Source organism: Diceros bicornis, chromosome 6, assembly GCF_020826845.1.
Source record: "Diceros bicornis minor isolate mBicDic1 chromosome 6, mDicBic1.mat.cur, whole genome shotgun sequence".
In the NCBI taxonomy this organism is placed as follows: Eukaryota; Metazoa; Chordata; class Mammalia; order Perissodactyla; family Rhinocerotidae; genus Diceros; species Diceros bicornis.
In genome coordinates, this window is record NC_080745.1 from 85,854,154 (window position 1) to 85,976,825 (window position 122,672).

Consider the following 122,672-nt stretch of genomic DNA (forward strand, 5'->3'; position numbering starts at 1 on the left):
AAAGAAATACAGGAAAGATAAAAACGTGATTGTTACCTACAGGAATTGGGTGGGAATGGAGTAGACAGGATCAGGGAAAACCAAAAAATACTCAAAAATATAACAAAAATTAACAAATATGGGGGAAAACTAACCCAAGCAACTTCTGAATGCAATATTTTGGCTGTGTATCCTCATACTTAAGGTTAAAAAGAGTTATATTTAACTTTAGTTGGTAGATTTTTCTCAGTGGCATTGAATAGTGATTTAAAAGGGATTTTATGTATTTCAGCACTGAACAAATAAGTGTATATTTTGAGGATAATAAGAACCAGGTTTCTTACTGATAGAGAAAGGAGTTACAAATATGGAAAAGAGAAACTCTAAAATGAACTCCGTGTTGTTGGATTGGAATTGAAGGTTCATGGGTGTGATCTCATGACGGATGGATGGATGGGTGGATAATAAATAAACATTTTCCAGCTCTCTCTGCTGAGATAGTAAGAAGCAATGACACATCAGTAACAATGAGCACACTTAATACCCAGATCTTGATTTCTAAATACGATTCTCCACTAAAAGGAACGAGAGCTTCTTGGAGAAATGGCTGATTCCAGGGGTAGAGCAGGGAAAGGACAAGATGGACTTGGAACATATTGGTGTGCCATAAAATAAAGAAATGCACAAACGAATGATGAGGCATGACAAAAGGTCACAGGAGTCAGCTTGAAGGGCCTCCCACTTTGCATCTCTGAGACAATTTGAGCACCAAATACTCATAGTAACAGATTATAATCCACTTTATCAGAATAATCTATAAATTTATTCTGATAAAAAAAACATAATGATTGAATACAGTCTTCCTTTCAGTTGAATCCTAATTAACAAATGTAGAAGAAAGGATAGAGTTAGGAAATCACCATTTGACAACCATCACAATTATACAGGCATACCTTGAAGATATTGCGGGTTCGGTTCCAGACCACAGCAATCTAGTGAATATTGCAATAAAGCAAGTCACACAAATTGGTTTCCCAATGCGTATGTTTACACTATAGTCTAAGTGTGCAATAGCATTATGCCTAAAAAAAAAATGTACATACCTTGATTTTAAAATATTGCTAAAAAATGCTAACCATCATCTAAGCCCTCAGCAAGTTATCTTTTTGCTGTAGAGGATCTTGCCTTTATGGTGATGGCGTTGACTGATCAGGGTGGTCTTTGCTGCAGGTTGGGGTAGTTGTGGCAATTTCTTAAAATAAGACAGCAATTACGTTTGCTGCATTGACTGACTCTTTTACGAATTATTTCTCTCTATCATGCAATGCTGTTTGATAGTATTTTACCTACAGTAGAACTTCTTTCAAAATTTGAGTCAGTTTTCTCAAAACTTGCCACTAGTTTATCAACTAAATTTATGTAATATTCCAAATCCTTTGTTGTCATTTCAACAATCTTCATAGCTTCTTTACCAGGAGTAGATTCCATCTCGAGAAACCACTTTCTTTGCTCATCTATAAGAAGCAACTCCTCATTCGTTCAAGTTTTATCATAAGATTGCAGAAATTCAGTCACATCTTCAGGATCCACTTCTAATGCTAATTCTTTTGCTGTTTCCACCACATCTGCAGTTACCTCTTCCACTAAAGTCTTGAACCCCTCAAAGTCATCCATGAGGGTTGGAATCAGCTTCTTCCAAACTCTTGTTAATGTTGATAATTTGACCTCTTCCCGTGAATCATGAATGTTCTTAATGGCATCTAGAATGGTGAATTCTTTCCAGAAAGTTTTCAATTTACTTTTCCTAGATCCATCAGAGGAATCACTATCTATGACAGCTATAGCCTTTTGAAATCTATTTCTTAAATAATAAGACTTGAAAGTTGAAATTACTCCTTGATCCATGGGCTGAAGAATGGATGTTGTGTTATCAGGCATGAAAACAACATCAGTCTCATTGTACATCTCCATCAGAGCTCTTGGGAGACCAGGTACATTGTCAATGAGCAGTAATATTTTGAAAGGAATCTTTTTTTCTGAGCAATAGGTCTCAACAGTGGGCTTAAAATATTCAGTAAACCATGTTGTAAACAAATGTGCTGTCATCCAGGCTGCTTTGTTGTTCCATTTGTAGAGCACAGGCAGAGTAGATTTAGCATAATTCTTGAGGGCTCTAGAATTTTCAGAATGGTAAATGAGCATTGGCTTCGACTTAAAGTCACCAGCTGCATTAGCCCTTAACAAGAAAGTCAGCCTGTCCTTTGAAGCAAGGCATTGACTTCTCCTCTCTAGCTATGAAAACCCTAGATGGCATCTTCTTCCAATATAAGGCTGTTTCATCTACATTGAAAATATGTTGTTTAGTGTAGCCAGCTTAATTAATTATCCTAGCTAGATCTTCTGGATAACTTGCTGCAGCTTCTACATCAGCACTTGCTGCTTCACCTTGCACTTTTATGTTGTGGAGATGGCTTCTTTCGTTAAACCTCATGAACCAACCTTTGCTGGCTTCAAGCTTTTCTTGTGCAGCTTCCTCACTTCTCTTAGCCTTCATAGAATTGAAGAGAGTTAGGGCCTTGCTCTGGATTAGGCTTTGGCTTAAGGGAATGGTGTGGCTGGTTTGATCTTCTATCCAGACCACTAAAACTTTCTCCATATCAGCAATAAGGCTGATATTGCTTTCTTATCATTCATGTGTTCACTGGAGTAGCACTTTTAATTTCCTTCAAGAACTTTTCCTTTGCATTCACAAGTTGCTAACTGTTTGGTGCAAGAGGGCTACCTTTTGGCCTCTCTGGGCTTTCAACATGCCTTCCTTACTAAGCTTAATCATTTCCAGCTTTTGATTTAAAGTGAAAGACATGCAACTTTTCCTTTCACTTGAACACCTAGAGGCCATTGTAGGGTTATTAATTGGCCTAATTTTAATATTGTTGTGTCTTGGGGAATAGGGAGGCTCAAGGAGAAGAACAGAGATGGGGGAACAGCTTGTTGGTGGAGCAGTCAGAACACATACATTTATTAAGTTTGCCATTGTATATGGGCACAGTTTGTGGTGCCCCAAAACCATTACAATAGTAGCATCAAGGATCACAGATCACTATAACAAATATAATAATAATGAAAAAGTTTGAAATATTGTGAGAATTACCAAAGTGTGACATAGAGACACAAAGTGAGCAGATGCTGTTGGAAAAATGGCACCAATAGACTTGTTCAATGCAGGGTTGCCACAAACCTTCAATTTGTAAAAAACGCAGTATCTGTGAAGCATAATAAAGCAAACCACAATAAAACAAGATATGCATGTAATTGATCAGACAAGAAAGTGGTGAGAGCTTCATGAGAAACCAGATATTTCCATGGTCTCCAGGTATCTCTCCACAAGATGTTAATTACAAAAGGAAAAATCATAATTTGTATTACAGTGGAGAAACCTGGCAGACACCACCTTAATCAACTGATTAATCTTAACATCACTAATAATGGGGAAAACCAACATTCTGTGTTTCATTTGAGAAGAATAAATCACTGCTGTGGTACTCTTGCTAAAAAAAATACATAACTTAAATCTAATCATGAGGAAACATCAGACACACTCAAAATAAGAGACACTCTACAAAATAATTGGTGTGTACGAACAATAGGAAGAGCTAGAAAGGCAGCTGCATATAAGATTAATATACAAAAGTTGTATTTCCTTACAAGAACAGGAAATAGAAAACATAATTGGTGAGACAATACAATTTACAATATTATCAGAGAATATTAAGTAGGAACTAAAATATTAAAAAGAAATCTAGGGCATCTATAGGAAAAATTATAAAACTATTAGGAGATAATTAATTGGACCTTAATGTTGTAATGGAGTGAGTTACAGGTTCAATAAAATTCCAATCAAAATCCCAAAGACATTTTAATGAAATGTGATGATTCTAAAATCTACATGAATGGAGAAGACAATTCTGAATAAGAACAGGGAGAAGACTTGTCCAACTACTATCAGAACTTATTATGAAGCTATAGTGATTAAGCCAGTGTGGAGTTGTTGCTGGGACAAACTAACTGATGGAATAAAACAGACCCCAAACATATGCATATGTAACAGAGGTAACAAGTCAGATCAGTAGGGAAAGGAGGGACTGTTCAATAAATGGTGCTGGAAAAAATGGTTATCCATATGAAAATGTTGAAATGTTCCTACCTTACACTGAGTTTAATGGATTAAGGACTTAATTATTTTAAAAAAATTTAAAACACTTAGTAGAAAACATAGGTGAGTATCTTTTAGACACTGGGAAATGTTTCCTAATAAGGCATAAAAAACATTAACTACAAAATGAAAGATTGATAATCTATTTATTTAAAATTAAGTAGTGCCTAACAGACCAAGTCTCCAACAAGCAAAAACTATAAACCCTGGACAAAATATAAGAACAACTAAAAACAGGTAGACCTTGGAGAGAGGTCAACATTTGGATGAAGGGAACAGTACTAGGTGAGTTTTCCATTTTTATGGCTTTTAGCCTAAGGGTAGGTCATGACTGTGCCATATGGGGTGGCTAAAAATATGTAATCTTAATGATGTGAAGAACCATAGGAGAGGCTTTGGGGAAATAATAGCCACTTCAAAATGCCTTCCTGGGAAGAAAATCCCAGAAAGAAGAAAGCCAGAGAAAGGTAGCCCCAAATTCTGTGTATACATTCTGCTCAAATCTCTGACCCTAGTCATGCATGCAGAGAAGAGACAGTTCAGTTAAAGCTGAAAGAATCAATTGAAATTTGAATGGCTGCTCACTTCAGGTAAGGCAGAGCATGTTTGCGGTTTTAGTTATGTCAACTTAATTGTCTGGAACATAAAAGAATCTAGAATCTCTACAGTATAATCATCCACTATTTTGAGGATATAATCCAAAATTATAGACATACAAAGAAACAGGAAAAGTGTGACCCATTCCTAAGAGAAAAGACAATAAAGGGAGAAAAGTGAGAAGACAAGTTACAAAGTGGGAGAAAATATTCACAATATATACAACTGACAAAGAATTAGTATTGAGACAGATAAAGAACTCCAACAATAAGAAAAACACAACAACCCAAGAGAAAAATGTCAAAATACATCAACACGCATTTCACAGAAGAGTAAATACTCGTGGCCAAAAAACTGAAGAAACAAATGAAAAGATATTCAACCTCATCAGTGATCAGGAAAATGCAAATAAAGACCACAAAGAGTTATCATTTTATGTCCATTCAATTTCTAAAAATCAATACCAAATGTTAGAGAAGATGTAGATCCACTGGATTTCTTATAAAATGCTAACAGGACTATACATTGATGCAATCACTTTGAAAACAGTTTGGCATTATCTTCTTCTTTTTTTTTTTTTGTGAGGAAGATCAGCCCTGAGCTAACATCCATGCCAATCCTCCTCTTTTTGCTGAGGACGACCGGCCCTGAGCTAACATCTATTGCCAATCCTCCTTTTTTTCCTTTTTTCTCCCCAAAGCCCCAGTAGATAGTTGTATGTCATAGTTGCACATCCTTCTAGTTGCTGTATGTGGGATGCGGCCGCAGCATGGCCGTACAAGCAGTGCGTCGGTACGCGCCCGGGATCCAAACCCGGGCTGCCAGTAGCGGAGCGCGCGCACTTAACTGCTAAGCCACAGGGCCGGCCCTGGCATTATCTTCTAAACCGCAAAAGTCTAGCAAAAGTCTACCTAGATATACACTCAGTAATTGTTGCATATATACAACTGGGGTCATACACAAGAATCTTCATAGCACCATTCACAACAGCAAAATGTTGAAACAACTCTAATGCCCATCAACAGATGAATAAACTGTGATATATTTACATAATGAAATATTATTCAGTAGTCAAAATGAATGAACATCAATATACAATACTGTAGATGACTCTTAGCAATATAATAAGTGAAAAAATTATGCCCCAGAAGATTACAAATAGCATGACAACATTTTTATAATTTAAAAAACCCTAAAAATAAATCATATAATTTTCAGGATAACATACAAAAAAGAGGTGAACATGGGATTCCAAAAGATGGTTACGTTGGGTTGGATACATATCCATAAGTTTCATTGTGGAAATATTAATGTATTTGACTATATGGTACTATCTTAGACCCCTGCTGAGGTTGTTCCATGTTAAATGTACCGGCTATCTAAAATCCCAAAAATTCTGAATTTCAGAACACATCTGGATGCAATGGTTCCAGCTAAAGGACTGTCAGTCGGTAGCAGCTTGGAATGAAATGTGGCAATGAAAATGGAGATACATTTTGAAAGGAAAATGGAGATTTGCAGATGAACTGGATTTTGGGGTGAAGGAAAGGGAAGAATCAAGGATGATTCCTAGGTTAGCTGGTTGGAGGTAGTGTTCTTTATTAAAATGAGGAAGAGGAAAGTAGACTACCTAGGTTTAGTAAGGTAATAAAATTGATCTGGTATCAATAAATGTTTAAATCTGTAACAGTTGCAGTTAGATTGATTTTGATGTAATTTCCAGATGCCACTGCCTTGTTTATTCCTTCCTAGCTGCAATTCTCCAGGAGAAGCCTGTCTGTCTCGGACCCATTTTCCTTCTCGGGACAGACCTGGTCCCTAATTCCTGGCCCAGCTGCTCCTTTGTTTCCAGATTCTCTTGGCAGGAAATGGGTACTCCTTAACCTCTTCCACTCTTAACCAACCCACTTTGTTGTTCCTACTTGATGTGCCTACCAGACTTCTGACACAAAGTTTTTTGGCAGACTCAATCCACCAAACCTACACGGAGCTCAGAGAGAACACTGCGAACCATGATAGGTGCTGGCCTGGGAGAAAAATCCTTGTTAACAAGGAGTGATGGAGATGACAATCTAACCATAATTCAGGAGAATTTTTCCTACATCACTATTTTATCACCCCAAGTTGTATCAAGCACCCAGTTCTGGCCCCACTGTATGCAGGAACAAGTAGACCACAGAAGTCAGGCATACAGAACATTCATTGCAAAAGAATGACTTCTGGATGTCCCAAGCTGGGGTGAGAGGAGCTTGAAGTACAGCCAAGAGTAGCTCCCTTTCCAATAGGGTAAAGTGGGCAGCTCTGGGGCTGGAGGAAGAATGGAGTGTGTGGAGCAGGACATAAATTCACATACCCAAGTGGTCTGGGCCCCATTATTAGACCAAAATCCACCCAGCTGGACCCAATATTCTATCTCAGTACTAAATGCAATGTTACCACTTCGGCACCCTGCTGATTTAAGAGAACCACATATTCAGTAAATATCTCATCATACTACAGTCTTTTTCTGGCCTCAGGTGAGACTGAGGTCTGTGAAAGCTTTACAAACTCAATGGCATACTCTAATTATGGCTGGATGCCAACATCACATGCTTATTTTTTAACCCATCCTTTAAAAAGCATGTCTTTTTAGATAGTGGACACCTAAACTTGAAGCCACAATAGTTCATTTTTGGAATTCTTAAAGACAGAACAATGTTTTTACAAAAAATTTTAGGGGCCGGCCCGGTGGCGCAAGCGGTTAAGTGCGCGCGCTCCGCTGCGGCGGCCCGGGGTTCGCTGGTTCGGATCCCGGGCGCGCACCGACGCACTGCTTGGTAGGCCATGCTGTGGCGGCGTCCCATATAAAGTGGAGGAAGATAGGCACCGATGTTAGCCCAGGGCCGTCTTCCTCAGCAAAAAAAAAAGAGGAGAATTGGCGGATGTTAGCTCAGGGCTGATCTCCTCACAAAAAAAAAAAAAAAAAAAAAATTTTAAAAATCATTTTTCCAAAATACATTGTTAAAAAAGATAACTGGTCCCAGATGGGCTCACTGGTGAATTCTACCAAATATTTAAGGAGGAAATTATACCAGTTCTTTTCAATCTCTTCCAGAAGATAAAAGCAGAGGGAATATTTCCTAACTCATTCTATGAAGCCAGCGTTACCAAAATACCAAAAGCAGACAAAGACATTATAAGAAAAGAACATATGTGTTTTTGCATGAACACGTTTGCAAAAATCCTCAACAAAATATTAGTGAATTGAATCCAACAATGTATAAAAAGAATTTATACACCATGAATAAGTGAGATTTACTACAGGCAGGCAAAGCTGGTTCAACATTTGAAAATCAATTAATGTAACCTATCATATCAACAGGTTAAAGAAAAAAAAATCACATAAGCATATCAACAGATGCAGAAAAAGCATTTGACAAAATCCAACACCCATTCATGATAAAAACTCTTAGCAAACTAGGACTAGAGAGGAACTTCCACAACTTGATAAAGAACATCTACAAAAAACCTACAGCTAACATCATACTTAATGGTGAGAAACTAGAAGCTTTCCCACTAAGATCAGGAACAAAGCAAGGATGTCCCTCTCACCAATCCTTTTCAACATCATACTGGAAGTTCTAGCTAATGCAATAAGACAAAGGAAATAAAAGGTATATAGATTGAGAAGGAAGAAATAAAACTCTCTCTCTCTGCAGATGACATGATTGTCTATGTAGAAAATCCAAAAGAATCAACCAAAAACTCCTGGAACAAATAAGCAAGGTTGCAGGATACAAGGTTAACATACATAAGTCAGTTGCTTTCCTAATACTAGCAATGAACAAGTGGAATTTGAAATTTAAAACACAATAACATTTACATTACCACCCCCAAAAATGAAATACTTGATATAAATCTAATAAAATACGTACAATATCTATATGAGGAAAACTACAAAACTCTGATCAAAGAAATCAAAGAATTAAATAAAAGGAGATATTTCGTGTTCATGGATAGGAAGCCTTAATATTGTCAAGACGTCAATTCTTCCCAACTTGATCTATAGATTTAACACAATCCCAATCAAAATCCCAGCAAGTTATTTTGTGGATATTGACAAACTGATGGTAAAGTTTAAATGGCGAGGCAAAAGACCCAGAATAGCCAACACAGTATTGAAGGAGAACAAAGTCAGAGGACTGACACTACCCAACTTACTGTAATGCTACAGTAATCAAGACAGTGTAGTATTGGCAAGAAAGTAACCAAATAGATAAATGGACAGAATCGAGAGCCCAGAAACAGACCACACAAATATAGTCAACTGATCTCTGACAAAGGAGCAAAGGCAATGCAATGGAGAAAAGATAGTCTTTTCAACAAATGGAGCTGAAACAACAGGATATCCATATGTAAAAGAAAAAAAATTTAGACAATTTATATCTTTCACAAAAATTAAAGCAAAATGAATCATAGACCTAAAAGTAAAACACAAAACTATAAAATTTCTAGAAGATAACATAGGATAAAATCTAGATGAATTTGGCTTGGTGATGACATTCTAGATACAACTTTGAAGACGCAATCCATGAAAGAAGTAATTAGTAAGCTGGGCTTCATTAAAATGAAAACTTCTGCTCTGTGAATGGCACTGTCAAGAGAATGAGAAGACAAGCCACACACTGGGAGAAAATATTGCAAAAGACGTATCTTAGAAAAGACTGTGACCCAAAGTGCACAAAGAACACTTAAAACTCAACAATAACGAAAAACCCAGTTTAAAAATGGGCAAAAGATATGAACAGATACCTCTAAAGAAGATATACAGCTGGCAAGTAAACATACAAAAAGATGTTCAACGGGGCTGGCCTGGTAGCATGGTGGTTAAGTTTGCGTGCGCCACTTCAGCGGCCCAGTGTTCAGGTCCAGATGTGGACCTATGCACTGTTCATCAAGCCATGCTGTGGCAACATCCCACATACAAAATGGAGGAAGATGGGAACAGATGTTAGCTCAGCAATAATCTTCCTCAGCAAAAGGAGGAGGATTAGCAATGGCTGTTAGCTTAGAGCCAGTTTTCCTTACACAAAAAAAGAAAAGAAAGAAAGATGCTCAACATCCTACGTTATTAGGAAATTGCAAGTTAAGGTTAAAATCTAAAACACTGACACCGCCAAGTGCTGAGCAAAAATGTAAAGTAACAAGAACTCTCATTCATTGCTTGTGGGAATGCAAAATGGTACATCCACTCTGGAAGACAGTTTGGCAGTTTCTTACAAAACTAAACATACTCTTACCATAAGATCCAGCACTCATGCTCCTCTGGATTTACCCAAATAAGTTGAAAACTTATGTCCACACAAAAGTCTGCACACAGATGTTTATAGCAGCTTTATTCATAACTGCCAAAACTTGGAAGCAACCAAGATGTCCTTCAGTAGGTGAATGGATGAATAATCCGTGGTTCATCCAGACAATGGAATGTTATTCAGCACTGAAAAGACATGAGCTATCAAGCTATGAAAAGACATAGAGGAACCCTAAATACACATTACTAAGTGAGAGAAGCAAATCTGAAAAGGCTGTATGATTCCAACTGTATGACATTCCAGAACAGGCAAAAACTGTGGACAATAAAAAGATCAGCAGTTGCCAAGGGTTAGTTAGGTGATAGGGAGGGATAAACAGGTAGAGCACAGAGGATTTTTAGGGCAGTGAAACTATTCTGTATGACACTATAATGGTAAATACATGTCATATAGATTTATCAAAACTCACAGAATGTATAACACCAAGAGCGAACCTAATATAAACTATGGACTTTGGGTGATAATGATGTGTAGGCTCATTGATTGTAACAATGTACCACTCCGGTGGGGGATGTTGACAGTGGGGGAGACTGGGGGTGAGGGGGTGAGGTATATGGGAACTCTCTGTATCTTCTGCTCAATTTTGCTGTGAACCTAAAACTGCTCTAAAAATCTTAAAAAAAAAAAAACTCAAACAAAACCATGTTAAAAAGAAAAAAAAAAAGGTTGCCTGGGGAAGAGGGAGGAAATAGGTGTGAGTGTGGAAGACAGGGGATAAAAGAGAATAATAAATTAAGAAGAAGGATCTTGCACTGGGCCAATGACAATAAAATGTTATGAAATGAAGAGTATGTTTAACACAGTGCTCCAAAAGAAAGAGATAATGTATGCGTACGTGCTCTGTAATCACGAATTTTATCAGTTTTAACATTGGATTATTGGTTGTATTCTGCCCCTATACATTGATTCTAACCTCACTTGTTCACCAGATTTTGAACATACCCCCTTATGACTAAGAAGTAATCCTCTAAAATAAGGCGAAAGCTAGAATCTGAATTCAATTTTTCTACACCACATCCCCACACAAGCAATTTGTTTTATTCCTCTCTACAGCTTAGTATTTCTTTTTTAACATGAAATACCTACCGTCCTCTGCATAAATGCATCGAAACGGGGGTCTAGGAATGTTCCGTTCCTGCCCTTATTTCCTCACACTTGCTGCCGACTCATGGCGTTAGGGCGCAATAACTAATATGTACTTTGTCTTTCCACCTATCACATCCAGGAGGGGCAGCGGAGCGCGGTCATTGGACTGTCAGCTACGCCTCCTATTTGATTTCACTAACTGACATTCCCAAGACCGCTGGAAGAGGCTCAAAGTCTCTTCCGGGATTTTCCAGGGCAGGGAACTTCATCCTAACGAAACGGAGGCGCAAATCCTAATGGCTTACAAATTTCCGCCAGGGAGGCTGATTCTAACTGAGGATTAAGTCCAACTCTCTGACGCTTTGGGAAATGTCCAGGAGTTAGGAAACGCATCGCCGTGGTCTCCCCAGCCTGCAAGGCTCGCCTCGCAAACAGCTGGCACCAGCGCTTCAAGTGACCACTGGACCACCTCGCAAACAGCCAGGACCACGCATCGTTTTTGAATTCCAAGACTGGCCCATTTCTCCACCGCGGCGCCAGGCGGCGCAGCAGGGCGGTGGGAGAGTGCGCGTGCGCAGTTAGCGGACGGTTCCGGAGACAACGCTCCCAGCCGCCTGCGGGCTCCCTGGGCAACATGAAGACCGGCGAGGACGCCAGAGGAGAGGGCAGCGCGGGGCCGCGGAAGCTAGGACTCTGCGTCCTCTGCGGCCTGCCAGCAGCAGGAAAATCGACCTTCGCTCGGGCTCTCAGCCACCAGCTACGGCAAGAGCGGGGCTGGGCCGTGTGCGTCGTCGCCTATGATGACGTCATGCCGGACGCGTTCCTCGAGGAGGCGAGCGCACGGCCATTGGTCAGTACGGAGGGGCGGGGCCTAGACTGAGGACGCAGAAGGAAGTGTGCAGGCCCCACTCTACAGTACCTGGTAGGGCAGGCGAAACCTGAGCGAGGAGGAGGCCGGGGTTCGAGGAAAGTGGAGCTGGTTTAACACAATGAATTGACTGCATCTTAGAAGAGTTCATTGTAGAGGTTTATATGTGTATTTGGGGCATATATGTATTGTATATTCTATACAGCGGAGTCTTAAGACAGGGTTAGGTTCTGAAGGCAGGGTGCAAGGTGGAAATCCCCTGTGGTCAAATATACTCTCTTTGAAAATCCTTTGGGAAGATTGTTCTTAGGAGAGGGACAGAATCTCTCACAAATTCCAACACAGCCGGTTTAACATCCAGCCACGGGTGAATCCGGGTTTTGTGGGGATTGAAGTTTATACAATTTGGAGAACCGTTTTTAAGAAAAAGAATACAAAATCATAAGTAAATTGCTAGCGTCCCTCCCACAATGATAGGAGGCGGCTGTACAAATGAAGGGCCTGGCCGCTGAAGCTCCATTCACGGTAAAGTTGCCTCTGCCAGCATAGGAAAAATGGCTGTTTCTTAATTGATCAGCGGATGAAGTAATGGGCTTGTATTTAGGGACCAGCTTATGTGTTCCAGGTACATACATCTCTTTAATCCCTCCAGTCACACTCAGTACAGTGAGATGCATACCCTTGGAGAAGCATATGAAAACTGAGACCTCGGGGGGGAAGAGTAGATTCATGTCTCCCGTCTCATGCTCATTCTAGAGTAAATACTCTGATTGGAATATTCTGAAAATTTTAAATAGTTATTTTTGTCGTTTATTGCCCAAGTGTAGATTAATTCACGTAAATAAAATGCAAATATGATGTGATTGCACCCTACCAGTATGTATGCAGAAATACAGTATGTTTGGCGTATGGGAAAATTTTGGACTGCTCCAGCAAAACTATGTACTTCCTTATTCTTGGTTAATTGTGAGCTAAATACAATATCGGGCCCCTGGTAGCAACAGATTTACTTGGATGATAGTATTTTCACCACTCTGGAGAAAGCTGAAAGTTATTGATAGGGATTGTTGTATTTCCTGGGCTTTTCCCTCACTTTTATTATTATATTTTTTACACTCTCCTCCTACAGGCAAAGGCTGTGAGACTCATCTAGTCACTGTAGGTAGGATGTCTCACTTTTTAGGAAGTGGTCCGTGTTTCCTTTTTAATGGGTTTAGCTGATGTGTTTGTATGTGCTGTAATCTCAGTGAGGTGGTAAGGGACGGATAGGCAGGAGAGGGACCCCGATCTGTCCTTGTGTTTTCCCTCCAGCCTTGACTTCATAACTATGACAGTGGCAGTGCTCCCCACAGCCCTTGAGCAGCACAAGATTACTTGTATTCTGAAGCTATTTATTCTCTTTCCCTCAATCTGCTTTCTCTATCTTTCCCCATCCCATTCCAACTCTGTTGTTAGCTTGAGGTCTTTTTATCTTGACCCACAGACCTTTCAGCTGATCTTGCTGTCCACAGCTTTTCTCATTTCCAGGGCAAACCAGCATTGCTATATCTTAGCCAGACTTTTATTTTGGCAGGATATTGATTTAGGCTCCTCCTTTCTCCTGGATGGTAACAGCTTTTCATTCTTTCATTTATTCACTCATTCAGTCATTCAATTATTTAATATACATTTCTGGAGCAGCTATTAAGTGCCACACTCACTGCTGGAGGCTGGGTATACAATAGACTGTTAATCTAGCAGGGACATAGAGATGTGCAAATAAATGACTAAACACTGTAAACCCTGCTGGAGTGGAGACCCAATATGTGCAGAACAGGGTGTTATGATAGGCAAGGGAGGGTCTGAGCTGCCTTCTCCATGTTGAGTCTGAGAAAACGTCACAGAGGACTGACATCATTGAGTAGGAGTTTTCCAGGCAGAGGGAACAGTATATATGAAGACATGGAGGCATAAGAAAACAAATTGTGTTTAGAGAACTCCAAATGGTTCAGTATTGTGGGCTCATATTTTCATATGGGGCAGGGTGGCAATGAGGCATGACCACTCTACTGGCTAAAGCCTAATATAAATTGTAATTCTTGGTCTTTTGTAGCCATCCCAATGGAAATTGCTTCGACAGGAACTCTTGAAGTACCTAGAATACTTCCTGATGGCTGTCATTAACGGGTGTCAGATGTCTGCGCCACCCAACAGGACTGAAGCCATGTGGAAAGATTTTATAACCTGCTTAAAGAATCAAGATCTGATATCTTCTGCAGCGCTTGAGGCCCAGTCTTGCTACCTCTTAACAAAGACTGCTGTTTCTAGACCTTTGTTTTTCATTTTAGATGACAACTTTTATTATCAAAGTATGAGATATGAAGTCTACCAACTGGCTCGGAAATGTAATTAAAACATTTTTTTCTTACACACAGAGACATTTATTCACATATCAAACTCACTACTGTCTTTAATGAGAATTTAATTGGATTTGGTGGTTTATATGGATTTACTTAATTTTCAAAGCAAGATTTCAGTGTTGCAAATGGTTTTTCCTGCTGGAGCTGGGATAATTTGTCTAATATGTTTATTTCACATTTTGGAAAATTAGTACACCAATAATTTTGTGGTTTCAAATTGCTTTCAGATTCATTAGGCTTTTGCCAGCTCTTTTTAGATTGTTCTCTCGAGACCTGTTTACAGAGGAATGGCCAGAGACCACAGACACTGCCTGCCGAGACCATCCACCTGATGGGAAGAAAGATAGAAAAGCCCAACCCTGAGAAAAATGCTTGGGAACACAACAGCCTCACAATTCAGAGTCCATCATGTTCTGCTGAGGCCAGGTATCCTACTCAAAGCCGTCCTTCAGTGGGTGCCTCCCTGAGCTAGACACTGTGCTAAATGCCTTACTTGCATCCTCTTGGTTAGTCCTTACACAAGCCTTGGAGAGGTACTGTTATTTCCCCCTTTGTGTAGAAGAGGCAGCTGAGTGAGAACATTTAGTTTGTCCGGAGTCACCGAGCTTGTGCCCACTGAGATGTGAACCCAAGTTGGTTTGCAAACATATACTCTTGTTAAGATTATACTCTCCCAGAGGTCGGAGTGGGGAACTCAGAGGAGGACACATCTTTGGTACTCTTGCTAAAGTAGCGTAGTCTCAATGGGTTGCCCAGGAACTTCCTCACAGAAGGAGAGAGAGTGGACGGGTACTGCATCCCAGTTTTGCCTTCAACCTTGGTACAGTTGCACTGCCGTGTATATTCGGGGCTGGCGGACGGGGGCCGTAAGGCTTCATTCATGATACATGTCTTGAGAGTTCTAGAGCAGCATTTCTAATAGAAATTTCACTGATGATGGAAATGTTCTGTATTTGCACTGTCCCGTATGGTAGCTGGTAGCCACATGCAACCACTGAGCACTTGAAATATAGCCAGTGCAATTGACAACCTGAATTTTAAATTTTATTTCAGTTACTTTAAACTTAAGTAGCCTCATGTGGCTAGTGGCTGTTGTATCAGACAACGCAGTTCTCGACATGTATTACCTTAGCTCCTGCCTAACTGTTGTCCAGAGGGTATCAGCAGTTTTTAAAAGGCTAATTTTTTAAACTCATCCCTCAAAATGTTTAGTTCCCAGGATACAGTTTCTATGCATTTTATAATATATACTTTAATCTACCAAAAAAAAGAAACAAAACCCAAAATTGGATTTGTGTGGCTATTGTTTATAGGGTTTATGAAATAAGCTTCTGCTGAGGTTTCTAATTTTAGCTTGTCATAATATCCTGAAACTTTGAGCAGGCACATAACCAATTGATTGCTACTTATTCTAGAATACTTAAAATTTTTTCCTTTGGAAGCGAGTGGCTGGTTGAGGCATTGAGATATTCCAGGAGAGTGGCATAAGGTTATCGTCAGTGCTTTGAGACCAGTGAGGGCCAGTTCTTGCTAGAAGCAAGGAGGAAGATGAACTTGTCCAGTGCCAGGGCCAGCCGTGAGCATAATCTCGGTTTTGTCTTGGGTTTTCAGAACTGGTCACCTGTTCTCACATATCCAGAATAGTCACAGCATAACTGTGAAGGGGTTATTTGAAGTCTGGAGGCCCTGTGTTGGAAGTTGAAAGATGACCTGACAAATGTTCCCTTCCCAGCCTTCTGTGAAATACTCCTGCTACTAGCAGTAACAGCTATGGAGCAGATACTACATATTGGGCATGTTCTGAACACTTTATCTGTATAATTTCATTCAATCTTCACAACAACCCTTGAGGGTAAATATAATTATCCCCGTTTTATAGATGGGATAACTGAGGCCCAAGTAGGTAAAGTCACACATCCAGGTAGTAAGTGGCAGAGCCAAGATTTAGACCCAGTGTGATCTCACTCATTCTAGAAGCTGGGTTCTTTTCAGTGTGAGAAAGGTTATCTTGAGGTTGAGAGGAACTCAGTGCGTTCACTGGCTCAGATTTTTTCAGTGCTACTCCCTGTACTCTGAGGAAAAGTCAAACTCCTTACCATAACGTACATGTTCTGTCTGGCCACACACGCAGTTGGGTGAGCAGTGCGGGATAGGTTGCTGAGAGACCAAAGAAAAGACCTGGAGATGGCGAACGAGACATGGGTTTATTGGGAGTTATTTACAGGGAGGTCCAGTGGCGGCTGACTGGACAGCAATGTGCACCAGCAACCGCGGGCGGGGGGGAGGGGTTTGCTTATATAGGCAGGGGACACAAAGGCTATATGCTTGCCAAGGGGCTGTCCCTGGTACGACCGGTGTTCCCAGGAACAGTAGCTCACGTGGAGGGGCTCTGTGTCCCTTTAAGACGGGGTGTTCTTTAAGTGAGACAAGGTAAGGTCTGGGCTGGCCAGGCCCTTCATCGTTACTAATCCCAGCAGCTAGGCGTCCTGCCCAGAGGGAGCCAGAAGGGCACATGGTTGCAATGGGCTTTTGGGCTCTTGCCGAGCAAGCAAGGCCCAGGCCCTACGTGTTCTAACCCTGATTAACTCCCCAACCTCGTATCCTACCACTTTCCCCCTTGCTGTTTTTCAACCAAGCTGGCCTTCTCTGTCATGAACATAAGAAGCGTGTTCTTGCCTTTGCGCCTGCGGCCCCTCCACCCCTCCCACAAGTGTGTACTTGACTGGCCTCCGTGACCATCCTAACTGACATGAAGAATGTTAGTTGGACTACCCCGTCACTCTCTTATCATTATCACTTTGTTTACTGTCTTCACTCATTTATCCACTTGGCACCGTCTGAAATTATTATTTTCTGCTTATTTAATTAATTTACTTTCTGTCTGTCTCCATTACATTGTCAGGCTTACAGAGAGTAGGGATCTTGCTGTGCCTTCAGCTTAGCACATTGTGTCACATACATAGTTGTACAATATTTTTCATATAAGAAGATGCTCAAGGGGCTGGCCCGGTGGCATACTGGTGAAGTTCACACGCTGTGCTTCGGCAGCCCGGGGTTCGTGGGTTCAGATCCCGGGCATGGAGCTACACACCACTCGTTAAGCTGTGCTGTGGCGGCATCCCACATACAAAATGGAGGAAGACTGGCACAGATCTTAGCTCGGTGACAATCTTCCTCAAGCAAAAAGAGGAAGATTGGCAACGGATGTTAGCTCAGGGCCAGTTTTCCTCACAAGAAAAAGAAGATGCTCAATAAATAACTGTTGAATGAGTGAATGAATTCCACCCTCCATGGCCCCTTGACCAGTGAGGAAATTTGCTAATCCATATCCAGTAAATAAGCAGAAGCCAGAAAGTACAGACTAAGCATCCTTCTTTAGGGAATAAAGTAGAGTTCTCGTAGCCTGAAGTTCAGCACTTAATGAGGGGAAAGAAAGAATGTCTTTTCAAAGCTTATCGATATGAGTCTTAGGAAATTAATATTTTTTAAATGAGGGGATTTTTTTGGCTTATAATTTGTTTTAAGTTTCCACATTTGGATTTTGCAAGTAGAAGGTAGCTTCCAAATCATTTTGTTGTCCCCCTTTTGTTTAGGATCTTGGACTATAGCACTTTTATTCCTCTAGAATTCAATTTAGTGTTCATAAACACAAGATCTTTAAAAACACATGTTTGATATAAGGATTTATTTTATCTCAACTTCTCTTATAGCCTGCAGTTGACTGATTTATTGCTTACTGCTTTGGAAAATCCAGTGAAATATGTTGAGGACAATGTGGAACAAAAGGTAAGTCTTCCAGTATAGCTTTAGTATAAATGAGAAGGGACAAATTTTGTAGGAAGATCTTTTTGACCTAAGTGTAAAATATGAGTAAACTATGAAAAATGCTTTGTCCCTGCATTGGCATCTCAGCAGCATTTGGCTTCTGACACCTGGATGCAGTGTGCACTGGTGGCAGCTTGCACCGGCTGGTCAAAGCAGATTGTTAAATTTTCAGAAATGTTGGAGCCTGTTGACGTTATGTTGGTAGCTTGAAATGGGCAAGGATGGGAATATTTACACCACAGAAATTGACAAACAATAAAGATAATGTTTTTGGTTTTTTCTCCTGGAGAGAGCCCATCATTGGACATTTGCCAGCACACCACTGCCTAGATGGAACCCAGTTTACAACTGGACGTATTTCATTTAGACCCCCTCCTAGGGAAAAATAACTGAAACAGAGAAACCACTTTAACTTTTCTTTTAGTCTCTTCAAATATGCATCACGTACACTTTAGCCATTTCTTTTATAAAACTGTGTAACTTCCAGTAACAATGTCTGTGTTACACAGGAAACAGACAGAATTATTTGTTCAACTAACATTCTCCATCAAGCTGATCAGACACTCCGACGAATTGTCTCTCAGACGATGAAGGAAGCAAAAGGTATGTTGGGTAGTTATGTGCTGTGTAGTTGAATGACTCTCTGCTGCTGCTCCTGGTCCCTTGACACTTGGGTGGTTTCTTAGCTTTCAGTCATAGAGTTTACATCATGTTTTCAGTTTAAATATGCAACTTCGTTATAGAAAACTAAAACTTCTACCCCTGGAACTGGGTATTCCTCCAGCCAATAACTTTTTATTGAGTGGCTACTCTGCACTAGGCCTTATTGTAGACACTGAGGAGTCAGGAGGGAGCAGAACACGACAGTGAGGGGACAGACAAAAACACAAATCTATGCCTGTCTGCCAGTGTTCTGAAGAAAAGTAAAGTAGGGTGAGGCAGTGGAGAGTGATGGGACGACTTATTTTTAAAAGGGTAATCAGGAAGGCTTCTCAGAGGAGATGACATTTAAGCAGAGATGTGAATGAAAGGAAGGAGCAAGCCCTGCAGATACCTGGAGGAAAATCATTCCACGCCGTGGACACATCAAGTGCAGAAGCCCAGAGGTAAAGTTGTTTGGTATGTTCTAGAACAGAAAAGAGTCCATTGAGTCTGGAGTGAAGTAAGGAACAGGGAGAGGTAGTCAGGGGCCAGATGTAAAATCAGCATGGAGTTTGAGCAAGCTCAGTGTATTGTCAGTCTGAACTTAGGTGAAATATGTGATAACTGTAGTTTTATAAAATAATTCCCTGGGGCCGGCCCGGTGGCATAGTGGTTAAGTCTGCACACTCCGCTTCGGCGGCCTGAGGTTCGCAGGTTCGGATCCTGGGCACGGACCTAAGCACTGCTCATCAAGCCATGCTGTGGCAGTGTCCCATATACAAAACAGAGGAAGATGGGCACAGATGTTAGCTCAGGGCCAATCTTCCTCAGCAAAAAAAGAAAAAAAAGATAAAAAGAAACAATATACTAACCATATTGTGTTTTTCAAACTTTTTTTACCATGATAAATAAGTAGGTTTTATATTGTAACCTAGTGTGTAGCCTGGTACATAAACACACACATGCATAGAAACAAGTGTCATAAAACCCTCACATGTGTAATGAACTCTACTATGTCCTATTTGATTCCATGTTAGAGGAACACTGGTTGCACTTGCAACTCATTTATAAGTTAGAATTCAAAGTTTGAAAACCAGAGGACTGGAACAGAAATGGCAGCATAATTAGAATAACAACAAAATAGTTGCAGGAGTTGTCTCTCCCCATTTGCCTTTCTTCTGTTCTGTCTATAAAATGAAGGGAAAGGGGAAGAGGGTTATGCCCAAATCACTCTTGACTCATTTCCCACCCATTAAAAAAATAGATTTTTTTTTTTTTTTGGTAAGGGAAGTAGTACTAGCTTCTAGATCTGTGCTTAAGTAAAATTAAAAATTCAGTTCTACCGTCAAGAAAGTGAAAAGACAACCCACAGAATGGGAGAAAATATTTGCAAATCATGTATCCCATAAGGGACTTGTATCCAAAATATATAAAGGACTCTTACCACTCAATAATAAAGACAAATAACCCAATTTTGAAAATGGGCAAAGGATCTGAATAGACTTTTCTCCAAGGAAGATATACAAATTGCCAATAACCATGATAACAAACTTGACATCATTAGTCATCAGGGAAATGCAAATCAAAACCACAGTGAGATACCACTACACACCCACTAGGACAGCTAGAATCAAAAGTTCAAGTGTTGGAGAGGATGTGCAGAAATCAGAACCCTCATACACTACTGGTGGGAGTGTAAAAGGCTGCAGCTGCTTTGGAAAACAGCCTAGCAGTTCCTCACATGATTAAATGCAGTTACCATGGGACCTAGCAATTCCACTCCCAGGTGTATTCACAAGAGAAATGAAAACATATGTTCATATAAAAATTTGTACACAAATGTTTATAGCAGCATTATTCATAATAGCCAAAATGTGGAAGCAGCCCAAATGTCCATCAGCTGACAAATGGATAAACAAAATATGGTATATCCAATGAATTATTCAGTCATAAAAAGGAATGAAGTACCAATGCATGCTACACCAAGGATGAACCTTGAAAACATTATGCAAAGTGAAAGAAGCCAGTCACAAAAGGCCACATACTGTATGAGTCCAGTAATGTGGAATGTCCCGAACAGGGAGATCTAGAGACACAAAGTAGGTTAGTGGTTGCTTAGGGGTTGTGGGGGGGATAGAGTAGGAGGGTGATAGCTAAAGGGCACAGGTTTTTGAGATGATGAAAATGTTCTAAAATAGACTGTGGTGACAGTTGCACATATTCTGTGAATATACTAAAACCACTGAATTGTTGTTTGAATGGATAAATTGTATGGTATGTGAATTTTATCTCAATAAATCTGTTTTTGTTGTTAGTGCTGCTGAGTCAATTCTGACTGCTAACGACCCAGTGTACAGCAGCACAGAACCCTGCCAGGTCTTTGCTTCATCCTCTCACCTTCCAGTGCCAATCATAGGGTTTTCATGGCCATTTTTTTCTGAACTGGGTGGCCGGGTCCTGCTTCCTAGGCTGAGTCTAGAGGCTCTGCTGAAACGTGTCCACTGTGGGTGACCCTGGTCGTATTTGAAATACCAGTGACATAGCTTTCAGCATCACAGCAACACGCAGCTGCCACAGTATGACAAGTGACAGACGGGTGGTGTGGTTCTCTGACCGGGGAAATGAACCCGGGTGTGGTGGTGAGAGCGCTGAATCTTAACCACTAGACCACCAGGGCTGGCTGACAACAAAGCTGTTTAACAAAAAAATTCAGTTCCTCGGTCACACTACCCATATGGCTAGTGGCTGCTGCACTGAATAGAGCAGATAGAGAACATTTCCATCATTGTAGAAAGTTGTATTAGACAACTGTTCTAGATATTATCAGTTTCAAAATCAAATTGTCATTTTTTCTATTTCTCCTTTTTTGCTTTACTACCTCTAATAAGACTCTAAGTCAACTATCTTGTCAACAACAAAAAGATCCCTTTCAGGCTTGTTTTTTCTGCTCACACATTTCATAGCAAGTTATTTAAAGTTTGCTTGTATAACATTGTGACTTTTTGTCTGTAAATTACACCAACTCGATTGTGATTATTTACAGAAGAATGATTGGTTTGTCTATTCAAATTAATTTCCTAATGTCATTGGATAGCCTAGCTTGATTTAATTTACACAAATAATTTGAAATATCTTTTTATTTTTAGATGAACAAGTGCTTCCTTACAACTTGAAGCTTCTAGCAGAAGAACTTAACAAGCTCAAAGCCGAGTTTTTGGAAGACCTAAGACAAGGAAACAAAAAATACCTGTGCTTTCAACAAACCATTGACATAGCAGATGTTATTTCTTTTTTTCATTATGAGAAAGATAACATTGTACAGAAATATTTCTCAAAGCAGCATTAAAACTTCTGATTTTCCAATCAAATATCTGATTTTCATTAAGATTTTGCAAACTAAAACAATTTTATATTACTGAATGTTTTCTAGGCCAATGATGTGAATTGCCAAATATTTATCTTTTAAAAAAATTAGTCCATTCTAAAAGATCCATTCGTCGTTAACAGAAATTATTGTCCAGTACTCACTTTTCAGATGTGACAATGGATAATTAAGATTCAGAGGCAGCCTTCCTCATTTATGTGCCAGAACCCTTAGGGTGGGGTTGGCAGGGGCAGGAGTCATGTTGAATGGATCTTAAAGCAAAGAAACTAGGAAGGAGACAATGTTTTTGTATGTAGGTAAGAAAGACAATGCAAAGAGCAGATGTATGGAGCAGTTTTTCTTTTTAACTCATGTGACAGATCTTCTCCTGGATAAGGCATTCTACAAATTCAAACAAATCTAGCCAAAAAACCTTTGGGGTTTTTTTATTTCCATTTTTTTTGTGAGGAAGATCAGCCCTGAGCTAACATCCATGCCAATCCTCTGCTTTTTGCTGAGGAAGACTGGCCTTGAGCTAACACCTGTGCTGATCTTCCTCCACTTTATGTGGGACGCCGCCACAGCATGGCCTGACAAGCGGTGCATCGGTGCGCGCCCAGGATCCAAACTGGGGCCTCCAGCAGCGGAGTGCTCGCACTTAACCTATACGCCATGGGGCCAGCCCAAAACCTTCGTTTTTTTAATTAACATTTTACGTACTAGAAACTTGCTAAAAGACTAATTGGATCCTAGTTTTCAAAAAAGAAAAATCGAGATCATTAGAAAGTGTTAGTTTTTATTCATATATTACAAAAGCAAAGCTTCATTCACAATATGAACTACATACTACAGTTATTTCAGCATTAAACTGCTTTCTGGAATCCCTCAACAATATAGTGTTTTGCAGCCATACTCAAGTTTTATGTTTCGCATACAAAATATCTTCTTGACATCAAAGTACACATTAACAAAAACAAATTCCAGAAATCATATACCCTCTAAGACTAGTTAATGAAAAAGTCCTTAGCAGGGAATTTTTTTTTAAATACATCCATTTGATAAATATTTTTGTAGAACTTAAAATGAGGTTTATCTCTGAACTTTTTTTTAGTAATATTCCCTTTGTCAAACAATTCTGCAGATGAATGGCAAACACTTATTTCTAAAATGAAATAGCACTGGAAGATATCCAATGGAATTTTTTCAAAGTAAAAATCTAGGCTTTACTTGAATTTCAAGAAGTTATTATATTAGAAATAAAATTATTCCCTGTTAATCTCTTCACAGTTTCTTAAAAAAATATTAGTGGAGATAAATTATCTACCAACTTTAAAAATCTAAACTTATGTTCACTGAACAAAAATAAATTTAGTTTCAGAACATTGCCTGTTAACAGCAAAGTACTATAAATAGTGCACGTTAAACTTTCCCCAACAACTCATTTCTATAAAATATTTGATTAAAATGGGAGAAACATATGCAATACTTAATGGAAGATACTAACATCTCTCCAAATACAGAACTCACAGAAAATTTAAATAAAATCCTAAATCTTTTAAAAAATACAATACTAAAAAAAGTTTGTAAGGTAGATATGCTTCAAAAATTTTAGTGCATTTAGAATTAATTGTAGCTTTCAAGCATCGACACCTTTGGAATACCAATTGTGCTCTTTAAGTCATAGGAAAATTAGAATTATACATCCTAGTTTGTAATTATGAAAAAAAATCTTTTCTATGTTTAAATTAAAATGCACCTTCAAAACACATCTATCTTTAGTTGTCATAAAAAATGTATTTGTCACTATTTGGCCGAGAATATAATGTTAATAAACTGATTTAATAAGAGAGTTCTTCCTCTTTGTTTAATGAAAACTTTCATTTTCTATTTTGGGGTATTGCTTTTATTTGAAGAATAAAATAGAAGTGAGAGGGAAGAAAATAATCACAAAAGCTTCCAAATGACAGCAACCTGTTTCCTTCTGGCAGTAAATAAATACTAGGGCCAAGTTATACATTTGAAAATGGCTGCATTAAAACTATCTGAGCAGTGAGCAACCTAAGCAACAGAGAAACAGAATTGTAGAATTGTAGATTCAGAAGCCTGGGATCTGACAAGGAAGAGAGTTATAGTTCTTTGGAGAAACTCCTTGATGCTGCTCTTTGAAGAATGCCATTGAGACTAGTTTAGACTGGATATTAAACCATAAGAACTCATTTTAAGGGCTTTCCAGCATTTGGAAGGAAGAAGATCCATTAACTTGGCACTTGGGGGTTTTTGTGGACATATACCATCAATATTTCCCTTTTCTGTACTATAAGAGTAGAGGTCCTTTTTGCTTAATAGTTAGGATAACTTCTCCTTAAGAAGCCAATTAGTAACATTTTCAAGATTTGAACCAAATTAAAAATAAAATTTTTGCAAAGTACACAGAAACCAACAGTTAGTAACAATATATTTTATTGTTTAACCAAGCTCTCTTCAGAATAAGCTATTATCACACAATAAAAAACAATAGCCTCCTATTCAAAATGAATTACTCTAGATTTATTCAGCATCTTACTTTTATAAACAAATTAAATAGCATGTTTAAATGCATTTCAAAACTATTTTCACACTTTTTTATCCTTTCCTACTAAGGCGACAAATTCAATCACAGTTTCCATATAGTTTTGTCACTGTACATGAAAAACTGGTAAAACTGCAAATAAGCATTACAACTTGAATTCACAGAAAATATTTTAAATGGCCAATTCTGAAGAGGAGACCAGAATTCATTCTGGACATATGTTCTCATTTTTGTAAATATTACTTTACCATCACATTTTTCCATGTGTTTCTAGACCCACCTTTTCTTGGCAATTATGGGCAACAAGTGGATAGAAGGCAGGAAAAGGAAACTTCAGAGATGTTTTTTGAAGGACTACATTTCCTAGGAATAAGATGGATGACTTCCACTCTACCTCTTTGGTCATCAAAGGAACAGGAGGAATAACAGCTTCCCAGTATAGTTATCAACCTCATCTGACACTAATAGCATCAGAATGAAGGATTTAAATGAAAGGTTCAAATTAAAAGCAAGAAAGGCATCTTCATAGATACTCCACTGATTTGTGTAGCATTCTCATGTATTTACCTCTGGTTTTTACAATAAACTAGAAGTATAATAAAAGGAATCCAATGGACAATTACCATGTGTTTAAATTAGAAATTGAATAAACAGGTATTTTAGTAAAATATTAAACCCCATTTTCAGTTTAAGTCTTAGGTTTCATTTCTTTTCAGGACTTTTACCTTGTATTTTTATAACTTTAAAAAAAATTAACTGTTTTACATTTCCCCTTATGGAAAAATATTTACTACACTGAAATAGCTTTACTGAAACTACTGATTCAACTTAAGCTATGTGAACTAAATGGTATTTCAATTAAGAGCAATTTTAAAGGCAATTCCTCTGCTAAACATTGAAATAAGTTGTAACAGATTTTGTAAGAGAAAGTAATTTATCCTACCATTTTGAAATACGGTAGAAATAACATCTAGCTGCAATGTATATTGAAATATCAAGAGTATTGATAAGCCTTGAAGTTTTTATGGACCATAAATGTGGGAAATTTAAATGAACCCCTTTAAGATTATGATTGCACTCAAATTCTCAAATGTCTAAATGAAAGGGAAAAATAGACACCAACGTGTCTAACTGTTCTAATACATAAATGACTGACAGATTTTTATGAAGAAAAGGAGAAAATTTTGTTTCCACTGTCAAATTTATATTCTATAAATACATTAAACTTTAAATTAGCAGACATCTTATTAGGGATGACCCCCCCTGCTGAAAAAACCAATAAGCAAAACTATAAAACACAAAAAAGGCAAAACAAGTAAAGCATAATGTGATTGTTTTCAATCAGTGTTGGTTATGTTGCCCTCTTGCAAAATGACAGGCAAAATCATACTTGTTTTTACATTTGCATCCACATATGTTACACTGAAAAGGATTTTCATACCCATGACATCCCATATGAATAGTGTAAAGAATGTTGTCGGCAAAGTACATGTCACAGTGCTGGCAGTGGTGCAGAAGCTGCGGGTCCTGGACGGGCAGTGTCGGAGCTGGAGTGCTTGGCTGGCTGTTTCCTATGCTAGGAGTACTTGTGTGGGCACTTGGCTCACTGCTTGGACCTGCCACGGGACTATAGTTCCTCTGACTATGTGATGGCCGAGGTTCGGGGCTCGCGGGAGAGGAGCTCTGAGGAATACTTGCTGACACGGCAGAAACTACTGCTTGGGCAGAGGGCTGCTGCATCATGAAAGGCTTCTCATCGGGGCAGGGAACTACATCAGGGGATGCGGGGTTTTGGTTTTCAGGTGGCAAACTGGACAACTGTCCTGCTAGAGTTGAGAGCTGATTTAAAGGGTTGTCAACCATGAGTTCTTGGGGGTCCCTTGGCAGGCCACCAGTAGATGTGGTTTTCGCCATACTTTCATAGGAGTCAGTCTGGATAGTTGGGATTTCATGGGAAAAATCATTAAGGTAGTCTGGCTTCTGAACCACCATGGAAGGTGGACTTAGGTTGATTAGTGCTCTTCTGCTATAGCCCAGATTGCTTGTTTTCTTTTGTAAAACTCCCCACATTTTCTTGCTGCTTAAGGAAGACCTAGTACCTTTAATTGGTACCATTTTATGCTTGCGCCTTCGATGATGGGACAGGTTACTTCGATCACTGCAGCGGAAGGAACATAATTCACATTTGTATGGTTTTTCTCCTGTATGGGAACGCATATGGGCTTCCAGATGACGCTCGTAAGCAGATGCAAATGGACATAAATGACATCTATGAGGTTTCTCTCCTGTTTAAAAAGAAAAATGGGGAAAAAACTGCAAGTGTAGCTCATTTATAAGTTTTGTTTTGTCCATTCATTAGATTTAGAAATTGATCAAAAATAAAATGCCTTTCAGAAATTCACATTTGCACAAAAGATTATTAAAATTTGTAAAGAAATCTGCAAGCTTAAATAATGCTTAAAAACTCATTAGCAACAATTTGAGACATACAGATATAACCTATTCATCAGTACAGTGTAAAAATTGTTATGGTTTCAACTGGCATTTGGGGAAAGAAGAAACAGCACAACTGACAATATTTTCTACATTAATAATGATTTTATGAAAAATATGCCCTAGGGGCTGGCCCGGTGGCGCAGCAGTTAAGTGCACGCGCTCCGCTTTGGCAGCCTGGGGTTCGGAGCTTTGGAACCCCGGGCGCGCACAGATACACCGCCTGTCAGGCCATGCTGTGGCAGCGTCCCATATAAAGTAGAGGAAGATGGGCATGGATGTTAGCTCAGAGCCAATCTTTCTCCGCAAAAAAAGGAGGATTGGCATCGGACGTTAGCTCAGGGCTGATCTTCCTCACACACACAAAAAAAAGCCCTAGTTATATGTTCATGTACATATCTATGCACGAACACTTATTCATACACACACACACACACCAATACCCCTTCCTCAGGAAAACAAAATACAAAAAACCTTTTAAAAACTGTCCTTATATTAAATAAAAAGCTCAAAATTGAAATGGGCTTCCAAGTATGAGTTACATGCAAAGTGTCCTTTCAAAATTGCCAGCACTTCACCTCTACCTTCCTCTCTTCTTCAGTTGCCAGAAGGGACAATTCTAGTTAGTGCTGTTAGCTGAAGATGGCCCAAATATGTAAAATACATATTTAGAATATGAGATTTGGAGTCATTTATTGAACAAGTACTGTGTACCCGTGTCGGATGCTCTGTTAGGCTCTGAGGGCACAAAGATGGCCCTGACACAACCCCTGTCCTCAAGAGGTTTTCACGCCACCACAACTCAACATGGGAAACCATGGGCCACACAGGAGGGACACCTGACCTGGTCTTGGGCCAGAGCAGGGTATAGTTAGGTGACTACAGGTGTAGTTACCCTGTTCACAGAAGAAGGGATGGCTAAGGTGAGACCTGAGGATTAGCAGTGTTGTCTGCAACTGTATAGAAACCTTTTCCCCAGTCTGCAATTGAAACGTAATTAGTAAGGATAAAGAAAAAAACATTTTATCACTTCATACTGCCTTCAGCATTAACCTGCCCTGCCTGAGAAGCAGACAGATGTTGAGAGATTATTTGGATCAAGAAGAAAGATGGCTAAGGAAGGAGAAGTTCTACAAGGGCCTCACTTCCTGTTTATATGTTGTTACACTATTACTTTATAAAAATGGAGTAACTTCCCCATTTATTCAAACCTTGTGTCAACTTCCATTTTGAAACTCTCTAACTACTTATATGACAGATCAACCTGCCCTCCTTGGCCCCTCTCCTGCCCCCAAAGACATGCCTTCTCCAGCCATTTCTCCGTTACCTGTGTGGATTCTAATATGTTCGATAAGCCGGGCTGTTCCTTTGCTGGCATAGTTGCAGTACCGACACTTGAGCTTCCCATCAAAGGTCCTTTCAAACCCGTCTACTAACATTCCTGAGTTTTCATCCAGGGAAACTTCAACAGATGGGTGATCAAGTCCATTTTGATCACCATCTGTTCCAGCTATAAACAGAGTATAGCAAAAGAAATTATGCATCTCAGAATCAACTCCATGTAGCATTTTAGTCTTGAGTGGTGGAAAATCTTTCATAAATTGATAGTTTACTTAGCACAAAAGTTAAATTCATAAAATAACCTCAGTTTCTGAACTGGGGTTAATTTTATACAAAAGCAGTATTATACTCTGTTTTTGAGAAGCTTTTACAGGGGATCTCAAGTTACTTACTTTCACAAATATTATAATTGGCAGTCATGATAATCTCCCAGAATCCTAACTCTATTTAGTCTAAAGCAATTAATGTTGAGTTCTGCACTGTTCCACTCAGTTTATACATATGTTCTAAATTCTGGGTTGCATTTAGGATCTTAAAATTCCAATTAAGCACATAAAAGAAAATATTGTATCTGATACCTCTGAATGTTAGAAATCAAGAATTTGAGAGCTAAAAGATGTTTGTTTGGCTCTTTGCTTTTAATCTAATCTGATGACTTCTTTGTTTGCATAAAGAAACTAAAGGGGCAAGTGCTCATCATCAGGAAAACTAGCCAACAGTGGGGACTACAACTCTGGTCTCCTGAATCCCAGTCCAGGAATCTGTACACTAGAGTGTTAGGAGGAACATTTTTATTCCTACAGCTTCATGGGAAAAGCAATTCTATCCCATCTCCAGGAGGCAGCAGTGCTGGTGTGAAAAATTTAAGGACGCTGCTCCAGTGTTTCCTCCACCCCTCATCAGAAGAGAAGTGATTTCGCTGCTTGGTGCAAGTCTAATATCCAACAATGCTATTGCATATTGGAGGGACAACAAGGCTCAGTGTCCCCCTCTCTCCCATTGCTTTCCCAAGGCAGTGACTCTTAAAATTTAATGTGTATATTACTCACTTGGGGAGCTTATTAAAATACAGATTCTGATTCAGCAGATCTGGGGTGGGGCCTGACATCTTGCACTTCTGACAAGCTCCCTGGTGATACCTGCTCTCTGTTGCTAGTCCCTGGACTACAAGGCCATAGAACATCTACGTCAGAGGTCAGCAAACTTTTCCTATAAGGGTCAGATAATAAATACTTTAGGCTTTGTGGGCTACCACGGTCTCTATCACAACTACTCAACTCTGCTGTGGTAGCACAAAAACAGCTACAGAAAATATGTAAACAAGCAAGTGTGACTAGGTTTCAATAGAATTTTATGGATGCTGAAGTGTGCATTTCATATAATTTTCACACGTAATGACATTCTTCTTCTTTTGATTTTTTTTCCACCATTTTTAAATGTAGAAACCGCTCTTAGCTTGTAGTTAACACAAAAACTGTTAGCAGTCCAGATGGGGCCCACAGGCTGCAGTTTGCTGACCTGTGAAGTAGGTTCAGGAACAGATTCCAGCCTGTGTGGTAAGCAAACTAGACAAAGTCTATCTGCAGCAGGCTCACATGGGTCGCTGCTTTCTCTGTTCTAGTTTCCCCTCCTAGATGGGTAAACACAGTCAGCCCTTCCTTCACTTAAGAGAGAAGAAACAGAAATTCCTATTTTGTCTCAGATCTAATGCAGATTTCCTAACGGCAGAATCCATTGTGCAGTGAAGCTGATGCCTGACTCCCTTTGGGTTCCTTTGGGTGTCTATTGTTAGCTAACAGAATATGGAGGAAGGGAAGGGTATTTAGAATCCCTACCTTCCAACAAGACTATAATGCATCTCAAGACTATGTGAAGTCCTCGGGGAGCTTCACTCTCCCTCAGCGAAAATCTGACATGTTTAGAGAAGGGGGAAAAAATTGCCCTGTATCTTTCTAGGAAAAAATGGAATGATTCACATTAGTGAACAGTGGCCTTCGTAATACAGATAACTATACCTAAACATTAATATATTTCTAAAAAGTAAATTATTTAATAGTATTAAGATGAGCCTACCTCCCTGAAGAGCCTCTGTTTCTTTGTCCCCACTAACTGATCCAGAAATCATGTTCACATGATGGGTCTGTTGAGTCAGGTATTCCTGGAAATCTTTCACAAAATCCAAAGGCTCTGGTTTCTTTTCACCCATCTTTGCTTTTTTTTTTAAGTTTACAGTTTGTTATACCTAAGGGAAAAAAAAATGAAATAATTTTACACTATTTAGGGAGATCCAGTATATATTAAAACAACAGTAACAAAGACATGTACAAGGCACTAAAAGCAACAGAACATAGTCCTTGCCTTTAAATATCTTATAATCTTCCTGGTGAACTAAATAAGACATACACAAAATGGTGAAACATTAATATATTTAATATTTAAATAAACTGGATTCAAACTTAGTCTTAGAGGATAGAAAGAAATTACAAAGACAGAAAAAAGAGAAAATAAGTCCAGATGAAAGAAACTGCACATCAGCAAGGGATTATCAATGAAGGAGACAGTAAAGAAACCAAGTGGCTTAATCAGGGCTGTAGGAGAGAATTTTCTGGATGATGGACATGTTGCACATCTGTGTTGTCCAATACTGTTGCTACTAGCCACATATAGCTACTGAGCACTTGAAATGTGGCTAATATAAATTACCTGAGTTTTTAATTTTTACTTATTAATTTAAATTGGAATAGCTACATATAGCCAGTGACTACCATATTGAACAGCAAAGGCTCTTAAATCACAGGGTTCACATGAATGAAAAGTCTAGAAATAGGTGATCTAGAACATGGTGTGGCAAAATTTTTCTGTAAAAGGCCAGATAGTAAATATTTTAGCCTTTACAGGTTATGCAGTCTCTGTCACAACTACTCAATTCTTTTTTTTTTTTTTGTGAGGAGATCAGCCCTGAGCTAACATCAGCCAATCCTCCTCTTTTTTTTTTTTTTTTTTGCTGAGGAAGACGGCCCTGGGCTAACATCGGTGCCTATATTCCTCCACTTTATATGGGACACCGCCACAGCATGGCTTACCAAGCAGTGCGTCGGTGCGCGCCCGGGATCCGAACCAGCGAACCCCGGGCCGCCGCAGCGGAGCGCGCGCACTTAACCGCTTGCGCCACCGGGCCGGCCCCTCAACTACTCAATTCTGTGATTGTAGCTAAAAACAGCCACAGACAACATGTAAGTGAATGAGTATTGCTGTGTTCCAATAAGCAAAACTTTCATTGTTTGGTTTGGACTATACGCCACCGTTTACCAATTCCTGCCCTCAAAATCCAAATCACCACCTCTACCACCACCCATCATCCTACTCACTCTAAGAATGGGGGAAAAATAATTAAGAAAGAAAAGAAAAAATCCCTGAGGCTGATCTAGAGAGGGGAAATGTCATGTGAGATTTTGTAATTATAAACTAAACTGGTCCTCACGTAGGTTTATGGCCCAACTTCACAAATCAAATAACCAAAAAGTTTTCCAGTAAGAACAAGATGAGGGAGTCTAACATCTAGGATACAAAATATCTTTTCTTCCAGTAAAAATATTTTTATGCAAATGTACAGTCTTCTTGAATATGTCTTATGCTAAAAATTTCTTTTCCTAAACTCTATATAATGAGTGATTTTCTATCTAAAAAAGTTCTCCTCTTTAATAGCCAGTAGCAGGCATCTAAAGCTAAAGATTAGTCACTTCTCAGCATGTATGCTTAACTTTTTCTCGAAGCATAGCATACACACAGAAAAGCACATAAATCCTAAGGGTAGAGCTGGATGAATTGTCACAAAGCGAACACACCCATGAAATCAGCACCAACATCAAGAAACAGAAGGCTACCTGCATCCCAGGAGCCCCCCTTGTGCACCTTCCAGTACTAGTCTGCCTGTGCCCGAAGGGCTCTGAAACTGCTAGGTCATAGGGTATGCATATATTCAACCAGAGATAACGCCGGTTAGCTTTTCAAAGTGATTATACCAATTTACACTCCCACCAGCTGTGAACAAGGGTTCTATTGCTCCACAGCCTTGCCAACACTCGGGTATTTTTTGTCTTTTTCATTTTAGCCATTCTGGTGGGTGTATGGTGGTATTGCACTGGTTTTAATCTGTTTTCCTTGATAATTAATGAAGTTGTGGCTTTTGATGTTAATTAGCCACTTAGATACCCTCTTTCACATCCAGTGAAGTATCTGTTCAAGTCTTTTGCTCATTTTTCTATCAGGTTGTTTGTCTTTTTCTCATTAATTTGTAACAGTATTTTACAACATTCTGGATATGAGTTCTTTATTAGATATGTATATTTTAAGTATATTCTCCCACTCTGTGGTTGCCTTTTCACTTTCTTAATGGTAACTTTCGATGAACAGTTCTTAATATAGTCTAATTTACCCATTTTTTTCCTTTACATTTAGGGTTTGTGTCCTTGCCAGCATCTTACTTGAAGATGTTCTCCTGTATTTTCTTCTAAAAGCTTTATGACTTTTTTTACCTTTCATATTTTTATCTGAAATTGAGCTTTGTGTATGATGTGAGGTAAGAGTCAAAATATACTTTTTCCCAAGGAGCTATCCAATCGTTCTAGCAACATGACTTTAATAGACCAGCCTTTCTCCATCAGACTCTATTATCACCTTTCTAAATCAGGTGATTATACATGTGATTCTATTTCTAGATTCTCTATTCTGTTCCATCAGTCTATTTTTGTCTATCCTCACATTAATACCACATGGTCTTAATAAAAATGTTACTATCTCAGTAATTTAAGTCTACCAGTTATATTTTTCTTTTTCAAGAATGTTTGGACTACTCTGGGTCCTTCTGAGCCTAAGTTTTTCAATGATAGAACTAACTGCAAGGCTGTGAAATGAGAGGGTTCCATAAAAGCACATTTTCCAATTAACAAAAGCTTGACCAACGTTTTAAGAACCAAAACTTCTATTTTAATTGACTTAACTGGAAATCTACTGGAAATAGACTAACCCTTGACTATGTTACTACTATCGATTATTGTACTGTACAACAATGCACCGATATCCTTAGGAACTAATGAAGAACACAGGGCTGTTTTTGGTTTCCCCTGTTTACTGGTCCAGACTGATATATTTTATTTTTGTATTTCTTGTCTTCCTCTCTCCTTACATCTAATTTGTTCTTTAAACTGAACACATTGAGCCAAATAAGGACATGCAGGTCTCCAAATACTCACTTTTCTTAACGCAACATTTGTGAATAGTTCCTTTCCTCCCTTCTTAGAAGCGACCTAGAGGTTTCAAAAAGGTATTAGTTTTACTACCTCTTTTCACTGTTTTCTAGAAAGTTGAGGCTACTGAAAGTCTATCCTCTGGATAAACAGAATATTATGGTATTAGGTCAAACTTACTAGCTTTAAGACTCTGAACAGGGACTTCTCTCAGCTTTAGCTTATTTTGTAAAATGGGATAATAGTACCAACTTGCAGTGCTGTTTTAAGTTTTACAGGTATGTATGCATAAAGTATCTCACATGTGTAGCATATGGCGTGTTCTCAGACACGAGTAGCTATTTTTGTAGCAAAAAATGGTTATACTTTGGATTAAGAAATTCCTCACTGTCCCAGATTCAAAGTGTTTTTCCTTTTTCTATCAGTTCATCAACTGAGCATCTTATCATTTTATACATCTGTTCCTTAGTTACCATGAAACAAACATGGTTCACCTCAGTCTGGTTAATTCATATATCCTATTTGCAATCTCCCAAATCAATTTGCAATTTCCCAAATTCATCTCTTCTTATTTTACTCTTTTAGGCCACCTCTTTAAATCACTTGCTTTAGTCTGGCTCAACTTTCTCAATCTTAAGGATTATTGCTGGTTTCTGAATAAGTTTGTTTCAGTTGCTTTTTCCCATCTTACCATGTTTACTTTAACTGGTTCTCTATGTTTCCTAATCATTGTAGTACTATTTGTTTTGTGACTATAGTTGATTCTGCTGATTATTTGTCCTTTAAAATTAGCCCACTGGTTAGGGGAAAAAAAAAGTGAGCTAGTCAGCTCCAATGAAAAAGATTAGTAAGAATTAGATCAAGAATAATCTATAATAAGATTCTCTCTCAATAAAGCTGAAAGAAAAAAAAGGATAATTCAAAACACACAGGATTAGGGAGCAATGTAAAAATACATATGTGAAAAGGTAAGAAATATAGCAGACAGAGGTGTAGCATGAACTCCAGAAAGACAGAGAAAAATAAACGAAGAAATGTTTTTTAAAAAAATAATGATTGGGGCTGGCCCGGTGGCATAGTGGTTAAATTCGCATGCTCTGCTTCAGCGGCCTGGGGTTCGAAGGTTTGGATCCTGGGTGTGAACCTAGACACCACTCATCCAGCCATGCTGTGGTGGCATCTCACATACAAAATAGAGGAAGATGGGCACAGATGTTAGTTCAGGGCCAAACTTCCTCACCAAAAAAAAAAATTAATAAATACAATAAAAAAATAAAAAATAATGATCAAGAAATTTCCAGAATTAAAGATCCCTTTCAGATTGAAAGGAATCACAGAATGCAAAACAGAACATATGATAATAAAACAATACTTAGACACATTATTGTGAAATTTAAAAACCTCAAAGACAAAGAGAAGATAAAACTTTCTGGAGAGAAAAGGTAGCCCACTCACAGAAGAAAACAATCAGATGGATACGGGAGGATTACTGGAAACACTAGGTGCAAGAAAACTACACAGGAATCGTTTATTCAAATTTAGAATGTTTTAACTCCCTCAAGCTGATAAAGGGTATCTCCCAAAATCTCCATCACAATGGAGAAAATTTAGATGCGTTCTCTTTAGAATCAAGAACAAGACAAGAATGCTTGCTATTACCACTGCTATTCAACAGAGTACTGGAGGCCCTCCACAATAAAAAAGGAAAAAAGAAAATAAAAGGTAAAAGGTATGAGGATTGGGGGAATATTAAGACCAAAAAAAAAAAAAAACAAAAAGAAAAAAAAGATCTGGGAAAGAGTGTTTTTTTTTTAAATTGTAAAAGCTGTAAGGCCCTATAGATTGTCTATGTTCTAATTATAAAAGTTATAATTAAGAAAGAAATCTGAGTATTTATACTGCAACCTAGCATCATTTCTTGCCAATCGGTTCATATGAAAATTGATATGTTTCCTTTGGAAAATATCTGAATATATTTTGATAGGCTTCAATAAGCAAGATAAATCTTACCAAATCCTGACTAGAAAGCATAACACTGCTTCAGTTTGTGACAATGTAGAAAATGCACCAGATTGTCAGTAAGCAGGCAGAAGGAAATGATATTTTTATACATGCATCTCAAGTTTTAAGAACACAAATGAACCTAATTACAGAGGATGGCTGGCATATTTTGTATTGGCTATTATCACATTGTCACATTATAAATTTCACTGTGTTCCCTGCCATAAATTGTGTGATTTTCAATCATAATGTATGATGAACTAAAAAAAGAAAAAGAAAAACAAATGATGTCAATGCAAAAAGAGAAGATAACATTGTAAACATGAAAGAAAACTATTCTTAGACTTTTAAATATATTGATTTATGGTTTATAACCTTAGACATTTTGCAATGATTTAAAAAGTGTCATTCCATTCCTAAGCATTTTTGTGCCCACCTGACCTACATCACTTTCTCTCTCTCCCTCCTCTCCCTCTCCCTCACACACACACACAAACACACACACACACACACACACGCACAGACAAACCCCTGCAGAGCTCTAGTCTGTGGAACAGAGGAGTATGAATGAAAGGTGTCCAAATCTGAACTGAGTCTTTGGTTCAAAACCCAGCTTTCTCCATCTCCAGTCAGTATTTCTAAGCACAATAAACAGAAAAAGAACAATAATTCTGAAACTACAGAAGACTTCCTGATATTGAAAGAAATTAAGGTTTTATATCCAAACCTGTCCTATCCTATCTTTAATAAAGTAATCATCAGTCTCAGGACTGAAAGTTTAATCTAAGAACTCCACAAATTAACTGCTATCTGGAGATGCCTATAAGGCACTGATAAATTTAAAAACCTTTGCAAACATAACATAAAAATCTACCTTTGGAAATCAGCAAACTATAATGTTTTTATTAAAAATATCTTTCCTACTAGCCATGAATTCAACACCATAGAGCTTGTTAGCCAAAAAGTTACTTACACAAAATTTCACCATGTAAAATCATGTCATCAGAAAAAGAAACATATTTAATAGTTCTCCAATTTTGTTACAGATTCTGGTGGTGTATTCCAAGTCTGATCTACTCTTTCTGCTAACTGATATCTAATTATATCAACCAAAGACAAGAATTATTCCCACACTTTATGATTATCATTCCTCAAGATACAGCAAAAATTCTGAGTCCTCCCTGTGATTACTCTGATTAAAGTTAAGCTGGTCTAGTACAGTATTCCATGGGCTACACGTACATGTCTATATAGAAGCTAGCTAGAACGTACCTAAATTATTTTTATGCCAATAGCTTTTCCCAAATTATCCGTTCAAAGCTCAAAAATAAAGTTCTTACAAAACAACCAGAGCTACCCAAGCTAGTGAAGGAAAGAAGTTATTTGAGAAATAAGCTTTGATATCCCAAAAAAACATGAAAACCTCTTTACCTTTAAACAGGTAACTTAAACTACTCTCTGATGTTTCTTGGTTTCTGATAAAGGATTTATTTGTATGACATCCTCTGATCTTTCTTCTTCAGTCTCATGTTATAAATGGGAAGTTGCTGATCAATACACACACATGCACACACACAACCTCTTAACCAGGAGCTAACAAAACAAAGGCATCAGGATGCGAATTAGAAAACAACCATGACTGTGAAACAGAGGTAACATAAGAACCAGAAGAGGCTCTTTTCCCTACCTTCCACCCAAAGTGTATCTTTTTTATAAGCTATGGGAGAATTTTGAGAACAGCATGATTAGTGAATGGTAGGATCTATTTTATTTACCTACCATTTTTGAGAAGGGTTATTAACATAAGGTAGAATACTTAGCAACTAACTTATATAATAACTTAATTTGGGGGTTAGGTAGGCCTCTACACATAAAGTGATTGCAGCTCAGTTTACTTCGATAGCCTAATAATTATGATCACTGAAAGGTTTACTCTGTCATAGAATACATATCAATGGAGAGGTCTGACAAATGAGGCTTGGTTTGTATAGAGAATAACATGGATGTTCAAAAAGAATTAGAACACATTTCCTCTGATTACAGAACTGTCAAAAGCCAAATTTTTTGAAGTCAAAAAGGGACATTTTTGATACAAGTTAGAAGAAATCCAAAAGAAGAGTCACAATCTAACCTTTTCACCCCAAATCAGTTCCTCCTTTTTCTTGCCATTCCAATATTGATGAAATGTAGAGTAATAAAAATTTACTCTGGAGACACACCAAGGGACTCCAAAAGGCCATGGAGGGAAATTTCAACTAAAATTGAAAAGCCATACAGAGGTCTGCAAAGAAAAGCACACCACAAATCAAAACCTTTATGACAAAAACTTAATTAGCATCTACAGGCTTAATAAACTAATAAAATAACTTGTGCCCATTTTACCCTTACCAGAAAAGAAATTAAGCTAACAGATAAAGAAGAAAGCAACAGGTTCACTTTAACAAAAGTTCAAAGAATCACCAAAGAATAACATGCACTAGTATGACTGACTACTGGTTTTTTCCATAGCTGGATTTCTCAAGACTTCATTTTTGGCAAATTTTCAATGTCTCTAAATTCAAGTTATCAATTTCATTTGTTCTTAATATACTTTAAAAGGGTCAGGCTTAGTACTGCTGAACAGCTATAGCTGCATAAAAACAATGCACCAGCCGTACAGGAAAACATTTGCGGGAAAGGATTAACAAAAAAAACCCACCATGCACACCCAATGGGCACATCTGACTCCCATTTCTATTATCCCAAACACTTAGGGCTTTCTAGGAAACACTTTGGACCCCCAGGGGCAAAAAGCACCAAATATCTCAATTCTCTGTAACAAATTCCCAAGAATATACTAATCTGTAGCTGTGTTGAAGGTAGGACATAAATAAAAATTAAATAGAATTTAAAAATTGTTAATCCAGACGTTTAAAAAGTTGTTTTACAGAAGGTTTTTGTTTCTTCTAAACTGACTTTCCTTAGATCTCACAATTTAAAACGCCTTTATTTCTTCTCCCGCTCGTCACTCTTCATTCAGGTTCTCAACAGCACATTAAAGGGACACTAAATGGGCCGTGGTTAGTAGCAGCTGGAACCAGTTTAACTTCAATTCCGAGTCACAAAGTTACCGAGCACTTAGCAGATGCACGCTGGGCTACTCCCACTCCAGGCAGTTTATTAAGAGACTTAAACCCTGCGTGAAATTGAACAGTTATTTGCTGCAAAGTCCTCCCCCAACCCCACATCTCCCCCAAACAGAGTGCACAAATGGATCACAGCAGTATCACTAAATAAAAGACGAAGGTTTTAAAAGTCCTTATCCCAATGAGGGGCAGGGGACCGGCGTTGGGGCGGCATCCTCACCAGAATTCAGAACACCTAGGAGACCGCACCTCGGCTGACCCCCAAACCCCGAGACTCCGTGAAAAGCAACCCTCGGGACGCCCCCCACACGACCACCTGTCAGAGCGAGAGGCAATCCCCTTCCCCGGAGCCTCCAAGACCCTGCCCAACGGCGCCCCCACAGCAGGCGCCGCAGGCACCGCACTCTCCGCACTCGGGCCAGGAACATCCCGGGTCGTGACCTTGCCGGCCGACCGCCCGCCCACGCCCGACCCTCCACTGAGGCTGTGTCCCAGGCAGGGTAAGCCGGCCAGCCGCGAACCTCCCTCTCGCCTCCCGCTGCTCCTTCTTAACGGTCCTGCTCAGCCATGTCGCCGCCGTCCGAGCCAGGAGCCTGCTACTTACCACCTGACAACCGCACCGAGTAACCCCCACCGCCTTGTTCAACGCCGCTGCCGTCACCGCCGCCGTCTTCGTCACCGTCCCAGCCGCCGCCGCCGCCGCCATGTTTGTTGTGTCTCCGGTTCCCTTCCCGCCCCACTGCCTTGCGCAAGTCTCGCGTGAGACTGTATGTCTCTCTCGGGTTTCCGTAAGCACGAGGGGGGTGTGGTCACGGGCGAGAGGTGTGGCGAAGTGGGCGGAGCCCTGGCTTTGCCCGCCCCCAGGCCTTGAATTGCTGAGTTCTGGCGAGAAGGAGCGATTCCGAGGGATCCGCTACGCCACCGCGCCTGCGGCGGGGATGGAGGGAGCGGCGGTTCGGCTGCTGCGCGGCAGCGCGCTGGTGAGTGCACTCGCGGCGGCCGTCCTGTGGGTCCGGGATGACCTTGGCCCCGGCGATGGGGTCTTGTCCTAACGGGACCGGGACGCCCGCTCCACATCCTGGGTCCGCGCCTCCCTGCCTCCGCCAGGTCCATCTCAGACCCTTCACCGCGGGCCGACCACGACCCCGACGTCCCTCCAGGCCTCCGGCCGAGCCGGCTCCGTTTCTGTAAGGAGGGCTGGGCGTGGCAGCTGGTGAGAAGGGGTCTGGGGTCTGGTCTAGAAGCTTCTTTGGCGGAACGAGCACCTGGTGTGGGGTCGCAGAGCCACGGCTGCAAGATCTCCTTTGCAGGCCTTTGGGCCCTGGGAGCCACCGACTCTTGGGTCTTTGGAGGCATTTTGCAGAGATGTCACCTCTCCGATGTCGCCTTTCCCTAGCGATTACATTTCATCCCTTCCCCCCCAAAAAGATTGTCAAAATAGAGGCACAGTCTCATTCAGAGCAGAGTGTATCCGTGTCCTCCCTTCCGCGTCCCTGCTCCAAAGTGAAGAAGGGACTTCGGACTTAACGACTAGGAGAATTCCCTGGTGGCTGGGGCCCGAGCATCTTCCATGGGTGAGCTCACTGCGGCACAGTGGACCCATTCCCGTCCCCCTTCCTCGAACTTGAGCTGAAACCGGGAATATCCACCTGTTGTACCTGATTACGTTTTATATTTATTTGCATTTGCTTTAATGAGTTAAAGGCTTTTCTTTTTTTTTAAAGATTTCATTTATTTATTTTTCCCCCCAAAGCCCCAGTAGATAGTTGTATGTCATAGCTGCACATCCTTCCAGTTGCTGTATGTGGGACGCGGCCCCAGCATCGCTGGAGAAGCGATGCGCGCCTGGGATTCGAACCCGGGCTGCCAGCAGCGGAGCGCCTGTACTTAACCGCTAAGCCACGGGGTGGTCCTAAAGGCTTTTCAACTGCTGCTTCAGTCTTATGCTTGGAGGGAGGACTCTTTTTTATTAGACATCATTAATGTTGACTTTTACAGGCTTAGGATATTAAGAAAATTATTAAAGTCATGTTAGTATGTTGTCCCAAAGAAACAAATTCATGGTTACTGTTTAGGACTGTTTTATAATTGTTGTTTAATAGTTTAGCAAAGAAAATTCCCTGGGTCTTGCCATTTATGGTTTGACTCTTGTTTCAGAGCCAGCGCTTACTGCCCGCATACTGTGTGGCAGGAGTGTTCTTGGTGCTCTATCTGCATCATCTCATTCCATCCTCACAACCGTCCTAAAAAGCGGTTTAATCTTTCAGCTGCAGAGGCTAACACTGAAAAAGATTGAGTGACTTACGCAAAGTCACTCAGCTAGAAAGTGATAGAGCTGGTTTGATTCTAAACTTGACCTTCATTCTTGGCTGCCTCCCTAATTTGTTTGGATTTGTTGGTTTATTGTGGCTCATCCTCCCAATAATTCCGGGAGGAGGGGGTTGCGTGCCTTTGCCCTAGGCAAAGTACTCTGAACAGTCTTAGGGATCTTTAAGTTTATGACTGGGTCCTTGACCTCAAGAAAATTCCTTTTTTTTTTTTTTTTTGGTGAGGAAGATCAGCCCTGAGCTACCATCTGTGGCCAATCCTCCTCTTTTTGCTGAGGAAGATTGGCCCTGGGCTAACATACATGCCCATCTTCCTCTGCTTTATATGTGGGACGCCTGCCACAGCATGGCTTGATAAGCGGTGCATAGGTCAGTGCCCGAAGTCTGAACCTGTGAACCCTGGACCGCCGAAGTGGAGCGCATGGATTTAACCATTACACCACTGGGCCAGCCCCACAAAGGGCTGTCTCCCCAGCCCTGACTTGGGGAGACAGAGTATATGTATTAGGAAATGCATATTAGGACAGTAGAAAACAGCATATTGCTGGTGCCAAATAAATAGCATGGACAGATGGGCTTATAGGTGGTGGGACTTGAACTGAGGATCAAAAGAAGGTATGGCTTCGGTTTAGGTAAAGCAGCCAAGGGGTCGAGATTCCAGGCCAAGGAGCTGTGTAAGCAAATGTGTAGAGGTAGGAATATACTAAGCTTCTTTAAGAAAGAATTATTCCAGGATAGCTAATGTGGTAAGTTTTCAGAGGGATGGAATAGATCCAAATGGCAGGTCCTTATCTTGTTAAGGAATTGTGTCTGTTCTTGTTCCTGCAGCGGTGAGTGTTACTTATCAGTATAGAAATGGCAGTGTTTGTTTGCAAATGCGATTATATCTTTGTTTCCCACTATTCTTTCTCTCTGGTGCCAGGAAGACTAAGTGACCATGAAGATCTCTGGCAGCCATAAGATTCTTTCTCCTTTCTCTCAGGATCCTTGCATACTAGCCCTACCTTGGGCTTATATAGGTCTTGATTCCTTTTTTTCGTAAGTGCTAGACCAGGGTTTGTCAGTTTTGCACTGTTGACATTTGAGGCCAGATAATTTTCTATTGTAGGAGGCTGTCCTGTGCGTTGTAGGATGTTTAGCACCTCTGACCCCTGTGACAACCAAAAATGTGTCCATACATTGCCAAATGTCCTCTAGGGGCAAAATCACACCCCCCAGTTGATAGACCTGTGCTCCATGACAGTGGGAAAAGGTGGCCTTTCTCCTTATAACCTGGTAGAAAGCACTCTCTCAATCTACTATTTGCCACACCCAGTTTGTTGACTATAGAAATTGATCTTCAAGATACCATCAGGAGCCATTGAGATTCTGAGGTGCTGTTTGCCAAAGGGTTTTACGAGATAAAATGGTCAGTAGCTTGCAGAAGGAACCCAGAAGCATAGGCACCACTTAGACAATTTCAGAAGTTCACCTGTGGTGTGACAAGGCCCTCAACTAGGGTGATGCCACTGATGGTTGGAAAGCAAGACATATTAATAAAGGAAGACTTGGGAAGATTTGGTAATTACCTGGAAATGGAGGAATTAGATGGACTCCACGTTTCCAAATGGAGTGGTTTAGTGATGGGCAAAGACTGGGGCATCCAGAGGAAAAGTAGTTTAGGGAGAACAGAAGGAAAGTGATTCGTTCTCTTTTAGACTTTATACTTTATTTATTTATCTTTTGTGTGTGTGTGTGTGTGTGTGTGAGGAAGATCAGCCCTGAGCTAACATCAGTGCTAATCCTCCTCTTTTTTTTTTTTTTTTGCTGAGGAAGACTGGCTCTGAGCTAACATCTGTTGCCAATCCTCCTCCTTTTTGTTTTCCCCAAAGCCCCAGTAGGTAGTTGTGTGTCGTAGTTGCACATCCTTCTAGTTGTTGTATGTGGGTTGCGGCCTCAGCATGGCTGGAGAAGCGGTGCGTCGGTGCGCGCCCGGGATCCGAACCTGGGCCGCCAGTGGCGGATTGCGCGCACTTAACCGCTAAGCCACAGGGCCGGCCCTAGACTTTATACTTTAAAAAGTGTCAGTTCAACTTATAACTGGAAGTGTTTTAGAAGCTAAGCAGGAGATGGATCTGGAAACTAGCAGAAAAATCAGAGCTAGAGATACAGGTCTGAGCCTTTGAAGTACATTACAGACCATTTTGGGTGAACGTTGAAGAAAGGCAAAGCAAAAGGAGAATTAATGTAGGATGTCAGTTACAGGAGGCTTTGCAGCAAATATGCTTTATTCAGAACTGGAGCAAAAGAAGGAAAAGGATATTTAAGTCCAGTCTTAAGAGCAAAAGTACAAACAGAATTTGGGCTGTATAGCATAAAGAAAACAACCCAGCGAAAGAGGCGAATGTTTTGAGAAGTGCAAAACACAGAGTAAGTAACCCAGAGACAGTTTATGGAAATGCTGGAGTGCAAATTGATGCAGGGTGTGAACTCTGTCCATTTAACTATGGAGAACTGCTCTGGGTTCACAAGCTCCCTTCGTTCAGTTTGGTATCCACCTGGCCCGTGGAGGTATTTGTGCAACTCCTGGTCTGGAACTCAGGTCTCCTGACTTCTATGTTAACTGTTATTTTAATTGTTCTTTCTGCTATCAACCTGGTTCCCTGAAAAGGAGGATGGGTCAGAGAAATTCCCAGTACGGTCATGCACTGCATGACGACGTTTCTTCTCAACACAGACCACATAGACGACAGTGGTCCCATAAGAATAGCACCATACAGCCTAGGTGTGTAGTAGGCTGTACCGTGTAGGTTTGTGTAAGTACACTCTATGATGTTCGACAATGACGAAATTGCCTAATGATGCATTTTTTAGAACACATCCCTGTCGTTAAGTGATGCACATGAGTATACCTGCTAAGCCGATGGACCCAAGTTAATTGACAACTAAAAAAAAATTTAAGTTCATTAATAATTCCATCTTTTAACATTTCTTTGGAAATAGAGGGAAGTTAGGGTCTGGTTTTGTTTTTGTATTCTGGTAGTTTGGGAAAGAGCACTTGTTGACTTGGCGAATGTCACACAGAAGGCAAACAGGTCCCTTTTATGCTGATTCCCTGGCACTGTGCCCTGTCTTGGTTTATTTAGCCCTTTCCTGAGGCAGTCGCTCTTATTCTTCTAGAAGGTGGTGGCATTGTTAGGAACTACTAGATACTGGAATGAAGAGCCCAAGACCAGTGGAAGGGAGAGGTTTACATTTTTAGTAGTTTTTGAGAATACCTAGAACAAAAGCTATTGTTTATGGAGAAAGCAAACAGAGGCTAGAGAGATTTCTGGTGTAGAGGTTCTGGCTTGGGGAAATGAAAGCAGAGAAAGATCAACTTAAAACCTAAAATGAGATATGCAGTACTTAAATCTTAAAATAGATACCCTGATGTTAAGTCAGAATTCAGTAAAAGATCTATCTGGAAGAAGATTGGGAATCCTTGAACTATGAGAAAGTAGAGAAATAAACATTGCATAATTTACTTTCCTAAAGAACATATGAACCCTGAAGGATAAAATGACGTTAATAAGCAAATTCTCGTACTGCCTTCACCTCCTCTTCACACTTTGCTCTAAGAGAAACTTGCTGCCTTGTCAGGACTCTGCCTCTACTTACCACAGAGCCTAAGGCTGTAGGTAAAATGTGGCTACTGTAGTTACAACTGACTTATTACCTAATTGGGTCATATCCATGTCAAGTCCAAATTCTTTATTAAATATTGTCCCATAAACCTGCAGAAATATGTAAATATTGTCCCATAAACCTGCAGAAATATGTAAATATTGTCCCATAAACCTGCAGAAATATGTATATACCATATTGATCCTTACATCCCAAGGAGCGTAAAGGCATGAAAATCACTGTTCAGATGTTTTTTTTTCGGTGAGGAAGAGTAGCCCTGAGCTAGCATCTGTTGCCAGTTCTCCTCTTTTTGCTGAGGAAGATTGTTTCTGGGCTAATATCCATGCCCATCTTCCCCTGCTTTATGTATGAGAAGCCTGCCACAGCATGGCTTGATATCGATGCGTAGGTCCGCACCCAGGACTCGAACCTGTGAACCCCAGACCGCTGAAGCAGAGTGCGAGAACCTAACCACTATGCCACCAGGCTGGCCCACTGTTCTGATTTGGATTAGGTTAATTAACCTAAAGCAATAACGAGCAATGAGCATAATTAAGCACATTGACATTTAACTTTTTTTTTTTTTTGTGAGGAAGATCAGCCCTGAGCTAACATCCATGCTAATCCTCCTCTTTTTGCTGAGGAAGACCGGCTCTGAGCTAACATCTATTGCCAATCCTTCTTTTTTTTTTTTTTCCCCACAGCCCCAGTAGATAGTTGTATGTCATAGTTGCACATCCTTCTAGTTGCTGTATGTGGGACGCGGCCTCAGCATGGCTGGAGAAGCGGTGTGTCGGTGCACGCCCGGGATCCGAACCCGGGCCACCAGTAGTGGAGCACGCGCACTTAACCACTACGCCACGGGGCCGGCCCTAACTTTTTATTTATTACATAAAAACTCTGCATGGTGGAACTTCCCCTCTCTACTATTACTTCTTGTTGGAATACCTCTTAAATTTAGGTGTTTTAAACAACAGGTGCAAATTATTTGGCATAGAGATACAATGTTTAAATATTTATTCATTAAATTCTTCTAAATTGACTTAATTCTCATAAGCCATACCAATTCCTGTAATTTTAAAGCAATAACATTTGGTTTCTCTAATTTTAAAGTGATTTTTTTAAATTTACTTTTTTGGGGCAAGTGGGTAATGGAATTTTTTTACTTTATTTTCAGTAGATAATTGTAGATTCTCATGCAGTTGTAAGACATAATACAAAGAGATCCTGCATACTTTTTATCCAATTTGCCCCAATGGTAACATCTTACAAAACTATATTACAGTATCACAACCAGGGTATTGATGTTGATGCAATCCATCAAATGTACTCAGATATCTCCAGTTTTATGTGTAAATTTGTATATTTAGTTCTGTGTAGTTTTATCACATGTATGTTTGTGTATCCACCACCACAGTAAAGCTACAGGACAGTTCCATCAGTACAAGGATCCCTTGTGTTACCCTTGTGTAACCACCTGCCGCGTGACATCCCTAACCACCTCTACCACCACCACCCCGCCCCACCCGTCCCTAACTCCTCATCTCTTTTCCATCTATATAATTTTATCATTTCAAGAATGTTAGATAAATGAAATCATACATTGTAACCTTTTGGAATTGGCTTTTTGCACTCAGCATAATTCTCATGAGATTCAAACAAGTTGTTGCTCAAATCAATAATTTGTTCCTTTTTATTGCTGAATATTGTTCCATTGAAGAGGAGGAAAAAACTTTTCCTCTACTCTCTTGGGTTCAGTGGCTGGAATCTGGGAATAAACTGACAAAAGACATTAACTGGAGGAAAAGGTTTATTTCATATGCATAGGGGAGCCAACAAAGGAAGTAGCTGGCTCTTTAAATGGTTAAAGGCATATATAACTGAGTAGGGAGAAGGGACGGGGGAGAAATTGAGTCTATGGGAAAAACAAATAGGGTTCTTTAGAAAAGATAAATGGTTTTTTAGGTAGGAGATAAGAAAGTTGGTGATAATGTTTATCTATATGGGTGTAAGTGGTCTTTCCATAAAACCCTCTGAGAGGGGATTTATGGTAGCTTCATTTCCCAAAAGTTGCTACTTTTAGTCAGTAAGGGAAGCTCCAGGAAGACTTTTCTGCATCTGTTGAATCTCAAATGTCTTTAGCTTAACATAATTTTTGTGCTAACTCTGGGGTTCCAAGTGAGTCCCTACACCATGAGGGATATACCACGGGTGCTTATCCATTCACGCGTTGACAGACATCTAGATTGTTTCCAGTTTTTGACTATTATGAATAAAGCTGCTATGATCATTTGTGTGTAGGTTTTTGTTTAAACTTAGTTTTCATTTCTTTAGGATAAAGACCCAAGAGTACAATTGCTGGATCATGTGGTAATTGCATGTTTATAAGAAACTGCTAAACAGTTTTCCAGAGTGGCTGTCCCCATTTTCCATTCCTACCAGCAAAGTATGAGAGTTCCAGTGTCTTCTCATCCTTGCCAGCAGTTCACTGTGTTTAGTTTTAAAATATCTTTTAGTCTCCAGCTAGATTGGAGAAGGAGATATTCTGGTTAGTTGATAGTTAAGAGAGCCTTCTTTTAGGTATTATACGCATTTAATTATATCATAAAATTATATTATTTTATCTTTCCTTGATCCATAAAGTTGAACCAGTGCAAAAGGACATTACAAATACCATCAAAATTTGTTTATCAAGTGTGACACTCTAATTATCTAGCTCTAGAATCATTATATGATCTTTGTGGACTTATAAGTCAAAAAAGACTTAGAAAAAAATTAGATTTGTTCATGCATCTATTATATTTAGCCAGAATAAATATGCACATTAAATGTAAAAATTGAATATAAAGAATACTAAAACATGGGCAAATCTCTTCATTATCTTAAAGTAAGGAAGGTCATTCTAATTAAAAACCAGATGCCATCACCCAAAGAAAGAATAATTTTGACAACATAAAAATCAAAAACTTCTGCATGACAAAAAACAAAAAAACTATATAAGCAAGGTCAAAAGACAAATGACAAACTAGTTAAAGAAATTCTCAATTCCTGTCACCAAAGAGCTACTTTCCTTGATTTGTATAGTACTCCTGGAAATCAATAGGAAAGAAAAACAGTGAAAGAAATTGAATAGGAAAATGGGCAAAGAACATGACTAAACAAACAGAAAAAGAAATATAAATGGTTCTTAAACATATGAAAAGGTATTCAAACTTATGAGAAATAAAAATATAAGAATACTTTTTTTATTAAAATAAAATAATATTAAAAACAAGGTGTAGTGTAGTCCAGGGCTTTGGTAGAGTGGTGGCTCCAAAGCAGTGTCTACTTTCCATTAGTGCTCATTGCTAAAGTCACTCCCAACAAAATGCAGTTGGCTAAAGAACAAATCCCATTATCCCACTGTATATAATAACAAAAGGAATCCTGTTATATCAGTACCATCTGTCTGGCCGCACGCCCAGTCGTGCAGACAGTGCGGGATAGGTTGCAGAGATAGCGAAGAAAAGACCTGGAGACGGCATGCAAGACATAAGGTTTATTGGGACTTCCATACAGGGAGTGTCCAGGGGCATCCAGCTGGACAGAGTTGCACACTGCTATCATGGGCGGGGAGGGGGTTGCTTGTATAGGCAGGGAGCACAAAGGCTATGTACTTGCCAAGAGAGGCTGTCCTTGGTATCGCCAGCATTCCCAGGAACATGTGGAGCTCATGTGGAGGAGCTGTATGTTCCTTCGTGATGTTCTTTGAGTGAGATCAGTTAAGATCCAGGCTGGCCAAACCTTGGATCATTACAAATCCCAGCAGCTGGGTGTCTTGCCCAGACGGTTGGCATCCTGCCTAGAAGGGGACCAGAAGGACACATGGCTCTTAAAGGGCTCGCAGTTTATTGCTGAGCATGTGAGACCCTGGACCATCTAACCCATTCCTTGCCCTGCCACTTAGATAGTGACTTTAATTAGTTTTTTATGCTTCCTAAAGTGGGACTTGGTTTAAAAAAAAAACAAGCATTCTTATACACAGTGGACTATCTTGCAACTATAAAAAACAGAATGAAGATCCTCTCTAGGTACAAATGTGAAAATATCTTGATACTGAACCTCTTAGTCTCAAGTTCATGTGCCTGTTGCACAATAAACCAATCACTGAGACACAGGTGCTTGGAGATGAAGAAAGTTTTATTCGAATTGGCCAAAATGAGAAGGCTGTAGGATAGGTTCTCTGAAATCCACCTTAACAAAAGAAGAAAGCAGGAGGTTTTATAGAGCTAAGGGGCTTGGGAGGAGGAGTTTTGGGGAAACAAAGGGGAAATCCATGTTTGTTTCACTCCAGGTAAGCCCTCAGGCAGTCAGACTTCTGGGCATCAACCGAAGCTGGAGGCTGGTTATCTGGTGATAGTAACCTCCTTAAACGCATTCTTTTTCTTCTGATAAACAAGCTCATAAATCTTTGTGACCCTTGAGTCACCCCTCAGGTTAAACAAGAAAACAGCAAATAAACAAGATTAACTTCTTTTCATCTGTGTCTGTGTTGGGAACAAGGTTGAGGGATAATCATGTTCTTGTTGAATATTTACAGTAACCCTCAGGTACCTGGCTTCAATCTCCAGAATATATTGCTACATGATTAAAAGGAAGGTGCAGAAGAGGGTACATAGCGTGCTACTTTTAGAGAGGACAGGGAGGAAAATAAGAAAGTATATTTTCTTATATTTGTACAGTCAAATGTTGCTTAATGACAAGGATGTGTTCTGAGCAATGTTGTGGTAGGCGATTCGTCATTGTGCAAACATAATAAAGTGTGCTTACACAAACCTACATGGTAGAGCCTACTGCCTACCTAGGCTATATAGTACTAATCTTATGGGACCACCGTCATATATGTGGCCCGTCGTTGACTGCAACAACGTTATGTGGTGATTGACTGTATATCAAGAATACTACAAGGGTACATAAGAAGCTAATCAAAGTGGTTACCTATGGGTTGATAATAGAGAAGTGGGCTGGATGGGAATGGGGCAACAGCTTTTTTGAACCTTGTTACCCGTTCAAAACAAAAGAAAAATTTTAAAGCCAGACATCTGGGGCAGGAGGAGAGCGGCGGGTGGGGAGGGGGTCACACTCATGGATCATTATCTTGGACAAGTGAATAGTTTGGCTTTTGAAAGTTGTGTTAAAAGACAAAATTCAACTGAGTAAATTTTAAAGATTCCATTAGCTTTCTTCAGTGATTCATGAATCAGGCAGCATCCTGTGTAGCAGGTAGAAAGGAGCTCCAAGGACCTGTACAAAATGAAAGACTTTTATAGGCAGAAGGGAGTGGGGACAAGGAGGTTATACTAGCGAAAAGCAGATTGGTTGTGGCAAGGTCACTTTCCTTTAAGGGGCAGCAGGGGTCTATCAGGCAGGTTACCTCACTAGGTAATTCCAGATTGACTGGTTCCATTCCTGGAACTGAAACTGTAAGTAAGTTAGGTATTAAGTCTCAGTTTGGTGATGTGGCGCTTGGCATAAGTGACTCCATTTTGGGCTCGTTGTCTCTTTTTTTTTTTAACAATTCGCCCCTTTTGGTCAGACTCTCGGCCTGAGAGATGTGACCAAAATTTAAGGTATTAGCACCACTCCCAGCTACCGCTCCAAAGTTCTTGCAGTTTTTACGGATCCTCTCTGTGGTATTCACAAGTCATGACATCTTTTTGCTGAGTCTCTGTGATATTTACAGGTCATGACTTCAGGTTCACATTTTTTAAGTCAGTCATTCTCTTCGTTCCTTTTCTGATGTTCCAGTCTTAGGGAGATCATTTGCTTGGTGGTTACTGGCTGCGAATATGCATTTAAAGCTTTTGAGAGAATACGGTGCACCAGGGGGACCACTATGATAATTTAGGCGGGATAATTCCCGATGTCTGGAGTGTGCTTTGGAGCCAAGGTCCCCCAAACCCAAACCAATCAGAATCAAATAAGTCAGAGAAAGACCCTGTTGAAGGAGTTGCTTTCTTAAGCCAAGTGGCTTGCTCAGTGATCTTATGTAATTGAGTTTCTATAATTTTATTTATTTATTTATTTATTTTTCCCCAAAGCCCCAGTAGACAGTTGTATGTCATAGTTGCACATCCTTCTAGTTGCTGTATGTGGGATGCGGCCTCAGCATGGCCAGAGAAGCGGTGTGTTGGTGTGCGCCCGGGATCCGAACCCGGGCCGCCAGCAGCGGGGTGCGCGCACCCAACCGCTAAGCCATGGGGCCGGCCCTGTAACTGAGTTTCAACTTCCTCAGAAGTGTTGATCCAGGTGCAGCAAGTGGTGTTGACCACAGCAACAACACCTCCTTGCTCAGCTAAAAGATAATCAAGGGCTATCCTAATATCAAGAACAACTTTAGCCAAAGAGTCTAAGGATTTTGTTGGGCAGCTATTGATTTAGCAGTGGATTCTGCATTGTCTTCAAGAGTTAAGTAGAGGTTCCTGATCGTAGCCTCATTCACACTCACTCCTAACCAGAGACCTGCCAAGGGAAGCAAAAAATCCGGAATCATGAATGCCTCCTGCTTGGTCCTTTCTAACTCAGCAATGTAAATTCAGGGGAGTTGATCTCAAAATGAGTTGTCTCATTTTGATTGTGGACAGTTAGGGGCACAGTTAGGTAACCTAAGACGCATTGCCTGGTTATGCCTTGCCATCTAGGCATTCGTAGGCCCAAGGAGAATGATAACCACCACAGACATAGATAAATCTTGTTGAGGCACAAACGACTTCTACTAAGGCAGCACACTATTAATGCATTCATTCACAGAGATTGTTGCATTTGCCCATTCAAGCCAGGGGTCAATTAGGTTTTAAGCACATTTGGGAAGTAAATCTAGCCTGAAATAAAAAGTTATTCTAAATTCCTTGCAAAGATGAGTGCTGCTGTTGACATCTTTTCATAATTGGGGGCTGATGTGATTTAGATAATCATAAGAACATCAGGGTGCAAATGTACTACGATTTGCATAGGTATTTGTGTCTAATTGGTCAAGTAGAGTTATAATTGGAGAAAGGTAAAAACAAGGCACTGGATGTTCTGGCTGTAAAAGTCAGACTCTGTGTGACTTCTAACGGGGGGTCAATTGTAGTTTATGATGACATTGGGAATAGAAGAAAAATTGGTCACAAGGAGGACCAGGGGGTCTCTAGCATCATGGACAGGTCAGAGTTTTTGATGATCAATCCAGCAGTCTGAAAGGTTACCCCCCTTAGCAAGGGCCTGAGAGATATGGATGATGGCATTCTTTCTAGGCCAATGCCAGAGTAAAGGATAGAAAGAGAAGAAGAAAAAGTTTCGTGTTTAGTTAGAGTATGAAGTCTTGATCCAGCGTCTTGGGTGGAAGCAGTCTGCCTTGATGTCAGCTACTTCTCTTCCTAGTCAGTTTGATTTTGAGGTCTCTAGGATTTGCACAGGACCAGATGTCAGGCGGAGCCTTCTTTAGTTGTGAAATATGCACTTAAGTTTCAGCACCTTGTAATTTGGCAGCAGTGTCAGAGTTTTTAGTAGGGTCCTTTCCATGAATCTCACTTTTGCAAAGCATCTGAGTAAAACAATAACTGTCTGTAAATGACAGAAGACTTAAAAATGCCCGTGGTTAAAGATCTGATGAGAGTTCAATATAAGGGAATTGACAAGGAAATTTGGTTATTTCTGTGCCATACAACATTTTAAGATAACTGGAATTACCACTGATAACATTACACCAGGACATATCAGACTTTAGGAATTTCATACAATTTCTGGAACATTTATAACATATACCTGTAAAAATACAACATCAAGAAGGCTTAGTATTACTTCTTATCTAACAATGCTTCCCATGAAATTTAACATATCAAATAAGCCTAATTAGTTTGACATCTCCTTTTTTTTTTAAGGCCAGAGAACAAATCTTTTGAGATGTTCCAGGGACCCTCTGGAAAATCCCAAAGTTAGTTCAAGGTCAGAAAGACTTCACTTAGAAATTGATTTTAGGAAGTTGTCAAAATGTCAAAAGGTTTGAACATTTGACTAAATAGGATCACAGATCATTGTGAAATAATACTTAATTATTTGTTAAACCAAAGTGGCAATAAAAGATGGTAAAGGCAAATACAGAAGGATACACAGTTGTGAACAAAACTTGGCTCTTTTAATATTGAGAAGATTGGGTTTTCCTATGTAATCAAAAACCTGATAAAGATAATGTGAAGCACAATAAATTATTTTGGTAGGACAAAATCTTTGCTGTCCAGGCAGATTACTTACAAGGTAGAGAAACTTTCACAATCTCTTGTCAAAAGCAGACCCAAAGTCTGAGAAAACTTTGTCCTTTTAACAGAGAGAATCAAATCCTAATTTTGCACAAGTGTACTTTTGATATAAAAACTCATTTTTTTTAAGTTAAATAGATTCATTTCAATCTTAGCCAGCTTGACCACACATAAAATTCCTTTCCCAAGATTTCTTTTCCACAAACCTTCTACAATTTTGTCCTACAGTTTTTTCCCTCTTTCTCATTCTCGAGCGATCAGTCATTCTACTTTCCTTACCTGCTTTTCATACATAGTTGTTTCCTTTCACTTTTATTATTTCTAAGTAGTTTTAATTACATATATTATTAGAATTCTTAACCTTTAGAATCCTTAATTCCTAGTGAAAACTAAGAAGTAAGCAATTGTGGACTGTCTTTTACACTAGCCTTCTGTGGATTGGCAGACTTAGAAATACATTTCATAATTTCTTGAAGTGTATTCTTACTCATAGTGAATTTTTCAATGTGGTGCAAAAGGTGTTTACTAATAAACCCAAATATCTTAAGTTTATTGGTATTAAGAAACCAAAAGTAGATAAACGTATGTTCAGTAACTGTTTCATTATTTTATTTTATTTGGTAGTGATCTAGATATTCATTGACTATCCAGCATTTAATTTAATTTAGAAAAACTCTAAGGTTTCAAGTTAGCAAAAAGATTTGGAGAAACAATTTAAGTAGACCTACTATAAAACAATTATTGCTGAAAAGCTCACCTAGAAACTTTTGTCCCACTTACATCTATTTAATTTATTTGCTCCCAACAATTATGTTCAGCCTACCCACAAAAACTTTATGAGACATTACACAAAGTCAGCCATCATCCCAAGCTATTTTTCTTGCTAACAAATTTTGTAACAGAGATAACATGAACTAATTTTATTTGCCAAAGGTTATCTCAGATCACATGGACTTGAAAAACATTTGGATTAGTTTCTATATTTCTGAGAGTTTTAGTAGTTTTTAATTCATATAAACACTTGTGTTTTAAGCCAATTAAATAGAACTCATTTGCAAATTAAGTTAGCAATACCATCTGAAGGTAGAAAAAATATCACACATTTACAGTGTACATATAGAGACGCATATAAACATGCAGACAGACACACAGAGACGTTATAACTTTTGTTCTAAAATTTTAGCCCATGAGACGGGTATGATAATGCAAAACTCACTAGTTTATAAAAGGGCAGTTGAATCCAAATCGTGTTTCTGGCAGATGGAATAAATTAAGGTTACCTGCTCAGATGGCTGAAGTGTTTTATTAATATTTATGGGGAAGACACTTCAGATTTTTCATTCACCCAAATTCCAAATAGCGTTTCCTCCCGTTTTTTTTCTCCTTCTGATAAGAATCACCTCTCTGAAGTTTGCCTTTCAAAGAGATGGCCTAGATAAGAGATTTTGGAGAAGACCAGGTAGAATATTTACATGTTGGAGGCACAGAGAATGAGTGCCAGTTCCTCCAGGAAGAACTTTTGTTTCCTAATGCTAGAATTGTTGCAATACTTACAAGCCTTTTGACATGAATAGGGAACATTTGGGGATTGATAAAAAGCATAGGTAGGCTTTGAATTGCTTCTAGAGCTGAATTTCTGTTCTTGTAAAGACTCAATTTATAAGACAAAGATAGTTGTTGTTAATTCCTCAAAGAATTGGTTTACGACCTAAATGACTTCAAAGGGCCTACGACCTAAATGACTTCAAAGGGCCGAGCCATCCATCCAACCACATTACCTTCAATTTGCCTGTTTCTATCGGGGAGATGTTCTACTAGGATGGAAATCAAAAGATTTCTGTTTTAGATTTAGAAGTTTATCTTTGGCATGTTTTTTTTTTCCCCTCTACGTACATTTTAACTTATGGGAGAAGGCCTAAAAAAAAAGTTTTTATCAGGCTCTGAATATCAGCTTGCATTTTGGCAAACCTCTGACCACAGAGCCAAAAAAAACCAAAAATGTTTTCACATATCTTGTCAGGTGTCAGCCAGAACAAACAGTAAATTGTCCTGGCAGTACTGAACAACTCTGTGACACATGAGGCGTTCCTAGAGAGGGTGCAGAAGATATTATCCGCCCAAGATCCAGAGCCACTCCCAAAGGCAGCCAAAAGGTAGACTTAGACATTCACCTGAGCCTGGCAATAGACCTTAGGCACAAATTGAGTTGAACCCACATTTCTGTCCAGCAACATCTAGCCACAAATGGAGTGCAACCCATATTTCTGTCCAGCTATATTTGGGGCCCCAAACCTGACAGCTACCAAGCTGAGTTCTCAGGACACAAAAGACAAACAGTGTAACAGCTGTCCCTGGGAGAGAAAGGATCAGTTATCAACGGGTCTGGGTTTAGAAAGGAAGGGACACTTGAAGTTTTATTTTCCTCTCTCAACCAGGCGCTACAGACAGAGATCTGGGAGAGGAAGGATCAGTTATCAACGGGTCTGGGTTTAGAAAGGAAGGGATACTTGAAGTTTTATTTTCCTCTCTCAACCAGGCGGTACAGACAGAGATCTGTGAGAGCTGGATCTAGCAAGAATTCTCACCCTTTGCTAGCTTCTGCCGGTTTTCCCGGAATCCCAACTGCAGGCTCTGGTAACTACCAGAATTTCGCAAGGTTTTCCATTAATTTTAATTTTAGTTTCTCCTTGGCTGTTTAAGGGAATAATATAGCAGTGTACCACAAAATCCCTCAGAGTCCCATCAACCCCAGGAGGGATCCATATGGGGGCCCTCCTTTGGGCATAGATATGGGGGCATTCAAATTGCTGTTGAAGGATTTGCATAAGACCTTTGAGGACTGTCATTTTCCAGTGTCTCAGTTGAGACATTGATCTCTGGGCGAGTGTTTTGATGATGGACCTCTTGGAGGGTGTAATGGGGGAGGCCCAGTGTTATTTTAGGTTTCTGGCCTTGGAGCTGTTGCAACTGTAAGGCTAATAGCTGGGTGGACTTTTGATTATCGTCTTGTTCCAAAGTCCTTACAAAGTGCTTAGCTATGGTCACAAGTTCAGTCAGACCAGTGGCCTCCCATCCTGTTTTCTGCCTTTTTGTCAATCCACTGATCTCAGGAGATAATCCATTTACAAATAGGGCAGCTAGAGCAGGTTGGATAACATCATTTATTGTATGGAACCCAGAATGCCGTAGGAAGAGAGCTTCCAGGTGGGCTTTCAACTCTGCCACAGATTCATCTTTCATTTGTTTGCGTGTTTGAATAAAAGACCAATCAGTGGGGGCAGGGAAGACTCTAGCAATTGCTTTTAAAAGATTGGTTGCTATTTTGTGATATTTTTCTGGTCCATGAGCAGACCATGTTGAAGATCAAGGCTCCGAATATCATCCTCAGGTTTATGCGTTCTACTTCCTGCATTCATTTTTGGCTTTACCAGGTCCCACCAGCATGTGTATAAGCTGATAAAGATCTGGCAGCTTGAGGTCACAGTCCCTGATGAGGACTCTAAGTTCTTTGGAAAACTTTTGGGGATCCTCCCTGGGTTTGAGAAATTCTTTAACTATAGCCTTTAGTTCAGTCTTTGACCAAGGAGTGAAAGATACCTGAAGAGGATTGCCTACAGCCTCGGGTGGTCTTACTTTAAAAGGTAACTGTTTAGTATTTTCTTCAGAGTGGAAAGGCAGTTCAGATAGAGAATTAGGAGAACTTGAGTACTCAGGTAAAGAAGGATAGAGGAGAACAGTAGGAGTGACATCAGTCTTCTTGTCTTTTGTTTTAGGTACCTCTTGTGTCTTTAATTTTTCATTAGCCTTTTGCAATGGATGTTTCAGTGAAGCTATTTTGGAATCTTGAAGGCTTTTGGAAGCTTCTACATACCAATTAAAATAGGTATCCCATTCTGTTTGATTTGGGAACCCTTGCTTTCAAGTGCACCTCTTAAATGAACAATCTTGTCTACTTGGAACATTCTCCATAATGGTCACTGTAATTCTAGGCTGTCCTTAGTAAGATTTTGCCATTTTTTAGATGTCTACAGCTCCCAGGACTGTAATTCTTAGACATAAAATAAGCAAGTGTGCTAGAAGGTGGTGCTCTCAACTCTTTGGAATTTAAGGATCCCATTTCCTTAAGCCTTGGGTCTCTCAGAACCAAATTAACACCTAAGAGAGATCTGTCTCTGGGTTGGGGATTATGTAGTGTTTTACAGTGTACCTCGTTGCACAGAAATTTTCTTGAGGTTGGTGGTTGACATAGTGCCAATCTAACCCATTCTGTGACCAACTTATCCTAACACCAGAGTCTTAGAGTTAGGTGGCAAGGGCTCTAATAGCTTTTAAGTACTTGTTCTGTGCCCACCAATTTTGTGACTTTTGGCTTTCGAGATTCCCATTAGCAATAGCCTTTACCTCGTGTGCACATTAACACATGAGCAGTTAATGAGATATTACTGTGGACTGGCCAAGAGAAGGCCTTGTGCGCACCACCAGCAATTCCCATTGTGGGACAGGGGACTGGGGAAAGGACTGAATCAGCAGACCCCAACAAATGAGGACTGTGGACTGGGATTCCAATCAAATGGGGAACTGTGCACTGAACCTAGGGTTAGGGGCTTTGGTTCCAGGTGGAATCATCTGCTAGCTCAAGGTGACCTGCCCTAGATTGGAAAGCCAATTAGATCGGGAGCTTGTTGCAAAGAGATCTGAGCTCAGAACTGAGAGGAACTTACCCACGGCCCTCGGAAACAGTGAGAAAGACAGAGAACTCAAAGGGTTTGTGGGTACCAGCGCCTGGTTTTCTCGTTGTTCCTGAAGCTGTCAGAAGTTTTCTTCAGATCCCACCACTGCCACCAAATCTGTTTTTTTTTTTGTGAGGAAGATCAGCCTTGAGCTAACATCTGTGCTAATCCTCCTCTTTTCTCTCAGCTAACATCTATTGCCAATTCTCCTCCTTTTTTTGTTTTCCCCAAAACCCCAGTAGATAGTTGTACGTCATAGTTGCACATCCTTCTAGTTGCTGTATGTGGGACGCGGCCTCAGCAAGGCCGGAGAAGCGGTGCGTCGGTGCGCACCCGGGATCCGAACCCGGGCCGCCAGTAGCGGAGCATGCACACTTAACCGCTAAGCCACGGTGCCGGCCCCCCAAATCTGTTAAAAAACAAAATTCAACTGAGTAAACGTTAAAGATCTTATTGGCTTTGTCCAATGATTCATGAGCCAGGAAGCATCCCATCTAGCAGGCAGAAAGGAGCTCTGAGGAGCTGTACCAAATGAAAGACTTTTAGAGGCAGAAAGGAGCAAGACAAGGAAGTTGTACTAGCAAAAAGTGGATTGGTTGAGGCAAGGTCACCTTTCTTTAGGAGACAGCAGGGGTTTATCAGGCAGATTACCTCACTAGTGCTGACAAGGTAATTCCAAATTGACTGGTGCAAGATTCTATTCCTGAGAGAGGCTGAAACTGTCATTAGTTAGGTATTAAGTTTCGATTTGGTGAGGTGGCACTTAGCATAAGTAACTTCATTTTGGGCCTGTTATCTCTTTTTTAACAGTTGTAAGAGGGATGGGGTTTTTACTCTCCAACGTCATGCATGTAAACTACAGATTCCAGCCCAGGCTACACATTAGAATCATTTGCAGGAGCTTTTTAGAAATACAGAAGCTCAGTCTTCATTCTGAGTCTGTTGAATCAGAGTCTTAATTGGTGGGGCAAAATCTCTCTTTTTTCCTATAAGCTCCCCAAGCGATCTGGGTATGTAGCCAAGAGTGGCAACTCCTAGTTTAAATCTCAGGGGCACTTGTTTCAAAGACTCTAAGAGTCCTTGGTAAATATTCCCAGAATAAACCGGTTTCCTTAGTTTAATTATGTGTCACTATATTTGGCAGTTAGATTCTTTTTTTTTTTTTGCTGAGGAAGGTTCACCCTGAGCTAACATCTGTGCCAGTCTTCCTGTATTTTGTATGTGGGTCACCACCACAGCATGGCTGCTGATGAGTGGTATAGGTCCACACTCAGGACCCAAACCTGGGCCGCCAAAGCAGAGCATGTGGAACTTAACCACTAGTCCACGGGGCCAGCCCCTGGCAGTTAGATTCTTAGGAAAGCCATAAAGTTGTTCTGTAGTGTGATGCTGAGCATGTTATCCAAAGTCTACATCTAACGTTTTAAAGGCAAACCTACTTTGACAACCCAAATAATACGTGGTTTAGGCAATTATACATACTTTTAAAAAGTCTTAACATTAAAATTTTTATTATTAAATATTTCTAATATATAGGAAAGTGCAGGAAATAGTATAACTGGCACGCATAGACACACAGACCTCTTTTGCTACATTTTTTTTTTTTAAGAAATAAAGCAATTCTGACACAAACTCTGCACTTTCACCCTCTCTGCGGAGATAACCACAATCCTGAAGCTGCTGTGTATGCTTCCTGTTCATGTTTTTAAACTTTTACTTCATCTGTTTGTATCCATAAGAATATATACTGTCATTTGGTGTATTTTTGTTTTGTTTTGTTTTTGTGAGGAAGATCAGCCCTGAGCTGACATCCATGCCGATCTTCCATGCCATGAAGACTGGCCCTGGGCTAACATCCGTGCTCACCTTCCTCCACTTTATGTGGGACGCTGCCGTAGCATGGCCTGACAAGCGGTGCATCGGTGCGGTGCGTGCCTAGGATCCGAACCCCGGGCCGCCAGCAGCAGAGCGCACGTACTTAACCGCTACACCACGGAGCTGGCCCCTCACTTGGTGTATTTTTAAAGTGTACATAAATGCTATCATCCTGAACAAATCCTTTTGCAAGTTGCTTTTTTTTTTTTACTCAATATTATATTTTCAAACTTTCCTAACCCTTAAGGGTCAGGTGGGGAGTGGGGGAGAGAAGCAAGAGCAGGAGACTGAGAAAGATTGGTCAGGGAAGAATGAGAAGAAAATGAGAGGAGAGCCAAGCATCATGGGAATATGAGATAAGAGCATTTGGAGGGAGGAGGGTGTGCTCAACTGAACCGAATCTGCTGAGGGTAATTAAGTTGAAGCCTGAAAAGCGTGGAGATGTTTGGTGACCTTGTAGGGAGGAGATTCTGGTGATTGGTGGGGGGCAAAGCCATGTTGGGGTGAGCTAAGGAGTGAATGGGGAGTGAGGAGGTAGAGGCAGCAAGTCAGGCAACTCTTTGGTGATGTTTGGCCGTGTAGGGGAGGAGAGAGAGTGGGTGGTAGCTGGAGGTGGATGCAAGGTTCAAAGATGGTTAACGTGGTAAGAATTAGAGCAGGGAGAAATGGGAAAAACATGAGAAGACAAAAGTGATGCCTAAGGATCCTACAAAGATAGGAAGAACGGGATTCAGAGAAGAGGTGGAGGGACATCCATGAAGATATAATGTACAGCATAGGGAATTTGGTCAATAATATTATAATAACTTTGTATTGTGACAGATGGTAACTAGACATATTGTGGTGATCATTTCATAATGTGTAAAAACATGGAATAGTGATTTGGTGATGTTGTACACCAAAAACTAATATAATATTGTATGTCAATTATACTTCAATTAAAAAAAACTTAATATTACATCATGAGCAGTTTCCCCTATCACAAAAAGAGAGGTACATTTACATTGTAAGAGGAGGGAAGAAGGAAAAGATGGGTGCAGATGCAGGGCAATGTATGGGTTTGGTGGTAAAAAGTTGAGGTAGTTCCCATTTGTCGGCATTTATTTTCTCTGGTAAAAGTAGACGTCATAAGCTGGCAGTAAGGGGTGAAGGTTTGAGGAGACTGTGGGGTTTGAGATACTCACTGTGGGGATGGGAAAGGGACTAAATTGAAGTTAGAGACTATGAATTTACAGTTGAATGAGGCCACCTGTTTGTGTGTCTTCTGACTGTGCTAGGCTCCCTGGATGCAGGCACCAAAAAGGTAGATTGTGACGAGATTTTCACATGTTGAGGTATATGGGGTAACTCTTCGGGTTCAAAACTGATTCGGCTTGAACTAAAGAAGCCTGACTTCATGTCCTATCAAACATACATTGTACATCTACTTTAACTGTAAGAGTAAAGAATGTACTCCCTGAAGATAAAAATGCATACTTTCCCTCCCACGCCCTATTGGTAACGCCCTTATTAGTCCCTTTCCTCACATCAGGGTCATGCTGACCTGCTAATTTGCAACTAAACACCTCTTTAAAAAATTGATGAAAATGTATCCTGGTTGTGTTTAATGTATGTTCTTTGTTCTAAAAAGATATAAGACTGTACTGAAAACCATGCTTCTCTGGAATGCTTTCTGAGGCCTTCCCGGGTTATAATCCTCAGTCTGGCTCAAGGAAACTCACCTTATTTCCCTTATCTATAGAATGGTTATTGGTTGTTTTGCTTTGACATTTCGATTCATTCATGGTTAGGGTTTTGATTGGGAAGTTCAGGAAAATAGATAGGACTACAAAGAGGCAGCATGAGGGAATTTTGGAGGTGATGGAACTGTTCTGTGAGGAGCTAGTGGTGGATACATGACTCTCTACATTTGTCAAAACCATACACCACAATATGTAAACTATATATTGTTGATGCAAAATAACCAATGACCATTCTATAGATAAGAGAAGATAAGAGAAATAGGTGAGTTTACTTGAGCCAGAGTGAGGATTATAACCCGGGAAGGCCTTAGAAAGCGTTCTGGAGAAGCATGGTTTTCAGTACAGTCTTATATCTTTTTAACAGAGAACATACTTAAACACACCCAGGATACATTTTCATCAAAATTTCAAAGATATTTAGTTGCAAATTACCAGGTCATTGTGACTGTGATATCAGGAAAGGGACTAATCCAGGTGTTACCAACAGGGTGTAGGAGGGGAAGTATGCATTCTTATCTTTTTTTTTTTTTTTTGTGAGGAAGATCAGCCCTGAGCTAACATCCATGCTAATCCTCTTTTTGCTGAGGAAGACCAGCTCTGAGCTAACATCTATTGCCAATCCTCCTCCTTTTTTCTCCCCAAAGCCCCAGTAGATAGTTGCATGTCATAGTTGCACATCCTTCTAGTTGCTGTGTGTGGGACGCGGCCTCAGCAGCGGTGTGTCAGTGCGCGCCCGGGATCCGGGCCCGGGCCGCCAGCGGCGGAGCGCGGCACTTAACCGCCAAGCCACGGGGCCGGCCCTGCATTCTTATCTTAAGAGAGTGTATTCCTTAATGGTTAAGCAGATGTACAATGTATGTTTGATAGGCCATAAGTCAGGCTCTTTAGTTCAAGCCGAATCAGTTTTGAACCTGGATAGTTACCCCATATACCTCGGTAGGTGAAGGTCTCTTGTCAGTATGTATAGATTTAAACAGAGGGCACAGCGGAAAGCTGGCATGCAGGCTGGGGCGCGTGTAACTCTGTTACGAGTTATGGTATTGCCATGCATAATGCATACGTAGTTTGGTCTTCCTCTGAGGTTCTTGGCTCACAGTTTTTAAAACTCCTAGAATTTCCTGAGCAGTAAGAGCCATGGGGCATCTTTTGTTGTATGTTTGGTCTCTTGTCCTCAGTTCCTGAAATCCCTCCAGAACCACAAGGTGCAGTGGCTGTCTTGCTATCTATAACAAATCCCTTTCAACCACACTTAAGTTTATGTTAATGAGGTAACTTTTGGAAAGCACTTGAGAATGGGGGCTGGTTGCCAGGGGAACCAGTTATGTCTTTAGAGGGTTGGAACTTCCAATCCCATCCCTCAACCTCCTGGGAGGGGAGAGGTGCTAGAGATTGAATCAGTCCTCAATGGCCAATGATTTAATCAGTCGTGTCTGTGTAATGAAGCCTCCATAAAAACCCAAAGGACAGGGTTTGGAGAGCTTCCAGGTTGGTGAGGACGTGAAATTCTCCCAGAAATTCAGGGAGAAGGCAAGGAAGCTTCAAGCCCTTTCCCCATATCTTGCTCTGTGCATCTCTTCCATCTGGCTGTTCTTGAGTTATATCCTTTTATAATAGACCAGTAATCCAGTAAGTAAAATGTTCCTTTGAGCTCAATGAGCCACTCTAGCAAATTAAACTAACCCAAGGAGGGGGTGGTGGGAACCTCCAATCTATAGGCAGTGGGGTCAGAAGCACAGGTGACAATCTGGACTTGGGATTGGTGCCTGAAGGGGTTGGGGTGGAGCAGTCTTATAGGACTGAGCCCTTAACCTGTGGGATCTGACACAATGATAATGTCAGAATTGAACTGAATTGTAGGATGCCCAGCCAATGTTGGAGAATTAGTTGTTGGTGTGGGAGAAACCCCCACACATTGGAATTGGTCCTGTTAACGCACATAATCCATAATCAATCTATAACTCAGAATTGGGATGAGTTTATTATGAGCCAGGTTTGAGGACTATAGCCCAGGGCCTTCCTCCCCAAGGAAGGAAGGGCATCAAAGAATGGGGTGTACAGAGCGGTTATATACCATCTTGGAACAAAGAGCACACATCACATATGACGGGAATATCTCTTTTACTACTGTCACGAGATGCTGAGCTAGAGCAGCAGGTCAGTGGTCAGCAAGCAGGTCAATGCTCACAGGTGAGCACAGCAGGTCTGTAATTAATCCTTAGTTCCCAGGAAGAGATGCTTATCCTTAAGGAAATGCTGATATGGGGGGAAGCTACATCCATATCTTTAAGGGCATCCTTCTTGTCTTTGGGATGTGGGGGATCAGAATTAGCCACCCAAAATGTGTCTTTTTGCCTTGATTATTTTTAAGGACAAAAGACTGAAAGACACTTTGGCCTTCCCCCTAACTGCCTAAAAGAATTTAAGACAGAAGGCCTGTTCCAGGAAGGAGCTAATACCATGAGATATAACTATAGTATAATGTAAAATAGGTGTGATAAGAAAGGCACCAACAAGCCCATCTTATGGAAATTCTGTCTCTCGGGCTGCATTCTCAGACATTTGCTTTTCCATCTCCATGTGAATTGCCTTCCTCCCCTCTGAAATCCCAAACCCCCACCCCCAACATCCTGCTTGGTCTTTAACTGAAGATAGTATCTAAGATGAGAACCTCCGCTGTTCTGGCGAGCTACCCCGTTCTTCCTGGGTCTGTCCCATGTATACACGTTATTAAACTTTGTTTTATTTTCTCCTGCTAACCTGCCTTTTCAATTATTTGGCCAGCTATAAGAACCTTAAGGGAAAGGGACAGGCCAGGGGCGGGTAGGATTCTCCCTCTTCCCCTGCAGGGATGTAGTAAATGTTTAAAGCAGATGTACAATGCCTGCTCCACAGGCCACAACAGGCCCTTTTGGAAAAACAAGGTCAGGCCGAATTAGTTTTAAACCAAATGGCTTCCTCAAATACTCCAATATATCCTATTGCTTTTCATTTATTTATCAGTTCCAGAATCATTATGACTGAATCACACAACCACACTGAAGGAGGTGGGGAAGAAAGAAGTTTCAGAAACAGTCTTTTGACTGGAGCTACTTGTTAGGCTAAAGACAAAAAGAAGTGTACACAAGCACTGTACTTGGATAAATTTGTTTCTCATAGGGGTATGGGTTAGGAGTTCTGAAACTACATTATGTATGTACTAGGTTTGAATAAGTAAATTCATCCTAGATCATGGGAGCCAGGTTCTCACTGTCAGAAGTTACCAATAAGAAAAGGAGAAGGCTGGGGCAGTGGCGTAGCAGTTAAGGTTGCATGCTCCGCTTCCGAGGCCCGGGGTTCACAGGTTTGGATCCGGGCTGCATACCAATGCACCGCTTGTCAAGCCATGCTGTGGTGGTGCCCCATATAAAGTAGAGGAAGATGGGCACGGATGTTAGCCCAGGGCCAATCTTCCTCAGCAAAAAGAGGAGGATTAGTATCGGATGTTAGTTCAGGGCTAATCTTCCTTACAAAAAAAAAAAAAAGGAGAAGGCTAACATGAACTGTGTGAGCTCTGTGGTGCTGGAATGGAATCAAAATATGAAAAAAATACACATGTACACTCATACTCATGCACACCTGCAGGAAAAAGAGCCAGAAGGGCACATTTGGTGGGAACCAATGCATATAGGGATTTAAGGTGAAGCACTCTTGGGTTACATCAAAACATTTCCTTTGGAAAAGTCTAAGTAGGTCTTTAAAGGTTAGCACAACTTCTCCCACATGTTGTTCTTTGCCTTTCATACATTGTAAAGGCTTCTAGATTTGAGACACTGTAAGAATGTTTGGAATAATACTTCATTACGCTGGAGCATATCGGAGAAGAATTATGACTAACATAATGGCTAAACTTAATGAGGCTAGCAAAAGATTGACCAGAATATTCAGCAGTCAGGGGTTCTTAACCATTTTTGTGCCATGGAGGAAAGGTATACAGTGATGTAGTAAAGTTTATAGACCTTTTCTCAAAATGTTTTAAAATGCGTAAAATAAAATATATAGGATTTATAAAGGAAATAAATTATAATAAAAGTTATAAAAATATAGTGATATAGTAATATGTGATTCTTAAATAAGATCTGGCAGCATTTCGAATAACTACTGTAATTTTGAAGTAGTGATGAGCACCAACAATATTTCAAGATATTTGCACCAACTGTTATGTGATATAAAAATATCTGTGATTTCTTTTGGTGACAGAGTCACAGATAATTCCTAATATTACTGTAACTTGTTGCCTACGTTCATAATTGAAGGAGTTAGAAGTTAGAGGTTAGTAAAATAAAGATATAATTTTTCCCCCATCCAAGTTCATGGAATTCATTGTTCTGTTCACAGAAATCTAAGACTCGGGGTTTGATCATCAGTACTTCTAAGTGCAACAGGACTCTGGTCAGTTGAGTAGGAAAAGATCAGACTCAAGCTCTGAAAAGCATTTGGCAAGGCATAAATAACCATTATTCCATTCAAGTAGCAATTGCTGCTCTATACAAAAAAATGTGATGATGTGGTGCAATGGGTTATAACTGTGGAAAATCATTTTGATGGAGTGGACACCAAAGCTGCAGAGGCTGAGGTCAACACTGAAGGGCAGGGCACAGTTGAAAATCATCATCGAAATCTTGGGCTGTACGGTTAAAGGAAACATTTCCTTTATTAAAGACTGTCATATTAAAGGGAAATTTTTTTCTGCCAAAACGGATAGGTAATATCTCAGTGCTTTAGTTAAAAATGGATTCCATTCACTTGGCATATAGCCATTGTATCTTATGATGAGCGTCTTCAATAATCTGACCCTACATTTGTATACCACTTTGTTGGGGTGGGGGGAAATCCCCTTTCTTCCCTTCTTGTGTTCTTATGGCTGGACTAAAATAAAATTGACACAAGACTAGATTAACAGGAGAAAAACCCAGTTTAATATGTATGTATTGGAGATCATAAAGAAATGATGCTCGGAGAGTGAACAAAGTAGGCAGCATATATAACATTACACAAAGAAACAGTAAATTTGTGAAAAATTGACAGGACAAAGAAACTTAGATTTGGGGTATGTAATTAGTGAGGAATTTAAGCAGAGTTTAGGCTTGAGGAAGGAAATTGGGAAGGTTTGTTTATGCAGGCTTCTTGGCCCTGAATCCCCTAGCTCTGGTGATAAGCATGCAGGGAGAGCACCTTTCACGTGGGAGATGTGTTTCCTGCTTTCCCGGGGAACAGAGACAGGAGGGTCAGAATGCCCTTTTTGCTTCTCAAGTAACTTTAATTCAAAATAATCAATATGCTATTGTGGGATATTTTGGGGTGGCCTGCTGTGGGCCCCAACAACTTCACACTTTTTAAAATGCATTTGCCTCTGTTATCTCATCTTGCGAATCTAAAAGAATTGCTGTGTTGAACAGTAATATACTTTGTCAGTAGCAATATTGGGACTAAGGAGGTCACAGTTGTATCTGCGGGGAAAAAATGAGTATTATTGTAAGACCCACTGGCTTCTTAAGTTTCTCAATGGTGGGCTTTCTGTTAAAGATAAACTTAGGTAGAAAGGTGATATATTGATATTGACTAAGACACAAAGAATTCTGTAGTGGGTTTAGTGAAGTAAATAGTCTCCCCTAGAAATAAGAAATGTGGGCAATGTATTGCAGTTTTTGAAATATAATAGGCAAGTTTCAAGATCATTTTGTGGAAGACTAGTTGGCTCATGCTTTCATTCATTTAAGTATATATTGAGGGTCCCATCCATGACTTCACCACCAGCCGTTGCGCAAAATTGCACCTGCACTTACCTCTCCTCCTTTTCCCCAGTTCTTCCTTCTTTCTTTGTGCCTGCTGCTGCTCAGCAACACTCCTCTCCTTTCTGAGCCGCTCTGCACTTCCATTTCTTACCTCACTTCTCCTTGCCCTTCTTTTTAATTCTTCGCACCTGTTTCATCACGAAGAAGACAATACTTTATGTATCCCCCTTCCTTCTTTCTAGTCCAAAGTTTTCCTGTCCCAACTGTGTCTTTTAAGAGAAAAAAATGTTCCATGCAACTCTGCCCTAAATTTGTTACTGCACAAAATTGGAGTTCTCACGATGTACGTGAACAAACCAATTAATTATGGCATCAGCCTTTGGGAAAGAAATCAGCTTTATTCTGCAAGATGGATCTGCAGGAAGGCGGGGCTTGTGCCCTCATATCTATCTCCCCAATTCAGGATTTGGGGTGAAATTTAAGAGGTTAGGGAGAACAAGCTGGCACAAGGAAATGCTGGCAGGAGGAGTTTTGATTGATGGGCTTTAAGTATTTATGGTAAGGTTCTAAACATTTATGATAAGGTTCTAAACTTGTATGGTAAGATTTTAAACATTTATGGTAAGGTAGGGGAGGAACGAATGACGGACTCCCTGCTTCTGATAAGAGTCCAGCTTTTGAATTCCGATCACGTCTCGGTCCATTGGTTCTGTGGGGAGGAGAATCTTTGGTTCTGTGGTCATTTTGTAACCGGAGTGAAGAGTCCAATTGCCCAGGTTCTTGGTCAGCCTAAGAGAGGAATTCAGACACCGACACAACGGCAACAGCAAGCAAGCAAAGATTTACTAGAGGAAAGGTCAGATACACTCCAAGTGAGCAGCTGGCAGTGCCAGAGAACGCATCTGCCCCATTTCTTGGGTTAGTTTTATTTTCGTTTGGGCTGTTTTGAAGGTAATTAGCATTATCTCATCATCCACCAATAACCGTCTTTCCTCCATCCACACGTCGGGAGGGGGAGTTCTTGACCTTCTAGGGGAATCTCCGAAACTGTCATGGCAGTCATCCCCTGTGGAAGGGGGACTAATGCATATGGAATTTGTATGTAAATTCAAGAAAGGACACTGTCCTCTAGAGGTGTATAGTAGAAAGCTTTGTATGTGTTGTTTGTGCACTTATTATCTTTATCTTCGTGGTTGAAGGTCTCAGACTCCAGTGGCGGTGCCAGGTGGGTCTTAGTTCCCCTTTATCTGTATCTTGTGGGATGCCAGCAAGATGCTTCTTTGATGTAGCGAGGTCTCCAGCTGTGATTCCCTGCTCGTGTCTGGATGCCAGCAAGACGCTCCACTGATGCGGCAAGGTCTCTAGCTATGATCCCCCGCTCATGTCTACCTAGCTACCTATCTCAATTTCAGATCAAGATTTCTTCTTCTGCGTGTGCTCTGGCTATGTGACTTTGCAAATTTTCTGAAGAGCAATTCTTAATTGCTCTGCTGATAAGATGGTGTCAGTTGAACTGCTCCTGGAGGGCCCACTGTTACAAATTCTCTGTCTCCTAATTCTGAAAAGAAAACAAAAGAAAATTAACTAGAAAAATTGAGACATATACATTTTTCTTCTGTCTGGCCAATGTTTCTTTTTCCCAGGTGAATCCAGAGCTGAATACCTGTACTCCTAGGCACATAACTGCAAAAATTGACTGATATATAGGAAAGATTTAACAACGATTTCAAACATGGTGACTCTTGTTTCTTTTTTCTCTTTTTATCAATAATCTATTCAGTGTATAATCAAAAGTATTGAGAAACTATATTGCAGTGTGTTACTACATTTGCTTTTTAATCCTGCAAAGCTTGGCTTTGTATCTTGCCTGTTCCATGAAATGTATCCTGTTGCCCTAATGCACCATAAACTTCTCAGAAGCTGCTGAACTTTCTATTTCCCCTTGAACCTTCTGTGTGCTCTCAAGCGTTTGGCAGATACTGAATACAGTCTCTCTTAATTTTTGTTGAATAAAAGGAAGCACTAATTCTTTTTTTAACAGCTTTATTGAGGTATAATTTACAAACCATAAAATTCACTCTTTTTAAGTGTATAATGCAGTAATTTTTCATAAATTTACACTTGTGCCACCATCACCACAATCCAGTTCTGGAACATTTCCATCACCCTAAAAAGATAATCGTGCACTTTTGTAATCACTCCTCATTCTTACCCTCTAGTGCCAGCTGCAGGCCACCACTGCTCTACTTTCTGTCTCTATGGATTTGCCTATTCTGGAAATTTCATGTAAATAGTATCGTATAATATGTGATCTTGTGGCTGGCCTCTTTAACTTAGCATGTTTTTAGATTTGGGAAAAGACTAATTCCTTATTTGTTTCCCCTGTACTAGAGTTTAACAAAATAAATTGGAAAGATATAACAAGCATTTAAAATTGGATAGTCTCTTTTTTTCAACAAAATTATAACAAATCCAGTGCTGAGTGGAATCAGCAAGTTGAAGGGTTTGGGACACTGCGACAGGGAGACACACTAATGGAAGAAAAGCGAGGCCGCAGTTTGACTATGTTTCCATGACTTCTGCTGTGACCTCCACTGCTGTCTTCTTAGGAGTTGTAGTAGAAATAGTACCCTTTATTGATCTCTTACTGTATGGTAGATACTACATAAACCCTTATGTAGATTGTCGCATTAATCCTCACAAAACTCCAAGAGGTTGTTATCCACTTTTTACAGGGAAGGAGACTAAGACTGGTTTTAACTGAGAGGTTAAAAATCACTTGCCCGAGATCACATAGTTAGTAAATATCAAATGCTAGAGTTAGAGACTAGTTCTTTCAGACTCCAGAGCCTGTTTTCTTAACCCTGTGCCGCACTGTCTCTTACTGATGCGAAACTGAAAAAGCAAAACTAGCCACAGAAACCAGAAAAGCACGGTTGCCCCCTCAGTTGTCCCTGTGCCCTCACGTATTCCTGCCCCGGGAGAGAGTGAGCTTTACGCTGGTCTGTCATAGTGCTGTCTTCAGGTTTCCCTACCCGAAAAGTCAGTGAAATGCGAAGTTTTAAGAATGAGTTCCATCTAGAAAGTTCTGTTTCCTTGAAGGTAAAAGTTAATTATCTGGGAAATTTGTTTCTTTTGAACAGCTCATTGCCGGATAAAGGAGATACATATTAACAAACCAATTTGTGTTTTTTTTCACAAGACAGTGAATTTTAAAATGTGCCAGGTTAAGCTCCCTTTTGGTGATACAAGATAGAAGAATGGGTTATAAAGTTTTTCCCAAAGAAACTGATGTTCACATACTTTTGTGTGTGTGTTCCCTGTTCAATGCGGACTCTTCCTATAGCTAAGAAGAAACTTCCTGACTTGCCTGTCTTCTTGGAAAACGCCTCCTTGCATCCCAAAATCTTCCCAGTCAGAAGCTCTACTCAATATAACAAATAATGGACTCCCCTGCGCCCCCCTGCAAATATTCACGGATCAGGAGACGATGATAAAGAGCACAGGTGAGTAAACTTCTCAATTTTACCTCATTTTCCTCTGGTCTTGAGTTGGGTCTACAATATGAAATTATGTGACATATGACATGATTAGGGGATATGTTCATCTAAGTTTGTGAATGGGATTTTTTTACATTAATTTAAAAAATTTTTTTGAAAATAAAGACTTATGAGTATTTTTTTTTCCTACAGTTAAAAAATTTGCCGAGGAACAAATTGCTCCTTTGGTTTCAACAATGGATGAAAATGCAAAAATGGAAAAATCAGTAATACAAGGATTATTTCAACAAGGGGTATATAATTCATAATTCTTCCAATTTCAAATTTTTATAAATACCTTACAGTGTTAAAATGTATGCTTACTTTTAAATTTAGGAACTGTGTGATACCATAATGAACTCTTCACTTCCTAGTCAAAATTATCTGTGTTCTCTTCTACATTGAGATACTAGTTAAAGATTTTTTTAAATTATCATTCTAAATTAGAAATACTGTGCTTTTTAAGTAAAAGGTTAGAAACAAGAGTAACTTCTTTAGACCAGTGGTACTCGACCAAGGGCTATTTTGTCCTCCAGGAGACCTTTTTGGTTGTCATAACTTTGGGGTGCTACTGGCACCTAGTGGGATAGAGGCCAGCAGTGCTGCTAAACATGCTTCAGTGCGCAGGACAGCCTGCCACGCCACCACTTACCCAGCTTGATAGTGCCGAGGTTAAGAAACAGTACCTCAGTCAGTGAAACGTCATAGTAGAGCATGTATTCCTCCAGAATCCTCCCTGTGGACGTGGGGAACTTAGAGCAGAGGCGATACCTGAATTCCACATTAACCAGGGCAGCCGATTTCCAACTTTTCGAGTCACACAGGCCTTTATCGGAAGCACAATCTGTATAACAGATAAGAGTAGAACTCCTCTGGCTGTGGGTGGAGGGGGAGGAGGGCTCCGAGGAGAACATTTTCAAAGTCACTGCGCTTACTCTTCGTCTCTGCCTTCTCCATAGGTGTAACGTGATCCTTATGTTTTATTTTGAATACTGAGGATATCCCAGAACTAATAGCTCCTATTCAGAGCCATTGGCTTACATCTTAACTGTTATCCTTTTTGAAAAATAGCCCTTTCCACCTAACTAGTTTTATTTTCTACCCATTTTAAGGAGACCAGCTTTTCTTCTTTTTTTTTTTTGTGAGGAGGATCGGCCCTGAGCTAACATCTGCCAATCCTCCTCTTTTTGCTGAGAAAGACTGGCCCTGGGCTAACATCCGTGCCCATCTTCCTCTACTTTATATGGGACACCGCCACAGCCTGGCTTGACAAGCAGTGCGTCAGTGCTTACCCGGGATCTGAACCGGTGAACCCCAGGCCGCTGCAGTGGAGCGCGCGCACTTAACCACTTGCGCCACCGGCCGCCCCAAGACCAGCTTTTTTATACCACGTATGGTAGTGATTTTTCCAACTTTCTCTTAGCAGTGAAACTCTTGGGAACATGGAATCATATCTGCAGCCACAGTGCGTCAGACAGCATCTCAGTCTGTTTCTCAGCCAGGTTTCATCCTCATTGTTAGCACAACCTCTAGGCTTCTCCGGGAAGTCTAGGGTTCCACAGTTTGGGCATCACTCTCCTGAGGGTGTAGTTCTTACAGATGGGGTCGTTGCAGCAATTAGTTGTCTGCCTGCTACCCCGCAACCTGCTCTTGCTTAGATGCAGCATCCCCTGGAGGGTCTGGTTGGTTGCACAGCTATTTTCCTGCACCGGCTGTTTTCGGCCTCACCTGACTCCTGACTCCTGCTGTCTCAGTTCTGTGGTCACCTGCTGTAGTAGCCCACAAAAACAGTATTTCCAATGTAGGAGAAATTGGTGACTTTTTTAGAGATGCAGTGTCTCTGACAGCTGTTCAAGATATCATCAGACAGGGACTATGCCCTCCTCAGTCTTCAGGCATCCTTCAGTTCTTCCTCATAGAGCATCGTTGCTGGTTCTCTAGCCATTTCAATCCTGCACCTTTGCGATTCTACCTTCATAGCAGCAAAGTTTCCTGTCATCTTAAAACATAAGAGCTGCACCCAGATGACAGCGTGGTGTGATTCTGGAAGTGTGTGGAGAGAGTAGAAAGAAGGGTTATCCTTTCATCTGTTAACAGCTCTGGGTCTTGAATCACATGTACACACGTTCTCTTCCTGAAATGAGGACACCGAGAAGCGGAGGACTGCGGGGCCAGCCCGGTGGCACAGTGGTTAAGTTTGGCAGGCTCCACTTTGGCGGCCCGGGTTCGCGGGCCCATTTCCCAGGCGTGGACCTACACCACTCATTAAGCCATGCTGTGGCAGTGTCCCACATACAATATGGAGGAAGATTGGCACGGATGTTAGCTTAGGGACAATGTTCCTCAGCAAAAAGAGGAAGATTGGCAACAGATGTTAGCTCAGGGCCAATCTTCCTCACCAAAAACAAATAAACACAAATGGAGGACTGTGGAAGTTTCCTGTTCCAGACTTAGGCATAGTTACTGAACGGTCAGACAGTCACTGGAAGGCCTTGGCCAGCATTTGGTTGTGTCTACCAGGCATCTGGGCCTTGTCTAGTAGGAAACACTACCAAATGGTGTCTGCTAATCATCTGGATTTGCTAAAATGGCCCACGAGGAGTGGTTGTTTAATTAATATCTTGGCTGAAAGAGTCAAGGTGGAGGAGCCTGGCTAGAAGAGATTATGCCAAATGAAACTGTAGATCTTCCCACCGTGGACAAGGTTGCTTTCTTCAGTTTCCTTATTACATTGAAATCAGTATTAAAGGGGGCCATGTTGAGAGACCAAACCAAAACACCACTTAGTTTTTAAGCAGGCAGCAACAGTTCTTAGCAATAAAGGTTATCAGAGATATATTTATATTATTTAAGATATTTTCTCATTATTCTATTCTGTTATCCTTCAAAGCATTTTACCTCTCTTATTTTTGTTTTTTAGGTCTCAAACAGAAACAAATGATTCTAGCATATAATTTCATCCTTTTCAAATATATGTAGTTTGTTATAGATTTTTTTTGTTACTATAACAGCGAAATAGCCATACGAAATTAAAATATACATACAAAATTTTAAAATTAAGAACTTATATGGTTGCAATTTATTTTTGAACTTGTTCTTGTAAGAAATTTTCCCATATAAAAATAGCTTTCTTAATCTGTTTCCTTGTTTTTCTTTTAGTTGATGGGTGTTGAAATTGACACCAGCTACGGAGGAACAGGAGCTTCGTTTTTTTCCTCTGTCCTGGTGGTAGAGGAATTAGCCAAAGTTGATGCATCTGTGGCTTTGTTATGTGACCTCCAGAACACGGTAGTTAACCCGCTGATTATGAAACATGGAACAGAAGAGCAAAAGGCTACCTACTTGACCAAGCTGGCTACAGAAAAAGTGAGTTGAGATGAGTTGTTGATCTGATCTTTTCTAGAGTTAGGACATTTTCAGGAGAAGAGTAGCTGCAGTGTTGACTTCACTATCCAGGACTACAATGCAGCACCATTAATTCATCAAGCATTGCTCAATAAATTAATTCTGCTAGAAAAATACACTCTGCCTCTCATTTGCCACTTGGAAATTTAGAGAATAATCATAAGACAATAAATTATTTTTTTGTCCCAATTATATTTTCTAATACCTTTGATGGTGGTTTCATTTACATTGAGATGTCTTTTACCGCAATCATTAAAACCAATTTAACATAACATCAGATGTGTGTGCTTGTCTTTAAATCTCAGACAAATAATAGAGTATATATTGGAAAATAATACTATCAGAATACCATTACTATTTTGAAAAGTACAGGCTTTTAAAAGTAGCTGAACATTTGATTTATAAATGTTTATTTTGCCATAAGTTTTTGTTATACAGAGTATAAATACAGTTATTAATTTGGAATTTTTTTCCTTCCATGTGTAGATAGGAAGTTTCTGCCTTTCAGAGGCTGAAGCAGGTAGCGATTCCTTTAGTTTAAAGACCAGAGCTGATAAAAAGGGAGATTATTACGTCATCAATGGGTCAAAGATGTGGGTTACCAGTGCCGAGTACGCAGGGCTCTTCCTGGTGATGGCAAATGTTGACTCTACCCTGGTAAGTTTGAAAACAAAATCTTTCCCTTTTCCTCCCTCATCTTTTTTCTTTAAATCTTTTCCTACTTCCATTTACTTTTTAGGACTTAGTCTTAAAATTCTTCATTCTCATCAGTACTGAAAATGTTATACAACTGACATCTTTTCATCTTCTTATTTACTAATCTTCTAAAATAAATATTGTTGATGTAATTATTACATGGAGGACTCATTAATTATCTCCTAATGTATTATATAGGAAGATAATATCTGATTTTTTAGAATTTTAAATTTTTTTTAATAATGAATAATTTAAGTATCTATTTAATACAGTTTATTTTTAAGAATATCTTATTGAGTTGGAAGATAGACATACAAGCAAAATAAATACATTTTATCTTTTCTGTTTTCTCTAATGTAACATGTAATTGAATTAAAATTTAAAACTTTATTTAATAAATTTAAATTTAAAAGATGTTCTCATGATCATATAATACTTTAGTGTAACTTAGTAATTTTAATAATCGTAATGATTTCTGAGAAAGTAATAGAAATGGTGAAGTTCTTGAGTTTGAATCTAATGCCCTTCAATCCTTTTCGTTTGGTAATGCACATGTTGCCATTGTGAGGCCTTTCATATTTATTGCTCAAGTCCATTTTTAGTTTTCTGTTTACTTTCAACTCTTTGGAAACAGAAGATCTTATCAGTCCAAGTGGTAATAGCGTTTTAAATCTTCTTTTTAGGGCTATAAAGGAATTACCTGCTTCTTAGTGGATCGTGATACTGAAGGCCTTCATATAGGGAAAGCAGAAAACAAATTGGGAATCAGAGCTTCCTCCACCTGTCCGTTAACATTTGGAAACGTCAAGGTGGGTATCTTAGAATTTCCAGTAAAAGACCAATGTGAAATAAGCTTTGCATGGAACTATAGATATGCAAAAAAAGTGTCGAGATATTAAGCATGTGTACGAGAGTATTTTGTAAGACTCTTGAACAATATTCTTAGGTTGGGTAATGACTAAGTGTACTTTTCCCAAGCGTTTAGGCCAAGAGTGGAAACCTTTCTGCCCAGCAGCTGGCCTCAAGGGCCAGTGCCAAGAATTAATCCCGTTTATACTTAGAAAACTTGACACTTGTGAACCAAACATGGCTTCAGAAAAGGAAGTGTGGTGTCTGTACACCAAGGGCCACAAGATGGGGATATTGCTCAGTGAGAGTGGAAAACAACCAGACAGTGCCCCACAGTTTAGTGTTGTGTCTGTTGAAAATGAGATAGAGAAGATTGCCAAAATACTTTTGCTTTAGAAGTTTACAGAGATAGAACAGGTTAGGATGGACTTTCTCCCTCTCAGGGTAGAACTTGATCTTTTTACTCATGGAGGGTCTTCACAGGTGTCATTTGAGCCTCATACTTCATCCCAACTGTCTTTCTTCTTCTACTTTCCTTTTCTTTCTCCATTCTGCCTCCTCTCTCTCCTAACTGCTCATATTATAGAGCTAAGTGTATTTCTTATTGTTCCTAGTCTAGATTTGTTTTCAATCATGAATAAACATTTTAGTCTATTTCTTCTCTCCTTTCTCCTCCTCGCTCTTGTACACACATGCGTGTGAACACACACCCCTCACTTGATTTTTATGGGAATAATTGCCTCAACAGAAGAAAGGTTTACTACCCTTACTTTAGCAAGTACTTACATATTTTCTGTCATTCCTAATATGTTATCTTGTACTATAGCACACAGAATGCAGTAGTGAACAGCGTGGACTTGAGTCCTGTCTCTCCAAGAGCTGTGTGGGAAACAGTTTAGAGGGAGACAGAGACGTAGCTGATGGGGCCGGCCTGGTGGCTCAAGCAGTTAAGTGTGCGCGCTCCACTGTGGCGGCCTGGGTTTGCCAGTTCGGATCCCAGGCGCGCACCAAAGCCTGCTTGTCGAGCCATGCTGTGGCGGCGTCCCATATAAAGTAGAGGAAGATGGGCACGGATGTTAGCTCAGGGCCAGTCTCCCTCAGAAAAAAGAGGAGGATTGGCATCAGATGTTAGCTTAGGGCTGATCTTCCTCACACACACACACAAAATAAAGAGACGTAGCTGATAATTTCCTTGCAGTTTAATAAATACTGTGCTACAGTAATATCACACAAATTGGAAATATATGTGCATTTGAAAATATATTATCAGAATGAATTATGTCAAATTAAATTGAGAAATAACTGCACACATTTCTTTTCAGGTTCCAGAAGCCAATGTCCTGGGACAAATTGGACACGGCTATAAGTATGCCATAGGAGTCCTTAATAAAGGCAGAATAGGAATTGCTGCACAGGTTAGTCAAATTTTACCAATTTAACTTAACTCTTCCACGGTGTGGGTCAAGTGAAATGTGGAAAGAAAAAATGCCCTAAAACCAGTATTTGGAAGCCTGTGACCACGAGATGGCTCCCTTCCCTTCCATGAGGTGAAAGAATGGCTTCTGACTGTGATTTCCTTCAAGTTTCACTTTGGTCAATTATATAATATCCTGAGACCCAAACAATGGCTTCGTGGTGATGTTCTCCTTTGAGAACATTAAAGTATTATCCAGTACCTGAATCAATAACTTCTAAAATATATTGTAAATTAAATATGGCATTTTTTAAAAAATCAACCTTTCAAAGCATGAAATTCATTCTGGAAGAAATGTTTTAAATTAAGAGTAAATAATAATCTACTGCGTAATAAAAGCCTCTAATCTATAGATAATGAAAGGTTTATTGCTTAGTGTTTTGCATATGAAAATCAGTCAATTTTGTGTGTGTGGCACTTGAAATAAAATAACCACAATTAAATAGAGGTATAAGATGAGAACTATTCAATTTTTTACCAAATTTGCCCTTTTGGTGCATATTACTTTTTTCTATTAAGTGATAATCAGTTATTTTCTAGATTAACAAAATGAATAAAGTCTTTGGTTTTATTATAAATTATGTCATTTTTATAGAATATGTTTATTTATTTTTAATCAGTGAGTATCCAAAATTCAAAAACTTACGGCTTTTGGATTTTGAAGGTGTTACATGTATATTAGCTGTTGGAGTACTTAAATGTTGTGGTATTCCTCTAGTTTTTTTACACTGTTAATTTGCTAACAAAATATTCTTAGATAAAAACTTAACCCATGTTTCCCACAAAGCTAGATAATATGTTACTAAAGAGAATTGGCTTATCTGTTCTTTTTAAAGTTTTTCTGTGATGCAATTTCATCAGAAAGGGCATTAAAAACTATAGTACTGGATCTCCTTGTTCCCAGACATATAAATAATATAGATGTTCTGGCAGTAAAATACACAGCCTGGGCTTTAGTCTATTACTCCAAGTTATCTTATAACCTAATTAAAAGTTAAGGTCAGGTAGTTATTATTTCTTGGTTAATGCTATGGATGCCTTTTAGAGAAAGAGGCACATATAACAATGAACTGAAGACATCCATCCTCAAAACTCTGCAGTCAAAGAGAATTTAGTTTTTTAGTATTTATAGTGAAAACATTTTATCAAGATGGAAAAGCCTATTTTGATTGACCACTGATCATTTCAATTTTCATGTCAATATAGGATATTATCAACAAACTTTAGTATAAACTTTATAGTATAACTTTAGTTATAAGGGTATAATGTCATCATCTTATCTCAAAGCCAAAAGTGCAATGAGTTGCTGTCTCACTTTAATTTGGTTTTTTGTTTTTGTTTTTTGTCTTCTAATTTTTAGCATAATATTCTATTCTCCAGAAAGTTCAAAATAAAAGGCTAAAGGAAAATGTGAATGAACACTAATGAAATATTGATACGTTTGTGAGCATTTCCCCCTAGAGCTTTAACTATTGATTTTTTTTTCCTTTTTCTAAAACCTACATAGTTTGACATAATTAGATAGTGATTTAATGGCTACCTAATGTTGAAATTTAGAAACCATTTTTAAGCTTGAATTGTTCAATAGCTATGGAGATTGGTTAGCAATGAGACAGTTCAGCTAAAATTGTCACCACGTCCTGATTTGTTCTTCAAGTGTGTAAATTAATGTTTTTACCAGATGCTGTCTCTATCAGTTGTTCTCAACTCTAGCTCTGTGTTAAATCATCTAAGGAATTTTTAAAATGCTGATGTTCAGGCCATACTCATCCCTCTCCACTCACAAGCTTTGGATTCGGTTGGTAGACATCCACATCAGTATTTTTTTTTTATCAGGTTCCCTCAAGTGGTTCTAATATGCAGCCAGGGTTGAGAAACACTGCTCTTTTATATTCTAATGCCCTTTCCACCAAAGCTCTTATTAATCCTGATTATATACAGAATGGACAGGAAGATAGAAGGTTAAGAAGTGACCTTCTGCATTTGACTTCTAGGACTAGAGGGAGCTACTTTACAGTCTTTCAGGCCAGTTTTGAGCAAAATTTTCTGAGGTTCATTTTATGCCTGGAGACTCAGAGCTTAAGGGAGAAGTTTCCTGAAAAGTATTCTGCTTGTGTGAACACAGCTGTGCCAGGAGATTTACTTCTATGCTGGAATTCAATATCCTCATATTCATATGACATCTCTCACATTGTCTCCCAATTGCTGGAAGTTATGTTCTGCAAATGCAGTGGGTGAAGGTTATTAACATACACCTCACCACCTCAGTATCTCTAGTTCTTCCCCTACCCCAAGGATTCAGTCTGCCTGTAAAAGGAATTTATAACTTAAATGATTAAAATAATGCATAAACTTATAACAAAATAAGAAATTCTGATCTTTTTTTTTAACAGATGCTGGGACTGGCTCAAGGATGTTTTGACTTCACTATTCCATATATTAAAGAAAGGGTACAATTTGGCAAAAGAATATTTGATTTTCAGGTATAGAATTATTGGCATGTTTCTACTGTACTGGACTCTCCCATCTTCCTGTGAATGAAGAGCTGTGTTATAAATTCCTCGGGGGATTTCGATAGGAGAGATGTAGGGGAGGCAGGGCATGTATTTGTGAATGCCTGGACCTTCTCCAAGGGCAGAGCAGTAGTCCTGGAGGCCCAGCTATGGCACGACTGGGGATATCGTGGTGAGCACTTGGGAGCTGTCTCCTCACCACTTTGTAAGTTCCAGGGCATGGGGTCTGCAGTCAGACTTCCTGGGTTCAAATCCTGGTTCTTGTCTCACTAGCTTTAGCCCTTGGACAAGTTACCTCCCCTCTCTAAGTCCCAGGTGCCTCGTCTATAAAATGAAGATAATACTGACCTCCCCTCTAGGGTGATTTTGAGTCAGGTAGATATGTAGAACACATTGCCCGAGTCTAACAGGTGCTCAGGAAATGTAGCACTTGTTCAGAATCAGGCCAGAGCCCTGTGGCACTCCTCAGAAGACTGCACTTTGACACATCCGTCTTATAGAAGGCACAGCTTGCTGCAATAAGTGCGAATGAGATGCTCTCAGTCAAGCATCTTGGGAAATACTGGCCTGGTCCAATGACATGGCTTCTCAGGGCTCCCCAGGCAATCGGGATTTGTTGGTGGCAATATGCATTCTTCCTGTCCACTTTGAGATCTTGCCAGGTTGGGGGAAGCCTGGAGTGGTGGCTTACCAAGCTTACTCAAACACATTACTTAAAAATCCAGAATTACTTTACATGTTTGCAAAACCTCCCTTTAAGCAGCTCTAGGCTCCAAATACAGTTTCTTATTACATTACCAGCTCTGTCATGCAGCATTGTCTTCCGGCTCTGTAATAACGTCTAGGCATCACACAAGCACACCCCAGTTGCACGTATGTAGAGATTCTAGGCTGTGGGTGTGCACAGTCAGTTCAAGGCCTAGAAAGACTGAGCATGGCAGGCCTGGCCAGGGCCCACCACAGCCCATACCATCATTGCCATCATGTATGTGGGAAACTGAGGCACATGGAAAGCAAGTTCTCAAGGTCGTAACGCTAAAGCTAGTAAGGTGTCAAAATTACAGGTTTTTTGTCTTGGCTTCGGGTCTAATTTTCATGTCATACTAGAGTACTTTCTCAGAGCCAGCCACCACATAAATTGCAAGGAAAGGGACAGAATGTGAAGGCAGTTTTGATGGGGTCTTTTGATCTTTGTACACAGGAAACAGTATTTCCATGTATATGGGGTTGGAGAGGGAGGGAGAAGGGGTCAGGTGTACTAATAGGTATAATCATGATATATTTCTAAAGATGCCTAGTAAGGGTAATTAAAACTTTTAGAAATTTGCTCTTAAAAAGCAACATTATTAATTTTATATATCTCTGTGAAGCTTTGATAAAAGTTAGTAGAGTTTTTTTCTAACTGCTTTAATCTCATTATAGTGGTTTGTTTTTTGCTTTGCCTGCCATCATTCGTATCTTTCTCTCCTCTAGACTATAAGCTCCTTGAGGGTAGGGACCAGGCCTCTTCATCCTTATTTCTTTTGGTTGTTTATTCAGCACAGATTTATTGAGCATGTTCTCCATGCCAGGCCCTGTGTTCACAATGTAGTTAAGAAACCAGTATTCGTGATGGTGGGTTCTTGTAGGGCAGGAGACATGCCAAGCTCGCTTTTCTGTCTCTCATGGTGCCTAATATGGTCATTAGAGTAGACAAGTTGATGGCAACCATCAGTTTAATTGAACGAATGTACTTTTCAAAAATAATTAGAATCTCTGCATTCCACCTAACGAGCCATAAACAATTTCTAGAATAGTGTATTGGCATATAAATAGACAAATTGACTAATGGCACAAAACAGAAAGGTCAGAAATAGATCCCTGCATGTATGGAAAGTTTATATGGTAGAGATGGCATTGCAGATCACTGAGTGGGACTATTCTTTCCTTGTGGAAAAAAATGAAGCTGGATCCCTACCTCACACCATACACAGAAAATAGATTTCAGATGTATTAAAGATGTAACATAAAAAGCAAAATTTTAAGTTTTAGGAGAAAACATAGGAGAATGTCTTTTTGATCTCATGGTAGGAAAATGTTTTGTAAGCAAGACACCAAAAGGACTGATTATAAAAGATAATGAGAATGGTGAATTTGGCTACCAAATTTCTTTTCCTCAAAAGATGCTACAAAGTAAAAAGACAAATCATAAGGAAGAAAATATTTGCTCTACACATAGGTTAGTGGGTGTTCAATTTTTTATTATGCTGCATAACCTATGTACGTATAACATAGTCTTTTTTGTGCATATCAAATATTATAGAAGGAGGAGAAGAATCTGTCGGGTATTTGTGAGCAGTATTGTTTTTCTCCAGCTTATCCCTCTTTTTTGCTTAGGAAAGGCCATCCCTAGGATTATTGAGTAATTGCCTTGAGGTTTCCTGACTTAGGAATCATCACACAATATCATCATTATTTAACCATCTGTTCTCCCTGCTGGGCTAGATAAGTCATAAGCACAAGGAACTCTGACTGTAACGTTCAGTGTCAGTCAGTTGCTGTCATTGTCTCTATTGCTCAGCACACTGCCTGGCATACCATAGGTGCTCAGTACATGTCTGGGCAGATGGGTATGTGAAGCATGAGAAACATTTCAGTTTGTAATAATCTATGCCCATATTTCCAGGAAATTGTTTATAACTGTAAACTATTAATATTCATGTTCTCACTAGTGTACTCATTTCTCTCTTTGACTGACATTTACTGTGTGCCTAATCACCCTCTAAAATTTCAGAGTGGTAGTGATTTCTTTAGGGTGTTTTCTTTTTTAAGTTATTCTTCTGTTTCCTATAGCCCTAAAGAAACTGGTACGTGTTCATGAATACTGCAGTGCAGTTACTTCAATAAAGTTACTTAGAGAAAATTGGTGCTTCAAATATTCCTTCATTACTTTGCAGCTAACATCTTTTAATGCCTTGAGGCTATATGCAGAATCAAAATTTTGTTACTTCAAGCAAGTAAAAAAATATATTTAAATTTTTGCTTTGCTGGGATTTAGTTTAAGCTGAATTTTGGTCCTAAAAAGGGTTGAAAATAATTATTAAATATAACAGTCAAATTTTCAAACCTAATTTTGTGATAGTTTATTTTTTAAATCTTGAAGATATAAAGAATTGCATGAACTTTGAAATTTTTCTAAGAAACAGTACATGTAGTGTCATATTTCGTTTTAGATTGCAGATTTTAAAGTATTTTTACAAAATGAATGTGAGTTTCCTTTGGGGTATATATATATATATTTATGTGTATGTGAGGAAGATTGTCCCTGAGCTAACATCTGTTGCCAATCCTCCTCTTTTTGCTGAGGAAGGTCGGCCCTGGGCTAACATCTCTGCCCATCTTCCTCTGCTTTATATTTGGGACACCGCCACGGCATGGCTTGATAAGCGGTGCATAGGTCCACTCCCAGGATCCAAACCTGCAAACCCCAGGCTGCCGAAGCAGAGCGCATGAACTTAACCCCTATGCCACCAGGCCAGCCCATTTGGGGTATATTTTGAGTCAGTAGTGTTCCATATCCAGGCAGGACTTTGAGGAAAAGCTGTGTTTTCGGAGATCATCATTCTCTAACTTGGGCCTGAATGTTACAGGGGCTCCAACACCAAGTGGCTCAAGTGGCCACCCAGCTGGAGGCCACGAGGTTACTGACATACAACGCTGCCAGGTTTGTAGAAGCTGGAAGGCCATTCATAAAAGAAGCATCTATGGCCAAATACTATGCATCAGAGGTAAAAAAAAAGAAAAAGTAATTCAACCTTCATTTTTTTTTCAGATGTGTATTTATTAACCGTTGCACTTAGGAATGTTGGTTGAGCATTTGTTTGTTTTTCAAGTAAAATAACATGGACTTTCCATTTCCTACAACAGAAAAGCAAAAATGTAAAGCTTCCATAGGAAAGTGCTTTAATTATGTGAGGTCTCGATGTTTTCACAGGATCTTAACTGGAGACCGAGTCACCCAATTCAGGTAGAACACCCATCATAAATCATAATATGTCATAAATAAATAAATGGATGAGCCTCATCTGAATGATGGCGTCATATGCATGCTTTCAGGTTTGAGCAAGGAGAAGGCCAGGGGAGATGACATGAAATAAAAACACCAAGGAGAGATTGCCCATGTTTTCAGTGCTTTCTTCATACATACGCATTCTGTATTTAACACATTAGACCTTGGCTGGAGAACTTAGCCAAATCACTGGGCTGCTATTTCCCAGCCTCGGCAGTATGTCTTATTCATTCCGTGGCTTCAAATATTCATTTAACCTCTTCAGCCCTAAAATTTAATCTCCTAACTCAACCTCCCTTCTGAGTTCCAGGCTATTAGACCCAATTTCCCCTTCACCTACCCCCCCCATTACACCAGTCAGAAACCTGAGGTCACCTTGACACCCTCCTGTCCCTCATCCCCCACACTGAATCCATCATGTTCCTGAGGATTATACCCCCTAAATATTTCTTGATTTTGTGTATTTCTCTCTCTTTCCACTGCCACCTCTCTAGACCCAGCTGTATCATTTCTTGACCAAACTACTGCAGTCACCTTCTGACCTCTGCAAAGGTCCCTGTTGCTTCCTCCAATCCAGTCTCCTTTTTCAAAATGCCCATGAGGCCATGTCAGTCTCCAGCTTTAAACCCTTCAGTGGCTTCTCAAAACAAATGGAACAATATTTGTATTCATTTCCTATTGCTGCTTTTAACAAATTACCAAAAATTTAGTGGCCTAAAAATATAATTTTATTATCTCAGAGTTCTGGAGGTCAGCGGTTTGAAATGAGTATAATGGGATAAAATCAAGGTGTCAGCAGAGCTGCCTTCCTGGAGGCTCTGGGGGAAAATCCATTTCCTTGCTGTTTCCAGCTTTTAGAGGCTACTTGCATTCCTTGACTTGTAGCCCCTTCCTCTGTCTTCAGACCCAACAGTGTAGCATGTTCAAATCTCTAACTCTCGCCCTGTTAACCTCCCTCTTTCCCTTGTAAGGATCCTTGTGATTACATTGGGCCCACCCAGAGAATGCAGGATAAGCCCCCCGTCTCAGAGTCCTCAACTTAATCACATCTGCAAATCCCTGTTGCCATGTAGGGTAACAAACATAGTTGCAGTTTCTGGGGATTCGCATGTGGACATCTTTGGGGGGCCATTACAATATTCAAACTGCTCGCCCTCGTATGAGGCCCACCTGCCTCTCCTCTCTTCACAGCTCGCCCTGACCCCAACCCATTGGCCCTCTCCCAGGTCCTTGAGGCTGATACACCTGTTTTTCCCTTGGAGCCTTTCCATGAGTTCCTCAACTTGAAATGTCCCCTAACTCGTCCTGTAGATCTCAGCTAAGCTGTAATTTCCTCACATACTTCCCCATCTAAATCATGTTAGCTTTCTTAGCAAGTCTTCTTTTGCCCCAAACAGTTTATCAGTTTCTGTAATTTTTGCTTTAAATGTGTGTCTCTCCAAATGAGCACCAGGACCAAAACGGCAGTGATTGGCCACCCTCTGCCATTGTATACCCAGTGGCTGGCAGAGTGTGCGATATGAAGAAGGCCCTTGATAAATATTTGCTGAATAAATGATGCCTGTCAGCAAGTGTATGTGTCTGAACAATATGTAATTTTCTTAAGAAAATAGGAATTTTGTGAATTAATAAGATATTTTACATAAACGGTATAAAAAATGGGACCAAAGAGACAATACTAGTTTATGAAATAACTTTAATCTCCATTTACCAATAACAGTGAATCCAGTATTACTAAAAATATTCCACAGGAGTGTTCCTTATAATGCAAAAGTTACATGGTATCAGCTTGTGATTTGTTGCTGATTTTTGGTAGATTGCAGGACTAACAACTAGTAAATGCATGGAGTGGATGGGAGGAGTAGGCTACACCAAAGATTATCCTGTGGAAAAGTACTTCCGAGATGCAAAGATTGGTAAATAGATTTTTTACATTTTATTTTGTTTTCTTTTATTCGCCTCTGTAGGTGTGTGGGCTGTTGTAGTTGTTTGATTTTGTATTACTGGTACCTTGGCAAAAGCAATTTTATGTGTATTGGCTCTCTTCTTTACTGTGCCTGGGTGTTTTTCCCCATGTCTTGCTTCAAAAAAAATGGGTTTATATTTTTAAAAATATTAAATTGCCTTTTTAAATGCCTCAACAGGCCTTTTAGTAAAACCACAACAAAATCTGCTGTCTTAATTTTTCTTTTACTAAAAATGTTAATATTTTCATTAGTTTAATGTTGTCTTTGAAGCTTAAGTAAGCTTCTGATTTCAGAAGCTAAGTGCCTCATGAAGTCTGAGCATTCCGATGCTCCACTACCAGATAGGAAGATGGAAACAGAGCATTACTGAAAGTTACCTGTTCCTGAATAACAGTCCAGGCATCTGCATTAATAGTTTAGGAACGAAAAACTTCAACTGTTTAACACGGATTCTGGCATCAGAATCCAGTTTCCAAGTGGAAAATATCATCTGTAAGGCAAAATCACTTTGTTAAATAGTACCATATTCAGCGGCCGTTGAATGAGGTTACCAGTAACAATTTTGTAGCAAATGCAGAGGTGATGTTTGTAGAGCTATTTCTTGTACAGACACTTAACTATGGATCCGTTCCTTATTGTTTCTTTTGCTCCCTTTTGTTTAAGGTTCAATATATGAAGGAGCTTCAAATATTCAGCTGAACACCATTGCCAAGTGCATCGATCCAGAATACTGACATCCACAGGAATGGAACCCCTCCCTGATGCTGCTGGTGTAGAATCTTAAACTATGTGCCTTTGGGGGATCCAAGCCCTTAGTCATGGATCTTGGGGTAGACCTTTCTGTTTCACTTTCCAGTCTGCTTAACTTATACGCGGGAAATCGTTTTTAAAATTTGGGAAGAAATGCATCCCTATTTTCTACAAAACTATTTTTAAAGTTCTATAAGTATTATCATTCTAGCTTCAGGGTGTACAGAAGTTTCACTCTATCAGCATTTGGAAAAATAAAGACATTGGAAGTGTTACAGACATGGCTATTTTATATTCCTATTAAATCTTTATTTTGTGGCATCAGTCAGAGGAACCTTTGCTATAGGTGGCAATTCTATGGAATAGATAGATTCAATTCTAAGTTGCTAAACTAGGTAGAAACTGAAAAAAATTTATTTAGAAAAATCTTAAAATGCTGGTTCTAAATACCTAAGAATGGGTGAAAAATAAAGTATAACTCTGTAGGTCAAATAATTGAAGAAAACATTGTGGGTTTTTTTTAGTGAGAAAGATTAGTCCTGAGCTAACATCTGTCGCCAATCCTCCTCTTTTTGCTGAGGAAGATTGGCCCTGGGCTAACATCCGTGCCCATCTTCCTCTGCTTTATATGGAACGCTGCCACAGCAGGGCTTGACAAGTGGTATGTCGGTGCGCGCCCAGGATCTGAACCCCGGGCCACCGCAGCGGAGTGCGCGCACTTAACTGCTGTGCCACCGGGCCGGCCCTGAAGAAAACATTATTTTGACAAAGTAAAGCAATATAATTTGTTACTATAATTGTCCTGTTTAAAAGATGCATTTCATGATGGTTTTAGCAGATCATTTTAGAAACAAGTCTGCATTAGTTTTCAAGTGTAAAGTTTAAATAATTTGGTTTAATAATCAGAATGTATTCAATATTGTAATATTCATCCTATCATGCACTATTTTTCAACGATACAATTTCTTTCTATATTTAAATTGAATACTGTTTCCTCAAACTTAGTTATTGGTCTTTATCATGAATAGTCATTCAGAAATTATGTTTTGGTTCAGTGATTCTCACGAGAAATTTCTTGCCCCAATAAAGAAGGACATCAAAATCTTGTAAGGAATGAGGGATAGAAGGTGGCTCTAGAGTTTGAAAAAGCATATTGAGTAATGAGAAAAATAATTTTATATCTCAGAAGGCAAAAATGAATATATTGTCTTAACTATACAAATTATAGAAAGGCAAAGCTTGACAAAACATATAGCTGGTGATGTGATTTCTTCAGTATTGGTGATTCTCAGTCAGGAAAAGAGACCACTCTAAGGTACAGATCCTGAGTCCCCTTACGTGGCATGGGTCAGAGATGTTGAAAAACATTTCAAGGCTCATACAGTTGCTTAAAATAATCACTACTGTTGAATAGGAATCCCTTTAATACTTAAATGAAAGGATAATGTTTATTTAAGAAAACTTGACATTTTCAAAGTAACTTTGCTTTGCACATTCATGTTTAGTGAATTGGATTAATTTCTGTAATGCAAATCATAGGTAAATATTCAGAGTCATGTAAGTACAATTGAGATAGGAATTACACTAAAATGTTAGGAAGAAATGAGGACAAATTTAGACCCTGGATCAAGAGATAAAGTCTATCTGACTTTCACATAGGGAGATGATGGAAACCGACTCATTTAGTCTTTCAGAACAGAAAGACAGTGGTCTGATAAGGAAAGTAGAGGATAGATGAAATGCCCTAAAAGGGGGCTTGAACATCTTTAATTTCTGTGATTCCGTGAAAGAGGTAGACTTTATAGGTAATGGAGCCAACATTCGTAAAAAGAATCCCAACTTCCTCCTGTAGAATTATAAACACGTGAAACTACAATAAACCTCGGGTTCAAATGAGCAGCATTAGAGAGGCTCCTGTGTACGTCTGGGCCTTGAATTTATATTTGGTCTTGATACGGTTCTAATTCTGTGTATATTTTTTGTGCACGTTCACAAAGAACAGTTGAAAATTAGGTATTATAGTTAATATATCTACCTACCTTCTTCTATTGGTGAATCATTGTGTTATTTTACCATTTACCAAAGAGGATATTGTGGGTTTTCCCTGTAGTTCTTCCCTTATAGCTTTTCTTGATAACCGTGACTTTGGAGTCTTAAAAACTATCTATCTTGAGTTTGTATTTAGTGGAGGATGATCTTGTTCACCTCCTAAAGCCTATCATTATTGTTTGCTAATTTGGGGCTTGGGCTGTCATGGGGCTCAGAAGGTAAGACTTGAACACAAGCACCAAGGAACCGCTCACCCGTATTTGGTGGGCAGAGCAGGACTCTACCCAACTGCTAAGTTAGTATTGTTAGAAATTTCATTTTACAACACGAAAATGAACGTGTCAAAGATTTTAGAATTATGGAAAGTTAAACCTAGAAAGACCTTAGAGAACCATCCAGCTAACTCTCATTTTAAAAGTGAAGGATTCGTAGCCCAGAATACTTGCCCGAGGTCATCCATCCAGGGACAGAAAAGACAAGGATCCAAATGTAGTGGCTCCCAATTCAGTGCTCTTCCTACTGTTGAACATTGGTCTCTGTTCAACAAATTTGGGATTTTATCCTTGATATATTTTAATACTCTTATTGATTTATTTTAGGTTTAATTGATAAATAATTAATATTTCAGAAATGTTAAGATTGATCAGTGTCATTGTTTACATATATTAATCACCTGCCAAAAGCACTCGCTCTCCCAGGGTGTAGAGCTGGTGTGTCAAATGTGAAAGTTATTATGTGTGATCATTTGGTTTTGTGATTATGACGTATTTTAGTAAATGTACCGGTTGTATCCTTGCTGATATATTTTCACTGATCTTTCATAAAGTGCAAGTTTTGTTGTAATGGTACGTATCAGACTGTATTCAGTGTTATAAAATCAGTATTCTATGGAGAATGAAAAAATAAAGGACAAACTTGACTGGAGACTTTTGCTACTTTGATGAAGCAGAATTGTTTGTTATACCTGCACACGAAGCAGGGAAATAATGTAATCTTCCTGCAAGATAGATATAACACTTGTTGATCAAGCTGATAGCTTATCTCTCGTGTAAGCCAGTTTGTTTCCAGAGAAGAGGTCTTATAATGCAGACCAAGTTTAAATTCTTGATGCTAAAGAAAATTTTAGCAGAGGACCTTTTTTTTTTAAAGCAGAATAAGCAGCTCCTCAGTAGAGAGGTCAGCTCCTCTGAGCACATCTTCATTGTACAGATCTTATCTAGTGATATGTGTGCCTCTGCTTCACAGTGTTACCCTTGGAAAGCTTGTATTGTTGTACCTTTTACTCAGTGATACACTGTAGTCTAATGCCACAGGAGATTTCAGCCTATCTGTTCCCCATTATCTCCGACATTAATTTGGAAATCAAGATATCAGTACCTTTTTTCTCTTGTCGTTTGGTGACCTGTGCCGAGCAGTCACTGTATCCAAGGGTCCAAAGTGCTGTGGGCTCCAAGCTGCCCTGCAAAGATGAGGAAGACCAGATTCTTATTGAAATGTGTGTGTATCTCAGGTGTCTTTTTTCTGTTCTCATTAGTGCATCCTCACACAAAGGTTGAGTGAAAAACTACCAAGGCTAACCCTATGCAAAAGTATTTCTTTAGATCTGTTAGAATGATAACATAAGCGCTAACACCTCTTGAGCTCTTAGCATGTGCCAGCCATTATTCTATACTCCTGACACATAATAACTCACAACAACCCCATGCAGTAGGTGCTTTTGTTAGCCCATTTTACAGGCCAGGAGACTGAGGCATGGAGAGGTTAAATAAGATGCTTAATTGGTACATGACAGAAAGGATTCAAACTGGCCCTCCCAGATTCATTCCTTTGGGTCTTTAAGGGTTGTTAATCTTCAGAAGCCTTCCAGCAAAATGCCACTACCAACTAGCCCTTTATTAGCTAATAGTTCTTCGGGGATATGTTTCAGATCTTTTCAAGCAGAGAAGCCAGCTGCGAACATGGCCTGCGAGAGAAACACACAGGTGTGGTAGGAGCCTGTGTGTTTTGGGAGAAAGAAGGGGGAGTAAGGGGATAGGGTAATAGAAACATGCAGTTAGAGGGATGAGAAAACTACTGAAAAGGGAACTAAGGAAACAAAAAAAATTTCCTTCCTTCAGAGTTAACGAAAAGCTACCCTGAGGTAGGAAGAATGACAAAGCATGATAAAAATCTGAGCTGGTGGCTACAGGTGTTTGATTTGCAATTATTTGTATGAGTAGCTCACAATATGAAGGAAAATAACTTTACAAAAGTTTTTTTAAAATAAATTATGGTAAATAGAAAACAAAATAAGGTAGGAATATAGCCAAACATAATAGTACTTATAGGTATAAATGGGTTAAGCTCACCTATTACAAATAAAAGATGTTAAGATGGAACAAAAGGAAAATTTAAATCCCAGCTACATAAAGTTAGAAACACCTAAAAAAATAGTACAGGAAAGTTGAAATAAAGAGATAAGAGATGACCATACAAATGCTACAAAAAGGAAAGCAGGAATAGCAATGTTAATATCAAAACTGAGTTAGGGGCCAGCCTGGTGGTGTAGTGGTTAAGTTTGGCTGCTCCACATCAGCGGCCCAGGGTTCCTGAGTTTGGATCCCGGGTGCGGACCTACACACCACTCATGAAGCCATGCTGAGGCGGCGTCCCACATACAAAATAGAGGAAGATGGGCACAGATATTAGCTCAGGGCCAATCTTCCTCACCCCCCAAGAAAAGGGGGAAAGAAAGGGTTAAAAAAACTGAATTAAAGGCAAAAATCATTTTAAAGGATAAAAATGGATCTCATAATACAACAGGAAGAGTTCACCAAGAAGGTCCAATCGTCATCAGCTGTATGACCCTAACAACATAACTGGGAAGTGTATAGAGCAAAACAAATAGATATTGCACAGAAACACTGGCAAAGCCATAATCATAGGTGCTGAATTAGAAATCATCAAGTCGAGTAGGAAAAGATAAGAACAGATACGATTTGTTTTTTGTGTGTGAGAAAGATCAGCCCTGACCTAACATCCATGCCAATCCTCCTCATTTTGCTGAGGAAGACCGACCCTGGGCTAACATCTTTGCCCATCTTCCTCCACTTTATATGGGATGCCGCCACAGCATGGCCTGACAAGCGGTGCATTGGTGCGCGCACCCAGGATCCAAACCTGGGCCACCAGCAGCGGAGTGCGCGCACTTAACCGCTACACCAGGGGGCCAGCCCTGCAAACAGGTAGGATTTGGATAGCATAATTAACAAGTTTGATATAGGAAGAACTTTTTGTGTCTTTTCAAATGCAAATGAATTGTCATTAGAATTTTGCTACAAAAGAAATATTTACAAATTCCAAAAGATAAAATTTTACAGGCAACATTCACTATACACAATGGTAGGTAAATAAACAACAAAAAGATAGGATATAAGAAAGCTAACCATAACTTTAAATAACTGGTTAAGTAGAAAATAAAAATTACGAGTTGTCAACAAGGACATGGGAGGCCAGGCTGTGTGGCTCGGTGCTTCTGGGAGGATGGACGAGAAGGCGTGGCCGAGACTTCCAGGGCACGTGGTTTGTAGTAGTGAAAGAAAATTAGAAATGGCTAAGTAGGAGACTAGATCAATAAAACATGGAAACACACACTATACAATCCTATGCAGCAGTTCAAATAAGGCAGAACCGTATACTGAGATTGTCATCACCAAGTTATATTGTTTCAAAAAAATACAAATTGCATAATATTTATGCAGAACCGTACAAACTTACATATTTCCGTACATACAAGCATGTATATGAATTCTTAGAAAAAACTCAGAAAGTATAGTCGCCACACTGATAACTGCATGGAGGGCCTGCGCTGGGACGGGGGTCAAGCAGAAGGCCATGGGGGTCACTGGCATCATTTCTACTGTTCGAATTTCTATAATGGAATATCATAGTACTTGGGTAATTGTAATTAAATAAATATATTACTTGCGTGGTTGAAAATAAGTAAAATTAAAGCTACCTATAAGGTTACTGAAATTCTTCACTTTATTTTCCCTTTAACTTATTTCTCTGCTTTTCTCAAATAGCCCCAGCCAAAGTAGGCAGCTCCATTCAGCCACACGGGAAACTAGATTGACACAGAGAGGCCTGAAAAGGGAGCTGAAACCTAATCCCTTGACGGGTTGACCTCCGTGGGTGAAGAGCACTGACCGAGTTGGAATCCCGTCCTCCACAGGCAGCGTGTGTCTTGCCTGGCTGAGCGGGGCTTCACCAGGAGGGTTTCTCGCATTCAGACACAAGCTGGGCCATCTGCATAGCCTTGGGATTAGCATCTTGTCTTTAGTTGTAATTTAATTTTATGTAATTTGACCTGAGGTATTCAAACATAATATTTCCTTGGACATGAAACACTTGTTTCAAGGAAAAGAGAAAATTCAAAACTTCTACTCAGGTCCAAGGACCCAGGTCCATGGTTCAAATTGGATGGGCAAACCATGGCCTGTGGGTCAGATCCAACCCATTGCCTGTTTTTGTTAGGACCTGCAAACTAAATTCTTTTTTTTTTTACATTTTAAATGGTATATAAATATGTACATAACGTTCTCAATTTTACCTCTTGCCCACAAAGTCTAAAATATTTACTATCTGGCCCTTTAGGAAAAAGTTTTCCAACCCTATTAAATTATTGCCTTAAATCAGATTTTATGGAGAAGATTGGTTAGTGAGTCTGAGTGTCACACCAAAAAAAAAAAGACAGAGAGAGAAGACATCTCCTAAGAACTTGGTCATTATTCTCTCAACTTCATTTGTAGCCTATCTTAGCCCGATTGGCTCCCTCCTTCAATCTACGAAAGTCTTCAAGTCTCCCCATCCTTAAAAAATAAACTTCCCGTGACCCACTGAAAGGATGCACGATGGTCGCTATCTGCAGCATCCCTTCATCCTCACAGCCTGCTCCTTTAATCTCTTTACCTGGCGTTCACTTTTGTCAGTGGATTTAAACAATATTCTCAAAAGTTGTCTTTTTGCCCTTAATTGGTAGCCTATTATATCAGTTCCAAACTCTATAGTTTTGGACTCCCCTCTTCTTCTTAAGGCTCTCTGCTTCCTTTGCTTTTTGACAAAATATCTCCTACTTTTGGTTGACTCGTCTGGTTTCTTTTCCCTTAAATGGAAATTCTACCATTTATCAAAATTCTACCATCGTACCTCTTCTATTCTCTATACCACTGTCTTCACTCTGCTTTAGAATAACTTTTTTTTTTTTTGTGAGGAAGATCAGCCCTGAGCTAACATCCATGCCAATCCTCCTCCTTTTGCTGAGGAAGACTGGCCCTGAGCTAATATCTGTTGCCAATTCTCCTCCTTTTTTTCCTTTTTTCTCCCCAAAGCCCCAGTAGATAGTTGTATGTCATAGTTGCACATCCTTCTAGTTGCTGTTTGTGAGACGCCACCTCAGCATGGCCCAACAAGCGGTGCGTCGGTGTACGCACGGGATCCAAACCCGTGCTGCCAGTAGCAGAGCACGTTCACTTAACCGCTAAGCCACGGCGCCGGCCCTAGAATAACTTTGATAGTCTTAAAATTGCAGACTGTGGACTACCAGTCCCAGAATTTCGTAGTCATTAGGTACGTTTATTTTCAGATCTGCCCCAGCAGGATGTCCTGCAGGCTCTTAGAAATTTATGTCTCAAATGCAGGAGAAGGATTAGGGTGGGGGAGAGAGATGTGGGGGTCTTACATAGTTACTAGTGGTGTAAAGACAGATGAAGTCCTCAGGAAGAGTGAACAGCCATCTCCTGGGCCTTCTACCCGCAGATCACCTGAGGTCCTTGTAAAAAGGTAAATTTCCTGATCCAGTCAGACCGTTGGACCTGGGGCCTGGAATTTGCCTGTTTCACATTCCCCCAGGGGATTTTCATCACACTAAAACTTGAGTGTTCAAATGATTCCAGCCCCAAAGTCCATGTTCCTTTTCAACTTCCTCAGCACCCCAATATAGCAGGACCAACCAAGTAAACCCTGGAATTCCCTAAACACCCACCTGCTTAGAGGGGCGGAGAAGCAGAAGGTGGAGTGCCCAGTCCCCCTTCCCCTTCTGCTGAGTGAGAGGCGGTGAGCTCATTGCGGATTACCATTCACTCTCCTGATGTGCTGTTGAGAAGCTGTGTGCCAGCTGTTTTCCTAGTTCTGTGGAACCAAAAGCAATTTAGAGCAATGTGTTCATTGCCATTCTCCCACCCCAAAATAGGAGGCTCGGTGGAGCTTGCTTTAATGAAATTTTACCTTTATTATAAGCAAGAGAGTTAATGAAGAAACTGCTGATAAGATAAATCACCTTAGATTCAGTATTTTAAAATCTAGTAATGTCTAAAAATTAATAAAAGAAATAACGCATATGGAAAAAAAGGAAAAAATAAATGCTCTAAAAAAAATCTAGTAATTTCTCATAGAGGGAAATGGATTTGTTTCCTCTAACAATAAAGTAATACCAGAGTTGTAAGGTTTTGCACCCTTGGCAGGTTAGCGAGTCTGAGGGAGTCCATCTGGTTGAGGGGGCAGTCCCTTTGAATCTTGCTTTATTTTGCAGTGGATTGTATAACAGAAACCTATCACTGTGTAATGTATGTGTAGTTCCTTTGCACATTAATACTCCATCTTTTCAACCCAATTGATTTTTCCAAGTAGACGAAGGCTAAGGATATGCTTATTGATTGCTGCTAAGCTCATTTTAAGTATATTTTGTAATAAAGGGCATTTTTTGATGAAAACAACCCTGCACTTGTCTAATGGGCACAAAGTCTTGGGGATCACTCAGAGTGGAATGTACCAATACGAAAACACTTGCCAGGTATAGAAAGGCATGGGTGTTCTTTTTTTTTTTTTTTGATTTTTGAGCCTAAAAAATATAGGCTCTGTTCACCTACTGTCATGTTCTCACGAGACAGGTCACCGTTTGGCATGGACATTCATGCCGTCTTTGAGTTAACACACTTCTCTCCTCGTTGACCCTAAGTTTATACAAATGCTTGCTTCATTCCAGCTGATTTTTGGTGTGAAATTTCTACTGGGCCTCAGTGATCCAGGGCAATCTCAAGAAGAATAAAAATTTCACGACAAGTTTACTTCATCACCTCTGACTAATAATATAGATGATGAAGAACCTGAATCCAAATCAGATACTGCAGCATTCACCACGGCCCCTTAGAGGAAAGAACTGCACATTATTATGCAAGAGCCAGAATATTCCACAGGCATCTAAAAGGAAAATCTCCAGAAAGAAAATCCTCGTACTTCCTTGTTAATATCCAGCAGAGGAAAGTGCTCTCAGGGTTGGTTGGTTAGTTGGCTGATTGGCTGGTTGGTTTTGAGGCTTTTGTGTTATTTCTCTCCAGACTCATTCCTCTTGTATTCTTCTGAAATTGTCCTATGCCCTTAACTTCTAACATCTTTTGTCGTCTAGTTCCTCTGCTATTTTTATGATCTCAGTTTGTGGATTTCCTCTCTAAGACCCTACAAGAATTTCAGCATGCCCTATATAAGAGAGAACACCAGACCCTCCAGCACCTCCGCACATGCCCTCTGAAGTTTGCACAGACTGGCCCCTGATGTTCCTGGGCCTGGGGCTAGCCTACAACTAGAGGCCCAGCTATGGTCTTATTGTTTTGATCAGTAATTACATTTTTAATTAATAAAGAGATGAAATTAGGGGATTTCAACCTTCTCGTGTTGTGAATTTGATGAGAATGGATGTCATATACATTTTCATTGTTCTGATCGGTAATTAAATCTTCACTAAATAAAGAATGTGTAATGTCATGTTTGTGCTCAGTTGATTATTATGGAGTCTTAAGAATTTAAGCGGACCACCTCTCTAAAGATTTTCTATTTCTTGTTTCTTTCTAGCTTTTTTGTTTTCTAACCTCTAAGTTTGCATTTTCTATATCTATTATGAGCTTATATGTACTCATTATTATGATCCACAGTATTTTTAAAAATGATTTTATTCAAACTGTACAAAAGTAGAATGTATTTTCATAAAAAAATGCAAATTAAAGTTAATGCAAAATTTTAAAATTAAATTGTCATCTGTTTTTAAAAGTTATTTTTCTTTTAACATCTTCAAAATTATTAATACTAAAAGGCAAAATCAAATTCTAACTATACATTTTTAAAGTTATTAAATAAAACTGAATTTTTAATTTTAATTTTTGAAATTTTAATTAGTCATTAAATACTTTTTATAAAAAAGACCATTCACAGTGCTAACATTCAGTGTCCATCAGCTAATGTAATGAATTGGTATCACATGCCATGCATGTGCACTTAGACCTTCATAGACAGTCCAAGTTAAAAGTCATGTGAACTATTAATATTGCAAAATCTCGTCAGCCACCGTGTCAAACCGTCGGAAAGCGATGTCAGTTCATGGGAACCTTTGGAACTGCCCGCTGGGACACAAAGAGGAGTCAGGAAAGGGAAGCTCAGCACTGTGGAAACGACCCCTGGTTATGCAGGAATCTATCGCCCGCTTGGTATCTGAGAGGAAGGATTTGAAAAGTTAGTGAATCTGTCTTTTCCCTAAGCAAATCCTCCTCACCTCCAGAGCAGTATCTTTCTCTGATATTGTCTTTCTCTGATACTATCTGCATTTGGATGCAGGCTCCTTTGCTTTCAGCCACTTAGGGCAGAGGGGATGGAGAAGTCTCCTGTGGCTTGAAAGGTGTTGATTGCTGATGGCTGATGGATCAGCTGATGGCTGATCGCTGATGCTGATGGCTCAGGCCACACTGCCAGCACTGAGTGCCGAGTCCCAGTGAATACGGGATTGTTGTATGTTCATGAAATGCAGGCCCCGGGGCAGCAGCCCCTGCGCCCAGATAAATCTAGTGCAGTGCTAACTTTGAGAATATCCGTACAACACTTGCAGAACACGTTATTCTGAAATGATCCGAGACACTTTGCCAAATTCTTGAAACTGTGATGAAATAAATTAAACTCTTGTCTTTTATCCAGTTTTAAAATTGCTTCTGTTGCCGCATCTTCATATAGCTTGTTAGTTCTGAATTAAGATTTGGTTCCCGACTCGAGGAAATCAGAGCTAGATGCCACCCCGGCCATTCCCGATGTGTGAACTAGACACGTGACGTCTACAGCATAGAGGCACGCTTCTGCTTCTCAGCCTGGAGTGGGTGCTCAGGGTCAAGACCGGAGAGCAGGGGGAGGCTCTGCCCGATTTTTCCTTCCAGCTTTACCCTAAAAGCAGCTGATATCCTTTGGAGAGGGGTGAAGGTGAGCCCAGGAAAGGAGTCAAACATTTTTATTCTTGACATGGGAAAGATGAGATGAGGCCTGGAGCCAAGGATTGTTAGGTACTGGCTTCCAGGTGTGGGGTAAAAGGGAACCAAAATCTTAAGAACAAGCAAGGAGGCAACCTCAGAAAGCGAGCAAGAGTCTGGAAATGCCCAGTGATGCTGACAGTGAGGTGAGAGGGAAGCAAAAACATTCAAAGGGAAGGGCTCCGGCAGTCCTGGCCCTGGAGAAGCAAAATGGCCCTGGGAGCAGGGCCTGCGGGAGACCTCAGGCAGTGATCTGAAGGTTTGCCTGCAGCTGAGCCTGAGTTCATAAGGGTGCTGAGTACATTTAGACCACAGGAGAACTGAGTTATTCTTATTAGGGAGGAAAAAAGGAGGAGAAATATATCAAAATGAGTTCGGGAGTTAAAAGCCAGGTAGGTTGTGGGGACTTCTGAAAATTAGGAGATGTATTTTTTTTCTGGATGAGAAAAACGTTTGAGATAGCCAGAAATAAATGTTTGTTGTTTATAAACCACCCAATTTAACCTGAACAAACTAAGACACCACTCCTGCCCCAGGCTCTATAAAACCTGAGAACAGGTGCTGAGAAAATGTATCTATGGGATAGATAGCCAGAGAGGAAGCACTATTTGGTTGGTGCTTTTTCTTAAAAGAGTAGAATCTTAGTAAACGTTTCTCCTTTCTTTTACTCATTGTCTTCATTCAAGTGGGGGCCAGCTGGGAGTTGCTCGGGTGCATTAAAACATTGTTTGGAAAATCAACCAGACGGGGACAATGCTATTTGCTGACACTCCTCTCAGTGGGTTTGTCGTTTGGTGAACCATTTAGATGGAGGAGGTACAATCCTTGTCTCAGTTGCCTCACATAGCTGGGGGCCTCAGGGCTGGTTGATTCAGCAGCTTAGCAAGGTCATCAGGCCCAGGTTCTTTCCATCTCTGTGCTCTGCCGTCCGTCCACGGACGTCATCCTCAGGCTGGGCCTCCAGGAGCTGCAGCAGCTGCAGGCGTTACCCATAGACACAGTAATGTCCAAGGGAAGAAGAGCTTCTCAAGAGTAGTGGAGCCTTTCCCAGATGTCCTCCACAGACTTCACATCTTCCTGGCCAATTTTAGGTTATACACCCATTCCAAAATCATCCCTGGCAAGAGGTTAGGATTATCTTTACATCAACAGTACCCACGCAGGAAAAGGTCAGCTTCCTTAGGTACATGGCTGCTGGAGGAGGGGTAGTTACAAGAACAAAGTCTAGGTCTGCCAGGAAGGAAATAGGGAGTGGATGCTGCCTTGGTGTGTCCATTTCCTAGGGCTGCTATAACAAAACACCATAAACTGGGAGGCTTAAAACAACAGAGATGTGCTCTCTCACAGTTATGGGGGCTAGAAGTCTGAAATCAAGGTGTCGCAGGTCCATACTCCCTCCAAAGGCTCTAGGAAAGAATCCTCCCTTGCCTCTTCTAGCTTCTGGTGGTTGCCAACAATCCTTGGCTTGTGGCAACACAACTCCAATCTCTGCCTCCATCCTCACAGGGTCTTCTCTCTGTGTATGTGTTTCTGTATCCAAATTTCCCTCTTCTTATAAGGACACCAGTCATATTGGATTTCGGTCCACCCTAATCCAGTATGACCTCATCTTAACTTGATCACGTCTGCAAAGATCTTATTTCTAAGTGAGGACACATTCACAGGTTCCAGGTGGACATAAATTTTGAAGGACACTGTTCAACCCAGTTCACGTGCTACCCAACTGTGTCCACCACTGAAAGAAGACATATCTTCTGTCAAGGGACTCTTGTGATGACTAATGAATGGTTCAAAAATGACCTGTAAAGAGAGTGGATCTGTTTAATTGCAAATGTGGTTTTCAGAGTGGCATGTGGAAGCCCAGTCACCAGTGGACCTCCTTTAGTGGTTCTACCTCCAAAGTGATTCTTTTTTTTTTCCAGTAATTTTTTTGAGATCATAATCATTTATAACATCGTGTAATTTCGGTGTACATTATTATTTATCAATTTCGGAATAAACTTCATTGTGATCATCACCAATAGTCTAATTTTTGTCCATCATCATACATATGTGCCCCTTTAGCCCTTTCACCCACCCCCCAAGCCCCTTCCCCTCTAGTAACCACTAATCTGTTCTCTTTATCCATGTATTTGTTATCTTCCACATATGAGTGAAATCATACAGTATTTGTCTTTCTCTGTCTGGCTTATTTCACTTAACATCATACCCTCAAGTTCCATCCATGTTGTTGCAAATGGAACGATTTTGTCTTTTTTTGTGGCTAAGTAGTGTTCCATTGTATATATATACCACATCATCTTTATCCATTCATCTATAGCAGAGCACTTGGGTTGCTTCCACGTCTTGGCTATAGTGAATAAAGCTGCAATGAACATAGGGGTGCATAAATCTCTTTGGATCATTTATTTAAAGTTCTTTGGATAAATACCCAGTAGTGGGATAGCTGGATCATATGGTAGTTCTATTTTTAATTTTTTGAGAAATCTCCATACTGTTTTCCATAGTGGCTGCACAAGTTTGCATTCCCACCAGCAGTGCATGAGGGTTCCCTTTTCTCCACATCCTCTCCAACATTTGTTGTTTTTTGTTCCAAAGTGATTCCTCATGTGTGTGTGTCTATGTCTCCATCTCTGCTAGCACCTTAGTCTGATGTAAGGCATGATCTCTCTCTGGGAACAGTGTAGTCGCCTCCTAATTGGTTTCCAGCTTCCACTCTTCTGCTATTCAATCCATTTCCCATCTAGCAGCCTGAGACATTCTTTTAAATGTAAGTTGGATCAAATCACTCCTCTCAAAGATTTTCTAGAACTGTGCTGTCGAATACGATAGCCACTAGCCACATGTGGCTATTTAAATTAATTAAAATTAGATAAAATTAAAAATGTAATTCCTCAGTTGCCCTAGCCATGTCTCAAGTGCTCATTAGCCATGTTTGGCTAGTGGCTGCCATATGGGGCAGTGCAGATATAGAGCATTTCCGTTATTGCAAGAAGTTCTTTAAGTCTGTGCTGCTCTAGAAGAAACAGCAGCTGCTCCCTCAAGAGAACAAGTGGTGCTCAGAGCACTTGACCAAGCAAGCGACCAAGAACGTTTGGCTTTGAAGCAGTATGACAAGATTAATTTTTGGACCTATTACTTTTTTTTCTTCTTTTCCTCCTTTCTCTGCTCCCCGTTCAAGCAAGCACTGTGCTCCTTGCCTCCCACAAGGCTGGTGCCAGCACTTCCTGACTTTTGTTCCATTGAAAACAGGGTTTGAAGGAAAGGGGAAATCTAAGATCAATGTAGAGAACAAGGCTTGAGAGGAAGTGAATTTTCCCAAATTAAAGAGGGATTTCTCCGGGTTGGGAGAAGAGAGAGAGGCCTTCATGTCCCACATGTAGCCTAGACTAGCACCCTGGGAAGGTGTGCCAGAGGAAAAGGCGTATGGGACAGCAGGAGGCTGGATCCTGGCAGAGCCCTGTGGCCTTGAAAAGATGCTGAACCTCAAGCACGTCCCAGATGAAGCAGAGAAGCCAACCTGAAGGAAGTGCCTGGGGCCAGGAGACCACCTCTCTCTAGTGGAGGCAGGCAGTGTGGTAGAGGATGGAGGCGCTCTGGCACTGCGTAAGACCCCAGAACCCAGACAGAACTCCTTGGAAAAGGAGCCCTGAACAAAGTTGGTTACCCCATCACATTGTTGGGATGGAACTCAGGCGCAGATATAGAGCATTTCCATTATTGGAAATGCTCGCGCTGATCGATAGTATAGAGGGTGTAGGATATGATATTTCCATTTTGCAGAACTGGAGCTAGAGTCCAGAGGTGCTCAAGGATCAGGGCACTGTACGTCTCAGTTTCCCCAGACAGCCCCAGTTTATGCCTGTTGTCTCAGAATAATTATTAATAATGCCATCTTTCACTTCCAAAAGGGCCTTCCAATTTGGGCAATAAATTATAAGGCCACCATACCTAAATATCTCATATTCTAAGTTCAGAAAACTACCAGGAGTAGGACCAGCTACCTCCCCACAGGCATCAGAGAGGCACCAGTTCAGTAAACCATCTTCAACGTGGGGGAGGACGGGCTGAGAAGAGAGTTCACCACCACCCACCAGAGTGGAGGAGGGGGTGCTTTACCTCCCGAAGCCAAGGTTGAGGATCCTACGAGGAAGGCCGTCTGGCACTTTGTTCCCAGTTGGACACCTTACTTAGCCAGTGGATTGTTGATTTTTCCCATAATAGCAGGGGGAAAGAGACTCAGGAAACGATGACATGGGAACTCCCAGAGAGGGGGCCAGGACCATCCCATCTCGAGTTCCTGGTTTCAAAAACTTAAGGAAGGTGGGTCCTGTGTGCGCTCACAGGCTTGAGAGTTGGCACAGGAGGTAGATGAGACTGTGTCATATGATCTTCCAGGAATCTTTTATCTGGAAGACCAAGAGGTACGCACCGAAGAGGAATGCAAAGAGCCAGCAATAAAATGTAGCCACTCTGGCAAGAGACCCCCAAGGCCCAGGAAGCAAGTCCCCTTGATAGTGGGACTTGCTGTAGCCAACTCTCATTCATAACGTGCACAAAGGGAAGGAGCTAGAACAATAAAGTCGAGGAGGGAACAGCACCTCACCCAGCCATTTAAGGAGGCAGAGGTCTCTTTGCTCTCCCTCCTCCCTCTCCGCCCCCACGACCAGCCCCAACACCAAAGGTAGAAAGGAAAAAGTCAACAGAGACCCTGCATTGTTCCCCCTCCACCACACCCATACACACACACACACACACACACACACACACACACCCTATAAGCTGCACAGAGATAGGCAGGGCCAGGGCTGGGGGTCGGGGCAGAGGAGCTTCAAAATGGACATGAGACTGCAGTTTTTTTTTTATAATTTTATTTATTTATTTTTTCCCCCAAAGCCCCAGTAGATAGTTGTATGTCATAGTTGCACATCCTTCTAGTTGCTGTATGTGGGACGCGGCCTCAGCATGGCCGGAGAAGCGGTGCGTCGGTGCGCGCCAAGGATCCAACCCAGGCCGCCAGCAGCGGAGCGCGCGCACTTAACTGCTAAGCCACGGGGCCGGCCACAGACTGCAGTTTTTAAAAGAATGGGACTAAGTCCTAAGAACTGAACTGAGGCTGTTCGATGAGCCAAAGGTGACTAAGAAGCTGTCATATGGAGCTGAGGTCTATTGCCATGGGAGCCACCACCTAGCAGGAGAAAGGGCTTGGGTAGAGGATAATTGGGGATGATTATTAGATAACATCTCCAAACACTGTGACTCAATAAGCTTGTTGCAACCAAAACTAAAGAAACACACTATTTCCTTCTTGGTCACCTGTGTTGGTGGACCGAGATCCACACCCACCACCCTGTCATTGGGCTACCTCCTGGGATCTTCAGCTCCCTGTGATCCTTGGGCGCCTGGCTCTCTCTGTTCTGGGGGCTACATATGGCTCTTCAACAGAAGCCCCCAAAGCTAACTAGCTGCTTCGACAAGATAATCTGAAAGGTATCCTGAAAGATCTTGTGGTCAGAAATGTCGAGCTGCTTGGGACACTAGGGACTTGTCAGCTACCCCCTAGTTTACGCCGAGGGAATTCGAGCCCAGAGAGGCAAAAGCCCTTGCTCCTAAGGTCACACAGCAGATGACCAAGAGCTTGGGCTTTGATATCAAACTGCCAGAGTATGGATGTCTGCTCCCCCCTTCTTAATTGTACAACCTGGGCTGACTTACTTGACCTCTCTAAGGTTTTATTTCCTTAACTGTAAAATGGAAACGATAATAATACTAATGTCCACCTCAAAGGCTGGCTTTGGAATGAAGTATACAACGGGAGTAAAGCCCCAGCCACGTACCAGGCCTATGGGAAGCCACTCAATAAATGTTAGCTCTTTTTACCAGCTGGGACCACAAGCTGAGTCTCCTGGCTCCTCATTCATTGTTCTCGTCTCATAGAGTCAAGCCAACTGCTAATGAACAGGTCAGAAAGTAAAGTCGAAAAACTTCTGAAGTCCCACTTTCTCTCAAATTACAGCAACTCCCTTGGCCAAGGGTAAAATACCCTGACCCGCTCGGTTAGAGGTTGGCCGTCAAGGCCACTACCGCATCTGGCTGTGCAGCCAGCAGAAAATGCGGAGCCTGTTCAAGCACTTTGCTTTGCCTCTCCAAGATGATCTGCATGACATTTGGGTCAATCAATTTAGAGATAATGATTCTTGCCGCAGAGCCGTGCGTGTCCAATCACAAGAAATAGGGGTCCCCGATTGATTTTTGTGGACTGGTTTCATTTTCTCAGAAAGCTTTTCAGGTCAAACATTGGCCGGAGCTGGGGTGCTGATAGGAGCTGGCATATTTCCATCTACGTTTGCCCAGAAATGTCTGGCTATCATTGTGCTCTGTTGAATAAAATTGAAATCATCAAGCCCTTTGAGGCATTGCAAGGACATTTTTCAAGCAGGACTTTTAATCTGGGGGGCTGGGAGGGGGGACAGAGCATCTGCCTGGAGGAGATACACACACATACACAAACACTCACACACATGTACATATATATATGCATATATAGCAATTGTAGCTATACATATATCGAGAGAGAGACACGCACATATATATGTTTGTGTGTGTGTGTTTTCCAGAATAAATTTCTCACAGCGACACAGTGAGATTCAAGAACCTGGAGGCTCCTTTCCTGTGCTAGGTTTCCACCTTAGTGTGTGGACTTCATTTACAACATCCTCAAAATTAAAGTATAAGGAAGCCTGAATGAATAGTTAAAGGGGTAATTAAAAATCAGCAAATGGCCTTATTTCTCTCCTAAACTGGTTGATTTATGCCTTGTTGTGGGTTTTTTGAGAACACAAAACTATTAATTTATGTGTGCAAAGAACAGTGAATTAATCCTGAAAGGCCCTGCAGCCTTTAAAGACCTGAATCATATGTTGAGCTCGTTTAAAACTTGCATAGGAAATTAAGGGAGAATAAAGCCCTTTAATTTGAAAAGTGCGTCTATAGTTGCGTCCCTAGGATATCTGCAGGGTCATTATTCAGAAAGGTTAAGGAGGACTTTATTTTTTCATATTCACTATGTATTTCCCGGTCCCAGCTCACCATGGTGCATTTCAACTTATAAAGAGACGGAGATAACAAAGGGGGGAGGGGAGCTTTTTATTCACTTTCCACTTAATTTCCTTGCCAACACGCCAGTCCCAGCTTAATGAATGTAATTGCTACCTTTGATGAAAATACTATTATCAAGATCACACATTACATTGGAAAACAGTTTTTCTTTAAACACAGCTACTGCAGTCTCTAATTATGCATGTAACAAGTGTCTCCCGAACAAAAGAGCATGTTGTCTACAATTGCTAGGAATTGGAGCAAGGCAAATTCGAACAAAGGACAGATTAGATTTGCTCCCGCTCCACAAAGCCCATCTCTCTGATTAATTTCCTGCAAAAACTAAAACAATTCTCTTAAAAGGCGCTCACCCCCTTCTCCAGAATGATCCATATGCCATTTGGGTCTTTCTATAGGGTGATAATGGCCCCTGATTTGAACTCGTGTTCAAAAATAAGAAAGGGCTTTTATGAACTTCCTCTTTCATATGCAAATGAGCGGCACAAGATCTTGAGGAATAATGAGCCCCCCAAAAAGTGACTTTTCAGTGGCTATAAAAGAGCTCACTGGTGGGGAAAGTCTGCATTTGAGCATGTTCAACCCAATTATTTTATTAGTTTCAAGAAATGAGGTATCTTTGAGAAAATACTTCCCATGCCTGTTGAGACTGAGTGACAACAGCTTTGTCCTTCCTAAAAGACAGTTTCTTGACTTATGCGTGATTCCAAATGAGTTCCTGATTAAACAAAGTACCTCGTTAGTTTAGGAGGACCCTGGATTTTTATTGCACTTTGCTATTGATTTTGGAGGCTGCATTTGGCAAGTTATTTCCTCACTTATCAAACGTGGGTGAGGTGTTAGACGACGCTATAACACCTCAATCCTGCCCCCCTACATTATTCAAACCCAGAAGAAAAAAGTCAAATTAGTTTCCGATACAACATCAGCTATGAGGATGAGGTCTAGAGTCACACTGCCTGGGTTCAAATCTCAACCCACAATTTGCCACTTGTGTGACCTGGAACAAAATCATCTTGTCTTCATGTCCTCAACTGTAAAATGGGGGTAGCACTAAAAGGGTAGCGAGACTTAAATAAGATAATACTTGTGAAATGTTTACAACAACACCTGGCACACAGTAAGACTCAATAAATTTTACTTAGTACTATTATTATTTAAGGCCTGGGAGACCACAGATGTTTAACGAAATGGGTTTCCCAAAATACCGCTCGCCACCTCCCTGAGTCCTGCAGCCTGTTGCTCCTGGGAAAATGGGACGGGACCTGTCGTCTCAGATTGACTCCTGTCCAGAGATGAGAAGCCTACCGGAACTCGATTTAAGGAGGTCACAGTTAGGTCTGGAGCTCTTTTTGACAGAGCTCTGCTGTGTCAGACTTGGCCTGGTCCTTTTCAGGGGCCCGTGTTCACTATCTGAGTCTCAGATACGATCCAAAAAGAACCAGCAGAGACAACACAGGATGAAGCATGTTGCCTCCGCTGCTCCTTGTCAGGAGAAGGATCCGGATACATAAAAGGAAAACCACCACACATAGGTCCTCATTATCCTAGGATTCAGTACCTGAGTCCCCTGATCATGTAGCTTCCTTAGGGCAGCGAAAGTCATCATAACACTCTATTCACTAAAGTACTGACCATATATGAAAGTAGTGCCCACCCAAACATCCCCTTCCATTAAACTATAGTGTCCGTCTTTGCTCACCTATGCAAACCCACATAAATCAACTGCGAAGTATAAATTGATTGCAAAGTGAAACTGCAAATTGTGCCAAAGTTGCAGGACTTCATGGAGTTGTGAAAATAATGCTGGAGAAGCATTCAAATTCTACGCAAAGCCATTGACAAATGAGGGTCTGGCCATTCTTGATTTGACGAAAAAAATGAGAGTGATTTGAGTACCATGGATTAAGATAACGTCCCTGTGAAAATGCATGAAGCCTTCAGATAATTTTGCAAAAAATGACACTTTGTGACACCATGCTGTGAAAATCAACCACAAAAAAATGGCCTACAGAGTGAGCCATCATACAATTTCGTGTTGAAAAATTTGTACCCCCAAATCAACACTTGATTCATTCTTTGCTCAGCCTAAGATTATTGATGCACTATAGCCTTAACTTAAAAAACAGGATTGATTTATTTTAATAAATTATAATACAAATTTTAAGTTTTAAGACAAATTTCACATCAAGCCTCTTTTATTTTCCATCCTTTACTAGGAAAGAGGTCCCTGTTTTAAACAGATCCTTTTAAAGTGGGCTTTTTCCAGCAGCAATTTTCCTAGGATGACATGGACCTTGTGTACCCCAGGTGGTATCTGGACATTCTCAGGACAAAAGACGTGCATTCTTGTATTAGGGGCTCCGAGCTGCAGAGCTCCATCACTCACATACCTTTGCCCGTGATGAGTGGGGGAGACACACACACACACACACACACACACACACACACACACCCCTACACACACACACACACACACACACAGAGGAATTAGTTCTCCTGAGGTTTCACCTCCAGGTTCTAGGTGGGGCCAGGCTCTCCAGGTCTGTGTTATCCCGTAGGGAAAGCTTTCCCAGTTTGGGTGGGCTTCCATGGCTAAGCAGGGCATAAATCTCTATGGCTGGTGGTCGGAAGGAAAGGGGCCCAGGAGGATTGGACTTGAGTCCAAAGTCCTGGGGCTGCAAAGCTGGGACATGAGGAATTGAATGGCAGCCAAGGATGCAGCCCCAGGTTTGGCCTTGGGCACATCACAAAATCTGAACAGCTAGCTCTGCACATATCGGGCAGCGTTCTTGCCCCCCTCCCCACCCACCACCCTTGAGCAATGGAGAGTCAGCAGAGAGTCTAGAAATGCCTGTTAGCCACACAGCAATTCTGTTCTCTTCTGGGAACCTCATGGCCCTCTTGCAGCCCCTCTGCCTCTTGGTTGTGGCCACAGCCCTAAGAGGAAGGCCCGGTGAGCACAGCAACAGAGGTAGAGGTGCTGGACTGGCTCAAGGGCATCCAGTCGGTGCTGGGACCCAGGGCAGTCTGAGTGCATGTGGAGGGCTCCCTCGAAGGCCTGCACATCCATCACTTGTCCCATTCCTCTGCTGACTGCAACTCTGGAAATTGGCTGGAGCGATCGCTTTGAGGAGCCTCAACAGGGGGACAGCGTTAAAGACAAGTGAGCTTTAAGCAGCATCTCTGAGTCTTGATGGCGGCACAAATGACCAGCCATTTCCTGGTCCATTGGTTAGCGGAATTAGCATACTGTGCGTGAGAGCAGCCTCCATCTGTCTTCTGTGTTCTTCATTACCAACGGCAAGGTGGAATCGACACCTAACCTTTGAGTCCATGAAGGGTAATGCCCACACTCCTGAGAAGACATGCTTACCTAGGACGGCCACATCATGAGACCCTGGAGCATCCTCAGTGTGCCATGCAGGCCACAACCATGTCTGGGGGAGCTGGTGTTTACTGAGGGGTTGGGGCAAAGGTGGACCCCAAGAGGAGACAGGGGTGAGGAAGGATCTCTGGGTTTGGAGTCAGGAGGCCTGGCCTCTCGCTGGTTCTGTGCGCTGTCTGTGGGTCTCTTGTCCTCTTTGGCCCCATCAGTAAAACAGGGGTCATCCCGGCAGGTCTTAAAGGTCCTCTAAGCCCTGGGTCCAGGGCCGCCCTCCCAGAAAGCCTTTTCCAACCCTGTCCTTACCTTACCGCCCCCAGCCTGGGAGAACCAGCCACAAACCCACCCCCAGGCTCCTACAGGCTCCCTCATGGCTCCCACTACACGTAATTGAAAACTCTGGCCCTAGGAGGCTACAATCCTGAACCTGTTCAGTCTTGGCAGCCTCCCTGCTTCATGCAGTAGGAGAAATTGGCCTTGGCTTCCTCCCTGGGTGGGCAGAGTCCCCAGGGGAAGGAAAGGGAGAGGAGGCTGGGAAAAGGATCCTCCCCCTGCCCTTGTAACGGGGTCCCCAGGGGGCTCCCTCTGAGGTCAGCCGACTCCTGGAGCTGCAGCTTGTATCCTGCAAGGTGGCTGGTGCTTGCGGGCAGCTGCCAAGCCGAGCTGCCTGGGAGGGCTGGGGTCTGCGTGTAAGGGGATTTGACCAGGGCCAGGGTGCTCCAGACACAAGGTGTTATTTACAACTCTCACTGGGTATGATTTCTGTTGTCGATTGCACAGGAAAGCCCCATGACAGGCCAGGAAGGCCAGGAGATTGGGCTCCAGCAGAGCTGAACTGGACGAGGCTGAGGGATGTGACCTTGGCCAAGTTCTTTGCTCTTTTGGGGCTCGGTTTATTAATCAGTTAAATGAGTGGTTGAACCAGATCGTGGATAAGAAACCTTCCAGCCTTGACCTAGAGGACTCCAAAAATGCCAGAGGGGACTGGAGAATGTGCCAACTCAGGGGCCTTCCAGCCTCGTCTTACAGAGTCCATATACTCTGAGGAAGCAGGACCACGTGACTCAAATGCCCAGATGCGGGCTTCTCCTGCTGGAATAGGCTCAGGGCATGACTGCAGTGTAACCAGGGGCAGGGAAATGCCATCTGGCTCCCAGACAGTGCTCTGCCCACCCTCTGGGGACCCCGAAGCCTCCCTAGATCTGGCCTGCTCCCCACTGAGAGTAGAGGAGGGGCTGTGGCTGGGACCAGTCACGGAGTGGGGCAGCCTCATATGCATGGTCGACTTCATCCACTTGTCTACCCATTCATGGCTGCATTCATACCTCACGTGCTTAGTGAGCTCCTATTTATCCCTCAAGACCCCACTCTGTGGTTGGCTTGCCCCTGCTGCCCACCACCCCCTCCCAGAGAATAAAGCCCTTCTCTTCCTGTGCCTGCACCACCATCATCACACAGTCCATACCTCTATGCTTGCATGAGGAAGACTTCATCAATGGGCAGTGAGCCTCTAAGCACCTGAGGGAAGGGGCCTCTGTTTCCCAGTACACGATACAGCAGGCTCTTAACCCAAGTTTGCTGAATGAATGAATGGCTGAATGAGTGGAAGAAGTGAAATGAGCAGGTGTGTGGGACGAGGACATTCCAGGATGAGGGGCAGTGTGGGCAAGGGCCCGAGGTGGGAAACAGCCTAGTCTTCAGGGACCCGGGGTAATCAGTATGGACAAGTGTGGGAGCGGGGAAAACCCTATGCCCCCTTTTCATTGCTCATCTCATTGGTACTTGAGTATTTGCCTTAATATCTGTATTACGAACCAGACTGTGAGTCCCATGTGCCCATCTGACTGTGTCCACAAGACTTTTCCCAAGACCGAGCACATAGTAGGTGCTTAAACAGATGCTCATTAAGTGAGCTAATTTGATATGGTGGGAAGAGAAGAGGATGGACAGTCCAGTGCTCGTATGGCAGCTCCAGAGGCACCAGAGACCTAGGCCCGTTACAGGGCCGTACAAAATGCAGGATGCCCGGTTAAATTTGAATTTCAGATAAATTATGAGTAATTTTTAAATATAAATATGTCCCAAATATTGCATGAGACATACTTATCCTAAACCTATTATTTGTTGTTTATTTGAATTCAAATTAAATTGGTGTTTTGGGGTTTTTGTTTATTTATTTGCTTCTTTCTCTTTGTCTTTGTTTTTTGTATCTTATTTTGTTAGGCTTTTTTGGTTTGTTTTTTGCTAATCTGGCAACCTACCCTTTGCTCTTTCCACTGTGCCATACTTATCCCTGGCTTCTGTCCTCATGATGACTTCAGAGTCACAAGATGGCTGCTGGAGCTCCAGCCTTTATATTTGTGATTTAGGAAAGCAGAAGGATAAAGGGAAGAGGATCAAAAAGACACCTGCCTCCCATAGGAGTCAGAATCTTTTAAAGAAATTTCCTAGCTTAAATATGGGCTGGTTCTTTGATAATAACAAGGAGTCATTGTTTATTTTGTTAGATATGATAGGTATTGTGGATATGTAAGAAAATGTCCTTCTTTTTTGGACATGCATCCTAAAATATTTAGGTATAAAATGTCATCATGTCCCTAATTATTTTTAACTATTCTGGGACAAAAAAGAAGCAAATATGACAAAATGTTCACAACTATTAAATCTAGGTGATGGGTATATATGGGTGTTCATTACCCTAGTCTCTCTACCTTTCTTTATTCTTGAAAATGTTCTTAATAAAAAGTTTGTTTTTTTTAAAGGAGGAATCTCCCATCATCCTTGCCCAACAACTTTGGCTTTCTTCTCATTGGCCAACCTTTGCAGAAAGGTAGGCTGGGAAATGTAGTCTTTGAGCTGGGCATACTGATGCCTGCATATAATCAGGTTCTGTCAATGAGGAAGAAAAGAATGGATGCCAGGCAGGAACTCACAGCCTTTGCTCAAGGCACGATTTCTCAGCTCTCTCTGCACAGCACACAGAAAGGCAGAGGCTGCAGTGCCTGAAGCTCTGCTTTGGCTTCCTTTTTGGAACCAGCCCCTCCTGGTCTCACTCAGCCTCCTGATGGGATTTCTACCCTTAGAACCCTGAGTAAGTCACAGTCAACCCCTCACCCAAGGCTGGGTATTGAGAGGAGCCCCGCCGAACCCCTGCATGGTCTTTGCCAGGGTGCTTAACCCCTGGACTTCTGAGGCCGCCTCTCTAAGCAACACACAGCTTAGCTCCTTCCCTCCCTCATAGAGAGGGTCTTACATTTCCCAAGTCACTGGGCTAGCCCCCACCCAGGGTGTATCAACCCGTGTGGAAGAAAGATCCTTGAAGACATTCTGAGCTGCTGTCTCAGATAAGATGACTGGGCAGCTCACTTGGCTTTCTGCCTCAGTGTCCCCAGCTGTCAACCAACCAGAAAGTAACAGTACCTGGTGTAGTGCTCAGTGTATGTCACAAGATATTGAAGCTTTGGATAAATACATGCTTTGCTGGATCTGCATGCTTGTCACATAGGCCTGCTATGAAGACTTGGGGCAGGGGCTTGGGAGGCACTCTGGTCCATCAACTAATGAATGGACAAATAAAATGTGGTATAGCCATGCCATGGAATATTATTCAGCCATAAAAAGGAATAAAGTACTGATATATGGTACAACATGGATGAACCTTGGGAACATTATGCTGAGCGAAAGAAGCCAGTCCCAAAGGACCACATATTGTTTGCTTCCATTTACATGAAATATCCGGAATGGGCAAATCTACACAGACAAAAAGCAGATAAGTGATTGCCTAGGGCTGGAGGGTTGAGGGGAAATGGGGAATGACAGGTGACAGTTAATGGGCATGAGGTTTCTTTTTGGGGTGACAAAGTGTTTTAAAATTGACTCTGGTGATGGTTGCACATATCTGCAGATATGAATTGTATACTTTAAATGGGTGAATTGTATGATACGAGAATTATATCTCAATAATGCTATTTTTAAAAGTTTTAAAAAATGGCCCTCTGAAAATGGGAGATATTTTTATCAATGGCAACAATACCAGCAACATGTTGACAATGGTGTTGTGGACGCCCAGGAAGCTCTCAGCTTCTGCCAACCTGGAAAATTCCTGACATCGACTGGACTGGAATTCCAGATGCTGAGTCCAGCTGAAACGGGGTGGGGAGAGTCCTGCCTGGCTCCTGCGGAGCAGTGAATGGCTGGAGTTAATGCGCCTCCACTTACATATATTGATCGTTTACCTCCCTCTGTTCCCAGCGCCAGATCTATGAGCGAGAAGAAAGGAAAAAGGAGTTCAGGTTTAAACTCTTATCACTAAAGTGAGTCTCCCTCTACATTAAAAAACTATCCAGGCCCTGTGGCAGGAATGGGCTCTGTTCTTGGGGCATAAATTTGTGTGTGGAAAAAAGACTTATTGGTGAATTTAGCAGTATTTTTCGTTGAACTGGCAGTTGCTAACCATTACACCAGTATTTATTTGATTCTTAAAGAGTACAAAACCATGGACCACGAATAAAGAAGATGGAGTAATAGTTTGTGGCTGGGCCACTAGCTTTAAACTTGAAATGAAGTGTCCAGTTTTGAGTTACTGTATCCAACCACCATTTGTACAGTTTGAAAAGTGGGGGCATTTTTCCAGCCTGTCAGTGCGACTGTAGTTCATTCTCATGAATGATATCGCTGAAGGAGCAGTTGTTCTGCTCTGAGCACTTCACTCATGACCAGAATATATTAAATGTATTAATCTGGGCCTCGCGGCGTAATTTAGGAAGGTCCTCTATTTGACACATTCCTGTACATCCTTGTTTTATTGCTTGCTCCCGCAGGTAACAATGTCTCAAAAGTCTCGCTCCTGAATGAAGTTAAAATTACATGTCACCCAATAGCATATGCAGTTTTGTGGCTTATTTTGCTGTCAAAATTACCGCCCTGCAACAACATAAGACGTTAATGGGGACGTGTCGTGATTTACCTCGCCGGCTCTGGGCCCGGTGGCCAGGGAGGACTCCCCACGTGCAAGTGGCCTCGTGCCTGGGGAAGCCGTGGCCACCTCGGCCCTTCAGCTCTGCCTTTAACACCCAAACCGTGTCCTCGAACGTGGCAGGCCTCTCCTGAGGTGAAAATAAACAGTGTTTGAGATACTCTGCCAAATAATTGTTAAGCTTGTTTTAAGTCATCAGGAAAAAATTGTGTATTCCAGGCAGGTTAGTCCTCCACCGACAGAGAGGACTCAGCCCGTTTCCTGGTCAGGCTGGTGACTATGGTCTGCTAAGAATGAGACCAAGACTTCATGTAGAAATGTCTAATTTTAAGGTTAGTGGGAGCAGCCTCAATTCACAATTTGATGTAATAATTTTCTACCCTGTAAAGCCAGCATCTATGGAATGTTTGCTATCTCAGATAACAAGAAAAGGCCACAAAGCCTGGGTGTGCCTTTCAATGAAATTATGGATTGTCCATATGGGAAGAGTATTGGATGTAGTTCAGAACCACCTGGGAGCCTGGACCAGTGGCTGCACTGGGACTTGCATGGGTCCTGGGTGCTTTGCCTTTGTGGGCTCCTTCCTCCATAAAAAATAATATACACGTATATATAAAAGTTTAAATATATAAAGAAATATATAGTATATATGTTATATATTTTTTAAATTATATTTTATGATGCATTGATATTAAGACAAATAAAATCTAGGCTGGATTCATTATTAGTCTTTACTGTTATATTAATTTTTTTCCTTCTGATTTTATTTTTTTTATTTTTTTTTATTTTTGTGAGGAAGATCGGCCCTGAGCTAACATCTGCTAATCCTCCTCTTTTTGCTGAGGAAGACTGGCTGTGGGCTAACATCTATGCCCATCTTCCTCCACTTTATATGGGATGCCGCCACAGCATGGCTTGCCAAGCAGTGCGTCTGTGCGCGCCCAGGATTCGAACCGGAGAACCCTGGGCCACCGCAGTGGAACGTGTGCACTTAACCGCTTGCGCCATCGGGCCGGCCCCAATTTTCCTTCTGATTTTAAAAGAAATGAAAATTAAAATGTTCCTCTGGGCCCCACGCACTGTACCTTATGGGTATGTTTGCCCCGACTTGGGCTGCAGGATCCAAGCTTCAAATCTTTTTCCAGGAGTTTCTTTTTTTCTTTGCTGAGGAAGATTGGCCCTGAGCTAACATCTGTGCCAATCTTCCTCTATTTTGTATGTGGGTTGCTGCCACAACATGGCCACTGACGAGTGGTGTATGTCCACACCCGGAAACGGAACCCAGGGCTGCCAAAGCAGAGCACGTTGAACTTAACCACTAGGCCATGGGGCCGGGCCCTGGGAGTTTCTTTCGTTTAAGGCCAGGACAGCCTGGCCGTGACAGCTCACTGGAGGGGCTTAGGTGACGGGCATCTCACTTCCCCCAGCCAGGCCCAGATTGGTCCCCGTGCCTCCTCCATGGCTCCCCACCCCTGGATGACATCAGACACATTCTCCTTCACTGGCTGCCTCCCGTCCCATTTATTTGTCTTTATTTTAAACAAATAGGCCAGGGCCACTGCTGTGGATTTTCCGGTGCATTTGAGAGTTGGGGACGGGTCATGAGTGTGGGAGCAGAATGCTCCACCGGCGGGTGTGGTTGGCTGTGATGATGGGCAAGGGCGTTAATGATGGGTCATGCAGCTGACCCCTGGCCTCATCGACCAGGGCCCCAGCCCAGTTTCTGCAGTCTGGTCAGCTGCAAGGAGTTTAAAGGGCGGCTGTTGTCCCCAGTCAACCAGCCTGCCATTAATAATGTTTTCATCCGTGACAGTGACAAACCCGAGGTACTTGAAGAGAGTTTATTAAGGTCAGTCTATAAATAAGAATTAAAATTTTTAAAAAATGGGCTGACACAGACAAACAGATGGATGAATAAAGTGGTGTGTGAAACAATAAATATAAGAGTAGGCAAGGGGCTTGAAGAGCCCTGTCTGGACAGCGAGGCCCAGCCCGCTCTCTCTCTGGCCTCGTCCCAGGTTTAAATTCATGAAGCCACTTCAGAACTTGCAGGTTTCGTGAATCTAGGCCCTGGCTAATATTTTGCCATTTAATGTCTGTTCTCTCAGCTGATAAAAAGAATTGCAGCCATTTCTCTATGTCAAGCCCATAACTGAGAGCTGGTAAAATTTAAATGCCTCATCTGTCCTCAGGCTCGCATGCAGATGGCCTTACCCGAGGGCTCGGCTCCAGGCCTGCGAGTAAGTGACAGTCGGCCCCAGCTTGCCTGGCCCAGCCCTCGTCTCGGGATGGACTGTGCAAAGTGGCCAGGGAGGCTGGAAGCCAGAAGTACATCTTCCTGCAGCCTGGTCCCCGGCTCAGAGGGCAGGACTCTCTTCTGCAGCCTGTGTCCCTGCGGTGTGAGCACAGACCATCCTCCTCCATTTCACAACCATGGGGCTCATCCTAAGTGGGGATTTTTAATAATCATGATGATTTTTAATTACATAGTTAACTATTTTCGAAGCTCTTTGCGTGTGTTAGCCATTGGGCCCTCACAAGAAGCCCAGGAGAGACTCAAGGCAGGTTTGATGACCTCCATTTGGAAAATGTTCCAGGCACAGAGGGGTTAGGCTGGCCTGAGGTCACTTAGGACATAAGAGCAGAGCCAGGTCACTGTCCACTAACTGGGAGGAGAAGTGGAAGGAGGCGGTGGGTAGGAAGTCCAAGCACTGCAGGGAGGTGGGACTTGGCTGGCGTTCTACCTGCCAGGCAGGTGCATTAGCACAAAAATCGACTCATCTTGGCTTCAGTGATAACCAGGGAGCACCACGGTGGCCCTGCAGAGCTGTCAGGCCCTAAAGAACCTTCTGAATCATCACATTATTAGGATTTGGGTCTGGTCGGTGCTTTATTCCACATAAGGGAATGTCGCTGTGTCCCCTCTTTCAGAACAATTAGACTGAAGCACCTGTGGTGACTAATTTTCAGTTAAGCAGAATCATCAATGAATCAGAATGCCCCGACACAGAAGCAGCTGATAGACAAGATGGTGAGTTCCCCTAAATGTTCTACTCTTTGTTAGCTCTCAGATCCCCTGTGACCCAAGGTCAAGCTGGAGGGTCGCAGGGGTACACCGGAGACTGGAAGTTGTAAGAACTTCCACCCAGAACCACCAGCAAGAAGGAAAAAGACTTCAGAGCCTGGAGTCTAGAGGAGAGGATTCTGCCATTTAATTCCATTTGTCAAATGTCTCGTGAGCATGTCTTCCACGCCAGACCTGAGCCAGGAGCACTGAGGTGAGGCCAAGGTGAAGTGGCCCAGTCCCTGAGCTTTAGGGGGAGAACAGGCAGGTATGTGACCAGTTGTGAGATGCACTGTGAGAACCATGTCAGCAGTGTGGACACTATTCTGCCATGAGGACCTCTACTGGGGGGAAAGGAATTCTAGGAAGGCTTCACAGAGGTGCCCAGATGGAACTGAGCCTTGAAAGACAAGTGGGAAAATGCCACACGGGAAAGGGAGGGCATGCTATGGGCATGTTATGAGCTGAATCGTGTCCCCTCAAATTCATGTGTTGAAGTCCTAACCCTCAGTACCTCAGAATGTGACTGTATTTGGAGAGAGGGTCTTTAAAGAGGTGATTAACTTTAAATGAGGTCGTTGGGGTGGGCCCTAATCCATATGACTGGATGACTGCTGGGGAAATTGATCTAAGCTCAAATCCAAGGTCAAGTTGAAAGATGTTTTGGAAGCTCTTAGCTGACATTGCAGCCTCCGTGGTGTGGGAGAGTGTGCTGTGCTGAGTAATAGCCCCAGAGATATCTGGTGCTAATGCCTGGAATGTCTAAAATGTCCTTAGAAGGAAAAAGGGTCTTTGCAGATGTGATCTTGAGATGAGGAGATTATTCTGGATTATCCCAGTGGGCCCTAAATGCAATTACATGTACCCTTATAAGAGGGAGACTGAGGGAGATTTTATACCCACAGAGAAGGCAATGTGAAGACAGAGAAGAGAAAGATTTGAAGATGCTAGGCTTGAAGATGGGAATGATGTGGCCACAAGCCAAGGAACGGTGGCAGCCGCCTGAAGCCGGACAAGGCAAGGAAGAGAGTCTCAGGTTTTCTCATTTCTTCCACCCAATTCAATAATAGACATGGAGGCCCCAGGAACACCGGCCTGGAAGGGCCCTGACAATTAGATGTTGCTGAGGCAGGAGGAAAGAAAGAAAATGGTATTTCCCCTCCAAAAGGCTGCAGGCTGCCTTGAATGACCTGTCCCCAGAGAACTGTCCCCTGGTCTCACCCGAGGTGATGAGCAGCACTGATGTCCGTCCCACCTGAGAGCTCCATTCAGGGGAGGAATTGCTCTCTCCAGCCCAAGGCCCCCACCTGTGAGGGACTGAGGCTCCGGAAGGAAAAGGAAAGTGGGAGAGCGAGGGGTGTGTGCACATGGGTGGGCTTGCCAGGAGGTGGGGAGGCCTCATCCTCGAGAGGGACCTCCGGGCAGCCCCCACTCAGGGGAGCAGGCTGCTCCAGACGATGCTCGCCTCCAGCCCTGCGAGCAATTCCGACCAGGAAACAGACAGGTTTTCAAACCTGGTGAAGGAGACTCTAACTGTGAATGCACCTGTGCTCTCGGAAAGGGAAACCTCCTGGGCTCCTCTCCTGGTTCTGTCACCCCTACCTCCTTGGTCCTCTCCAACCTGGATCCCACCCTCGCCCACATCATCCTCACTCACTTTCTTCACAGCACTTATCACGGCCTGAAATTAGGTATTTTTTCCTGGTTTGTTGTCTGCCCCTGCCTGTAAGAATGTAAGTTCAAGGAGGACACAAGGCTGTGCCCGCAGTGTTTAGTCTCTGTCACGGAGAAGCCCCTCAGCAAAGACTGAATGAGTGAGTGAGTGGATGAGTGAATGAATGAGAGGGGCGCTCAAGACCCAGAACAATCTTCCACAGATGGCAAGAAGGAGACCTCCAAATCAGGATGAAACCTCAGCCAGAAAGTGAAGCCCCTCCCTGAGCCAGCAGACATGACCCCCATTCTTCCTGATTCAGCATTCATTGGACTGGTTTTCAGGACTCTCTAGAGAGCTATCCAGAAGCTTCCAAAACAGAGGAGTGAGAAAGGTTCTCTCTCTCGGACCCCGAGCTTGAAATCCACAGGAAGAGAGACCACTCAGATGCCACTGTAATGCAAGGCAGGTTATGATGCTGGCTGTGCCTGGGGGGTCACACAGGGCCATGGAGGATGGTGGCTGGAGAGATGGATCCAGATAGGGCATCTTGGGTGTACTTCATTGTTTTTTTCCAGTGTCTAAATCAAAGCCCAAAAGGCATGTAGTTGGGCTTCTTTCAAAAAATGGCAGCCGTATTTCAATCCATAATCCCACCGTAACTGGTGATGCCCAACAGCCTCTAAACTTGAGACTCCATCCACACTACTCACCATGGCTGCCCTCTCCTGAAGCTGGAACTCACCACAGTCTCACCCACATCATAGGGATGAAGATGCTCCTTTCATTTCTTCCCAGCTTCTGCTTCCCTTCGTGACATTTTAGTCAGTTCGAACTGGAAGGAAATCTTCCCTTAATCACCCTCTGAAAATCTTTAATTGTTAAAACTCTTTTTTTGCTGCTTAAAGTTTCATTATTTTTAAACAATCCAATTTTACGGGCATTGCATCCTTAATGTGACCTAATTATGGGGAATGTTTTGGTAAAGAAGCAGTGGGCTGCTTCAGTCAGGAAGTTTCGCCTTCCCACAGAAGGGGCTACTGCGAGGATTTTCAGGGATTCTTACACCATTACACATCATAATTACACATATTTTTACTAGGGGCTGGGAAAATGCTTCGTCACAAATAATTGAATTCAGAACAACCAGAACCGCACCAAGAAGACACAAACCTTACATAAAGCAACAAGATCGGCAGCTCCCAAAGTACACCTTCAGAGGCCCCCATCAACCCCTTCTCTTTGTTATCCCCCAAGAATGAACAAGGAAATTCACCTACTTGATTCCACATGGGTGGGTTGGGGTCAGGAAACCTAGATTTGAGTCCTGGCTCTGCTTCTTAACCAGAAGTGTGGTCTTGAGTGAGTCAGTTTTCTTGTGAGTTTTGTTTTCCCTCTCTGTAAAATGGGGATAACAACAATACAAGCCTCCTAGCACAGCTGTGAGGATCAAATGAGATGACGGAAGGAAACCTCCTTTACAAGCCAGAAGGGCCGGATACACTGCTGAGAGCCCCAGCCTCTCCTGGAGAATGAACTGGAGGATTTAAACCTGTTTGCCCGAGACTGCCGAATCCTCCACCGCAGGCATTCCATTCTGCCCTCTGCCTGAACAGCCCAGCACTCCTCCTCCCATTTCAGGAGCCTCACTGCCCTCTGGGGCCCCTGGAACAAACATCGTGACATCTCCATTTTCAGTCCTTGTGAGTGACTGCAGACCTGTGACATGGATAGTTCAGAAAGCCCAATGCATGGGGCACAGAGCCACCACCTGCACAATCCAGCCTCTGTGTTTCATTTAAAGGCAAAATTCAGTCACATGCTAGGTGATTCATAGAAATCAACCACGAAGGCTTTTGGTGAAACCTTTTATATAATAGTCACATAATAAGCCTTCAGTACATATTTCTTGAATGAACTGATTGACCCACAGCCATTTTGAAAAACAGTTTGGGAGTTAAATAGAGATTTGCTATAAATAGAGATCTTAAACTGCTAATTCCATGGATGTCTCCTCCTTCTTTAAAACTGAGCCTGACCCCTATTGGAGAAGAAGGCAGGATCTCAGGTTCCACACTGCAAGCAGTCACAACACCCAAGGGGTCTCCGGTCAGGAGCCTTGTTCTCAACGTGCCGTGGAATTCTCAGCCCATGTGGATTTATCAGTGGCCTCGGACATCACAGACTCATTTCGGGTTTAATATACGCATGCATATTGACAGGGCCATTGTCCTTAAAGAAAGGGGGCACTGCATACAGGCCATGGCCCTCTTTGCCATCAGCGGGTGCCCACCCACCTGCCACCTGGAGTTGCTCCGGAGCTGCGGTCACCTAGCCATCATTTGCAGATTCTACATACGTTCCATTACCTTCCCCTGCTGTGCACGCAGCTTGTTTCTTCTTTGGCGTGAATAATGATAACTTGTTTGGGGAATGACATAACTTACCAGAGACTCCTTCAGATGCCACTCAGTGGGATTGGGGGCCACTAGAGACATGAGGGAACACAGACCGTAGTCCTATTGGACACTCTGGAGAGCCATCCAGTTTACAGAAATGCTGTTGTTGAAATATGACCATAGGCCAGTGAAAGAAAACTGGGAGCGGAAAGCAGGAGGTCCCTTTTCCCAGCAGAAGGGGAGATGGAACAGAAGGAAGGACTCTGGGGTGGGGGTTTCTGCTGAGGGGTTTTCCAGCCCTGGTGCCGCACTTGGTCTGTGGGTGCCATTGGCAGCCCTGTTCGCCCCAGGAGCTGTAGCGTCCCCAGTGGTGGATTTGGTTCCTGTCTCCCTCAAGACAATAGGCGCTATGGTAACTGGAAATGATTGTTGTGATTAATCATTCCTGACATCTGAAGGGTTTGCTGCTGAGGTCATTTGGCACAGTGGCAAAGCCCACAGGCCCGAGGGACAGCACTGCCACTTGCTAGCTGTGGAGACTGGGAACATCACTGGCCTCAGAGCTCAGTGTCCTTATTTCTAAAATGGGACCAGTGATAATGATAATTAGAGGTGCAATTTTGTCATAGGGTCATCATAAAGATTAAATGGTATCATGCATGTAAATTACCCAGCAAATACTACATGTTCAATATATTTTGTTATTTCTCTTCTGAAGAACTTTCACTTGTGTGTTAATCACATTTTATCCTCATGGTAACTTTACGAGTTTGTAATTATTATAACTATTTTACTGATGAGGAAATTGGGGCTCCAAGAGGTCCCTTGACTTACTTGTGGTCACCAAGGCAGCAGGGGGTGGAGCTGGCGATGACCCCAGTGTCCTCTACACCAGCAGAGCCACCTCGGATCTTCAGTGTGCATCCGAAGTTCATTTTCCTCACCAAACTACTCCCAGAGCCTAACAAACCAATCGGCAGGATCATCTAGACCAGTACTGTCAATATTATGAACACTGGTTACACGTGGCCGTGTGTAATTAAAATGAAATCAAGTTAAAAATTCAGTTGCACCAACTACTTGTGTCTGATGGCTACTGTATTGGATAATACAGCATTTCCATTGCCTCCGAAAGTTCTATTGGACAATTCTGAGCCCTCCTCTCAGCTCCACCTTTTTCTCCATGTGCAGAAATTTTCTTTGGGTCAAAAACAGAGCTTGGTTCATTAGCAGCAAGCAACTGGGAGATGGGAGAGTTTCTCAATCTGCAGCCAATCTGACAGCAAAGACAGAGAGGCTACAATTTTGACCAGAAGGAACAAAATCCTGCTAGGGCAAAAGGGAAAATTCACTCATCAAGTATTGTTTAAATTCTTTGAAAATATACTGCATCTGTTTAATGTTTAAAGCAAAAGAAAGTGGCAAAGTAACCGAGCATGAGATAGCTTTCAATAAATAATCATGGAATAAATAGGAATATTCGCATGGGAGCCCTGGAAATGCACGAGTAGTTTGGTACCAATAAAATGCAAAGGATAAAAATAAAATACAATACAGCGGCAAAAGTATTTATATAAATCATGAAAATGTAAGGAAAGAAAAAGAGCCAGCTGCCCCAGCTCACATTTGGAACAAGGTAATATGAGAAATATAAGTCTGCCACCAAAGACTGTATTAGAAGCTGGGAAATAACGAACATGATTGCATTGTAGTTTTTCCAAGGGTGAAATTTACAAACGATTTACTGTAAATGTTTACCCAGTGTACAATACAGAAATGTGATCAGAGATAATTTATCTTAAAATTTTCACTGTATTCTTATGTATTCCACTTGAGAAGGGGACATGGGGTTTTAAAACACGCTGTTGTATATTCACCTCCCCCAAAACCCCCCGCCCTCTTTTTTTCTTCTTTTTTTTTTTTCCTTTTTGGCTTAACTTAAGCTACTGGACAAAGTCATCCCTTGAAGCCTCTGCTAAGAAGTCAAGAGGCATGGTCTGCAGTGAG

At 41.2% G+C, this 122,672-nt stretch overlaps 3 protein-coding genes across 8 annotated transcripts; 2 read left to right on the forward strand and 1 right to left on the reverse strand.

The window, feature by feature from the left end:
- The first annotated feature begins 11,424 nt into the window (after positions 1-11,424).
- On the forward strand, positions 11,425-23,626 carry PSTK (phosphoseryl-tRNA kinase). The gene is made up of 6 exons (XM_058544203.1): positions 11,425-12,076; positions 14,187-14,478; positions 14,721-14,919; positions 18,204-18,279; positions 18,828-18,921; positions 22,107-23,626. The coding sequence occupies exons 1-6, from the start codon at positions 11,861-11,863 to the stop codon at positions 22,304-22,306; spliced, it is 1,077 nt and encodes a 358-aa protein (XP_058400186.1). The 5' UTR covers positions 11,425-11,860; the 3' UTR covers positions 22,307-23,626.
- A 2,083-nt stretch (positions 23,627-25,709) lies between these two features.
- Positions 25,710-39,810, reverse strand: IKZF5 (IKAROS family zinc finger 5). Of its 4 annotated transcripts, none has more exons than XM_058544201.1 (6): positions 39,704-39,810; positions 38,106-38,255; positions 33,980-34,033; positions 30,801-30,969; positions 28,714-28,896; positions 25,710-27,178 (listed from the first exon to the last, which is right to left on the reverse strand). In XM_058544201.1, exons 4-6 carry the CDS (start codon positions 30,931-30,933, stop codon positions 26,235-26,237), a joined length of 1,260 nt encoding a protein of 419 aa, XP_058400184.1. In that variant the 5' UTR covers positions 30,934-30,969; positions 33,980-34,033; positions 38,106-38,255; positions 39,704-39,810; the 3' UTR covers positions 25,710-26,234. The 4 variants fall into 4 exon arrangements, with proteins under 4 accessions (XP_058400184.1, XP_058400183.1, XP_058400181.1 ...); XM_058544200.1 differs by lacking the exon at positions 33,980-34,033 and adding an exon at positions 38,946-39,149 and having other exon boundaries at positions 39,704-39,796; XM_058544198.1 differs by lacking the exon at positions 33,980-34,033.
- A 90-nt stretch (positions 39,811-39,900) lies between these two features.
- ACADSB (acyl-CoA dehydrogenase short/branched chain) lies at positions 39,901-89,700 on the forward strand. Of its 3 annotated transcripts, none has more exons than XM_058544194.1 (11): positions 39,905-40,079; positions 70,812-70,971; positions 71,158-71,258; positions 74,164-74,370; positions 74,896-75,066; positions 75,789-75,914; positions 77,277-77,369; positions 79,822-79,911; positions 83,571-83,708; positions 85,806-85,905; positions 86,620-89,700. In XM_058544194.1, the coding sequence occupies exons 1-11, from the start codon at positions 40,038-40,040 to the stop codon at positions 86,688-86,690; spliced, it is 1,299 nt and encodes a 432-aa protein (XP_058400177.1). In that variant the 5' UTR covers positions 39,905-40,037; the 3' UTR covers positions 86,691-89,700. The 3 variants fall into 3 exon arrangements, with proteins under 3 accessions (XP_058400178.1, XP_058400177.1, XP_058400179.1); XM_058544196.1 differs by lacking the exon at positions 39,905-40,079 and adding an exon at positions 69,130-69,200; XM_058544195.1 differs by lacking the exons at positions 83,571-83,708; positions 85,806-85,905; positions 86,620-89,700 and adding an exon at positions 83,915-83,980 and having other exon boundaries at positions 39,901-40,079.
- Positions 89,701-122,672: the final 32,972 nt, after the last annotated feature.

What these genes read in the sequence shown, in the direction of transcription:
- PSTK (XM_058544203.1), top strand. Translation starts at nt 11,861, where the DNA reads ATGAAGACCGGCGAGGACGCCAGAGGAGAGGGCAGCGCGGGGCCGCGG. An exon ending in AGGCGAGCGCACGGCCATTG is followed by an intron (nt 12,077 to 14,186) that starts GTCAGTACGGAG and finishes GGTCTTTTGTAG; the next exon opens with CCATCCCAATGGAAATTGCT. An exon ending in AGGACAATGTGGAACAAAAG is followed by an intron (nt 18,280 to 18,827) that starts GTAAGTCTTCCA and finishes TGTGTTACACAG; the next exon opens with GAAACAGACAGAATTATTTG.
- IKZF5 (XM_058544198.1), bottom strand. Translation starts at nt 30,933, where the DNA reads ATGGGTGAAAAGAAACCAGAGCCTTTGGATTTTGTGAAAGATTTCCAG. An exon ending in AACAGAGGCTCTTCAGGGAG is followed by an intron (nt 28,897 to 30,800) that starts GTAGGCTCATCT and finishes CTCTGTTTATAG; the next exon opens with CTGGAACAGATGGTGATCAA. An exon ending in ACATATTAGAATCCACACAG is followed by an intron (nt 27,179 to 28,713) that starts GTAACGGAGAAA and finishes CTTTTTAAACAG; the next exon opens with GAGAGAAACCTCATAGATGT.
- ACADSB (XM_058544194.1), top strand. Translation starts at nt 40,038, where the DNA reads ATGGAGGGAGCGGCGGTTCGGCTGCTGCGCGGCAGCGCGCTG. An exon ending in AAGGATTATTTCAACAAGGG is followed by an intron (nt 71,259 to 74,163) that starts GTATATAATTCA and finishes TTTTTCTTTTAG; the next exon opens with TTGATGGGTGTTGAAATTGA. An exon ending in CTTCCGAGATGCAAAGATTG is followed by an intron (nt 85,906 to 86,619) that starts GTAAATAGATTT and finishes CTTTTGTTTAAG; the next exon opens with GTTCAATATATGAAGGAGCT.